The sequence below is a fragment of the Pseudopodoces humilis genome, chromosome 1, assembly GCF_049639895.1.
Source record: "Pseudopodoces humilis isolate 2021_Gansu_Grassland_sample_001 chromosome 1, ASM4963989v1, whole genome shotgun sequence".
Lineage (NCBI taxonomy): Eukaryota > Metazoa > Chordata > Aves > Passeriformes > Paridae > Pseudopodoces > Pseudopodoces humilis.
The window spans coordinates 53,553,734-53,697,912 of record NC_142200.1 but is presented as its reverse complement, the minus strand read 5'-3'; the positions used below and the strand labels follow the sequence as shown (position 1 = coordinate 53,697,912).

At 36.0% G+C, this 144,179-nt stretch overlaps 1 protein-coding gene across 1 annotated transcript; it reads right to left on the bottom strand.

Moving 5' to 3' along the window:
• Positions 1-40,914: 40,914 nt before the first annotated feature.
• Positions 40,915-112,446, bottom strand: LOC102112657 (cadherin-7). The gene is made up of 11 exons (XM_005517294.2): positions 112,237-112,446; positions 82,028-82,322; positions 74,483-74,602; positions 72,009-72,176; positions 70,458-70,645; positions 58,752-59,005; positions 54,860-54,996; positions 52,814-52,935; positions 51,285-51,402; positions 48,988-49,239; positions 40,915-41,675 (listed from the first exon to the last, which is right to left on the bottom strand). Exons 1-11 carry the CDS (start codon positions 112,444-112,446, stop codon positions 41,182-41,184), a joined length of 2,358 nt encoding a protein of 785 aa, XP_005517351.1. The 3' UTR covers positions 40,915-41,181.
• Between the last annotated feature and the right edge of the window lie 31,733 nt (positions 112,447-144,179).

Sequence of the window (144,179 nt, the reverse complement as noted above, 5' to 3'; positions counted from 1 at the left end):
TTGGATGTAGGTTCATTGCAGAAAAGCAGGTGTGAGGTTGGATGACATGAACAAAACTGAGGTATTATTTTGATTTCAAAATATTCAGTTTAACTTAGTCTACCTTGACTTTACACATGTTTTAAAAATTTCACATTCTCCCCCTATGTAATAAAGTTACTCTCAATAGGGAATTATTGATTTTCTTCAACATCCCACTTTAGGAAAGCCTTGTAGCCACTACTAAATCTACATAACAGTCTGGTTTGATTTTGTAATCCCATAAAAGGAGACATTTCTTCTTTATGTTCTCTTACCTTCCGTATTTCTTTCTGCATAGTACAGTGCCATACAGTGCACTGAAATATAATGGATAATTAGACTTCAGAATTCAATTTTTGGCAACAAATGTTACTTGGAGATACATTTTGTCATGCTTTTAAATATATCTGGATAAAATCCCTGGAAAACACTTAGAACTGAATCTGATTAAGAACATAATTTTCCAAATGTTGGAATTAAAAGCAAAAAATGAAAACTGGAAGATAGTACATTTCTTTTTATGGCATTCTTAAGTATAAAATCAGCATGTAATATATAACAGTTGTCATAATTTTGCCACATCTCTGAGCAGGATGTATTGTAAACAGAAAACATAACAAGCAGATATTAAAAAAAGTGTGAATTGTATCAAAGAACGTGAAGACAGTCTGCTTCAGGGCAAAAAGGCTGGTATTTTTCATGTTATTGCATTAAAAATAAAATAATTTGGTCACTAGAAAAGTGACCAATGTCAGCTACTAAATTTTATTCATTTTATTGAGTCTAGGTATCAATTGCCATAATTATGATTGGCATAGCAAAAGTTGACTTTATTAATAGTAATTAATAAAAACCCCCAAACCAAAATACGTATTGTATCCTATCCTTCTCTGTCTAACAATATTATTAATATAAAGTGAGTTTGAAGCTACTGAAAGAGTAAGTTAGTGCTTTATTTTAACTTTTTAATAATTTTCTGTAGGGCAACACAAATGCCAACAGATAAAATACAAAGATGAATCAAAAGTGAAAAGGAAAATTCTAATTCTCTCTAAACTCACTGTGGCCAACCTTCCCACTATGTATAAACTGCATACTAAAGTCTTCCCTCTACCAAAAGAAATAGTTTTAAAAATAGATAGGAAATTAATGACACATCTTTCTGTTCTGCAACACTGAGAATGAGCCAGGGCTGGGCATACATCTGGGACCTATGTGACCCCAGATATGCTAGTTTCAGCAGCTCTTGTTAGCTGACTTCATCCCAAAGCTGATGATTTGAGTTGCCCAGCAACTCAACTTTGGATTCAGATTTTCTTCCAGAAGCACAGGTTGTGGATGTCAATCCTTTTTCAGTTTTTTACAATCTTTGTTATCCAGGAAGTGACACAAAGTTGCTCTCATTAAGTTGTAAATGTAATTTTTTTTCTCTGTCTATACTATTAATTCAAGTAGTTTGTTTCACTTGTTCCCTGGATGTTGCACACACAAAGCCAAATGGAAAAAAAAAAAAAATCTGATCTCATGCTGCTGTGTACAGCTAGCTGATTCAAGAGGGGAGCACATATAAATAACAATCCCCACTGCAGTAGAAAATATGATACTAAACAAATAAAAAAATTATTAAAAATCTTAAGTGTCTGAGAGTACAAAATGTATGTAGCAGAACCATAGAACAATTCAGGTCAAAGGGGGCTTCCAGAAGTTGTCATCATTGTCAGAAGGATCATTTGCTTAAAGCAAGTACAGTCAAACCAGTCAAACTTTTGTCCAGCTAAGCTCTGAGCATCCCAAGGATTGGAGACAAGAAGTGTGTAGGCCCCTGCTCCAATATTTTACAACCCTAAAGATAAAATAAACAAGCAAAAAAACTCCAAAAACCAAAAATAAAACAAAAAAACAAACAAACAAAAAAACCCTGAAAAAATTTTCTAATATACTGCAATTTCACATGTGTTCAGTTTTTGTCCGTGGCCCTTTGTCCTATCACTTTGCACTTTGAGAAGAGTCTACCCTGTTTTTGTCCATGGTTGAAGTGGTTGCTGTTCATAAAAACATCTCCCAAAGTTATCTGGTCCCCTGGCTAAACAGGTACTTGTCTCAGTGCTTCCTTATATGCCACATGCTTCAGCTCTCCGCCAGCTTTGTGGCCCTCTACTGGGCTCATTTCACTACATAAGTGTCTTTCTCCTGGTGGGGAGACTAAAACTGGAGAGAGATCTTCAGGTAACAGCCCCAAATGAAACATTTTATACATCTAATTCATTTAATAATTGAAATTCATGGAACTAAAAATAATCTTGAAGTGCCTTCAGTTTGGCTTTGAAAAGTGTAATGTTTCCAGCTTTGTAGATGTCAAAGCAATTTCACTGGCTGATTCAGCTTCAATTTTGGCACAATCAGCAGACTGGCATCTTGAGCAAATAGAACTCAACCAGAATATGAAGAAAGAACAGCTTGTTAAGCAAAGAGAATTCAAGGGCAAACAAGGTCTGGTGAGGCAAGAAATGTTTTAAAATTGATACTGAACCTGCATGGATAACAATAGAGTGAGCTGAAAAAGCTAGAAAATGTGCTGACCCATCTCAGCGTTAGCGCTTAGGTATGTGGAAAATAATTTGTCCTTAGAAGACCAATAAGAAGCAGCCACTAGGATAACCAGAGGGCTGGAGCACTTCTCCTATGAAGACAGGCCAAGAATTGTGCAGTCTAGAGAAGAGAAGATTCTGAAGACACCTTATTGCAGCTTTCAGTAAACTGAAAAGAAGGGACATTATAGGCAAGATGAAGAAAGGGTCTGTAGTGTCAGGGCAAGCAACAATGGTTTTAAGCTAAAATAGGGTAAATTTAGAGTGGACATGCAGAAATTTTTACAGTAAGGTTTTTTGAGAAACTAAAAAAGTCACCCAGAGAAATTGTGTGTTGTCCATGACTGAAGCATTCAAGAGCAGGCTGGCTGCAGCTTTGAGCAACCTGGTCTATTAGAAGAGGTCCCTGCCCATGGCAGGAGGGTTGGAACGTAATGAATTTTAAGGTCCCTTTCAACCCAAATCATTCTATGATTCTATGAAATGTTAGTAAGTTTTTCAAATCTGAATCATGGCAGATGAGGGGAGCAAACTAAGAAAATATAGCAATTATTACTAAAAATTCACTACATGTTCATCATCATATAAATATTAGGGTACCTTGGCTCTTTTTCCTTGTCATCAGAAGGTTCATAACCCTGTGTACAATTAATTTAACACTAATTAAAAACTCTTTAAGAACCAACATCAGTGGAATAATTTTATTTCTGTCAGTGCTGCTTTTAATTTAGCTAGTCCATCCAGCAGAACTGGACATAGAAAAGACAGTTGTACAATAATGATTTTATTACATATTTTAAAAGCTAAAGAAATAAACTTTTTATTTTTTTTTTCCTGGATAACAATAAAAGTCCGGACCACTCAAAGTAGTCAGTCAAGCCAGAATAGCTAAAGGCAGCAGACAGACAACAAAGAGTGGGAAAACTTGTAAGAGAACTCCTGGGACTTATCAAAATATGTTGGACACAGAAGAAAAAGGAAAAAAAATACAAACTCTCAGTATATATAAAGACTTAAATCATTCTGAATTATCTGAATCTGAGAAAAATCACTTTCAATAACAAACTCTAAAATAGGTCTGAAAATCCTCCTGTTGAATAACTAGGAAAGATAGGACTAGAAAATATACATTTTTTTACCAGGGGTTGTATTAAATAGTTTCAGTTCTTTCAAATAATTATTTTCTTCTGCAGGATTGCCCCAACATAAGGCAGTACATACAAGGCAGATGATTAAACACCCTTGACAATCCCAACAATAGAACCAAAGTAAATGAAATGACACCTTTGAAAATCATACTGAATTTAAACAAACAAAAAAAAAAAGCCACTTGTTTAAATTTTTATACATTATCAGTGTGAAATATATTAACTACTTTGTTATGTATTAAATGTGTCAGTGAGATTATATGTTGAAATAGTAATATGATAAGGTAAGTTTTTCTGATACATCATTTTTCTTTTCAAGTATGAGAAAAGTTACAGTTAAGTCAGATAATTCAAAACTGTGGGAGCAAAGGGAAGAATAAATAATAGTTGCCAAACAAAAGGGCATATAATACTAGAGTCTTTGTAAAGATTAGATCTGTGGAGCTAGAAATTATGAAGTCTTGGTTTTCAAATTAAATACTAATTGAAATTGTACAGTAAAATCACGTAGCAGCAAGAGGACAACTCTTGTCCACAACAAAAGCCCAGTCCAACCCCAAAAATTTCTGTTGTACATCTACAGACGTACAGATGTAGGTACCCTTTGAGAAGAAAGACTTCATACCTCCTCTATTGCTGATAGTGCCCTTTCTTCAGGCTACAATGATCAAGATTTCTAAGAATTTAAAGAAAGGGTTGTGGTAAACAGAAAAATCCAAATCAAGAGGGCAGGTGGAACTGTATGGTTTCTCTTTCTTAGTCTTCAGTTTCACAGCTAGCACTGTGGTTAACACACAGGTGGTTCCAGCAAGTTTTGTCTTGTTCAGTGGGTTAAAAAGAAAAAGAGAGAATGACCCATAGAGGAAGGCTCTGTAGAAAGCAATCTGTGAAAACATAAAAACGTTCTGCCTGATTCATAAAGGTCATTTAGATCCAAGTGCTTTAAATAAATGGATTAGCATAAATGGATTAGTTAGCCAACGTTTGCATGCTACTTTGAAGATATATAGGCTTCATACTTGCTCCTAAATGGACTGCATAAGTCATGCAGAAAGTATTGTTCTCTGAGTCAGTTAACTAATGAGATACGATTTTATTCTTGAGTACTAAATAGTTTTGAGTTAGATATTATATGAATTGTGTGTCCATATGTTCCTAAGTTTATAGGTTTGTTTGTGTTGATGACATATTTACATAAATCTTGTGATTAATTTGCAAACATCTTTAGTTATAGTTATATTCATCTGCTAACAGATAACACTAGACAGGTATTTAAATTAATAAGCAGGCCTTCAGTAAGATTAATTTTTACTAAGTTTCCAATCAGCATGAATCAACTGGTTAGTTGGAAATGTCCAACTCCACGCACATAGTGAAATTGTTTCATATTAGTCAAAAGATAATGTACTAATGTGCTCATGCAATGAAAAAAGATTACATTCTTCAATGAGAGTAAAGATATATCCTGAGAGTTCTGAGTAATTCTATGCCTTCTTTAGAAAAGAAGCAGAGTTCCCAAGTTCCTAAGATTGAGACCAAATGAGGAATATTTACTACTTCATTTCTTGTGAATTTCTTTGAAAGCTATTCTTACAGACTTTTTTCAGCTTATTTAATCCGCCTCTGTAGCGAAGCTTTCCAACAGCAAGAGCGTATTAGTAGACAATTCCTAAGCAAAGTACTCTCTGTGTATCTAATCTTCATTTCACGCTTTGTGTGCCATTGACTTTGACCTTGTAACTAATAGTAATAAATACCACAGTTCTCTTAGAGTGCACCATATTTCAGGGCACACTTTCTAACAGAATGTCTCAGAAGAACATTACCAGTATGTTATGGGACATATTTTTATGCCTCTATTAGCCATAACAGAGAAGGGAGTGAAATTGGACCCTGGGGAACAGTTTAACCATTGTCTAATGCCAAGACAGATCAGAGTTGTACTGGTGAGCGATCACCTCACCTGTCCACAGAGCCTCAGGGCTCATGGTGAGGGGACGAGGCAGCTTGGAGACAATAATGTGACACTCCGCAAGAATGCAAATTCTGTCACATCAGTGACAATGGCTGGAGATTTATAACTTATACCTTCATTCTGGTACCTGAATTGAATCCACTCCTGCATAACACCCCTGTAGATTTTTTTTTTTTTAATCTAATATTATTAGTGTGCCTCATTCTGATGATATGCTACAGTGATAAACCATCAGTGTGCTACTGCTCTGATGAGCAGTTGCTTCAGCATGCCATTGAATCTGTCATGCAAATGATGTATTAATAAGGCATACTTGATGGTGTGTTCTGCAAAAGATGGCACTACCTGGAAAACAAAGGATTCAGGAATGCATTCAATAAGATTGCAAGACAAAAAAATCAGTCAGCACGTGCTGAATGCTAAAGAGCTGCTTCCCCAGCTACACTGCAGGACCTTATTTTTCTGAACTACTTGTGATGTTATTTTTATGGAAGCCTAACTTGCAGGAAAGAGGCACAAGAAAACAATTTTGAAAAGTACTACTTCAGTTGAGATAAAATAACCTGTATAAAATGCAGCTTCCTGCCTTTTATCAAGCACGAGGTTTTAATTTCACTCCAAAAAGAACAGGGCAGAAGGGAAACTACAGAAACACATTGATTTAGTTCTACGATATAGTTAAATTAAAGGGAGTAGAGAGCTGCTTTAATGGATAGATAGGAACCTTACAGACATATTTAACATTTTCCATAAGTAAAGATCACAAGAGCAAATTTTTTGCTGTGCTCTTTTAAATGTGTCCATAGTATAAGTAATACCACAATAAATCTTGTAACTAGTGATCACATCTCCATCCCTATCCTTTATAGTAATCTAGATGGAAGAGAAGAAAATACCTTAACTGAAAATAAAATAAATCTGTGATCTTTTTAAGCATTTTCCCAGGTATTAAATTTTGATGAAAATTTAAAGGCCAGAGAATATTTTCATTTTTTTAGCCTACCTTGGCTTTTTTACTCAAAAAAGTAAACCTTTGAATACGAGATACCTTTGAATTCTAAAGATTTTGAATACTTTCCAACAGACCATACTAATACAATCATGCATTTAAAGAAATAAAACCAAATTAAAAAATTTATAATCACTCCAAAATTCCTGAAAGTTAAATTAGGAACTTTTTAATCTGATTTGGGAAAACACTTAATAGAAATTTTAACTAATCAAAGTTTAGGTGACAAAATATCTCCACAGTCTTTAGATTTTCCAATTCAATTTTCTAGCAGACAATGAAGAAAACATTAATTTACATTGGACACAAATCTGCTATTTTGTCAAAAAAGTATAGAGTATTATATAGGCATATAATATTATGGATCAAAAGCACATATTTTGTATTACATGTAAGATTGAAAAAATGGTGAAAAGGTTTGTTTGTACCATAATTATACAACTAATGGTACAGAATGTTGCTATGTCATGTAGTTGCAAATAGGATAAAATGTTTTCCAACTACCAGCATTTGGAATGTATTAGTACCACATAATAATTGTCATTATTTTTACAAGAGACTACTGCCTGCTAGTGATAACTATAAGTTTATTCTTCCCTCTTTCTTGTGTTATTTACTGTGTTTATTGGTTCATTTTTTCTTCCAATTTGACAATTAGAAAAGACAGAAGAAAAAAGTTCTAACATGAAAAATCTGTATGTCCAGCTCTTGTTTATTGCTTCAAATTACATCTTTTCACTTCAGCAGCAGAAATAAATATAGAGAAAAATTAAAAAGAAAGACAAATAAACTAAAATAAATCCTTGACATCAAACAGTAATGTTTTAATGTTTGGAAAACATTTTGATTATTGAAAAAATTGCTTCTTCTACTGCTGAAGTGTGCTTTCCTATCAATGTTAAGCACTCTTTGTCTGAATGCTGAACACATTTTTTTGGAAGCACTATGTTTGACTATGTTTAATTTTTCTGGGAAAGAAATCAATATCAAATTACAATAAAGACAAGCCTGAAGTAAAAATTGGTTTTGCCTGGCCATTGGCTAGACATCTCACTGGTGAACATTTAAATACAAAAACTAACTTTGCAATGTATAATCCTATGAAAAACTTAATGATAATAATAATAATAATAATGATTTTCTGAAAACATCCAAATTTTGACATTTGGAAGGAATAGTAATTTCTTCAAAAGATCCACCATCTCACCTCTTTTTCTGGTGAATATAATTTAAAATATTTTTTTACATTATAGTATAAAACCAATAGAAGACACTAAAATATCCAAGACAGTTTTTTCCCAATGTACATATTTACTATTTCCTTAATATGTAATACAGTAAATCAAAAGGAATATGAATTATCAGAGGCACCAGCACTAAGAATAGTTTAAAACCTAAAGTGCAGAAATAATCTGAAGCCAGCTTTAAAGGGAAATGGTCTTATACAAATTAAAACACAATTTTTTTCTTAAGGGGTTTAAAATAATGCTTTGACACTTTTAAACTTTCAAATTTTTCACTGAGTTTTTAATCAAGGCAATATCTTTCTGGGAATTATTTCAGTTTTGATAATTCATTTACTGTCAGAAACATTTCAGTAAAAATTTTCCAATCAATCACTTCATAAGCTGTCTTCTAACTGCTAGCATCTAATTTCCCCATAATATGGTGTCCATCAAAAATGTAAATGTCGTTTCTCTCTTTAAATACAGAGCAATTTTTTTTTTCTAATAAAACTTTCAAGATTAGGTGAAGAATCCCTGAAAGCAGATTGTTTGCTCATTTTTCATGGCAGACTCCATCCACGATTTGGATTACTGTTTTCCTTGTGACAAGTTCCCTATGAAATTTCTGGGTAAAAACATACTGCTGTCTATGATTCTGCCTCTTGACATTACTGGATAGATGGCTGCTTGATCTTCTTCCTGATTTCTGAAGATTTATGGGGCACTTCTAATAGCATATTGTTTTCCTAGTCCCTGAGGTAGAATTCCAAAAGTTCCCTCTTCAGAAAAACCTGATGACTTTGTCCCATCTCTCCTTCCTGTATAAGAAAGAGGGAAAAGAGAGTAAAAAAGTGCACATCTTTACAAGTCTTAGTTCTGTAATCATCTGAGTGACAGCTACTCTTTTCCCGAAACTGAATTCACTGGAGATATTTCTATTTTCCTTTTAGCTGGTGAAATGGATACTTGAAGGATCATAACTAGTGTGCAGCCTGGCTCCAACTGTCAGAGGAAGTAAAAAGAGATTTGAGAAAAGATCAGCAGCTTCTCTCCACCAGAAGAATTTTGCATACTCATGGAAGCATTAAATGTTTCTCTTGCTTTCCTCTTCACTCGTGAAAGGATCCTGAGTAGGTGTTAAGATTTTTTTTGCACTAGAGGAAAAGCACCACTGTAAGGAAAGAGAAACAAGAATATACTTTTAATAATATTTAAGAACTAATTAGAATTTTGGGAATTGGTCAGACCAGAACATTAAGGAAGTGGACCGATAACTTCAGAAATCATCAATCTGAGTTCCTTTACTTACAATATTCCAAAACCTGGGTTAAAAAATGTGCATTTTCTAAGAGTCATGTTCAAGAATACTTCTGGAAAGGACATTGACAACTGATGTCTAAAAAATTGTGTAATTTTAAAAAAGGGTGGTGTAAAATTCTTCACATAGATTAATTTCTAGGGCTTTTGACTCTTTTTTTTTTCCCTTATTGTTGTGTTGAGAGATACAGTGTATCTGGCCAATATTCTGTAGACTGCTTACACTTTATTTCAAGAAATGCATTATTTGTTTTTTTCATGTTCTGCAAACAGCAAAAGCAAATATATGTGGACAAATATCTTTTCTTGTAATTGACATAGTGGGGCAACAGCAACTCTTAAAATGATATTTTTAAAAACCAGCACCAAAATCAGCCTGCAATGGGCAAGATTAATGTTTCTTGAATGAGAGCTACCTATAGTATAAAGTGCAATTAATCCTTTTATTATCTTAGAACATGTGTCTTATGCATTCATAATATTTTAGGTATTGCTAATATAAAATGCTTTTCATTATGAAAGCATAAAGGAAGAGAAAAGGTTGCTGAAGACTGCTGATTCTATGGCAACCAATTTTTTCTCTTAATTAAAATGTTTGTATTTAATGTTTTAAAAATACTTTTCACAGAGAGAATATGAGAGACATGGATTGCATTTTTGCAGAGATGTCATGTATAAAGGCATTTTATAGATGTAAAGGAGTGCATAGGAACTTATTTTCAAGTTATATTACTCTTTTCTATAAAATTATTTCTTTAATGAGCCTAACTAAAACATTAGTCAGAACCTGAAAACTGAAACAATCTCTTCTCTCTCTTTTCATCTCTCCTTTTGTCTCCATCTCTCCTCCTCTCCTCTCTATTTCTCATAATTAGAAGAAAAGTGTTTGGCAATATTATGCTAACTAGTAGGCAATGAGCTGCCTCTATGATACAATCTATAGTTCACATTTTATAGCTTATCTTTCTATGAATGTTCCCTGAAATAAAAACATGTTATTATATTTATTATACGATGAAATATTATTTAAAAAAAAACAAACCAAAACTTATTCTGCTGGTATTCCTCAGTGTAAAATACATTTGTTTTGATTGATTGCTCCTGCAAGCCTGAAATTCAGGTTTTGTTCTGTCTGTGCTGATCTCCTTCCTCTTACACTCGGGTGAAGCTCCAGCTATTATCATGACACTGACAAAGATGCTGACATGAGGTGTTTGAAACAAAAGTTTTTGAATTATTAATGAAACTACAAGGACAAAATCAGATGATTCAATGGAAGCTGGGATCTTAAAAAGACCAATAATGGGCACTCAATTTTAATGGAGTTCCTAAGAAACACTGAAATGCACCATTTCATTTGCCATTAACCTTTTTGATATGCCGCTCTTTGGACTTTAAGATCTTTTATAGAGAGTATCTCTTAGTGATAAGGACAGGTGACTGTTCCATTTAAGTGAACATGCTTAACTTGAACATGGCAGAGGAGTTAAAATCAGTGTGGGCTGAAAATGAAGAGATACAGCAGCTTTAGAAGATACCACCAGAGACAGAAAGGGGGAGAAGGAGCTGTGCAAAAATAGGCAGCACTTAGTATGCTAAAAAAAATTAAATAGAAACAACACTCAGAAACAGAACAAATGTAACTTTATCGTTAATGCAGAGGTCTGTATGTCTTCTCTGAAAAGGTGCTAAGGAGGAGCTTTCTTAGAGCTCATCATGCAGAAATAGGTCTAATCCTAATGGAGGAAAAGTCCACACAATCTAATGCCACTTGAAGCCTTGAGGACGAGCACTAATCTCATGCTATGATGCAGGACCTGGGTCTACAGAATCACAGAATTAGAGACTATTCTGGGTTGAAAGAGATCTACAAGGTTGCTACAGATTTCAACGCCTGGCCCTGCACAGCCCCATCTTCAAGAGTCCCACCACGTCTCTGAGAGTGTTGTCCAAACACTTGTCCTGTGTTCAGGCTGGTGCTGGGACCAGTTCCCTGGGGAGCCTGTTCCAGTGCCCAGCCACCCTCTGGGTGAAGAACCTTTTTCTTAATATACAACTTAAACCTCCCCTGACACAACTTCAAGCCATTCCCTCAGGTTCTGCCACAGGTCACCACAGAGTAGAGATCAGTGCTTGCCTCTCCTCTTCCCCTCATGAGGAAGTTGTAGAATGTGATAAGGTCTTCCCTTATTCTTCAGGCTAAACAGAACAAGTGACCACAACTGTTCCTCATATGGCTTCCCCTCTAGACCTTCACCATCCTCATGGCTCTCCTTTGGATATTCTATAACAGTTTAATATCTTTCTCATATTGCTGGGACAAAAACTGCACACAATATTCAAGGCAAGGCTGCACTAGGTGCAGAGCTAACTGGGACAAACCCTTCCCCATTGCTGGACTTCTCTCTTACTGAATGAATCCAACTAGGTTAAGCTTTTAAAGCAAAACTGTAGGGATTTTTATGAAATTTTATAAGCAAAATAATTTTATAAATGATATGATAAAGGATATTTCAACAATTGGCAGAAAAACAGAATCTTAACTGCCTGAAGTTTTCCTGAACATAAAAACACCTAAAGTTTCTTCTGCTCCCAAAGAGGCTGCTTTACAACCCTCTGATGTCTTCTGGGAAGTTTCTTGAGTCTGTGATTATGAGAAATTTTGGGATGTTATTTTTCTTGATGGGTAAGGCAAGAAGAACTGACTGGCAAGAGACTACTAGGAGGTATCTTCTCTGTTACTAACCCTTAGCCTTCAAAAATGTACCCACTACAGGAGAGTTGCCTCTGTTCCTTCACACCATAGGCACTTATACATAGCTGCAATCAGTAGTCACAGAAGCAGCTTATTTTCACTTTTTAATCACAGCCTTCAAAAATACCCCATCATCATGTTGTGTTATCACCATTATTCAAAGAATATTTTGTATTCATTCATTTTATATTTAGGTCACTATCTCTGAAACCTTTTTGTCTGTGGTCTTTGGTGAAAACTTTTAAAACCTTTTACAATCATATTTTTAATTCCCCTAACTCAGTTTGTTCGAGTATGGTGTTAATAATGCCAAGGTTGTTGATTCAATCCATGTATGGGCCGCTCACTTAAGAGCTGGACTCCATGACTCTTGTGAGTCCCTTCCAACACAGAATATTCTGTGATTCTGTGTCCAGACAACAGTAATCATTATTCCTTCTTTATTCATCAGATTTTATAATAGGGTTTTTTTTGTTGATTTTGTTGGTTTTTATTTTCTTTTTTTCAGTTTGTTGTTTTGGTGGGTGGTTTTGGGATTTTGTGTGGGTGTGCATGTGTAGATATTCAATTTTTCCCTTTTCTTCATTTTGAAATACTTTAATGATACAGAAGAATGCTATAGTGGAACATTCTCTGACTAAACTACTAAGAAATTGTGCTAAATTTTTATTGTCTCTACTTTATTCAATAATTTCAGTCTGTCTTTGGAGATTCATAAACTCTTGACCTATATTGTTTATACACTTCATAGTCTTGTTGAGGGGGTTGAAAAATGTACTTACTCAAAAGAGGCAAATAAAATTAAATTTTCTACATCAGATGTGATTAAGAAGAATCTCAGTTTTGACATGTGTAAGATTTCTTACTCAATATGAATGAGGAGAAATACGAATAACAAGGAAGAGAGTCTCTGCTGCCATTGCATGGGGTGATTGAAAGAAAAATGTCTATGATATGCATTTGGAAGTAGGAGTGATCAAAGTGTCTATTTCCTGAGGTCTCCTCTCCTCTGTGATGCCTTTTTAATAGCAGATCCCACAGTGCACCTGGAGATTAGGAGCTGTCTGCTTTGTATTAGTACACGTATGGATTAGTTAAAATGTATAAAATCAAGTCTGTATTCAACAACGAAATTATTTTAAAAGTATTTTATAATTTTAGGAACACTGAATTGAATAGTTTTATGACTAAACTTGTGTAAGTGATACCGGAGGGGAATATGTTAAAAAGGGAGAGTTTATGAGTTCAGAGGTTGACTAGAGGAGGGTTTCAGTCACAAATATGGACTTGGTTTAAAACCACTACCCACTCTTTTCAAGATGTCTGTTGAAAGTGTGTTGTTTTTTAAAAGTAATTTTGAACAGCTGTTAATTAGGAGAGATTTGATAGAAAATCTGTAAAAATTTCTGCTCCAGACCTACCACTTAAGGCAGGTGTTTTTACTCAGTAGTCACTTACATAAATATTCCTTGCTGGAATTTACTACAGCACCCAGACACAGGAAGGTTTATGACTGTTTTAGGGGCTGGTGCCATCTAATAAGAACATTAATCTTGCTCACATCACTTTTCCAGTGTTGCAGAGCAGAATGAGTTAAATGATGTGAGCAGCACAGCTGATTTGTTCAAGCTTGTGCAGCAGCAGCCTTGAAGCTGATCACGCGACATGAACCGCGTCCGAGAAGAAGAAACATCGCATCCTGCTCATGTATGCGGCATAACCGCAGCACCCTCTGTTCAGGAGGTGAGCACAGTAACAAGTAAGCAATAAGCATTAAGTGGAGCATCTTATCACAGCTTTAAGTGAAAGTATAAAATGAAGTGCTTGAAACCAATAGAAGTCTTTGCATTAACGCTGCAGTGTCCGCGCCCTATTTTGTAGGCATTACAGGACATTAGTATTTAAATCTGCATGGTGTTCCTTCTGGCGTATATCATATGAGCCTTATCCCTTCAAGATAAGAAGAAACCCTTCAATTTTGGTTCAGTGACTATGAGATTGAGAACTGCTGTCAGGAAAGAGCTTAACATTCACAGCTTCCACACATTTGGTAGGAAACTGTCTTGTAAGACAAAAATCTAAGCAATACAATAAACAATAAACATTAAAAAAACCTCTCCAAAACATGTCCCTAGTCAAATACAAGCTCTTATATTTTGCAAAAATTTACTTCATGCCTTGTAGAAATATCAAATGAGTAGTGATTTTCTAGTTCTGCTAACAGCAGGAGGTCAGAAGTAGGAGTAAATAAAGTGGAATTTTAACTGATAAAAAGTCCAAGAGATTATACTCTCTTGTCCCCACATGCACATTCTCCATTTTGTAACTGGAAGCTGAGTTATTTACAAGATGACTTGCAATGCTCCCATTCAGCTTTCTCATATTATTTTTATTTCTTGCAGATAGAAAAAAAACAAGCCTTTCTTGCCAGCCTTCAGTTATTTAGAATATTTTATTTTTTTGCCCCTAAATTGTGTCATTGTCAACATAACTACTGCATGTGTCCATATAAGTGGATGGTTACTTGTTAAAAGGATGGACATCCGTAAAACTGATGAAGGGACCAGGCAGTGCACAAATAAGGTTTGCAGTCTTGGGCTCCTTCCTGTATTTACTTTCCCAAACAAGTAGCCTGCTTTGCAAAATCTTTGAATCCCAAGGATTTTACTGGGAAGTAGAAGAAACTTATTAATCTTCATATCCACTGAAGATTAGCATTATTCCCATACTTCTTACTGAAATCTAAACACATTTCTGCTAATTCTATATTCAAAAGGGTTTCTTCATACCCATCTCGTCTGTAAGAACCTCTTCAATATTTATTTCTAACAAAGAAAATGCATTTTTTTTCTTACATATATCTAGGGGGGCAACAAAAAATTCAGTAATAATCTGCTTTCTGTGATAGGATATGAAAACATACAGAATGAGATTAAAATTAAATTGTTAAAACTGAAACTCTTAGAATTCTTCTTTGGGGAAATAAATTAATGAGCTCTTTATGTCTGTATTTCCTCCTAACCCAAAAATGCAGCAAATACTCTCCAACGTTAATAAATCTTAGAAAGTAATACTAAACTGTGATTTATAGGTTGGTCCCCAAGGAAGTCAGTAATGTTCTTTCAGTATCTCTTGGGCTTCTAAAGGCTTATGCACTCAAGAGAGATTTGATTGCTTGGCAAAGATAATGATAAAAAGGACTTGAAAAACTTGCAGAAACATAAAGATCAAGTATGAAAGAGGAAATTTGGTGCAAAACATACCTGCCGCATTTTCTTCCTAGTTACAGCACCTTCAAAAGTGTGAAGTTTCTATGTATGATGTGAAGAGAAATGTAGAAAAAAATCAGTAGCTTGTTAAGAAAATTGTTGGGATGTCAGTTAGCTCACAAAAGGATATATCTTTGTAAAGGATTTTGTGAATGACAGCTGTTCCTCTCACCAGTAACTGATGAAATGGAGGTGACTGCTCACAGAATAGCAATGGCAATATGAGGGACAAAGGAAGAAATGTTACAAAATGTACAAGTAATATAATACTTGGCAATCAGAAGAAGAAAAAGGTGGTGAATATACTAATTGTTTTTCAGATTTTATATTCTTATGTTACTTTATCAGCAAAATAAAGCAAGGTATCAGATTAAATGCCAAGTAGAATTCCATGTAGTCATTTTAAACTTGAGATAAAACTAAATTAAAAATGATGAAGGGTCACAGGATTTTCAGAATAAACATTAAATTCACTACTGATCAGAGGCCTGTCCTTATCAAGTTCATTATAATTCATAGAAGCATAGATAACTAGGTTCAAACAAAACCCTGAATCTCACCAAGTCAAGCCTTCTACTGAAAGCAGGGTTAAATTCAAACTGAGATCAAAAGTCTCATAGTCTTAAATCAATTGTTCATTGTCCACCTGAATTTTGAGCAACTGCCAATAATGATAGCTGAGGGACTGGGAAATTCCAAACCTATAAACATGAATTTCAACAGCTTGAGCTAAAAAGCCAATCTTTTGGCAAGCCTTATGTACTTATATATATTCATATTTTTTGTGAATTGAGGAAGGTTGAGTGCTTAGCCCATATTCCCCAGTCTGCTACACTGTAATTCATCTTTAAAAGAGATTAGGTTAGCTCCAGCCTGTACTGTGAAATAAAAAGTCTTGTGCTGTACAACCTGGGCTTGTAATGCTGAGAGTTATGCTGACGAGGGCAAGTTTAAGTGTGCCTATACCTGACACAATATACAAAAGAAATAAAAGCCCGGCAGCATAGCAGCTCATTGGAGGAAATGCTCTGACTCAGAAGGAAGTTTCAGAAATAAATTAAAGGAATCAAAGGAGAGCAGAAAGTAGTTTACATTTTAAAAGTGAGGAAGACCTGATGAGGCAGCAAATATCCGCTAGAGAAAATTCATTGCTCAAACATATCAAAAAAGGCAAGACATAGACGATAAGCTATTGCTAAGGAATTCTCCATATTCTGATCCCAACACAGGCATAACTTTAACGATAGCAGCAGCTCGGGAAGACATTGTCTATAGAAGGAAAAAAAATCTATCATTATTATTATTATTATCAAAAGTATTAGAAATAAAAGGCTCAATGGGACTATTCTTTTCATGTTCCGTGCATTGTGTCCCATCCTTCCCCAGAGCAGTTCTTAACATTTCTTAGGTGAAAATCAAACCTCCCTTTTCTGCAGACTAAAATACCTTTCTTACTTCCACGCCTAACATTTTTTTCTGCTTGAGAGAAATTAAGTCCAAATGCCCTAAAACAAATAAACAGTAACAAAAGTTAAATTCAGGGCGCATTTTGATGTAGATATTTCCACATTTGTTAGCTCCCAAGAACTGTCATTATCCTGGATCATTTTAATCTTCTGGCACATACCAGTGGCTCACAGCAGTAGCCTGCAAGCATTTACTGTCACAGCTGAGGGCCGAAAGTTGTATGAAGGACCACTCAGAGGGAAAAGCCAGGGACATAAGAAACCAGGGGAAGGTGTATGAATGTTGGCAGTCAGTACCAGCTTGGCCTTAGTCTGAGTTCAGATGAAAAGTGGTGGTGGGTTCAAAAGTTTAGTTTTCACAAATACTCTATTTTTTCTAGGTAAGAATATTACTTGTCGTTACAGCCTTTTCTCACTTTCATCCACTAAGTGCTTTTTGTTCAGAAGGACCTGTGTTCTCTTCATACATTTTAATTTCAGAATAAATATCTTGATTTTCAGTTGCTAAAATCCTATCTGGAAAACAGAAGTGAACAGTAGTCTCTTAAAGCAAGGAGGACAGATTTCTTTCTTTTTATTTCTTTTTTATTTTGTTTGTATTCTTTGAATAAGAAAAGAGTATGTTTGCCATCAGAACTTCATGAAATATAGTTTCCCAGAAAGCTTCTGTTTTTCCATATGTGACTTTTCTGGAAGTGGGGATCGCTAGGCTGAGATGATGATCAAAAGCAGCACTGTCCTTGTTCTGTCTGTCCCCACCACCGTGCCTTGGGCTCCAACAAGAAGGAGATGCCCGATGCCAGGGGCTGGGGCTGCCCCAGTGCCCTCCTGGCTGCCTGCTCATGGCTGGGTGCTGGGATGGGCCCTGGCTGCCAGGCTCCCCAGCTGTCACAGAGCCCCCACACCCAAATAATCAGGAATGAAACTGCAGATCATTTTCCACGTGTTCAGCCTGTGTATGAACTTACTATAGCAGAGTTATAAAAATTAAATAAATACTGAACAGGAACAAGAAAATGAGAGATCCTTAATTGTTTTCAATTAATTTTAATTGCTGACATTTTAAGCAGCAATTTAGATACCTGAATTCTTCCCTTCTCCGTCTCTAGATGACATTGTGATTTATGCTAGTTTTTTATTGCTTTGGGTCCTCTCAGTGCTGTTTAAAAAAGAAGAGCTTTAACAGGTGAAAAGTTTAAAATCCATTTTAGTCAAGTGACTACATGGAGACAGGATAGCATTTGAAAGCTTAGAAGTTTATTTCAAGGACGGAAAAGGGATAAAAGGAAGCAGCTCATCAGCAGTAGACTGAAATCCACCTTGCCAGTTTTGTGTATTTGTGTTATATATAGCCACTGCTGCCACACACACATCATGCACTGTACAAAAACAACCTTTGGAACCATTGGGACTAATAAAAAGAAAGAGGTTTTTCTGACATAAAAATGGGGTTGGTTGTTTTTTCTTCATTTTGGCTGGTGCTGCTGTTGTTAAAATAGGACAAACATTTTAAGGTAAATCTTATTAAACAAGATGGAAGAAGACCAGCAGCCCAAACTGACAATAAAAGGCATGTGGAGTTTTAGATACCATAATCCATTTATAAGTATAGTCATTTTTCAGATGAATGTTTCTTAAGATGCCACTTGCAAACACTTGCAAAACTCCCTGCAGTCGTCAGCTAGATTTGTCCCACGTACTTCCCTATCCTTCACTGTGTAAATGCTGACACCTTGCTCTTTTCTTAAATCCACAAGCCATTAATTACTGACAACTTGCCTTCTACCTCTGAGGTACCTTAGTGACTATAAGATCTATTCCAAGTTCAAAGTTAACCATCTTATGCTATGTCAGGGCTTTGCTGCTGCTGCAGCTGTTTGCAGATAAATAATTGAAGTGTTCCACCTATCTCATCTGAATCAATGTCTCTGTCTTATTCTACCTGTGCAGCTCCACACCACTGACAGACTTCTTGGTGCCAGTGTTTCCAGCATTATAGCCTGCACAGTCATTTTTTATGCACATTAGCCATTATGATCGAAAACTTTGATAATCTGCTTGTTTCCTGTCAAGATATACTGCCAAAAAAAATCCCTCTGCATCCTTCATGGTCAAAAATCACTAAATGATCAGTGATGTGTTCAGTGAAAATGGGAATGAGTTAGATTGATTTTCCTGAAAGGCAGAATTTTTATGTATTACGAATAAATAATTAAAGATTCCTATAACTTAATACTTCATTTAAACAATTAAAATATGCTTCCACCAAATGTCCATATTTATACAAAATGCTTACATATTTTACTTAGATGAAGGTGCAGCTGGAGCTTTATGAGACACCAGTTTCCTATAAATATAAAAATTAGGTAATTATCACTGTTGTGCAGCAGTAATAAGCACAGCTGGGAAATGCTGCTGCAGTTGCTTCTTTGGCTACAAAGCTAAATTTCAGACTTGCAGGTTCTCTCTAGTTTTCATCTGTTTTTTTATCCTACGTGGAATAAAACATCTTCAGCATATCAGACTTAAACCTGTGCCTTGTCTGTACATCTGGCTGTCCGTGGCATGTTCCAAGGCAGTGAAAATGGAGTTAGTATGATTGTTTCTGTGCCTGTGGATCAAGCCACAGACCTCATTCAGAACTGAATCATTGATATGCCTAAGCAAAAGATGAAACTGAAAACAACAGCACTTTACTCCCTCTCCTCCCTCCCCTGCTGTAAATTTCCTAGCTGTTACAATTAAAAACTGGAATTATCTTTAAAGCCTTTCATTCTTCCTTTGTCTATTTCTTTTTCTCCTTCCCTATTTTTTATTGAGTAATCAAAGAAAGGTGGTGTTTAAACTAATGGGCAGTATGTAAGAATGCTAACTACGCAATGATAGACAGCTAAACTGAACTAATATTCAGGAGGCTCTAATTACTTTGAAATTATATAGACACATAGGCACCTGGTTGCTAACATTTTAAATTGTCACCTGCTAATTAAATGTGAGACATTCACGTACAGATTCCATTTATAGCTTGTAGAGCTTGAAGCTTGTTCCTGACTTGGTAGAAATTGCAGTCGTTTTTTGGCTTTTTTTTAAGAAAATAGGCATTTAATTGAGGTATTTCTCTTTACTTACTCTCACTTTGTATTTCTGGAACCAATATGGAGCTGTTTTTTCTACTCCTTCCAACATAAGAGGGTCAGACAGTCCTTCTTTGGAGTGCATCCTCCATGATCTGATTGTTCTTAATATAGAATTTACATTATCAGTACATCTCCCTTTGGAAAGAAGATGTCCCCAAAAGCTGATTGGAAGAGTGACCTTTGTTGCCCTGTTGCACTGGCCTTCCAAGCTGGTTGTCAATGCAGAGGACAGCTGCCTTTCATACTGTGAAATCCATTGTAGGTGTATTTCATTCCTCATCCTTTTTTGGCTTTATAACCAAGATGTAAATACTACTTATTGAATGTGTATCTTTGATACAGTTTTATTTTTTGCAAATTACATTGAGAAGGAAATCATGTAATAACCAAGTCAAAATACCCACTAAACCTTTACTGAATTCCACAGGATTTTCAAGTGTTCAAGGTCTGTGAAAAACTAAAAGATAGAGCAAATTGTATGCTCTTGACAGAAGGCATTTGTTTAATTTCTGTTAAAGAAGACATTTATGAAACTTGTTCATAGTCTGGCTGTACTTCAGCTTCTGGCAATCTCTCTTCTAAACCTCTATGGCTGAAAACTACTATCTGTGAAACAAATTTCAGGGACCACATCCTGATTAGTTATTTGGGTTACTTGGAGGGGGGGGTTGTTTATTTTGTCTTGTTTTGTCTTCAGCTCATGCAGAAGGAAAATATGTGATGAAATAGAAAACAGAAAAAAAACAAAAATAGAGAAAGTAGGAAGTAATGTCGTAACTTAATAGAAAAAATTTAGCAAAACGTAGTGCAGGCCCTGTAGAAGAGAAAGATGATTTTATTAAAAAGTAAACAAAATGGAAATAAATAAATAAATAAATATACTCAATTACATTAGTTCACATTGACACCCAGGCCCACATACTCACAGGCATCAAGAGTTTTGTAGTTTAGCATCCTCTTCAGTGTGCAATGACCAAGGTTCTTGTACAATAGTAGCTGGCCCCAGGATGATACAGTTTCCAAAGAACAACTCATCACCTCCTCAGTTTTTCTTAGGTGAGAGACTTCCCCATTTTTCACCTGTCTATTGGACCCTTAGAGATTAATCTCTCCATCTTATTCAACCTTTACAGTCCTTCAGAATTTACTCAGTTATTTGTCTATTGAATAGGATGTTTTGAAAATCAGTGCTACATGCTATCAGCATGTGCTGTTCTTATAGGTTCAGTGTTCTGCTTTTCATTCCATTGCTTCTGTAGCAGAAAAATCCTGTTCTCCATTCACACCAATCTTAATGATTTTACTGCAGTTCCATAGAAAGTTGCAGAACCAATTTCCTCTCAAGTAATCGTGTCAACTAATAGATTAAAGTCATCTCTCAAAATTCAATAGCCCGGTTTTGTAAGCCAACTGTGCCAATAAGTAAGCATTACTGCCTTTTCAGATGTGACAGATGAGGAATATACATGAACTAATAATGGTCCTTGGTTCTCTGATGAGTAAACTTATCATTACCAAAGAAGATGAAGTCACTGAAGTATGTTTATACAGCAATTAGTAGTTTGTTTTGAGGAAAACAAAGTATGAGTGGGACAAAATTAAATAAAGCAGGAAGAACATATATGCCTAGAGATGTGAAAGTGCTTTCCATTCTCGACTTTCATCTGGGTGGTACAGACTAGGATATACCATCTGCCTTGTGTCCTAGAAATACAATTCCCATCTCAAGCCTAGAAAAGTTTTTTGAGAACCTTTCAGCACATCCTCTACTTGCTAGATTTTTTCTAAACCAATTTTTCACTTTTGATTACCATGCCTTTAGTCTGAACTATAGCCATTCTTAACATTTTTGTGGAACTTTATCTCATCTATGTCTCAGCATACCTCTCCAGATTTTAAGGTTTCCTTGAATGACATTATCTTCTTATCTAAAATGCTGATGAAGTATTAGAAATTATTCACATAAATATTTTGTCACTTCTCAAAACCACATCAGAACCTGAATATTTTATATTTGCTGCAGTTTCATCCAAACTGCAGTTATTACCACATATGAGTAAGACTGTGTGAGTCTTACTCATATGTGGAGTAACATAAATGGAGAACATAAATGATGGATGATTACTCTCCATTATAGTGCTGAAAAGCAGCCAGTTACATCCTTCTTTGCTGTAGACCTCTACTTTCAATCTGTGAATAAAAAATTTAATTATGAATGAAAAACACAGAGCTGATCACATCTTGTAAAGGATTTTGTGGGGCCATATGCAATAACAAGCACACAAACCCTGTTGAAATTGGAAACCTGCAGTTCTTCACTGTAAACCTCCCTTCAAGTATGTGACAAATTGATTAAGATGTAGCAAGATATACTCAAAAACTATAAAAGATTAACAGATCTTTTAATTAAATGTTGTATAATCATTCCATGTGTTAGATATTTTAGTTCCCTAGCACTCTAAACAAAGTACTAACAAGTACAGCACCCCAAAATAATACAGAAGTTTAGAAGTTTAGAAGTTTTCTAAATATGTGTATATGTTTTAAATGATACTTCTGCAGACATGAGGAAGTAGCATTTTATACAGGTATGCCATAAAAATGTAATTTTAAATGGATTTGAATGCATTGGTAATCCATTGGAAAATTTTATACAGTTTGAATATTTTAACGTCTGTCTGAATTCATAATTAAAAAAATGCTTAATGGTATTGCAAACACTGGGAAAAAAAAAGTGAGTACTCATGAAAATGCATATGTTACTTCTTATTCTGTATTTTCTCACTTAAATATTGATCATAAGGAAAGAATCTTCTTCCCTGTCTTTCTTGGTCTGATTCCACACTGCCTTAGGTAATCACTATCTTGTGTGCAAAGAAGTGTGGGTATGATCAGAATAGTAGCATTTTACATGCAAACTGAAAAGCTATAAAAAATTGCAGAGGCTTCAGGCACTAAAAAAATTGGATTCCCTGCCTAGGTTGGATTGTACACTGCTGGCTAGTACCCAGTTTTGCAAAGGTAAAAGATGCACAGAAGATTTATAGACAGCTGTTCTGTCAGGCAGTGAAAGTTTAAAACCATACTTCCTCTTTCTCCTTCTGGTTTCTGACCAACTTATTTTTGTTCTTGTTTTTACTAACATACAGAACCACATATCACCCTACAGGAAGCATATATAGAGTTTGTCAGAAGACTGAACTTATTTTCCTGGCAAACTTATGCTAGTAATAATTAAAAAAGCCTATGCCAAGGAAAAAATCACCTAAAATAACTAACTGCTGGTGTTGGAAAAGTTATGGCTCTGCATGTCTTCCTTCACTGACTCATCCCTTGAAAGTTACACCTGCTTTGGGGAATTACTGTTCAGAAAGGCACATTGTGTTACCTCGGAAACAGCTGTGACTGCATGTGTATATTTAGATAGAAGGTATTTCACTTCACATTTCTGTCTGATATGCCATTTACTTTGTGTTTAAGCTGTTAATGCAGTCAGTCCTTTGCTATCACATCTGTTTTCTTGAATCTACCCAGCTATAAGAGATGGTCTTGCAAATATGTACCTCTGTTGACACTGTCACATTTCTGTTATTTCCAAAATTTTTATAGAAGAAAGAGTAAAAGAATATTATTAACATATTTAGGACCAGAAAGATAAATTCTATGCACCATCTTTAGAGAATTCAATATTTCATTAAGACAGGTCATCTAATAAAATCACACAAGGTGACTTCATTTCCTTTCATTTCACTTCACAATTGAGAACAAGGGTACTTGTCTGTAAGACAGATCCTTGGCAGGAATGAAGTATAGCTAGGTACAAAGGAGACTAGAATTATGGAATCTTATTTTTGTTACTGGAATTGAATTGTTGTATGGCCTTGGGTAAGTAATTTAAATTGTCCATGCCAAGATTATTAGCTTCCCCTTTCAACAGAGTTTTAATAGTTGACTAAATGCTACTGAACTTCAAAAATACTTTGAATTCTTCACACACAACACATAATATATATATTTGAAATATTTTCACTAACGTTATTATTTTTATTATACACTGACCTTTCCCTAATTAGGGGAAACAGATGCATTACTGATTTAAATGCAGCATGATTCTGCTGTGAGTGAATCTAATATTTCAAGACATTCTGCTTTCTGTATAATAATGATATTTACTTCAAAAATATGTATTTCATAAAGCTGATATGTAAAAATTAGTGCTTTAAAAGAGATAACAAAAGAACTGAGAAAATACATCCAGAAATTTCCTGCTACTGTCTTGTCATGATAGAGCAGGAAAAAGTAGTGAAGAAGAAAAATATTAAGAAAAAGTTGATATCTTCATACAAATCTGCTTCCAAAATGGTCTACATTTATTTTTGCATATAAATGTGCAAAATAAATAAATATGCAAAATAAACTCTTGATTGAAATTATGTTTATTCCTTCAGTATTAAACATATGATTTTCTCCTTCCTTAATCTCAATTTACCTTTATATTTTTATCTAACAAGCTTATTTTTCTTTTTTCTCATTTCTCTTTTAGAGTCCTGTAAAGAAAAATATTGCATGTGTCTTCTGGATCTCTTGTTCTTTTCTATTTAGTGATATATAGAGAGCAGCAGCAGTCATGATAACATCATTATGAAGACTCCTGCATGCAAATATCATGAGGTTATTCCTGCCAGCCTGAACTGTCTTTTCCCAGTTAACTACTGGGAAAGCAATCTTGAATGACATACAGTAGAGGAATGATAAGAGGTAGTTTCAGATATTCAGCCAGAAATGAGAGAAAATGAAAAAAGTGAGATAAGTTTCAGTAAAGAGGAAAAAAAAAAAAAAAAAAAGAAAAGAAAAGAAAAAAGAGAAAAGAAAATTCAGAGCAGCTTAACTAAAATCTGTGGTTTTGGAGGTACATACGTTTGCAGTGTTTAAGGCACTCTAACTGGCACTCTAACTTCTAGGATTTTGTTCTTTGCCATGTCAAATTTCAGAATGTTGTTTTAATACCCTAAAAAACAAGGGTTATACAAATTGGGACATGACTTCTGTAATCATGTGGGAAAAGAAAAGTCAATAACATAGCTTAAATACATATATAAATGCAAGTAAGTAAGGAAAGTGCTTGCAGGGGAAAAAAATGTTCTATAGCAGCAGGGGTCAGTGCTCACCAGTTGTGGATAGAATGGTATCTTCTTGGACAGGCACTGGGAAACCTAAACTCGAAAGCCATTATAGTATGTTCTTTCACCCAACTGAAGATTTCAGTATTTCATCATCAGATCAAAAGCTACAAAAATGCACAGAAATAAAGCCAAGAATATCAAGGGCATTGTCACTGTCCTAGATTACAGGAAGAATATGAGCATTTGTCAGATGAAACTATCTAGGTAAGGAGATTGTAAATAAATTGAAACAAATTTCCAATGTTTTCTGACAGTCAGTTTTTGATTACTTCCTGACTATTACTTCAATGATATATGAGGATCACTTCAGTATCTAAGTACCTATATATCTAAAGTTTCTAAATACCATGTAGATACTTGAAAAGTTATCAGTATTCCTAGCGCTACTTTTGAACCTGTACTGCAGTCAGTGATCAGTCTTCAAATGCTTTTTGGGAAGAAGAATGAAAGACGGAATATCAAAAGAAAAGCAAATTTATTTGTCTAGGACACAGTCTTGGTGACACGTAAATTGTGTGTAGTACCAAAAAGCAGGGTTGGCATTTTTGATCAATGAAACCCTTATGTTTATTTCAAAATCCTTTGAAAATTTACATGAGTTGAATACATATAATCTTTCATCACAAGAATTAGGATTTTTGTTTTATGTAATCCTTTATTCTCTAATCTTTTCAGCTTAAGTGTTAGAGCCAAAATCATCAGAAACCTTATCCCAGAACCTTACTTCGAAACACCTTTCTGATTGTAATGACATTATTCATAACCATCTCAAATCCCTCTGCATAGGACATGCATAGGCATTGTCTTCTAAAGGCAGATCATTCTTTTCCTTCTTACATTTTCACACTTATAAAGAAGGTAATCTTCACTCCACATGTGTTTTACTATCTCTTCTAACATGAATTCATAGGGATTTTTCCATTTTTACAGTCATCCTTATTGTCTTTTTCTGTATCAAATTCAGGTAAATTTTACCTTATATATATCAGCTGACTAATATTGTATACAATATTTTGAGTAAGATCATGACAATATGCTCAAAAATGGGAGTAATATTTTCCTATCTATAATAAGAATTCCTTGTTTGAAGCACTAAAGGATATTATTATTATTTTCACAACCATGTCACAGTCATCCTGTTACTCACCAATGTATTCAAGTTTTCCTTTCCCTTCTTGCATACAATGAACGTAGTTTACATTTATAGGCTCAAATTCTCATTAATCATAAATTATTTATCTTTATATTTTTATTTTTATTTAATTAAACTTGATTTCCATTGCTTTAGCTCCCAAGTTCATCCAACTCTTCCACTTACTGATCAGGTTTGGATAACACTTTCTACTTTCTAACACTTCCACGTTTCAGGGTGCCCACTTACTTCCTGCATAAAAGTCTCTAATGGATATATTAAATATATCTACCACAAGAAGAATGACAGAGGGAAATAATTGTCTAATTTCTTCCCAGTCTGATCTGTTTAACTCAACAGTTGCCATGTTCCTGTTGCCTTGCTATTCATAATTCCTAATGAATATGAGTCCACTCCTCTATAGGGAAGTGTATGAAGTGCTTTGTAACTCTAGACAGATTGGAATGACTTGACTACAATGACCTAATAGATCAGCTGTCACAAAATATTTATATATGTGTATTTCCAAAAAATATATACAGAGTGAATCCACTGTGCTAGATAATAACTTTATAACTTACTCAAGGATCCACAAAGTTGCATGGATTTAGCAATTTTTTCTCCAAAATATGTTCTAGGCCATTATGCAGCACCACGACCTGTTATGTGCATATATCTGATGTACTCACAGCAATGTGTTTTCTTCTTTTCACTCAGAGAGCATTTCCATCATTCATTCGTAGTACTGGACTTTAAATTTCAAATTATGACTCTTTAAAGAGTTATATTCTTCAAGTCAGAAACTAAATGACTATTCTGATTCTTTTTAGAATTTGAAATTCAAGTTTTAATTCCCTTTCAGATATCCTAACTTTTACAACGTAATTATTTTTTGTCGTCATTTAATTTCTTAATTTTTTTTTTCATTATAATTGGTTACTATATTTTTTTTTCCTGTATAGCAGTTAATTTGAAAAAATTAAGTCTGAGGCAAAATTATTCCTTTGACAATTGGAATAGATTAACATTGATCTTTTCTCCTTTCTGAGCATATATTAGTATCATTTTTCTTCTGTTTCCTTTTCCTGCTGACCCTTTTCTATTTTTATCTTTGTCACTGACAGATGTAATTTTCTTTAAAAGACTCAACTTAACTGTATCTTGACTATTTTCACTTTGTTTCTATGCTTCCTTGCAATTTTGTCATAGAAAAATTTATTGTAGAGTTTTTTTCCATACTTTGTCATTGTTTTCCTAATTGTTTAGACATATGTTGTTTTGTGTTGGTTTTTTTCTCATTCAGTAAGGCTTACACTTCTTCCGTATGAGTTCTCTCCAGCTTTGAATGAAAGATCATGCTTAAGTTTGCCCTTTTTACAGAAAATAATTCTTTGCTCATTCCATTCCAATAGTTGTGTTCATCATTCAAGCCAATCAACATCATCAATTAGAAATAAAAAAGTCACAGGCTAATTTTTGTCTTACATTTCAAAATATCAGATTGCTTTCTGTGCCTAACTCTGTTATAAATATCCTTTCTGATCTGAAAGAACTTACTTCTCTGCTTTATTTCAGCACTTGGTAGAGATATCTGCCCTCTCCATGTGCAAGAATAATTTGTCCCTAAAGTTATTATGATATCTATTTTTAAGTATATGCCTAGAAAATTATAGTGTTTTAGACCTGTTTTACTTGTTACTTCCAGAATTTTACAGAGCTTATTCCATAGTGAGCTTCTTATTTCTTATAGGTAAAAGAAACAAAAAAGTGAGGAGAAAGGAAGTCTGGGACTTTATCAAAACCTGGATTTAAAGTCTATCTAAAAACATATCTCATTTAATGATTACTTTTGACACCATTTGAACATAACTGATAGATGTTTTGAAAGTTGAGCAAGGTAGGATATTAAATATCAGAAAGGTTTTATGACTGACCTTCACTTGAATTATCTTTGCTTAGTCAACAATCTTCTTTTGTTTCCACTGCTATAAGAAAAATGCTGAATTAACAGTTCATTAACATCTAAAGCTTTCTTGTTCTTGTTCTGTGATGGCTAATACAGCTGGTGTGACTAAAAAAATAGGCCTGAAGGAATTTTGTAATCAGACGGACAGAGGGAGGATATTTTATTCTCTGTGTTGCTTTAGTTCTTTTTGTCTTCATTGAAATAGCTGAAAAAGTTGTTAAATTAATGGTCAGCAGTTATGTGAGGACTTACACTCTATGACCTAGTTTCAATACAAAATTTATTTGACATAGGCTCCCTGATTGTCACCTGAGTGTAATGCAATGTCATTCAAATCTTATTGACTAGCAACAGCTTCCTACTCAAAACTCAGTTCACATAAATAGGTTTTTCTTCCTAATTCACTATTAACTTTCTGAGGCACAAAATCCATTGTCTTACTCCATCCTTACACTATACAGTGTCACAGCTTCTCGAAAAGCTTTTCTTTTAGAATTCATTTAATATGAATATATTATATTAATATATGTGTACATTCACAGAATACACATGCAGAGGAAGAAAACATAAGGTAGTGTATTGGTTTTATGTCTTTTGCCTGCCTTTTATACAAAGGAAAAATTCTGATCACATGTAAATAGCTGTAGAGAAAACTGTTGAAGGTGGATCTAGAAGGCAGCACTACCAGAAGCAATGATTACAAAACCCATTCCTGAAATCTAATTTTGCAACTCAAATAGTGAGAGTGCCTGGTATATCTTATCCTTTTAGAGACTGAGAGATTGTATAACAAAACAGATTTATTAAAGGAAAAAAGAAGACAAGGGGAATAAGGAGAGGAGAAATAACAGAAAAAAGTGGAATATGGTTTTAACAGAAGTCTGTAAAATCATGTGAAATGTCATTTATTTCCAAGCTCCCAACATGGCTAACCTCCATAAAACTGGTGTACTATCACTGCTAATTGATCTTTAAATTTTATGCTAATATTATATTTTAGATATATTTTAGAAATAGGAGAAGGTTAAATTTATTTCTCGCACATTATAATTTATATATTTGTTCTTCCATGTTCAATTACATTTTCTGAAGTGCTCTAAGTTTAATAATTCATACTTAACAGCTCTCTGATGAATACACTCAGTTGTATACAAGATGTGGTGTTCCTAAGCTGGTTAAAGTTGCATCCTTTTAACCTAACATCATATTGTCTTGTACACATTCAGTCTTCTGCCTGTTGGGTGTAAATAGCACCTCTCTATGTCCTTGGACAGTATGTATAGAACCCGTTACATTTGTTGTCTGTCTTGTCAGTAGGATCTCACTTATAGAAAAAGCATTTAAAAATAAAAATAATAAGTTGTTTCAGGAGGTATTACAGTTTTATCTGAAGCCCAGGTAGTTTGCTAATCTTGTAACAACAAGATTATCTGATTTATTCTCCTGTTTGTATTGTCAAAAAATTAGATTGTATAGGAGACTAAATAGTAAAATAAGAGCCTTATTTATGTTCTTCATCCAGCACATGGAGTGCATTGGTTTAATGCTGTCTGGATGCCAGGTGCCCACCAAAGCTGCTGTATCACTCACCTCCAAAACTGGAGAGAGGAGAGAAAATATAGGAGGCTAAGGACTAGGAATCACTCACTGGTTACAGTCATAGGCAAAGCAGAATCAGCTTGGGGTTATTAACGGAATTTATTGCCAACAAAATCAGAGCAGGATAATGAAAAGCAAAATAAATGTTAAAAACATCTTCCCCCCACCCCTCCCTCCTTCCCAGCTCTACTGCCTCCCACCCAGTGGTACAGGAAAACAAGTAATGGAGGTTATGGTCAGCTCATCACACGTTGTTTCTGCCAGTGCTTGGGGAGAGGAATCTTTCTCTGCAAACTTCTCCAGTGTAAATCTTTCTCACAGGCTACAGGTCTTCATGAACTGATCAAGAGTGGGTCCCTTCCCACAGGGTGCAGTCCTTCAGGCACACCCTGCTCCAGCATGGATTCCTCACAGGTCACAAGTCCTACCAGGAAATCTCCTATTCCAAGGACTGCAGGGAGACAGCTGCTTCACCACAGGTTGCAGGGGAATCTCAGCTTCAGCAGCTGAAGCACCTCCACTCCCTCTTCCTCCAATGATCTTTGGTGTCTACACAGTTGTTACTCTCACATATTTTCACCCTGCTCTTCTCTGGCCACAATTACATCTGCACAATAACTTTTTTCTCTCTAAATGCATTATTGCAGAGGAGATACCACCATTTCTGACTGGCTTGACCTTTGCCAGTGGCACATCCAATCTTGGAGCCAGCTGGCATTGGCTCTGCTGGACTTGAGGAAGCTTCTGTCAGCTTCTCACAGAAGCACCCCCTGTAGGCCCTCTGCTGTTAAACCTGACCAAACAAACCCAATACACAGAGAAGAAGAAAGAAGGCATTGATAATTAGAAACTTTGAAAGACTTCCTTTGTAAATGCCAAAAATTTCCCAAGAATAATTAAGGAGACTTTCTAAAGAATTTAGCTTACAGAGTTTTAATGTGAATTTTGCTGATAAAGGTTTATGCAATGCTTTGGCTGTTTGTTGATAACTAGATTTCCTAAGGTAGAGACTTTTGTCATATTCTACTGTCTAAGGGGTATTGTCCTCAGATGTCTGGTCTCTGGGGAATTTGGAAGATGAGGGTTCAGTTTTGATCATGGCCCTTAAGAGGTCTTTAGCTGTCCCACTGCCATTGGTCATGTGCCTAAATACTGCTAAAATTCTGAGGCTGAATATGCTGAAAACCATATTGTTCTCTGGGTCAGTTCACTGCTGTTCTAGTACAAAATATGGCACAAAATAATTGCCACCATATTGCACAAAATCTTAACTATAAGAAGGCAAAAAAAACAACTACTGTAGTTGCAAAAAAATCCTCTTTGAGAACTTTGAACTCACGTCTTATGTTTCTCTGGGTATTGTTTTTATTTTTTTTTTCTCTTAAGCATGTTGAAAGCAAACAGTGGAACACATGTTCTATGAGATCCCATTTAGCCCAGAAAATAATTTTGCTGTCAGATATTGGCATCCTTTTTAATTCACTCAGAAAAAAAATTTAAACAGTCCAGATTTATTGGCCTGAATCTTGAATTATTTCACACATTATTTTTGGACAGCATGGTCACCTTTAAATCTAATAATGTGTTAATTTCTTCTGTATCAATTGGTTTATGTAATTTCAATTTGCCAAAAAATTACAGAAATAAGGTGATAGACCAAAACTTGTTTTTCTACTGAAGTTGATAAGAGCTTACATGAATTGCCTCCACTCTTGTTTTCTAAGAGAGTAGTGATTTTGCTTTTTTAACCTGATGATTCCTTAGGCACATGGCAGATTAATCTTAGAGATATCATTTGGTGAGGTAGTCTGTTCAAGGCCATTAGATTTTCTCACATTGCTTTGCCAATAAAACTTGCTAGTGAGGGAGCCTTTAATTTCTTTAATTTCTGATTTCCAACAAGAGGACAGATTTTCAAATTTACAAAGCCGTTGGGTTTTCTTATGATTAAATGGCAAGCAAGATGAATTAATTATCCCTCTTCAGATGGAGCTTCCATGTCAATAAAATTTTTATTTTTTAGTCTCATATTAGTTAAACCATAAGGTTTTAAAGATAGATGTTTTACTTAAGGATTGGGTATTAAAAAGCTTCAGCTGTTGAAATAAGTTAGCTGAGGAGAAAATACATTCTCAAAACCTTTCTGGTTACTTGCAAATATGTCTTCTTTCATATTAAAGCATCAACCAAATATTTGTCTTTACCTCCTTGTATAATATATTCCTTCAAAGGAAGGCTATGTAGCCTTCTTTTACTTCAGTACAAAGTATACTAGTCCTCCAAATTATTTGTGTGGCATTGTTTTGTTACCGATTTGAGAGACTGCTTACTTTGATGACAGAATGACTAAGCAAATTGATTTAATGGCTCTTTCTTTGAAACTCTATGAATTATAAAATGTCTGAAGTTAAAGTATTAGAAACCATTTTGTGTGCTTTTTTTTTTCCCCCCTAAAGCGCTCCATCGCATTGTTTATGACTATCACATTGCATTTGTATGCCTTCTTAATGCCAGGACTTTGTTGTTTTCTGAAGCTTCCTTGCCATCCTATATACAGCATTGAGATTTCATTGTTGCTGACATTGACTAGGGAGTAGTTTACCCCACACATATGCCAGGGATGAAATAAATTAACAAAACAAACAAGCAGTTATGTAAAAGTTGCCATATTATATTCATTCTCCAAAATATTGAAAGTCGTCTGTTCCTCTTCAGGTCTTTTTGTCAACAGGTGACAAAGATGGATCAACCAGTGCCAGAGATCAGATCACTGACAAAGCTGGGCAGATACCTCGATATTCTGATTCCAAGACCAACAATGTCTCTTTTTGACAGCATCATTGCTATTAGTAGTAAGAGTAACGTCAGTATTGCTGTTCTGTTTTTATGGCTTAATCGACATCTGTGACCAGTGGTATGAACCACCAGACACAGGGAATTCACAAAGTCACAACTCTTCTCTAGGAAATACCAGCTAGAGAAAGAGATGAGCAGTGGAAGGATGAAGAGTGAGGCAGCAAGACATTGTCATTTACTGTAGGGAAAAGACTGAGGCAAAAATTAAAGAAAACTGGGAAGTTATAACAGTACAGAAAGAATAGGGGGGGAATGCAATTGCTGTTCCTTGGATGGAATGTAGCCAACATGCCCAAATTCCCACACACAATATATGGGAAAGGAGGGATGAAACTGAAAGAGGAGCAGAGTGGAGAAATGGAGACCAAGCTCAACTGAAATCCTTGCAGAGGAGGGAACTCAGTGATTTTTTTAGATGAAAAGCCACATATCAGCTTTCTACCAAGGGAGATAAAAAGAGATGTCTTGCTGTTGAACCAGAAACCAGGGTGAAATCACTCTCATCATAAATAATACTGATGTCCATCCCCATCCCAAAGTTACATCAGATGTAATACCAATCCTCTATCCCAAAGCTACCTGTCTCCAGGATATAAGCACTCCTCTCTGAGCATGATGTATGTCTAGAGTTACTCAAGCTCCACCTAGACACAGAGAAATATTACAAAAGTTAATAACTGGGAGAAGTTAGGGAAGACTGCATGATAACTGCCAGAATCAGCTGACAAGCTGAACGTGTCTTCTCCCTCATGGTGATGTCTATCAGGTCAGAATCACTCTATGCACACTGAATTATTATCACTAGCTAATGTTTTTAGGGATTAGAGCTTATTCATATACTGCTTTGAATAAGTTTTTGCAGTCAAATACTATCACCAGAAATCTTTGGGCCTTAAGCTTTTAACCTCACAATTTACTATTATACCAATAATATTATTCTGTAAATTGTTCATGTGAGTCCTTCAAGGGTGCTGGCAGTCACTGGGAGTGGGTAACGCTTTTGGCTGCAGGGGCCTGGGAGGGGGTCTCTCCTACGCTGCTGGTGTGTGTCCTTGAACAAGTTAATTGAACAGCCCCCTGTTTCAGTGGACTGCTCAGTGGAGAGTCCCCATAATGGGATACTGACAAACTGGTTGGGCACAAGGATCTTGGCTTTCCTGAGGTCCTGACACACAAATCAAGCACAAGGGCTTTGAGGAAATCTTCCCTTTCATGTGCCATTCAGCATGGTCCTCCCATACCATCAGTCTTATCTATACTGTAGGTGAGGCCAGACTTCAGACTGCCAGTCAGCCACAGCTTTGGTCTGTGTTTGCTTTACCTCTTCATGAATGCAAAATTGACCAGAAGGCAACATAAATATTTTCAGTTTTGAAGTTGCTGGTTTTTTGCATTACACAAAGCCCAAACTAAAGACAACTCTTAACACAAATTATGTTAATTAGCTAAATTAGACTGTATAGATGCTGAAAGCAGGCAGGGAGCACAGAGCTTCTGTGAAACTAAGTCATACACAGGCTTCTCATTCTGGTCTGAGAAAGCATAAGGAAGAATCCAATCAGTCCTTGGTAAAGGACAACAATCTTTGCAAGTGGTGTTTAGGAAAATACTCAAGGTGTGATGTTACATTTAACCAGTGATGGTGGACGTGTTGTTTTAATGACCAATGAGAGTTTTACCTCTCAGACCTTCTCAAACTTGTCTATAAAAGAAGTTTAAGAGTAATAAACTTTGCTCTCTTGGACAATGCAGGTAAGAGAGTCATGTACTGCTTTGCCGTTCCCAAAACAGTGATACAAGACTGATTAGAATGAGCACCATTGACAGATGCCTTCTGGGTTTCTATCTTTCTTTCAGTTGAAGTCAATTGGGTTTTCATCCATATTCACTAAAGGTGTTAATTCAAAGAGCTTGCCCTTTCTGACTTCTCTGCATATATCTACCTGTTCCCAGAAAGAGAAGAAGTATGGATTGCTAATTACCTCTGTTTATTTCCAAGGAACAGTGGCTTCTGAATATTTAAATAACTGCACATTTTATAGTAGCTATTTGAATTAAAAGCCCTTCATGGAGATGCTATGTGAATGAGCCAAGTTGGTCTACATTAATCTCTGAGTCTCAATAAAGTGTATTGACCTGCACTAAGCTACAATAAAAAAAATATGTAGTACATACAATATAAACCTATTTTTCATGATCACCTGCTACTATCATTTTATCATATTATTTTATTTTGTTATCACATACTAACTTCCACTAAAGATAAGTCAAGTCACAAACTATTAGAAACAGAAGGGGAAAAAACATGAACAAATATCCAGAAAAAATCAGTAGCTTCATTAACAGGTTGCACGTCCTATGAGAGCTTTATGCATGTGTTCCTCACATCTAGAACAGGAAACCTTCATGTCTTGACCAACTGAAAATTTCTTATTAAGATTATCAGTTATGTGTTTAATCTCTCCCCTTAATAACTCTTTCTTTATATTTGAATAAGAAGGTGAGGCCAGGCCAGGCCGAGCACTGCAGACTGCTGGAAAAAAATGTTCCACAGGATGGAAATATTATTTCCTGAAAGGGAATTGTAATTCAGTAAAACATTATTTTTCACATCATTAGATCATCTATGAAACAAACAAACAAAAAAAAAAACCGGAAAAAACTTGATACTTTTAACCTGTCATTTTTTTTTTTTGCTACAGCCCTTTTCTATGATTTAACAAAATCTGAAGCATCAGCAGGGCAAAATATTTTGAATTAAGAAGATTATGGTTAATCTGAATTGTACCTGCAGTTACTGAAGTCAGTAAAGCTAGAGATAGTCCCACAGTCTGAGGGAAATATAATAATTTAATTCTGATAGCCTGAAAATTCTGTGTTATTTATTTTAATGAGAAAATGTTGTTTGTGTTTTGCTTTGGTTTGATTTTGTTCTCCAGGCAGTATTTTACCATTGATACTTCATCAAATATAAACCCTTCCTAACACTGTATTTAGCATGTGCACAGAAATTATCTTTATGAGCAGGGGTACTACTCAGTACAGCAAGGTAATGTGTACTATGCTACTGGTAGTAAGTAAGTAGCTTATGATATTAAAACATCCTAAAAAGCTGCATGCATTACCATTCTAAGAGGATGTGTCTTCCAAAACAGAAAAGTCATTAGAAGAGATTGTGTAAAAAGAAATGGTATCCAACTCAAAGCAGCAATCCCCCATCCTGACAGTGTAAATGATCATTTATCTGTCTCCCCTTGCAATGTATAAATCTTGACACCTCTTGAAAGCCATAAGGAGATCTGCCAAGTACTTCAACATGATCAAGATTTTGCCTAGCATTTTGTTGGTGAATCAGTAAACACTTCTTTCTCCATAAAATTTCGACAGTCTGATGACAATAATAAAGGATGTCCTGATCATTAAGGAAATAGAAGGACATTAAAATTCAGACTGAATATTCTTGTCAGACTCAAATGGTCTAATGCAGCTTGAATATCTGGCTCGATATCACACTATCTTAATTTACTAGTAGTTAGTCTCAAAGAAAGGAAAAGCTACCAGTGTATGAGGAATACTAAAGCAGAGCAGTAATTAAAAAGCTGCATTAAATGTCAGTGCATATAGGAGCTTCTTGTACTGGGGCTGTTTTACTTTGCACTTTTTTCTTCTTCTTCTGTGCATCTACATCATGACATAAATAATTATGATGAAACTGAGTTACAGGTAACAAACCTTGACAATTCTAAAATATTATTTCATTAAATGTGTAAAAATTGCTGACAATAATGCTGGAATATTTTAAAGTTTCAAGATGCGATCCATGTCTTTATTTGAATGGTGTTAATGCCAGCTTAAGTATGGAATCTGTGAGTTTGTGTTTTAAGAAAATGACAGATTAGTTTCACTGCAGTTTGTTGATCCTCTGTTTATCTTTTTCTTCACAGCTTCTTGACATCAAAGAGAGGGAACACCTCAAGACTTTCTTTTTGCTATTAACAATACAGTAAAAGGTGGGTTTGGAGTCAAAATAGAAGAAAAGTCAGGACATACATGGCTGGCATGTTTTTGACCAAAGAAAAACAAACCAAATAAATTCAATGAAAAAGGTCAGGTCATTCAAACATAAGCATTCCAGCAAGAATACCAATTTTAACACTAACAAAAACATAAACAAACAAGCAAACCTCACCCCCTCCCAAACCACAACAACTTCACAGGTCTCAGGTAGAATGATCTAGGTATTCAAGACATAATTGGAAAAGAATATGGGAATAGAATGATAAGGTAAAGAAAAAATATTAAACAATAAAATATATAATAAAAATATATTTTTAGCTGCATTAAAAGTGAACTGAAGAATAATTATTGGTGTGGAAGGAATCATTCCGGGGTGAAAACATATCTTAGGATGTATCTGAAAAACTTAGCTGTTGATCTGGCAGACTTAAGGATGGCATAGTTAAGAAAGCAATTTTTAGAGCTCTTGGTATCTTGTAGACTTTCCCATTTCTGTCAAATAAAGTGACATTTCTGCCTTTAGCAATTCGCTTTTAGTGTCACAGACCAGTAAAAATATACTTGACCCCTTCTATCGCTAATGAGGTGAAGCCAACAATGCCTCAAAGCAGTACTACTCTGCAAAGATTCTAAAGTAGACAAAAAAAATCTATATGTAAAAAATTAAAATCAGTCACATGACAGACTGCAACCAAGAATTTAATACTAGATTTGATATAGGTAATCGTGCTCACCTTTCAACTCTTTAAGGATCTTAAAAGCCAATGTAATTGTTTGCTTGATTTATATTCATATTTATTTCCTTTTCAGAATGACAAGCTATGACTTTTCTTTATATCATACAAGAGTATCTGTCCATAAAAATAAGATATATTTTATAACATGTTTTCATCCAAAATGTCTAAAAGAAAAAATATAGGAAACATTTTTATTAATTGTTGCTAGCACTTGAAGGGTAAACAAAAAAAAAAAATTGAGAAAAGACCTTAACTAAAAAGGGACATTATAATGAATTGTCCCTCTCCCTTTTGAAGCAGAAAATAAAAGAAAGAGTAAAAAGGAAGTTGGGTTTTTCTCTCCCCTAATTCTTAGGGAGTATGAGAAATTTGAGTTGGTACCATCAAAGTTCATGTGTGAACTTTGTGCAATCACTTACAGTGATTGTACTAAGCAACCATCAGAACTAGAAGGCTTAGGAAGGCCTGTGCTATGTCTTAGTGGGAATATAACCTAGAGTAAGTACACTAAATTTATTCTTTTGAATAAGGAATATAAGTCAGAATGTCCATTCTTTGAGTCTCTTGAATTCAGTTGATTTCACACTGGTCAAAACAGAGGAAGAGGTCTTTACCATAAGTCTTCTTCAAACAGATTAATTTTATGTAAGGTTATTCTAGTAGTACTCTTAAAACTCTGCACTTTTCAAGATTCTTGGAATTCTCAATTTAAAATAAGCCTATTCAATTGTTAAATGGCAGAAGGAAAGACAAAGTTATTCCACTATAAGATGGGAGTCATTTTTATGTTTGACATATTTTTATCTAGGATTTATGGCCTCTAGTTTATACCGAAGCTGTTCAGAAAGTTAAATAAATAAATATGATTGGGAGTCTTTTTAAGGGGCTGTTCTAATTAATTTTCCCAAATAATTTCATTACCTAATATTTTATATTATATTTTATATTATTTAGTCAGTAGAATATACTTGATGCCATCCAGCTATGCAACACAAATAAGACTCAACGAAAGAATTTGAATCAGATTACAAACTGTAAAAACCTATAATCGCGGTAATTTTTGATGAGCATTATATAGTGAGTATATTACGCACATCCTATGTATATTCTAGAGTAATATCTGTCTTCAAACACAAGGGATTTCCACCTTCCTTTCTCACTGCAACAACACTATCAGTAGGCAAGCATGTAGAACATAACTGTAAACTTAATTAGATTAGAACTGTGCAACAGAAAACATATATATATATGCAAGAGTTTCTATGGTATCAGAATAAACCTTTTTTTTTTTTTTTTTTTTCTGCAGGAATCACACCAAAAAACCCCCACCCTAACATAGTTTCTTAATAGTGGAGATTTTTGGGTTTTTTACAGATACAGAGGGTGGAAAACCAAGGAAATTGGGCTGTTTACTCTAAACCACATTTAAAGCTCCTGTGAATGCTATGTGCTAAAATCAGCATTTTTGACATTTTAATCCAGATGCATGAATTATCTTCCCACAAAGAACAAGGAGATTAATGAAAAACTGTTCTTTCAGAACCTTGCTGACTTAATACCTGCTTGAATTCTGCAGCATATCTTGCTCTCATTAAACTGTATACACATGGTTCTTTTTTTTTCTATTTTTTAATATTTTTATTGAAAATCTTACATGTATGACTAAAAGTCATGGACGATATCTTTCAGTTCCATTACAAAATCTGTCATATATATATATATATATATATATATGCCTATATATATATATTTCATACAACTAGAAGCAAATCTACTGAATTATGAAACAATGATTGTCTATTAAAATGTAACTCAAATTATGTTGTAGATGTTTAAAATTATTTTTCTTTTCTGTTGGAGCTGAAGGCCACTTTCACATAGTTAATTGATAATGCTGGGCTGCAAAAATTACAAAGCCTTAATGATAATTTCCCATCCCCCAGCCTCACATCACTCATACATTAGAATTTCAGTACAAGGATCCTTCTCTCAGAAAGAAGTACTTTTAGAGTGAGCATCATCCTCTGTGGAGCACCTTCTGTTCACAAATACAGTTCTGTAAACAATTCTGTGTACCTTTCAGTAATTGTAGGCAGGTCAAGTCATTTCAAGTTAGGTACAAGCAAAAAATTTGCAGGAACAGACTCTAATTTAGGAACTCATCTACATTGTATCTAAAACAAAAAAAAAACCTGAAAGAATACCTAAACCCACTATTTTACTTGAATATATGCCTTATTATGTAGTAATAAATCATGAAAGATGAAGTATAAATATTGTCAGAATCATAAAAAAGTTGTCTTATTCTAAGAAATCCTACTTCAAAATCATACAGTATATTAACCAACTATAGTTTTCCTTCTGTTTTGGCACTCCTGAACGAGCATAGAAATTATGTGTAGTGAGTTAACACCTTGGGGAAATAATACTTATGTGCAGCAGGATCTAAAGATGACTGCTGAAGTTAAGAGTATTACATTGCTTAACATAAGAAAGAAATAGAAAAATCTTTTACTGTGATTCCTCAGCAGCAAAAGAGAAGGGGAAGGAGAAAAGCAAGGTGTTTACAGTCTTTGAAGTCTACAGCATGTTTAACCTTGAAAATTAAATCTTGCATTAAAGACACTCCCAGCTACCTCTGCAGTCTTCTTTCAAAAAATTGAATGTACAAATATTCTCTTTAAATGTCTCAGACTTTGTAATGGCTCAGAAGAACAACTGCACATCCTTGGAGCTGCTCTCCTTTCTGTGGGTGAATGCTGGGTGGCATTGTTTACTGTAATTTCTCCACTTCCATGCTTCATTTCCTACATTTATCTGAGACTGGAGAAAAATCAGCATGTTCTGACAAGTCTAAAACCATGAGGCAGTAAAATGGACCTGAATTTAGTGGAGATTGGAGTTCCAAAATAAATACAACACTTTATGTCAAACAATAATAAAAAAGGATAAATTCTCCTGTACAAATCAGAAGAGAGAATAAAAAATAGCAAATAGATAGCAACACCTTTTCTATACCTTCATGGGCATCACAAAACTTCCCAACCATAAGATTACATGTCCATATTTATCATTTTATGTCGATTTTCGTCTACTTCATAAGTTGATGACACACTGTGGAATTTCTTAGTAATAACAATATTTTCTCGAAAACTACCCAGAAAATTAAAGAGATTTCTAATTAAATAGCTCTGAAAACAAACAAGGAGAAACACAAAAAAAATTTTCCTGGGCTTTTCTTTGTTTTCATCAGTTCTTCTTCTTTTGTTCTGGTAAGCTGTATGCACACAGTAAAGAAAATTTGCTAAAAAACCCTTGCCTGTGTAAATACCATGAACTGTATTATTTTTATTGATATTGTATTTAGTTATATATTTTAAAATTTATTTCTTCTTAAAACAGAGACTCTGCATTCTCAATATAGCAATACTGTGAAGGCATCTACAGCGTATCACCAGCTCACTGAGGTGACTGTATAACATACTCTTAAAAGTGAGTTGTCTCTGCAGGTATTTGAGGGTTGCTATCTATTTGAACGTGGCCGAGCATTTCATTTTATCAAAAATGCCACCAAACGCTCATATTCTGTGTGGTCAGTGCAGTCCCTAGGACAGGTCTAATGAAGATATGTTCCACCAAGGAAAGAAGAAAAAAAAAAAAAAAAAAGGAAAAAACCTAAAATTTTAAAAATGGAGAAATATTTACAACTTTCCTCAGTCTGTCAGGTTGAGTTTTCTGTTTTAATATTCTTCAGTGCATTTTCAGAGAAAGGTTCCAAGGCTAGGAGTATAAGCAGTCTGGTCCAGTCCCATACATATCTGCAAGCCTTTTAAAACGAGGGCCCCAGTCACTGAGGTAATCGTAGTTCTGGTCAGAGTTTGAGCTGATGGAATCTAAAGAACTGAGCGACTCTGCCACCGAGCCGTTCCCCTCAAATGCATACGTCTGCAGGGAGTCGTAGGGTGGCGCGCAGGGGTCCACGTCAGCTTCTTTTAATCTTTCCCAGATAAATTCCCTAAAAATGACATTATCTGGGATACTTTTAAAAGTTGGTCTGCTCAAGAACTGAATCTCAGGTGTCACATCCCTTCTGGTCTTGGTGTCCCGCATGATGTTGAGGTTCCTCAAGGCAGCCATGTCAAAAGCCTCTGTGTCTTCTTCTCCACCACCCTCGTCATCGTACCTGACAATGTTTTCTCTGATATCTCTCTCTTCATCAAAAATGAGGGGCTCTTTTTTCCGTCGCCTCATGGTGACAATCAGCAAGACAAGAACTGGAAAAAATAAAAGTTAGAGCTTTAGCAGTGCTGAAGTTTTCTTGTATTTTCCTAATGTTGGAAGTACTTATTAATTTATATGGCAAAGACCAAAGGAAATAGCAAGTAATTTATGTGATTAGACGTGAAACCTAGCAGATTATGAAATAACGTTTAAACCATAAGCTTTTTGGACTAAAGAATCTATTTCCCAAATCATTTAGGTATAGCATCTTCATCTCGAATTCTAATATTCTATATTGTCTGCTAAACATAAATTTCAATACTAGTTCAATCTGACTATGACAATCTCAAACCAAAAAATTATAACAACTAAAAAAAAAAAATAATTAAAAAAAAATACCTTTACCTGAACCCTTAAATGCCCAAGGGGTAAAAGCATATTCATAAATTGATGGAACAGAAATAAAAAAATGTAGTTTGGGAAGTGACTCAACTAAAGTCACTGCACCAATATTTGTTGAATAAAAATAAAGTTAAAAAAAATTTATATAGGAGAACACTGAATTTTTAAGCAATGTGTAAAATAAGACTGTCTTAATTCATGGAATAAAACTATCTCTATATAAGATCTCACTTTCCTGAAAAGTGCAAAGTACTGCACTTGAAATTTATGCCTTATATCTAATGAGAACTGCTAGGGCTAGAGTTTACTGGATGAACCAGTACTGCAAATGTAATTGGCTATTTAATTTTAGCTCTTAAAGTTTCTTTCAGCTTGAGAGCTAATACTAAACTGCAGTTAGTACTAGCCAAAAGCACTGCAAGAAACTAGCTCAAGGCTCCTCTTATTCTAATACAGTTTTGGTAGAGAAACATCACTGGTGACACACAGACTATGGAACCAATACTATGAATATTGCACCTATCTGTGAGACATGATGGAGTGTGAATCATCCACCTAGAAAATAATTAATACCATATTGCAGCATCTGGATAACATTTGCTGAGTTAATGCCAGTCCTAGGAAATCACAGGCATCACTGTGATTGTAAAAATAACAGTATATTGAAAAGTGTCACTCCACATTTAATTAACCTCTTCTGATTTTATGATTATTTTTAATGTTAAGAATATGTGATTATGTGCACTGATAACATTTTCAGTCTTACAATGTCAATTAAATGCTGTAGAAACATATGGAAAAGCAAAAGCTAAAAAGTGATAGATATAAAATTAAGATTGAGGTTCCCTAGGTACTCCCAAAAGTGGCCTCCACAAATTGCATGATGCAGGACTATCATTCTTGAAAGCCTTTCCATGGAGGAATCTTAAAATCAGTATCAATCTAGTCATTGTGAGGAATGACTTAATATAAGGACCACTTGGCTAGAATAAACCAGTAACTTGCACATGCAAGAAAGCTGTCTACAGATATTATGGTAATATTTAGAACCGGCTAAAGCTGGAGATGCCTTTCTGCACTATTTTTATTTCCCTTCGGAGCCACACATCTAAAAATAAAACTGAAACTACATTTCTTTTGCCCTAAATTTTTTAAAAAATATATTAGGCAACAATTCTTTCCTCTTTTCTCAGTAGTTACCAAGCATATATCCAATAATCCATCTACTAATACATGTCTTGTGACTATAGTACTACATAATCAGCATCAGCCTTTCACATTTTTTGCCCCTGGCATCCATCTGATTCATCCTTTATGTATTGAATTCAGAAGCCACTAGTTTGGGGCATTTTGCTTTGAACAATATTTACATAAGCAGTTTAATAATATGAAATATTGACCTTTAAAGTGACATTTGTGGAATTTCAAAACATTCTGATATTTGTATAATACAAATTAAGCTGTAAATTATACAGCAGAGAACATAAAATTGTCACCAGATACAATTGCACTCCACTCTTAATATGTTCCCTTATTGTAAAAGATTTTTTAAAATGAAATTAGCTTGCTGACAGTACAAATAGATATTTAAACCAAGATTTCTATTGACATAACTTTGTAATTATTATTTTTAACATTTACTGCTACATTTTTATTGCCATAAAAGTAAGCAGCTAATAATTTACTTTACTCAAGTGTAAATGCATTTTCACTCTACTGTCCCTCTTAACATACTTCATGTTGAAAGTTAAAGACATGCTAATAAGTGTAAAATAAGAAACTTAGTAGGAAGGTCTGCCTAAAGGTACAATAAAAATCAAGATACAATGAATGTTTTATATAGTGTTCCTTCTACCTCTCACACTTGCTTGAAGCCAAGAAAAATATGGAGTCTTTCTAAAGGTTAAATATTTTAGCATTTAGATGACTTTATAAGATTATTAATTTCCAGTCTTTCCAACAGCCATGAACAATAAAGTTTAACCTCTAAATGAACAAAGCTTTAGCTGCACTGCAGGAGCTGCAGAGATGAATATAAGTCCTAAACAATTTTCACTGCTATCTAAATCAAATGCAAATGATTTTAAAGTTTTTTCATTTCTCATTAAGTCTTGGTGGGTTTTTATTTCCTACATTTATGACAAAAGCAGAGATTAAGTTAGTAATTAGGGACTGTCTGAATTTCTAAAAACCTAATTTCATGATTCTTAGAGAAGAAATAATACAGTGGAAAACCTTTAGGCACATATGTATTGCACATCGAGGGCACTAGATTGGCTCCATACTGATACACCCAACTTATACTAAGGAGATGACAATACAGATTTCGTATGTGATGTAACAAATAAACAAATTAATCAATATTTTAAGCAACTAATAACCAGAATTAACAAAGACATTTAAATTAACCTTTTAATTCTTCTGGTTTACCTGATTTTTTTTAAAAATATTGATTTCCTTTAATAGTTACAATAGCCAAGAAAAAAGATTTGTTTGTCTTTATATTAGCTGTGGTAATACACAGTTTTATCCTTGTATTTAGTATACATTTAATGCTAATATTTGTAGTTTCAGTACACCCAAATCAGTCTTTTAGCAAACACCTTTGAATGCAAGAGTGGACTTTTGCTTTGCCACTTTTCAGTGTGCTTTCTGGAATTACCATGAAATTTCCATTTTGGTATGATCTGGTAATAAGTCAGGTTTAGTTCAGCTGAACATATTTCTCTGGTTTAGTATTAATTTTTCCTTTTGTACTGAAGGCAACTGCAACATAATTGTAAAGAAGCCATAAAAGTCATGAGACGCCCTGAGGGAGAAGACTACATGCAGAGCTGTACAGAAAGGCACACAGCTAAATCACAAGCATTACCATGCTTTGTATACACTACACCCCTAAGCCAGGAATTTACTATAGCAATAAGCCACATCAGCTGCGAGCAGATCTGCACATTGGTTTATGCCTTAGGTGTGTCATGATTCATAAAGCTGATGATTGGAGATCCTCAGCCATCTAAACAGCGCACTAATAACCTATTTAGTTATACCTTGCAGTTGCCAGTACAGTCAGATAAGGTTTGGGGATTACAGAGGCCAAGACTCAGGAAACTTGAATTTAATTCCCACTTAACAAGCTTCACTTATACCTGTTGTTTAATCAGTTTGGACTGATATTTGCAAAGTGACTGTGACCTTTAAATGCCCACACTGAGTGACCCTAATCAGCTCCCTAACTTTCCAAAAACAGCTGCTACATTTCATACTCAACCACTTCCTGGAAATGTTGCTTTAGGTACCTCTAGTTAATTGTTTTCCCCCCATTACACATTTATCACTTTAAAACTGCAAGGCCAAACCATACAATATTACATAGTCACATTCTGTACACGTTATACCTAATAAGAGACTAGGATCCTTATGACTCAAACTGTTTCTTCTTGTTTACAAATCACAGTTATGTGTTCTGATTTAATTTGGGTTTTGCAGGTATTTTGATAATGATAACAGATTTGCTGTCTTTCAACTGAAAAAAAAATTACTTAAAGCTGTATTTTCAAGTTTTATCAACATATTATTCTCATAAACTATAGTGCTACACCAATAGGAAGTTTTCTTCAGTCTTCCTAAGAAAATAGGTGACACTAATAAAATACCTTCAGAAATATGAAAGACAAAAATAACGAAAAGGTATTGTGCCAATCTAGCTTTCAATACAATCAATACAAAGAAAATACTTAACCTCTCAAATGTGATTAGGTTATCTACAGGTGAATATTGTGTTTCTGTGATTTTATGTAAACATTTTATGCTGAGATGTTGTTACAATAGCAATTACTGTTTCTGGAAGATGCTAACTGAAAAACAAATTACCTTGAATTAAATTACCATATAATTTTCAGAAAAGTTAAAAAATTCCTACTTACTTTCTTCAAAATTATGTGCAGTCCAAAATTAAACAAACTGCCTTTTCATATGCTTTTTACTATTTTTTATATTTTTTTTCTTTCTGTAAAACTTAGCCTTACTTCATAATTGGAAGGCTGCTTTGTGAAATTAAAAAAGTACTAGCATTTTCTTGTAAAATGCAAATTACAACTTAAACTCCATCAGTCAGTATGAAGATAGAAAGAGAATTTGTTTTTAAATGTTTTTAACTTTATAAAATTATTTTATTTTGAAAAAATAATCTATACCTAGTCTATACTAGTCTATATTAATCTATATATGCAATTTTTATAAAGGAGTGTGATTTAATAATTTTCTTCCTTCTTAGAGTTAGTGAAAACATTGTGCTTATCTAAAAATGATTGGTTTCTTAAATAAAAGTAGTAACACTAAGAAATCCCACTGAGACAATCTGGTCTTGGTAAAGATTAATAGTTATATACCAGCCATAGACATGTATGGGGCAAGACCAAAAAGTATATCATACTAACTTTGAGAAAGTAAGAGCTGGTTGAGAATTCAAGACAGAATGCATGTATTCATTCTATGCAAATTTCATGCCTTCTCTGCTTTACAATTGACACCCATATTAAGATGACATTGATTAGTGTGACTGGATTTGCACTGCGTGTTAATCTCGAGTTAGGAAAAGATATTGATCCGGTAGACTGTATTCCTTTTCACTGATAAAGTCTTACACAAAAACATGCATCTCTTGTCCCAGTCCTGGAACCACTTGCCAACAGCTGAAGCCTGTTTTTTATGCTGTACTAGTGGAACTTCAGCATTTTTCTCAGGAATGTATGCAAAGAGCAAAAGGGAAAAGAGTAATTCCTAGAAATATCACCATGTAGCTGTTCCCAGAAAACATACTCTAGGATAAAATGAGAGAAAAAGAAAGGCTCTGGGACCAGACTAGCAGCTGAGTTTCACTGGGAATCAGTGATGCTTAAGTACCTCTTCCTTGTGAACACTGGCATGTGGCCGAGACTAAAACAGCATAGAGTATCAAAATGCAACACTCAAAGCCAGGGTTACCATATAAACACAGCCTAACCTGTTCCTGCAGCTTTGAACTGTACTCAAAAGGAACAGTTTAGGCTGGAAGTGATGATGGCACATACAAATGGCTTTTTTTGATAAACAATGTTGATGCCTTCAGACAGAAGACATTGGAAACTCAAAGTCTTTGACAAATAAAATCAGTGGCGAGGTGGTAATATGCAAGATTTTTTTCCCAAACCCTTGTTCAGAACACTTTAATAATAACTGGAATAAAATCTCAAATTTGTGTGTTTACTGGTTGTATTTGACCCCTGGTGTACCAAGTAAAATAAGCAAGTAATTTGGTGCCAACATGCTGTCTCCACTCAATAGTCTTCTTGAAATCCTACTGCTTCTATTTAAGTCAAGTTTATGACCAGATCAAGCTACATGGTACCTACAGCAGTTTCCCATGTAATTTTCAGAAACTCCCTTCTCATATATAACAAAAATAGTGACATTTCATTTCAGGATCAAATGAATTGCTATGGTTACAGGAATTTTATTCCTAAGTATATTGGACTAAAGTTTAAAGAGGGTGTTTTTTCACTGATACTAATGCCAGTTGATATAAGGGAACATTTTTATATCTTTTTGAACTCTAACATTTAGCTTCATGTCCAAATAAAGTTCATTTGTGTACATAAATTGGCTAGAAATGCTACTAGAAAAATGGTATTTAAAAAGGTTCGTTAAAACTTTTGGCAATAATTCCCTTCCATTTCTTAAACCTAGGCCTAACCATGTGTTGAGCGAGAATAAAGTCTTATGGTGTTAGATTTTTTTATGTCATGGAGATGGAAAACTTTAGAAATGCCACCTCCTATATGTATATATAGCTACTGGGTGAGTTGGTTGAGTTCATTGCAGAGGTAGTGATTTTTATTACTCTGTAAAAAAAGTATGAAACAGGTTTTTCCTTTTTGGAGTCCGTTAGAAGTATTTTAGCAGAAGGAACACTTCCTTCTAATGTTTTCCAACGACATGAATCAGAGTGCTAAAGAAGACATATCTACATGTGGTAGAAGTGCTGCCATGAACAGAAGTTTGGACACAAGTCTCTTGATTTGACCTATCCAAATTACTTTGATAAGAGTGGCAGATAAAACACCACTGGGATTACACCAACATAAGAAGACTGTGGACTTCTCCCTTTCCTTAGATTGGTATGTAGAGATAGGGAATAGAAAAATTTGTTCATTGACAGCGACACTGAGGAAAATTCTTGTGTGCTGAACTGGATATCCTTGTTAACATATGAATTTTCAGACAAAAAGCAAAACTTCACTGTTGCTTACCTTATCCTTCATCTTTATTTCTTGATTTGACCCCTTACTTTCCCATTTATTGTTTAATGACTAGGTATTACAAGAGAAATGCTAGGCAAACTAGGATGTTGACACCATTCCACTCTTTTCAAATGCCTTTTATCTAGTTGCAGTTTCAATGTTCAACATAAAATCCAGCTGTGCTACCATTTGCAGAAGTAACAAAAGATCACTCTGTAGATGATGTCAGTTAATTATGATTCTTAGCAGTAAATTGCATCTGCTATATTTTCTGAATATCTTTTGTTCTATGCAATTCAATAAATGTTTAAAAACTCTTATGGCTGTGGAAAACGGATACACTGATGCTGGTTATATGGTGAGTATGATAAACCAACTGCTTCCATAAACTGTCTTATCTTTTAAATATTGCATTTGATGCAAGTCATGATTTTTTTTTTTCTTTTATTGCTATTTCTTATATCTGTCTGGAGGCAGCTTGATATAGAAACAAGCTATCTAAATTGATAATCTCAATCCAAAGGGGGTTTTTTTGAGCTAATGATACAAAATGCTGCTCTTTCTTGAGTACTATCTGTTCCTGTTCACAGAAATCAGGGTGGAGGGGAATGTTGAAGCTTATATGCATGTATCTTTTGCTACGATGCATTGAATGGAAAACAAGGGTAACAGAAAGAAGACATACCTAGCAGTGTCAAGACACAAGCCAATATTGCTATCAGGGCTCCAGTGCTAAGTCCTGCAGGCAAGATGTAAGCTTCTGCATTGCACGTCTGAGCAATGCCATCCGCATCACAGTCACAGACCCTGATGGTGAGAGTATTAGTGCTACTAAGGGAGGGTGATCCACTGTCCACTATGAATATTGGCAAGTAGAAAACAGACTGTTCCTGTCTTCGAAACCCATTTCTTTTGGTTAATACTGTCGCAGTATTATCTAGATAAAGGAATAAAAAGACAAATTATAAAATAAGTAACTTTTCTAAAACACAAGCTTATAAATACTATAGCCTTCTACTTAAAGACTTTTTAAAAATATTCATATTATTTCAACAAGTTTACCTTTCCAGTCGTATAGTTTTTTAATCTGCAGAGGTAAAATCAATTTAGATATCACACACTACTAAACAAGAAGATTTCTATTTTCAAAAAAAAGAATATTTCAAAAATGCAGAGGTCCATTTTTTTTTGTCTAAGCTTACATTTTCACAGTCTGGATAGACATCTGAAGAACAGATCATTATAAAAAGAAAAAAAATACCCTTCAGTGATCAGATTAGGGATCTAAATACACGTTTCCAGTTAATTTACAAACATCTATTTCAACTATTTACAGATATAGATATCGTATTAATGGAAGCAATGACCATATTAATAGGAGAATAGGTTCTGAAGATCAATGAAATGTTTTTTGAATGCAAAAAATATTCCAGTCTGTGCACAAACAAGGTAATTGTGCATGCAACAAAGCCATACTGCTGTTTTCAGACTCTTCTGAGATCAAGATGGCCATTATAATCAGTCAAAAATGTATAGTTTGACACTGGTCTGTCTGAGTTATGTGATTAAAAAGCCTGTGTGTTCAAGAAGATATGTGCAAAACTCACTGTGTACAACACAAATTGGGACCTCCTGAGAAGTAGGGAGTTACATCCCCCAGGATGTATAGAAATGTTCATTCAGCTGGTCTATCTGCTTACCTAGCTATCCATAGACAGATATAATGGCAGTCAGTAAAGTTATCCCATTGTGTCATCCATTATGATCTAATTGGCTAAATATGCAAAAACCTCTTGATATAACATAGCATGAGACATGCATAAAATTAACTAATGTTGAATGAGGCAGCTGCTGCTGTGTCTTATACCTCCACTGATTTTATGGGCATTACAAAAGTCTATTATTACTCTTATCAAATTATAAGTTCTCTGGAAGAGGGTCTCTTTTCATTAACTGCTTTACAGTTCTCATGATTTCAGATTTCTGAACAGTCCTATTCTAATGCACTTTTATTATTTTGATCATTGCTACTATTAGTCTTCAGTTTTAAACTGCAAGCTGCTCATATGAAGAAAATTAAGCATTTCATTAACTACATGTAAGGTAAGGCAATGAAGAGCTGCATGAAAAAACTTTTAGGTCACACATTATACTTACTGTATATTATTCAAAGTCTGCCTGTACAAACAGTGTCCTTCAGTGTCCATATGTTTGTTTTTCTTGTTTTACTAATAGGATGACTCTGTAGCTCTGGCTAAGTACTGATCCACAAAAGAGCAATGCAAGAGCAATACCATGTCTAGTTAGTTCTGTTTGCTACAGCTAATAGCTAAACTGCCTGACACGTGCCCAGCTGCTGTACTGTGCAGTGCAACTAATGAGGGCAGTAATTAGAGTGTGTTCTCAGATATTTTAACTAACAGAAATGGGATGTCAGTGGGAGTCTTTGAGGAAACAATCATAAGAAGTCTGTGCAAATATTATAGGCAGCTTTCATTATTAAGAGCATTCTTCAAAAGGGGATATACTTAGTTACTGAAAATATGTATTTTTCTAAAAACAAAACAAAATCCCCACAAATCACAAAACATCTCCATCTATCATGCACTCATTTTTTATGTCCTGAGTTGTATTAATAAGACATGAATTCCTGGACATTTTTCAGTCACTGCCCCAAGATAAAATCTAATTTAGATAAAAACCTATAAATACAGGAAAAAAATGTGAAGAGTGACTGATGGGGGGGTGGGGGGGAAGGAAAGATTTAAAGATTTTATGCTGCTCTGTTTGGCTCAAGGCTTTAAATGATTCAAACAACAGCTTAATTCCTTTGACAAATAGTCTATAGATAAAATTATTTGGCAGGCTGATTGTAGTTTATGTCCTTACCAGAACACAAGTTTATGTAGGTCATAATAAGCATGCTGCTTTGAAAATGGAAGGCGCCAGTGGTGAGTATTTGCCAAATCAAAATTTTCTTACCTTTGTTGTCTTGCAATGTAAAATTGTGGTTATTTGCTGCCTCTGCTGTTAAACTGAAGTAGAACTGATGGCCATTTGGTGGGTCATCCTTATCAATTGCACTAATTTTTTGGATCACCTGTTTTGAGATACATCAGGGTTTCATTGGAACATATGTACATGTACATTACCTAACCATTCTGTTACCTATCAAAATATCAACCCTCCCTTGAGTTCTAATCATCTTGCATTTTGGTCTTCTAAACTCTTAAGCATGCAGAGATTATTAATGGGTGACTCAGCTCTTTACCTGTAACAAATTTATTGGCCAAAGCAATGCTCTGCAGGGTGTGGGAGAAAATTAGGTCCTGTCATTCATCAAAGCTTGGAGTAATAAATTATATATCAGTGGAAGAATTATCTTCTGGATGGTTCTTAGTGCAGTTATCAGTGGCTGCAATCAATGTTGCAAACCTTCACACGGAAACCGTGATGTTTTTGAGCATTTGAATTAATGCACTCTTTTTTTCTTTTTTTTTTTTTTTTTTAATATAATAAAAAACAGAAAGGCACATCATAAGTATATTATTATTTTCTGGAATTTCACTACTATTATTTTTTAAATTTAATTTTCTAAAGTTCTGTCAAAATCTATCTCTAAAGAAAGTGTCACCACTACTTAAAAATCCACAAAAATTGGAAATTCCAATTCTCTGGTCCAGTTCTGATCAGAGCACAGGGAAAACAGGGAGCCTCAACAATAAGAGCATGAATACTCTGTGTTTCTCGTGAACACAAGCTAATAATCATAGTGTTTTTTTATCAGAATTTAAATTATGAGGTGATTTTGAAATGTGTAGTAAACATCTACTGCAGGAATGACAATACACTGGGAGAAGGCACAAAAGTGTGAAGTCTTCCAGGAAATATGTGGGATCTATGCAGTTGCAGCGTCTTCTAGTTTTCTGGCAGTGGGAAGAGAGACTGAGAAAGCACATGGATTTTGTGAGGTCTTCCAAAGTAGAGATGAAAAGGCCAAATATAAGGGACACTATGGACAAACAAGTGATAAATTTAGTATAAGTCTAGGACCACTTGGAAGATATTTGGGTAGTAAAAAATATAGAAATAAAAAATAGGAATATATTCCCCTTGTTAAACTGTGTCCTTATGGTCCCTACTTCCTAGGGGGATTAAAAGTGTCTACTCATTTTCAGAATGGTGGGAATTTAGTCTCAGAATAACCCTTGTGTTACTGCTTCCCACTTCCCAAAAAAATTAGGAGGAAGTATACATTCTCAGTATTATTCATAATTAGGTGAGTTAAGCAAAATACATCAGTTATACAAGTAAGAAAGCCAGAGATTTTAACATTACTTTCAACCAATATTTTTTACATCTGCATCTTTCTTATTGTTTGCTTGTACTGCTCATCAGAGCCTCATTTTTACTGTTATAAGATGATTTTTCTTTGTCTTAAAGCTGGAAGACTTTCATAAGGAATGGCTGTTTGTCTGGTAAAAATAAACATAAAACCTATCAAGACATACCTGACCAGGCTGAGCATTTTCACAGACAGTTGTCTCATACTCCATGGCAAACTCAGGGGCATTGTCATTGATGTCAAGGATTGTGATGGCTACATAGCCTCTCCCAATCTGTGCTGGATTCTCTGTAGGAAAATGTCCAATAAAACAATTAAGAGGAGATCCTTGCAAGTTATTCTGAAGGTCATTATCGTTTTCACTTGCATTCTTCTTTTGGATATGCATGTCAAATCAATTATAATCCCTCCCTCAAATACAAAGGAAGTTGTTGTCTTGAACTTCCAGACCAACATTTATGTGCTCCAGCTGCTTCAATTAACCTAAGATTTTACTTTCAGGATGAACTGGAAATCTAACTCACTAATCACAGCATCGAATTAAATCACATGGAAGGATAAGAGCAAGATGATATAAAATCATCACCAAGCTAGCCCAGACATCACTATTCATACTGGGAATAGCAGGACTATTATGGGTTCAACTTTTTTTTTTTTCCTTGAACTTTATATGGATCAGTCTATTAAGAAGTCAAAATCAGAATTTTATCAGCTACGTGTCAGAGAAAAGAAGGCTGCATTCTGAATCAAATCCCAAAGTATTTACAGTGCACACACAGCTAAGCATTTCAATACAGTCATTAATATATTGAACAGCTTAAATACAAATCACATCCTAAACTGATACACATTTCTAGCTAAACTCTGAATATATTCAGTTTCCAATGTCATAGTTTAACCTTAAACACTAATTATATTTTGGACTAAGCATATATATGGACATAAGCATCAGTCAGTGCAATACTTCTTTTAGTCTCTCTTTTGGAGCAGAGAATAGAGTTGTTATAGTCCTTTTTTACCAAAAATGTTGGAATTAGTGTTGCAACAGGATAAAATGAGAAACTTTACAAAACTTGAAATATGTATCTATCATTTTATAGTGTTGTGCAACCACATATAAATAAATATTTCAAGCACCTAAATGTAAATCACAAAGTGGGTTTTTTTTCATTTGTTTGTTTTTATACCACATGTGAAATACCAAAGTAAGCCATTTTGACACCAAAATTTTCATCTATTGAAGTAAACTTATTGAAAATCAAGCAGGCATGAATATAAGTTAGTACAGTTACTTGTGTTTTTAGACTGTCATTTTTGTCAGATATTCCCCTTGTCTATCTCATCAGTTTTGCTACCACCCAGGAAAATTTTTGGTTTTCATTTTGGGTTTTTAGACCAAAATTCTACTTGTGATCAAGTAGAGTAATACAAGATAAATTCATAGAGACACTAAATGATAAATCTTAACTTTCAGGTTAAATGTTAAATTAAGCTCAGTGAAATCAAGAAAACATGATTTTTACAACAACAAGCCAGAAAACTGATAATGTTTTTATTATCACAGCCCAACAGAGCAGTAATAAAGATGAAATTTAAAGATATAAATTCTTCAAATATAAAAACACTTCAAAAAATGTATTCAAAGCATAACAAGTTTAGGTTTGAACCTGCATTACAAGAATTCCTGTATCCATTTGAAGCATTACATTTTTTAACACTTTTCATCTTACACCAAAAAAAGATACCAAGTACAAAATGACTTCTACAGTGGTACCTTACAGTCAAAATGAAACCACATTAGCATTCACATCCCCTTTTTTTCTGAGAATGCTGTGGTTGACCAACAGCAATCAGCTCTGACAGCCCTCACTGAGATGGGGTAATCACTCTCCCCCATCTTCTATATCACCTTTCCTGTAATCAGACTTAGTGTGAGACTGCTGACTTATCATATTTCTTGTACTTTGTAACTTTGTACTTGTCTTTCTAAAGACAAAAGAATACACAAGGCGTGAAGGGAATGAAAGAGCAAACACCTAAATGGTTGTATTTTTAAATTTTTATCATATAGATTTCTTTTGCATTAAGTAATAAGTTATTTTTATGTGCCAAAGCTTGCAACTGCCAGAATTTCTCTGAATGAAGCTCATCAAAACCAAGCCTGAAGCTTTACACATAAACTGTAGATAAAAATCTTTCTACGGATACTTACGACTTTCCATGGCCAAAACTGTGATATTATGAACAGCATTAGTTTCCCTGTCCAAAGATTTGGCAGTTGTAATGACTCCACTGTTGGCATCAATATTGAAATACCTCTCCAGGTCTGTGTTTCGATCTATCGAATACCTAGGTAAAGGAGGATAGAAAGTTTTCATTTATGTTCAATTACAGCTTGTAAAAATATTTCACTGATTTCTTATTAGAGGGAAAGCATTTCCACTGTTTCCCCAGTTTGACCATTGCTCAGTCGAGTTTCCCTGGGGCGCTGAGAGAAGCAAAGCCACATGCAAAGGTGAGAGAATTACACAGTGACTTGTGCTGACAGTGGCAGGCTCCACTCCCACAGTGTTAAGTGAGGTTGTAGGTATTCTTCTTTTCTTTCCTCCTCTCTGCTGTGAAGCAAACTCAGGAATTAATCAAACGGTATCCTCCTGAGAGCCAGCTAAGGAGAAGGTGAGTTGGAATTTGCTACAAGGCTGTACCATCCAGGCACTGATCCCATGGGGGCTGGCAACCTGAGCGCAGAGCTTTCTGTCATCAGCAGAAGAGCCCCTGAGTCACCCAGAGCTGCAGGGGAAGAGGGAAAAAGGAAAGGTGATGCAGACTAGGGTCAAGAGATTGCATGTGATCACTGCCAGCTCACAGTGCTTTACTGTCATTAGACAAACAGGGACTTATGCTCTTAACTCTTTGGCTTAACATTATTTTACCTCCCAATTTGTTTTAGGAAGAGGATCCTCTTAGGAGCTCCTTAGAAAACTGAAAGTAGCATAAGAGAAAAGGTCAAAATACCTATGGGTGATTTGTTTATATCTCTTTTGAGAGTAAGGGACAGTTGATTAGGCAGATTTAGATTTACAGTTGGAATATTCTTGACATTAGATTTATTATTGGGTTATATTCTTGCACTCTCATTTAGGTCAAGTATGTACTCCAGAGCACTTCCTTACACTCACGATGAATTAAAATGTCTGAACCAGATCAAGTATTATCATTGCAATTACTGACAGAGTGATGATATATTAGATTATTGATATAACAAAAACCAAATTCTTTGAACAACATGGAAAGAAAGAATTATGCAAGGCAATTAAAAAAATGGGACTTCCTGGACACAGTGATTTTATGAAACTATTTGTTCTGTGTTGTAGTATATCATCTTCTTTACTGTATTGCTGTGTTTTTGTCTATCCCCCTTAAGTGTCCAATCTAAGTGCAGAGCCTTTGTCAGATAATTAGAACTGTTTTGCTGTATTGTGTCACAGTGAGAGAATGAGCTGTAACAACAGTATTTCTTGTGGATTACTGCTTTCCCTCTTTCATTTTTTCTTTTCTTCTTTCACTTTTTCTTAACTGTAGGCCATTTCTCACTTTGTTTCTTGCCAGAACTGCTGTTTATTTGGTCAGCAGTGCTCTACAGCTGCTTTGTGGCTGGCAAGTTTCCCCACGAGACTATACCTGTCACCTCCGCTGTGTAGTCAATCTTGGCAGGCCTCATAGCTGAGATTCAGTCTCCTGCCAGATTTCCCTTAGAAATCCTTAGATTTCCCAGTTATTAAGACTATCACTATGCAGCTTGAAGAGTCAAATGATAAGAAGTAAAAGAAAAGGAGAAAGAGAAATGGAGGAGGACATGGAGAGGTGAGAAAGAAGAAAAGGAAGAAAGCAGTAAAGGAGGGAGACAAGGAGGGAGACAGGGAAAGAGGGAGGAAAAGTAAACAAGTTATATAAATTGGATGACAGATCCTTATGAAACAAGAAGAAGAATAATTTTATTCATAGGAAGCAAGCAGTTTCCCTTATTTATAAGCATTGTATCCATACTTCAATTCTAAAAAAATATTTTAAATACATTTAATCCTTTAATTCCTCACAGCCATAGTACTTGGAAATCTTTGAGCTGCAGGAGTTTTAAATCCTTTATTTAAGCTAGTTCAAACATCAATAGTTCTCTGTTCCTTATGAGATAACCTCTTATTTTCAAAACATTTATTATTTTCCCTAGTCCTTGGTATTGTCAAGGTTCTGTGTCTGATCTTGTAATTTCAACATTTTATGAATTGTAACAAATCTAGTTTTTAATCAGTATCAATATAATCCAATGTTTGGAAGTTGGAATACTTATTTATAGATTAATAGTTTAAACTCCTTAAACAGATCATGAAAAGTTTTATGCATTAATCCTACTTAGCACATTCCAATTTTAGGTGAATCTGTCTCTGATGTATCATAGCATATGTAGAACAGCTTTAAATTTTATGATCTTTCAGTACTTTTGACCATGTACATAGGAGGTTCACAAGTATATTGATAAATCCTCACTACTTTTCTTTTTTCCTCTCCCTAAAATTTCAAGAAACTTTGAAACAGAAGAAATCTTCAAGATGTTAGCAGGTGATATAATTATTTTTTATGCTGGAATTGTAAAAATTAACCAGATCAAGGCCAACAAACTCATCTTTATGTTTGCAAAGGAGTCAAAAGAATTCTGAGCATGGCCTGCACTAGTGGAACTGTGTTTAAGCCTGTTCTAAATGATTCTGGTAACCAGATATCATACACCAGATGCTAACATTGGTGCCAAAAAGTACTGCCACAGCAAAGATAAATTTCACAAGTAAATCAATGCCAAAGATTCATCTAGGACTTGTTTATACATGATAGGAATCAGCTATTTTGAATATGCTGCAAATATATAACGAAAAAGATAGAACACTTGCATCACCTCTAGGAGTGAAACATATGCTTTACTTTTGCAACATAAGATCTCTGCTTTAGAAATTACACCAGATTCCCAAGCTCCCATTTTCAATGCATGAAAGGAAAGATTTAACATTACCAAAACAAGTGACACCCAAAAAAATACCCACAAAGATCTTTCCTATGTATGCCCTAAGTGAGCAATAAAAACAAAAGAAACTAAGCAGTAACTTTTAATGGTATATGAGTTCCTCCCCCTGCAGGTGTTTAAATTCACAGAATTCCTAAGTTATAACCATTACTTTCTAGATGCTTTGCATGTTCCTTTGAGAATTAATAATACTACTCTGCATAAGAAAAATAACAAGTAGTTCATTAGTGGTTTAGCTAAGGTGGTGAGTCTTTGCCCTTGAGATCTGACCTTAGATACAGGCAAACAAGACTGAGAATTTGTGTTCTCTTATGATTTCTTAATGATCTTGGACATTGTATTGTGTAAGACCTGCAGGTTTTTCAGACACTGAAGACAAAGGAAGAGGGCCTTGACAGTTTAAGAATCTCCAGTGATCATATCTCTTCCAGTTCAAGTGGAAGATACTTGGCCACAGTAAAAGGTACAAAACCAAAAGCCTTTAACTATCTTGAATGGAACAGGATGCATTTCATCCCGTCCACTTCTCTCATCTACAGAGTTCTTGCTAATGTTTCCTGCCATGGGACCTCAGCTCCATGTGGGAATTGATGTCCCATTACCTTCTGATTCCTAGTGGACACAGACTATGAATCTTTATTCAAGCATGCATGTATATTATAGATATAATTTTTGATCCTGGTTGATTTAAGAGAATATAACTTGCTAGAGATAATAATAGACTCTTCCTAAGCATAGAGAGTAATAAATATGAGCAATATTTTTAGGTAAATTTTTCATTTGGTATTCTGAAACTTTATCTTCTCTTCTTTGCTTCACAGAGATTTAAACTTTTTTTTTTTTTTTTTCAGAGGTTCTGTAGTTCAGGTTATAAAAGTTAAACCATGCAATCTCATAGAACATCTGAATGTCTCTCTGCAAAGGAAGAACACTTATTAATTACTTTCAGTGTAACCAAATACCTTCCCAGTACAAGATGAACGGCTTCAATGCAAAGGATGAATAAATAATTAAGATCTCTTACAATTACCTGACAGGACTATTTGAGGCATCTGGATCATGGGCCGCTACAGTTCCAATGATGGTGCCAACCTTTGCTGCTTCAGACACCACCATGGAGTACAGACGTGAAGTAAACACAGGCGGCTCATCAACATCTTCTACGATTATCTTCACTGTTGTCATATCACTGAAGGGCCCCAGGCTCAGGAAACGAGGGTCAACATGCATATTGGCTGCTTCTATCCTCAAGGTATAGCTTGTCTTAGCTTCAAAATCCAGCTCCTATACAGGTAAAATTATTTGGAAATTTTATTATTCAGTGATGTTGACGCAAAACTGTTCTGCTTAAAACTTTCATAAGTATAAAATGAAATGAGCTTGGCCATTTGTATACAAACAACACTTCTGACTGACTGACCATAGCTGATGGTTCATTTTTTAGCTTTCTCGAAACATTATTTGCAGAGTCTCACTAGTGAATACTCTGCAATGACTTTAGTGATAAAGATAGTTCTCCTTTGTGAGTGAAACAAATTTATGAGATAATGGCAAAACTTTCTGTAACTTCTGTAAGGACCAGATTCTCACTGATTATTTCACTATTGTGAATTAATACTTATTTTTGTCTCACTAAAATTTTATCTAAGCTAATGGCAAATAAACTGTAGCATACTACCCAGACATAAGAACTCAATATAATCTTTAAAGGTTACTTACAGGTGAAAACACCTCATTCAGAAAATTATGGGTGAGATTTTTTTTTTTGTTTTAAATTGAATTTATTGGTTTTTGCATAGTATTAGGATTGACTAAAAAATTTTTTCTCCAAGCTCTTATAAATTTGTGTAGAAAATGTGGCAATGACTTAAATGACACTGCTTATATCACAATATTTTGTACTGAGATTGTTTTGGTTTGTTTTTATTAAACAAAATACACAAATTTTTATATCTTCCTTCTGCTTTTATTTTTAATTTTTTAATTATCCTCAGTGGAAGTACAGTTTCTTTTATAATAAATACTGCATTAGAATCAAAAACTACCACCCACAACAAATGAGATATCTGTGATCTGAGGTTATTCAGATTCTTCAGAAATAGGAAAATTTTATTTGAGGAAAAAATAATTTTAGCTCACATGAAATTACTGAAAGAAAACATCAAATCAATATTAGAACCATTTACTCTGTATCTATAGTCTTAGTTGGTCAGCTTGCACCAAATATCCAGCTAACTATTCCTTTAAAATTCCAAGTTTAAGTAATTAAAAAAAACAGCAAAACACCTAGCTGAAGCACTTCTAAAGCTGCAGTCTGGTTACTCAACCACATCTTCAAACTACAATTCCAAGTGTATAAAACAGATTAAAAATGTTTTTCTGCAGTTCTGCTACTGAATACATCACAGGGATCTGAGATGTGCTTGCAAATTAATCCTCCAGCATCTGTGAAACATTCCAGTTTTCACTCAGAGGAGCAGCAGAGGTGAAACACACATCTGTTGACCTACAAGGGCCTAAGTTCTCCATCTAGTTACAGTCGGATAAATCCCAAATGAGCATCTTAAAGTCAGCGATTATGCTGACGCTATAATACAGCTGCAAACAGTCTAGATTTAAATATGAAAGATGAAGTGCAGCACAGCACACTCAGAAAGGCACTGAACTTTTACAAACTCTGTGTGGCAGCAAAAGTCTTCTCCATTTGGGAATACATGTGATCCTCATATTATGCAAGCACTTCTTGAACTGAATCAAAGCTGCAGTACCCACAGCTCTTGTAAAACAGATATGCTAAAATAGAAAGTTTGTCTGGATACTGGTCCCTGTACTGGATACAGCTGGTCAGTATTCATTAGTAAAGCATGTTTAATAGGTTTTTTTTTATTTTCACTTTGGTTTTATATTTAAAGTACAATACATGTGTTATGAAACAACCTCACAACCATATTGCAAATGCAATGTGATGCTGGAATAAGGAAAACTGGCTCAGAAACTTCATTCTGCAGTGATAACAATTAGGCAAATGATATGACTAGATGAGCACAAACAAGCACACAAATATCTTAAGACATCACATTATCTAATAAAAGCAAAATATTAATTAAAAAATTAAAACTTGAAAAAACAGCATAATAAATAAATGATAATTTGAAAAATGTCAAAGGCAAAAGGCTAACATTTGTTGAACTAAAAAAAAAAACAACAAAAAACACCAAAACCAAAACTCCTCCTCAATAAACAAAAACACTGAACCTTTTGCAAACAGTATATTTGCAGTCAGAATGTACAAAAGTATGTAGTGGAGAAAGGAAAGCTAATTCAGCCTCATTAATGAGGGGTATCTCTTGAAATTGCGTGATTGAGATTGCAGTGACACCTAATCAAACACATGGAAACATATGAGACTGCAGAAAAGTTACCTGTTTCTGACATACTAATGTAAACAGCACAGTCCTTCAAAGTAAAGAAATTATTAAATTTCTGATTTAATAGACAAAATGTATACCATATATGTACTCAGAAAATTATATAAATTTTAATTTTATTTTAATAGACCAACACAACAAAAAAGAAATACTTAAAATAATTTTAAGACACCCCCATGTTTCTATATTGATTAAAGAAGACTCCTTTAAAACTTTAATAACTGAAATAATAAATAAGTGTTTTTGCATATGAATTTTTATTATAAGGGAGTGTTAGACTAGTAGGGAATTCACCAAAAATACACATTCATTAGGAAAGTATTTCCTTATAGAAAAGGTTGAAAAACTAACAGCGGTGCAGATACATATTCTAAACAGCCTTACTTACTAAGTGCATGTTCAACCTTCTCTAACGTAGCCATGTACATCTGAGAAAATCACCATATGCTCCTTAGTGTGACTGTAGCAAAATTATTCCAGGAAAGATATCAGCTGGTGAATGCCTGTTTTTCACCAGTCACTAGTAAGGGAGTCTCAATAACTGAAAGAAGCAAACATCTGTTCTCAGCAACATGAATCCTTCCCTAGGATTCCCTCAGATATCTTCTGGTACTCAATGCTGCTGGCAGTATTCAAAATATATAAGGATCCTTGTTAATGAAAAATAAAGTAATAAATTTTAAAGATCTAATCTATGGATGTATGCAGTAGATAAGAGTTGGTGTTTACAAGAGGGTAATTATGGATTGACTGATGGATTTTACAATATCCAGTGATTTTATTTTCAGTATTGTTATTTTCAGTTCTTTCTAGCAGAGCCTGTCTTCTGTCTTGGGGTGTGGCAATTTCTACGAAAGCTACAGTCATCATCCTCAATCTGTTGCTCTAAAATATACAACCTCAGATACTGTGGGGAATACAGAGGTGTCAATCAGGGTTTGAGGTCGAACATAATCTGGGAAAATCAAACAAAATATCTAAACTATGATTAATGTGAAAGAGCTCTTGACCTGGCGTAAATATTTCAACATTTCTTAGCTAATATAATGAAGAAAATGCACGCTACATACACTAATGAAAGACTGATAAAATGAAAGGAAAATATTTTCTTTTTTTTTGTTTCTTCTTATCTAGTTATCATTGGTGTCTGCTATACAGAGAGCATTATTTAAATGGCTTTTGGATCATGCCTTCATTATTTCCTGCTATAACAAAAGCATAAGGATCCAGTGATGAAACACCAAGTTCACAGTCTTCAAATCACTACATCAATGGTGAAGGTTAAAGGGACAAAGTATATTTCAGTTCTTCAGTACAGTGAATAGAACTTCATTAATATCTGTGCATAAGTATTATCTGATTAGATCCTGTGCAGGATCCATTAATCTTTCCTTTTGTGAGGTCTGTCTTCTTTTTTTCTTCTTTTCCTTTTAAGGGATAAGAAATTTATCCTTTCTGAAGGAAATTGCAAAACAAGTCTTCTATTTTAGAGAGGCTGGATATGAAGTTATAACTCACAGAAAGCCCATTTTTATAATGTTCATTTTTATTGCATGGTAACTTTGTAATAATATACTTTTCAGAGGTGAAAACTCCCATTTTTAAGACCAGTTGAGGTTTTATATTGAAAACTGCAGTACATCAAACAAATGCACACAATCTCTCAAAGGAACCAGGGAAGCCTCAATTTCTTACATTGTAAACTCTGATACAGAATTGAAAGAATAATTTTTAGCTAAAAAGAAATAAAAGAAATGTTAACAATAATGGAAAGATAACTTTTCACTCAAAAGCTTATGCATAAATGCTCTCTTCCCCCCACCCCCATTTTATAATTGCCAATATTGCTTTTAGAACGAACTCAGGTTTTAAAATAATCTCTTAGCAGTCAATTTCTATGAAAAAGTACTTTACAACATTATTTTTCCCTTTAACATTCATACCAGTTGGTGATGGTGGTTGGGCTGTGTATTGAGGGTAGAAATGAAGACAAAGTGAGCAAGAATTCTACCATGGGAAATCTTAATGCTTGTCACTTTCAGCAGTAAGACATTACAACCCTCACTCTACAGAGTATTTAGGAGTTTTTGCTCTTTTTTTTTCCCCCTTAAATCCACTAAAATCTCTCCATAGACTTCCAAATGGCTTGAATCACATCTCATGACATTTCAAGAAGTCACAAATGATACATAAAATAAAAATATATCTTGAAGCTTTTTTTTATTATTAAATTACCATAACTACTTTAAGTACCAAATATTTGATAAAAGTGTAGGTGGATAACGAGCATCATGTTTTTATCTTTAGATGTTTTTCTACTAAGCTATTAATATTACTTTTGCTACTAAGCTATTAATATTACTGAAGTCTAACTTTAGCCTGCAACTTTGTGGATAAAGTGAGATCTGTACTTATATGATGCTTTTTTTAGTACACTATTTCTAGTAATAGTGCTTTGGAAACCACAAAAAAATAAAGATTTGTGTACTTTGCTTAGAAAGTAAAGCCAAGACTCCATTCATGTGTATTACAATCAGGATTCTGTAAAAAATCAAGATGAATTCACTTCAAAATTGTACATAGGTTTGCAAGGACACTTCAGAATCTGTTGTATTAAATGACTGAATCATCATTCGCTTCCGTAAATGCTTCTTCAATTCCAAGATTTCTACTGCACAGGAAAATCTGACACATTTTTTAAAACTCCAATATATGCAGAAAAATTATGCTTTTTCTCCAAACACCCTCACCACTGTGAAATTGAGTTATGCAAATGATCTGAGTCCTTACTGACGGAGCATTGATAGCAGTATGTAAATTACAAATGAAACCAGAGGAAGGAATTGATCCTACTCTACAGATGGAGAACTGAGTCACACTGCTAACGAAGAAAAAATGTTGAGATACTTCTAAGAAATATAAATGCTTGATTCCTTTTCATAAACTCTACAACTCTTCCTTTTTTTTTTTATTTTCTGAAAAGAACACATAAGATGGATGTTTTCCTAAATCTGATTTAAGGATAACTTACACATCTAGCTTAATTTTACTTTGGAATTGTCAGCCCATGGTTTCAACCTGCGCTCTCTTCACTGAGTTAAAAACTGTCCAGGCTCAAAGATTTGGTAGTGAATGGAGTTACAATTGCCAGCCAATCAGCAGTGATGTTCCTCAGGGCTCAGTGCTCAGTGCAGACCCAGTTAATATCTATAAATAATTTGGGTAAGGGCATTGACTGCACCTCAGTAAGTTTGCAGATGACACCAAGTTGTGTGGGAGCATTGATCTGCTAGAGGGCAGGAAGGCTCTGTAGAGGAATCTGGATGGGGTGGATCAATGAGCTGGGCCACTTGTGTGATATTCAACAACAAAAGTGCGGGGTTCTGTGCCCGAGTGACAACAACCCTCTGCAGTGCTACAGGCTGGGGGCAGAGCGGCTGGAGAACTGCCCATCAGGGAATGCTGATCATGAGCCAGTGTGTACCCAGGTGCCTCAGAAGGTCAATGGCTTGGATCAAACCCAGCGTGTCTGGAAGGACCAGGGCAACAACTGCCCGCCCCCCTGTACTTGGCACAGGTGAGACCATGCCTTGAGTCCTGTGTCCAGTTTTGGGCCCCCCTCTGAGGAGGTGTTGGAGTGTAGAGGGAAGGGCAGTGGAGATGTTGAAGGGTCTAGACAATAAGTTGTTGAAGAAGTGGCTGAAGGAACTGGAGTTGTTTAACCTAAAGAAAAGGAGCCTCAGAGGCAACAGTGTTTTCTCCAGCTACCTAAAAAGAGATTGTGGTGAGGTGGAGGGTCAGCCTCTTCTTCTAGGCAGCTAGGGATAGCACAAGATAACACAGCCACAAAATTTTCCAGGTAAAGGTTCAGGCTGGGCATCATGAAGACTTTTTTTCACTGAAAGGGTACTTATGCATAGACTTCCCAGGGGATCATCATCCCCGGAAGTATTCAAGAAATGACTGGATGAGGCACTATAGTTCAACTGACATGGTGGTGTTCATCAAAGATTGGACTTGATGAATTTGGAGGTCTCTTCCAACCTTAATGATGCCATCTTATGATTCTATTCTCTTCTATTCTGTTCTATTTTATGATTTACCACAGAGACTGTGATACAGTGTGGAGGTTAACCAAACTCTCTTATAATTTGCAACATCATAATTGTAGCATGAACCGCTCTGAACAGGATAAAAATAAGAAAGATTTCTTCTGTCTCATTTGACAAGCAAGAACTTTTCATTTGTTTGTTAGTATTATTTAACAAAAGAGAAAGTCAGTAAATAAAAAAGTGGGAAGATTTCCACGGGGACTTGAAACTGCTAGGCAACAACTTGTATGAACATACTAGGTTACAGGAAAAGACCCTTATTAGCTTTCCTACCTCTTTCCCACCCTTCATTTAAGCTGAGAATACAGGTCTCATTCACTTGTTATTTATAACTTCTGAAGAAGAAAGAAAGACCAAGAAAAAGAGAGTCAAAATTTGTCTTCTAGAATTTTTCATATCCTATTTCAGGTAACGAAATAGCTGAAAATAGCCTAAAAATGATTTACACACTTTTATATCCCATTATAGATAAATGTTGGATATATTTTTATATATGAAATCGGTTAACCTATTGCAGAAAACAGTAGATTCTATTTAAGTGCCAATAACCAAATAAATGGTTCAACACTGTTTTACTAGCTTCTATCATAAGATGAACTTTTAGCTTTTTTAATCTTACAAAAACCAATTCTACCCAGAAGTAACATGCTGTTACTATGTAAGCCATAAATTCATTAACAAAATTAGTCCTTGTTCCAAATATTTTAAAAATGTTTTCTGTGGGGTTCTTAATTTATTTGTTTTTGTTTGATTGGTTTATTTTGGTTTGGGTATTTTTTTTTTTGGTAGAGGGTGTGGTGGTTTTTTGTTTCAAAGGAACTTAAGCAGCACACTGGAATATGTGAGCTACTTATTCATTTAATTTTGACTCAAATTTCCCAACAGGGATAAAATAAGGTGTGACAAGTATGTGAAAGCCCATACGGCTGCAAAAATTGTACAGAGATACAGCACACATGCTTTTTAGTTGTCCTGCATAAGGCAGTACAATCCTACTCTTTACTCTTTGAAAAGAAAAAACCAAGTGGATAGAAACACAGAGCATTCTTCCCCTGTCTGCTTCCATATGGACAAGGGAGTAATTACAAAAGTGCCAGACTATTGCCAAAATGTTATTTTGACTGAAGTTTAGTCTAGTTGCTAACCTACACTGACATTAGGCACTAGGTAGCAACAGTACTAGCATGTTCAGGAGCATGTAATCCCTAGTCCTGCCATGGCTATACAAACTATGAGCAGAACTACCACTACTACTCAGAAAACAGCATTGTTCTCAAAATGTTAGGAGAAAAATCCATCCTGAATAAACTGTGCAAGCCAGAGAGATATCTGGGTTTGTAGCAGTGCAGGAGAGTTATTAAGGAATGAATACACACTATATATTTCAATGATTATCAGTATTAATAGTAAAAAGACCTTTTTTTTTTTTTTTCTCCACTGGCTTGTGACATTTTGAAGTCTCTTTGTTGCAGTGTACAGAAAAGAAATATGTTCAAACAGGCATGGAAATAAATAAAAAAAAATTAAACAAAACCCAAACCTATTCACCGGTAATCTTGAGATACACCTAACCATGTAACATTTTTCTCATTGTAATATCACGGTACTTGGTATCTCTGTTTCAAACCAGATCATTTTCTTGCAGTTTTTGTTCATCCCTGGGCATTTTTTTAATATTGCATAAAATGAATATTGTGGAATAAAAGTAAAAAAGAACATAAAAATCTGTCTTTACACAGTGAATTTTTAAATCTCACTTATTTTCCTACTGTTTTATTCTTACAAAATCTCTCTTTTTTTAAACTTAATGCTACATATGTGTTAGAAGAAGTGTTAGTTTTGAGTGAGGAAGTCAACTTTCAAAATTGTCTTGAAGTGGTTATCCTTCTAAAAACAGAAAACAAAATCCTCAGCTTGTGTTTGGAACTCGGATAACCAGGTGCCAAACTTTCTCCAACAACACCCAGCACAAAAATGAATGGAGAAGTGCCTTCAGCTGCTCAGTTACTGCTGGTGATGTTCATGCCCAGCCTGCTGAGCTTTATGTACGACTGCAGCAGAAGCATGCAAAACTAAAGTACCCATTTGCATTTAGAACCAAAGCTTGCCTTTTCATAAGTCTTTGCCTTGGCATTTTACTGCCTGATGTGTACACAGACATGTCATCCGAGCATATAAATAATCAGAAGTTGAAAAGGATAGGCATGCATTTTGAGGCTGAGCTGATTTTCAATACCTCATCTGATTTTAGGGTATGAAAAGTAGAAAGGTAATTGCACTCAGAGGAGTACAGAACATCATGTGCTGGACAGTAAAATTTTTAGGCAGATTCCAGGCTACAAACTTAATTTCTTCCATGATTTCTTACTAACAAGCATACATTATCGTGCAGGGACAACGTGACTCCATAGTGAACTGGAAGGTAAGGCTCAGAAACTCACCTAACCTGCATACACAATTATTAATGGTCTTTAATTCAATTTATTGTCCAGAAGACAGTGTAGTTGTCTGATTCCTGTGCTTCAATTCCTCACTTCTATCCTAGACAATGTTCTTTACAGGGTGGGCAGGGAGAGTCTCAGCACTGGGAAAAGCACAAAGTTCCCTGGAGTCAAAATGAAAAGCTAAGGACATCCTGAGGTTTGGGAGACAGCCACCAGCATGGAGAATCACCTTTGCGTATGTCAGAATATGTTGTCAAGTTTGGGTGAAGGGCAGTCAGTTTTCTCCAGAGCAGAATAGTTCTGTGCTTTGCATTGGTAGCTGGAAAGGTATTGACAACACACCAGTTTTTTGGCTACTGCCAAGTAGTGCTGGCACAGCATCAGTGCTGTCTTTCCAACATTTCCCACACAGATGGGCAAGATCTTGGGAGGAGCCACAGCCAGAACAGTGGACCCAAAGTGACCAAATAGATATCCCATGGCATAGGGCACCTGCTCAGATATAAAGTATAATAGAAAGGTGGAGGGGATGGAGTGGGGGAGTGGACATTCATTATTTACAACCTTTGCCTCCTGATGAAATCGTCATTTGAACTGAATTCCTGCCTCCCAGGAAGTGGCTGGGCATCTCCATAAGGAATAAGGTCTGTTTTTTTCACTTTTCTTGGCATGTATGTGACCTTCAGTTTTGCATTTGTAAACTCCTCTTTTCTTGAACCACAAGGTTCTCCCCATCTTATTTTGTCACACTGTCCTGCTGGAAAGGAGGTGATAGACTGGCTTGGTGGGCACCTGGCACTAGCCAAGGACTACCTACCACACAGAGGAAAGTAAGTCAAAAATAGTAGGAAAATTAGAGAAAAATCTAACACTGAAGAGAAAGAAGTCTGAATTCTTGTGTCAAAATACATGTATGTAGGTATAAAAATTATTAACAGATTTGATCATTTGATCATGTCAACAATTTGTACCCTTTTAATGTAGTCCAACAGCTATTTCACAGAGTACTTCTCTGGACAAATATTCAGTAGTGCAAAGTCCAGTTCAGCTCCCTAGATAAAATGATTATAGAAATAACAAATGTCAATTATTTGGTCCGCTCTATAGCACTGTAATCAGGATACTCTAGGAACAAATAAACAACAAAACCATACTAAAAAATGGAAATTAACTCACCAGTTCTCATATTAGATCACTGAAGACCCTGACTGATTCAGTGTTGCTAATTGTGGCACCAGTAAATGTTCTCCCTCTAGTATAGGCACATTTCTCTCAAATCCTTGCCCAAAAACTTTAAATGAGCAAGCTGAAGGAGCCACATTGAATTTGGCTGTTGAACAAGAAGACTACTAACTTTTCATCACTTGTATTTCAAACGTGCTAAGCAGAAGTACATTTTGCAAGAAGTCTAAGATGGGTGTTTTTTCCTTGAAAAAAGATGATTCACATTACACATATGATGATCTTTCAAGGGTGAACATGCTTCATTTGTTGTGACATCTATGGATGATTACCAGCTCTCAACAGGTGTTAAGGACATCAGAGAATTAACCCATTGCTTTGCAACATCTTGCAGTCTTAACTTCTTTCAGAGGAGAAATATAACTGAAGCTCTATATTGTTTGAAGAAGAAATTGATACACCAGAGAAGGAGGAAAAAAAACCAACACAAGACAAAAAAAGCCAGCCCCCAACAGTTAGGTGAAGTCTACAAAGATTTTTAAGAATACATAGGGAAGAAAAATCTGTTACAGAATAATAATAAGTACAAACATAGGTGCTTGTTTGGACACATAGATCCATGTATTCCAAAGTGCCAAGTCATTCCCACATTTTAAGGATATTAAATTGTTGAGGAATCAATTCAGTGTAGGTCACTGGGTAAGCAGCTGCAGTGGGAGCTGCAGGTTGAGCTCTGGCTGGGAATCCCAGGCCCTGACATACCACCCTTTGCATAACAAATGTCACAGGGACCTTACCAAGCATTCACACATTAAGAGTATGAAATTATATGACAGATTATTCTAAGGTGTTGTATTTCTTTTACGTTCAAAAAAATCTAAATTTTCTTGAAAAATATTTCAGCACATTTTTACTTTTTAAGGGGGTAGTCTAAAAATATGTTGCAGCAATGTAAGAAAGCTCAGTTTTAATAATATGTATCAACATGATTTTTCAATTTCATGATGATTTCTAACTGCACATGTAGAAACCTACAAAGAAAAAAATACATATTTAAATTTTTCAGGGGTTTTTGAAATAATATTTTTAATAATACATGATCTTGTAAACCTACTACTTTTACTGTTACATAATTTTAAATCAATAATGTGTGCTTTCTGAATAGTACCACCTCAGCCAAAGACATTTAGATAATTATTTTCAAATTTAATTTCAGGATCCATTTTTTATTTGGAGCTTCAATTTTTTGCTGCAAGATATATTTTCACACTTTTCACTATTTAATACAAAGATAAATGAAATTATAGTTTAGATTCCTATTCAAATGCAGTGTTTTTAAACATCCTCCTCAGGATGATGTTTTAAAGACAGGTCTTGTCAAAGAAAATACAGAATATTTTTCAACATAAGTCATTAAAAACCTCAAAATCACAGAGTAAAATCAAGATGAAATACATTAATGGAAACATTTACAGCAGACAGGGCTCTTAGAAACAAAAGCTCATGCTCTCATTACTTGCCTTCAACTTGAAGAGTTCCAAACAGAATCAGTGGGTAAAATCAGACTCACCTTCTGAATAGTTATGATTCCCTCCTGGGTGTCTCTGTCAACAGAAATTTTGAATACTCCCAAACCATCACCATCCACAATCTTGTACTCCATTTCAGCATTAGGTCCAACATCTGCATCTGCAGCTTTTATTCTGGCCACCACAGAAGCCACTGGCAAAGACTCTGGGACATTATACTGATATGATCCTGCAAAATTTAAAAAGTTAATGAATTCAGAGTCTTCTGGGACTGAAAGCCAAAAAAAAAAAAATCAAAAAAATAAAAATCTAGCTTTCTTAAATCCACCTTCCTTTAAATCATGTGCCTGAACCTGTACTCAGGCTACAAGAATATATTCCTCAGTTTTGAAATAGAATTGCCCTTTTTGTTAGGTTTTCTTTGTGATAGGCTCTAAGTACAACAGGCATAACTTCTTATGAAAAGAGAAGTATAAGGCAAAAATTGCAACAATAAGATTTAAAAGTTAAATGCAAATCATGATTTGAGTCCCTGATAATGCAGTTTTACTTTGTTTTCCAGAAAAGAGGAAAGAGAAGCAAATAAGTAAAATAATATCAATATAAAAACTTATTATTCTATATATATATTCTATATATATGATTCTATTATTCTATAGCTGTATATCTTGATTAGTCGGTTCACAATCTTAATATTAGAAACTAATATATGTTAATTTCTTTAACAGTAAGTGCACAATCTTGAGAATTCTAGCTTTTTTTATTCAAGCACAATATGCTGTCAAAAGCGTATCAGAATGCATTCTGTAGGCAATCCCTCACCTTCAAAAACAACTTCAGTTATTCTATTATTATTTCAAGCAGCTGGTGCCTTGAAACAACAGGAAATCTATTATGTACAAATCCATTTTTTCCATCGTTGGAGGTGAGGCTGGAGCCGACATGAATATATCCTTCACATTACTTTAATTTTATCTTACCACGGTTTTTTTGCTGTGTTTTATTTTTATTTTTTTATAGAAAAAGCACCCCAGACAGAATTCTATGGATAAACTGAGCTCTTCTGGTTTGAGCATACAACTGTGTTCTCCTTTCTTCAGGTTAGGGTGAGAGCCACCTTGGTCACAGAAATCAAATGGAGGGAAGGTGACTTTCATGATTAATTCTTTAGGAAACAGTGTAAGCATATAGCAAAGCCAAAGGAATACAAAGAATTAAGGGTCAAATTAAAGAATCCTTAAGTGTAAGTGGAAAGACCTAAATATCTATTTGGATATATTTTTTTTTTTTGTCTATTTATTCATAGAGAAAAAGTAAAATACATTAATGCATGTCCCTTCTGCTGTACACCACTTCATTTCAACTGTGCATTTTCAAATTTACATGAGGCAAACCAAAACAATGTTATAATAATAATAATAATAATAATAATAATAATAATAATAATAATAATAGTAATAATAATAGTGTTGAAGTCAGTGTTTAACAAAGTACTTAACATGGAAAATAAGCACTTTTTGTTTAGAAATAACATAGAAAACAGCAGTGTGTAGGAATAATACCACAAGTCACGTATTTACAAAGTAACTTACTGCGTGGAAAGCGGGGTGGGTTGTCATTAACGTCAGTCAGGGTGACAGTTACAGATGTAGTCCCTGACAATCCCCCATTCTGCCCAACCATGTCCTTTGCTTGGATAACTAAGAGGTACTGGTCCTTGGCTTCTCTGTCCATATTCGGAAGGGCAGTCTTGATAACACCTGCAGAAAGAAAAGGTGTCAAGGATTGAGCAAGTAAAAAATATGCTACTGTGAAAGCTGAGTTTGCCTTTAAAAGGGAACAGCAGGTCAGTGATCACAGCAAGAGTGGAATGAATTAATTCCAACACTAATATAACAGGTTTTGACTAGGAGTTGCACTGACATACCGTAAGTTTATTTTAAAGAGTCACCAAATCCACCAATTTTTATTTAGTACTAGATTCACTGGGTAATGCTGTGCATGATTGTGTTTTCCAACTATCTTCTCCCTGAACTAGTCTTCAAAATGTCTTGGGTAACACTTCCTTCCTTGGAAGGTGTAATCTTCTGTATTTGATTTCCCACTCTTTTAGAGCTAGGAAGGACAGCATATTCTGCATTCATTTTTAAAATTCTAAGGTCAAGATTCATTTCATTATCTTTTGAATACCCATTCAAGACATTAACTCTTACCAATACTGATAGCATGCCACACTTTGCAGATATATGAAATTATCGTATTTTGCCATATATTGGATTTACCAATATCCACTTCTAAATCACAGACATAATTACGGGATATTTTTTTATTTATTAATGCAATACTTAAATATATGAAATAGTTTTTGTTATGTCCATTTGATGATCTGCGTAATTAATTAACTAGTAATTAATTGACCTGAAATGACAACTAGAAGAAAATTCTGTGTTTCATCCTTTTAGCTATGCTGATATACATCCTAAAATAAATATGCTTTCTCAAAATATGATGATTTTATGAATATTTCATGCTCAGTACATAGTACAGATGCTAACCCTGATTTCCAGAGAGGCAGCCGTTTGCTCCTCCAGCACTTAGTGTCAGCAGTAAAAGAAACATAAACAAACTAAATAAAGAAAAGGCACATTGGGACACATATCTCTTCATCTGCTATTTGCTGAATGTTTGCTTAGAGTTTTATTTCTTTTTTCCCTTATGAATGTTGGACCTGCCATTAATCACCTCTGGGTTGAAACATTTATTTCACATACAGACTGCCTGGCACTATTTCACCCATTTTTCAAGACATGTAGAAATACAATTAATAGACAATTTAATAGTGTTACTGTTTCTACCTTGCTTCTCTTGGCATGCTGGTTTTTCTGTCACAGTTAAATTACCAGCCAAAATTACCCAATCATTTGGAAGAAAACTGTCATGCACACAGGAAATTTGAGTATCACATTAAAGTGATGAAAATGTATGCAAACACTCCAGTCTGATTTCTTCAAGATTTTCATTTAGCAGAAACTACCATATTATTGTTCAAGGGCTGCCTGCAGTCATTATCACAACATACATGGTACATAAACACACATGGAGAGGTAGAAAGAGAAACAGAGAGAAAACCACTATAAATCATACCCATCAGAGGGAAAAGGAGAGTGCTATATATCCCTGCTGAGCATGGATCTGTTGCAATATGAAAATAATTATAGTACTTATTTCTGCAAATTAAGATGTTGCTAAATAGAGTGAAACCTTTTGGTCACAACATTGGGACTCAAGTCTGATTCACATCACAGATTGTTTATGATAAAAAGGACAATTTTTTTTCCTCTTTTGTCTCAGCTTTGTTATATACAAAATGAAGGTTATAACTCTTCTTGTAGGTGTAAGTGAAGGCTCAACCACTAAACTGAAATGAGTAGAGCAGGAATTTAGTTTCCTTCTTTATGAAATGATACAGTAGAATGCGCAATATATATTAAACCATCAGAGGATTAAAATTTGCATTTTTTTGTGGCTTCAAAATATTCACAAAATTTCAAGAAAATTGTAAAAACAAAGTTTCACCAGTAATATGCTTTGAAAGTGGAAGAAAAATATTACACCTGATAAGCATAAGAAGCACAGTGCTTTCTTCTTCAAATTAATAAAGAAGGGATTTGTTTCCCACAACAAAACTTCAGTTTGAAAAGTAGAATGGACAGTAATTATTCCTTAAATTTATTATTATGGAACCTGTCTGTGTGACATTTAGATATTTCTGAAATCTGAAAAAAATGTTCAATGTATTTTGAAATTTTCACTGATAAGAGAGATGACAATGGGCAGCAGACCAAGCAGATAGTAGATTGAAAATACATTAAATTCTATTCCAGCCAAGTCTGTTCAGATGTGTGGCTTTCATAATCTATTCTAAAGAATAAGAGATTAAAAGATCAACAAAACCCGAATGTATTCAATTAACCAATAGGTCATATTAATATAAGTTCCTAGCAATTTTTAATGCACATTTTCCTCTTTTTCTCAGCATTACTGCAAAGGGTTTATGTAAGTTTACCTGTTTTGGGCTCCACAGAGAAGTAAGGCTGTCCTTGCAATATGCTGTAGACCACTCGAGCACTGTTGCCATAAGTAGGATCATCTGCATCAGTGGCTGTCACTTGAACCACAGAGGTACCTGTAAAATGTTTGAGGGACTTTTGCACATGAAAGATAGAAAAATCTGAAATACACTTACTGAATATGCTATGCCAGTACATATCTAGAACAGTGTGAGGTGGCTTTTTCACAACTGTTCATCGTTTCCTAACTCCGTTCAGTGTATCAGGTTCTATTTGTAAACTAGGAGTATCAGCTATTACAAAATTCCATCTTCCCAAACAGTCACAGGCATTGACTTACAGCAGTAAAAACCATCTCACTCATTAGCTCCTCCTCTCCATTTCTGCCTTTGCTTGGTGGAGGAGATGTCAGCAAAATTTCTGTAGTAGCTTTCCTTTTAAGAAAAGTCTGTGTGCTGAAATTGTAGTGACTCATTAGAAATTCAAACATACATACATATGCATGTTTTACAAATTTTGATAAATGTACACAAAATTATTGCTAGCCTATGAAATTACTTACTGCTTCATAAAGACATGGCTGAATAGTTTCTTTCCCAGCTCAGAGAAAACCTGGTGAAAGCTCTCTAAATTTCTTTAAAAAGCAGTAATTCCCTTCAATAATCTGCAATACTGATTTCCTTCAATCCTTCCTATCTGCAATATCAATTGTGGTAATCTATTGCGTAAAGATTCCTTGAGCAAGAACTATCTCTATATTGACGGGAATAAGGAAGCAAAATTTCTAACTGGCTGATAAAAAGGTTGTATTTTGTAAGGACCTTATTCTGTTTCCAGCTCCTATTCATTATGTTCTCCATGTCAGTTCCCATTTGTTTTGTTCTATGTGACAGCTTCCATGGTGTCTGCTGAGAGCAGAATAAAATAACACCCGGGAGCCAGGGCCTTGGCCATGGTCACCACCCGTTGATAGAGAGAAAAGATTATTTTTCTCACTGGCAGATTGTCTGGAACATTCAGACCTTCCATTGAACAGCACAGGGACCCATTTGGAGGTGAGATTGCAAATTAATATTGTAACAATTTGGCAGATGCCCAGTAAAGGTCTTCAAGAGAAGACCAGATTGCTTCATAGACTTTATTTAGACACACAATTAGAGAAAAACACTTGTTAAACACAGTGTTCATTTTCTGAAAGGACACATTTTTGACATGTGAAAATGAGACCAGCCCTGAAAGCCCTGAAATCACTATTTAAGAACAAATTGCAATAGCAAGTGTCCAGGGTGAACTTCACATAAATTGTATTCTGGTCAGTTTAACTTGGAATTTTCAGAAAATGGGATAAAGTTTTGAAATTCTTTTTATCTTATATTGTATGTCTCCCATCCATTTTCCTCATCTTTTCCATTCTCAGTTAAGTAGAACAACATGAATGGAGCCTGGGACTAGGCTGAAAGTTTGGAGACAGGATTAAGTGCAGACCTCCATAAAATGGAACAAAGAATGGGTCCTGCTTGAAAGAATTCTGACCAGAAACGATCATTAATAAGATAAATTTATTCAGGTTATGGCCTAGTTAGCCCACGTTCCTGATCTCTGTTCTTGAAGTATCCATGACAAAGTAGTACGATTGCAGTTCTATTTAAACGCAATTTTTCTCTCCTGTGACCTGTCTAATATTTTTGGACAAGGAAAAGGTTCTTCCCAACCTGAAATTTCACATGCAACTATTAAGTAGATGGAAAGTTTAAAAAGAAAATTGGTAGTTAATCCATCAAGTCATTTATCAGTTATAGGACTTAAAATACATCCATTTTCTGTTCACCAGTAACTAAGAACTTTGATTCAGTATGTCAAACTGATTTTACAGATTACTCTATAATGTAATTTCATACAGGGACCTATTTTAAACTTGCCAAAGTCTATCCAGCTTTTGAGAACAGGGGTATCATAATGACTGTTTGACATCCTGTGCTCTTTGTGAAAGCCAAGCTTACCACATTTACAGTCACTAAGCCCTGCCAATGAAGCTTACAATGTCTGCAAATATTGGCAAAAGTGCTTATAAACCTCACGCACTGTTATTTCTTTGCCCCCTGCTCTAGCTGCTTTCAAAGGCTCCAGACCAATACAAGATCAAAGAAATTATAAGCTCTGCAATCTCAGCACAGACATTTTTGAAATGCTGCAAGTTTGGAAGTGGTTGTTTGCTGTAAAAATCTATTGATGCAGCAAACAAGCCCTTTACATTCCAGGAAATTAATAAAGTCATTATCTGAATCTAATTGTCTCTCTCCTAAAATATATCAATCCTTCAAAAAAGGGTGGTTCTTAAGTAGAAATTCTAACATCAAATCTTTCTGCGATAATTCCACTTAAATGTAACCAGTAACTAAAAAACAATGATACTTTTCCAGTCCCTCTGTGCTAATCAACTTCTCTTAAACATCAGTGGGGGAAAGATCTGAAACCCATCCTATTGTCATTATTTCTTTACTAATTGTACACACAAATAAAAAAGAGCTTCTGAAGCCCAATGCTGAGAGGGAGATTTCTGCACAACGTTTCTTTCAAAAATATGAAAGATAACAGAAGGTATTCTAACTATGTGAAAAGTCCTGTGTGTAGGAAATCTGTTCCAAGGAAACAAAATGCACAGAAAAATCTGTATTTGAGGATTTCAAGAGATTTTTCCAGAAGAAGCAGATTGCTCTTGAAGAACAGGAATTCCTTCAGAGTACGATAATTGCTATGCACTGCTGTCCTAATCCTTCTGCAATGGATTGATGTCAAATTAAAATACTTACTTCCCCTTTAAAAAACCCAAACCATAAAGCTGTGGGGATACTTAGGGAGAGTAAATAAACCTAAAACTGTGAGGAAAAATGGGTAGCTGCATTGTAGTTCCAAGTCCATCATTGTACAAGAGCTTGTGTTCCTGCACTGGAATTGTCCTCCTTGTATCCCTGAGCAGTTTGCCTTACCCTCTAGCAGTCACAGTCAGCTGTCATCCAAGATTATGCATCCAAGATTAGGATTTACAGGTAACAGGGTCAGTCAGCAAATGGTAACACACCTTTACTCCACCCAACAAAATGAGCATGCCAATAAATGTTGTTTAGTCACCACTATTCAGAGCCTGGAGTGCAAGTGTAAGTGGAAGTGTACCTTGACCCTACCCCAAACTTTCATTAGTGGATTTCAAACTGCAGCTTCGCAACTATAACTTAAATTACTTACAGTTTGTGTATTTTTGTATGGGTGGCTAAAAAAAAATTAATATGCATTATTTATTTTAAAAATAGCTTTCTCTTTTAAATATGGATTCCTCTAAAATTATTTTTTTTCTACAGTTATGCCTTTTTAACAAAGCTTGATATCTGGATATCAGTTCATTTAAAAGAATTTTACATGTATCAACTTCATAAATTTTTTCAACAATTGTATCAAGTACTGAGAAAAAAATCTGTGCTGCTTATCAAAGTGTTCCATGTAATTCTTTTTTTGATAGTAGCTAGTAACAGACTTAATTCTGTGCGACTGGCACAGATTTCTTGTTTTATTTTCCAGAATTTTTAAGATAATTTGTAACATAATATTTAATAGAGATTGGTAGAGATTACTAAATTACAGTAATTTTAGAACTTGACCTATTTATACTGATATAAGGGTAAAAGGACAGGTGGATATTTGCAGAGAGGACCTTGAATTTAGAATGTTATTTGCACTTAAGTATAGCCAAGTCAAGGCTCAACAATGTTCCTGACACACTGCAGAGATTAACCTTTTCTGTGATAGGAAGAGAAAAAGCTAAACTGGTTGCTGAAATTTGAGTTGGAGATCCTTTGAAGGGATCCATTTTGAATCTCTAAGTGTATTATTTTAGAAACATTTACAGAGCTTTTTAGAAATATTGCTAGTAGCTTGCAGTATATTTTATGCAAATTTTGAAATAATGTTTTACGAGAAATGATTCTGTGCCTTCTGTTTTAATTGGTGAGATCATTCAAAGGAAAACTGGTTTCTAAAGCTAGATTAACAAATGGCTAATTTTTAAACTACACAAACTCTTATCAATTGAATTTTAGCTAATTAACAAATTGAAAATGGAGTTTTAAGGCAGTCAGTTATGAAAAGTATTCATTTATATCAATTAACGATGTGTACTATGTGTAACACACAAAACAATTACATGATGGCATCACATTTCTACATGGTATCAGCTGCTACTAAAAACATTAAACACCTTTACTATCAAGTTATCCTGAAGTCCTGCATAATCCTTGCATACAACAATCCAGACTGGCTCTGCTCTGTGCCCTCAGGTATTTCTATGCTTTTACCACTAGGACTCACCCACAGCTGATGTGGCAGTGCCTCCACAAGCTTTCCTCTCCAGTAGTATGAAAAGGGACAGTCAGAATCCTCTTCACCTCCTCCCTCCCCTCCCACTGCCTAGTTACGTTGCCATCACCTGGGGAAAAACTCGAGAATGGTTCCAGCTAAGCAGCAAGGTCAGACAAAGGGAAACAGAGGTGGCTTGTGTTGGAGAGGGACACTTCATGCATGCTCTCAAAGCCCACTACACCCTGTATCAAAGATTTAAGCCTGATACAGTGCTTTTGGTTTTTTTTCTTTGTTATATAATTCCGATATTTCTATGCATCTCAGTCAGGGTAATTAACATGGCAAGAGAGATATTTGTTGTGCTGGGTAACAAGAAAAGTTGTTGATATGGCTGGAGAGCAGAGAAGATTAAATAAACCAAAACTATGTTGGGCACTGGAATTCTCATCCCTACTTCCCTTGTCTATAAGTCAAACAGACCAGTATCCTTTTGTTTGAAACATAATGCTGCTCAGTTTTTTAAGTACCAGGACACACTTTAAAAATATATAACAAAAACAAATCCTTATGATTTTCAGATAAGCCATATCTTTGGGGGGTTTGCCATGAATAGATTTACAAGCCATCAAGATATTTACTCTATCAGGATAATCAATATAATTGGGTCTGACCCAAATATAATTTGAACCTGACCTGAAGTCATTTCAAATAAAAGAAGAGATTTACTTCAATTAGCCTTAGATAATGTCCGAAAATATTTGTCAAATAAAATACAGAACCATTATACTTGCATAACCAGCCTGTAGGTTAAAGGTTATATTTTTCCAAGCTTTACAGTTAATATGGGTTTATAATCTTGTGATCTCTTTCATTTCCTTTAATATCCAATTAAAAATCCCTGTCATGGGTATAATTTTAAACAAAATAGGAGAGAGATACTTTCTGTCTCCTTAATATTTCATGGATGCTCTAGGTGATTAATTAAAAATTATGTTTTATGAATAAAGTATGAATTGCTGTAGCTATGTAAGACAAAATGCGACAAAGTGTGACAAAGTGTGACAAAGGAATTACATAGTAATCCTTAACTCTGTAACAATGGAACTCTGTAACAATTTGGTAGGTGTGTGATACTAACCATGAAGATGTTTAAAAGGTGAAGTTTCAGGAACTTCATGAATTTGAAACCACCCTTAGTTGACACAAATCTTGGCAAGTGCACAAATCTCAGTTAATAATTTTGCATAATACTTCACCTGAATTGAAAATACATTTGGTGTTGTGTGGACCATATGGCAGAGAATTTCTTTTACTCCTTTATGATGTAAAGATTCAAGAATATATGCAAAGCAATTCATTTTGAAAAATACTCCTTATATTCTCCTCTGCACACAGTGCACTCCCCATAGATTGATTTCCAATATATTTGTGGACCAAATGGAGCATAGGTAGGAGCAGAGGTATGGATTTGTACGTGTAGGTGAACCTCATATATCTGTAGTAGTTGTCTGCACATCAATATGTCAGTGCAATAAAAGACAGAGGTGATAAATGCAAGAGTGAAATATGGAGATAATTTCTTTTCAGGCTATAAGACAAAACTGAAAAAAAATATAATAGCTTTTGCATGCTACATCTTACTTAAATAATCTTATTCTAAAATAAAAGGGCAACTTAAGAAAAAAAATATGTATTTTAAAACAACGTATTTTTGAAGTGGATTATTTAGGGTTTATGGTCTTAGATTATCTGTTCTCTAGATTTTTTCAAGGTTCAGAAGTAAAAAGTTTCCAGCAATATACCACAACTTAATCTCCTCCTTGTAACTCTGAAAAAGGTTTGGTGTCTGTCTTTCTTCCAAGGCTAATCTTGCTTCTTCAACCATCCACATAGTGCTCGAGTGACAATGAGCAAATGCCAAGTATCAATGAGAAATAGTGCCTATGCTTACTGCTTAGTAAAATAAATGTATGGAAAACTCATTAGCAATGTTTTACTTATATTGACTCTAAAGCTGAGTTTCAAATATATAAGCAACGTTTGCTGCTGATTGTTGCAAGCATTTAGGTAGGGAAGATTCTTTTTCTCTCTCTAGTTCTAATTTAGATGCATTGTTTAACAGTCAAAAACAGAGGAGATCATAGTGAAGAAACTATAGCAAACTTTATAGTAGCCTTACTGTAAGAGTACCACATTTTAAAATGGTTTAAAATCAGTCAAGCAAAGAAAATCTTTATTTCAATCACCACAGAACTCTCTCAAGCTGAATTGAGTCTTCCCATGTATATATTTGTAGTAAAGTAAGTTGTTTTTATTTTTTATTTTTGTTTGGAGTCTTTTGTGTTTGGTATTTGTGTGTGTGTGTTTTTGTTGGTTTTTTTCTTGTTTTAGTTTTTGTTTTTGTTTTTGTGCTTGCATTTATAATTTCACCTAAAAGTAACATTTACCAAAACATCTCTGGGCCAAGCTTTAATCTGGTCTAAAAGAGCTTTCAAAGGAACAGTGGCACTTGGCAATGGATGAGCATTTGGTCACTTTAGAATGACGAGATAATGGATTTAATTTTGAAATCCTTCCCTAATTCAAACTCAGGAAAAATCAGCATTTCTTAGTTTCCAAAAAAGGGTCTGAAGCGTCTAAAACCCATTCTTCTCTGATCTCAGTAGAACTTTGAACTATTTCAAGTTGTACCCCAGTTCCTGCTGCTTGCCTATATTCTCCAGAAAATGGGATTTCAGTGTATGGAAAACTATCCAATAAACTATTACTAAAATGTGCAAAACTTACAAAAAATTATGCTATTCATTAGCAGGAATTTGAAGAGTTTGTTATGAACAGACCTTGTCTGAATGAAATCATAAATTATAACCTCTGAGTACCATAACATAGGTGTGAAACTTATTACTCTTAATGGGAATTATAAAACAAAGCCTCTGGGCCCTGGAATAAGAAATGCACCATAAAATGGTTATCTGAATCCTTGCATAGCTATTTGAGTTTCACAACATTTTTGAAAGGGTAAATACTTAATCTAGCATGTTATTTCCAGTTAAGTCCTGAAATATCTAACTGTTGCAGGTGCCTCATAGATAATTAAGTAGCTTAGTGTGAAACAGTAAAAAATAATGAAACTTTTAAAAAGGCAATAGGAACAAATTTCCCACAACACCAACAGTGTATTTTGCACTTACCCACAGGAGACATCTCAGGAACTCCGGCAGTGTAGGGACCATCCAGAAATTTTGGCTCATTGTCATTGATGTCCTGAATCTTAATGACGAACTCAGACTCTGGCTCCACGGGTTTATTAGTCAGCCTATCTAGTGCTTGTGCTCGGAGCGTGTAGTAGGCCTGCTCTTCTCGATCCAGCCTCTTTGTAGCATGAATATCCCCCGTGTTCTCATCAATAATGAAAATGGAACTTGCCCCTTCGCCTGACAAGATGTATTTGATGGAACCATCTCCTTTATCAACATCAGAGTGAAGCTGGTGAAAAATTGATGAGAGATGAGATTAACTTACAAGAGAGTCAGTGGCATGGAGATATGTAAAAATAATTCCTATGTTGAGCAGTAGTACATGAAATTTTATTGTTCCTGGAAATATAAGCTGAATGCTTATCAGACACACAGCATGTGAGGGACCATTAGAATCTGTAAATTTGCCCCTTTAATCAAGAAAACTTCATTCTTTACGGCAAACAATCTCACTCTTCTCATGCCAGATTTTTACACACGCAAAATGAATACATATGATCATAACCGTGACTTTATTCCTACCTGAATTTAACCACATTGCTCACTTCAGTTTATAATCCTACTGAAGGGTGAGACTTCAAACAAATTTCAGTATAAACTTAATGTCAGTATGTGTTTGCTCTTGTGTGTATTTACATATTTCCTCAGTATTTACTGTGGAGAGCAGTAAAACATGTCAAATGTTCCTCATGAAGGAAAGCAGCAGGCAGGTACTGATCTCTTCTGTCTGATGGCCAGTGACAGAATTCAAGAGAACGGCATGAAGTTAAGTCAGGGAGGTTTAGGTTGGATAGCAGGAAAGTTTTTCAGCAAGAGGGTGGTTGGGCACTGGAGCAGTCTCTCCAGGGAAGTGGTCACAGCACCAGCCTGCCAGAGTTCAAGAGGCATTTGGACAACAGTCTCAGGCACATGGTGACTCTTGTGGTTTCCTGTGCAGGGCCAGGGATTGGACTTGATTATCTTGATGGGTCCCTTCCAGCTCAGCATATTCTATGATTCTATGAAATGAGGTAAACTGTACTGGTTGATAAATTGCTCATTACTATCTGATGGGCCTGTAACTTCAATTCTTCTCTTCCATATCTTGCTTTCCATTATCTAATTACAGAGAAATGCAGACTCTGAGAAAGTGTCTTGGCACTTTTGGAAGCACACAGAATTAAAAACCAGGTGCAGTTTCCCTGGGACTACTTGTAGTAGGCACACAAGAAATATACTTCAGCAGGTCAAAATGTCTCTTCCATTAGAAAGGCAAGATAGATTTACAGAAAGAAAAATTTTTTCCTCATCACTCAAGGTATTTTAACTTACAGAGCAAGATTCCACAGTTTTTTTAGCTCTATTGTGTCCACTGAGTTTCACCTTTCTGTTACAGAACACAAATTCAAACACCCCTTACATACTTCTCAACTGTGTATCAGGAACGTAATTGATCTGGATATAATATTATAGTAACACACACATATGATATATTTAATACTGTACAGGTGAAAAGAATATCAGTAAAATTTAAAGCACTTTCTTGCTTATTAAAAGTGGATTAAATTGTAAATAGCTGAAGACAATGTTAAATACCCTTTGAATTTTTAAATATGCATTTTTCTATCTTATATCTTCTTTGTACCTGTCCTAATTCCATGTTAACTTGAGTTTGGAGGTAAGTCTACTGTCATCACCATCATCATCACAGTTTCCATCACTAACATTTTTTCTCTATGTTAGGAGTATCACTGTGACAGTATTCACTTCCCAAATACATGCAGAAAATTGTTATCTTGGGCATGACTTAGCACAGCTGCATAATCTTTTCCTATTTCAGCAGGGAAGTATTCATGCTCAGTTTTGAATTTTTCAGCTGGATAAAAAGCTGCCTATTTCTTACACATTATTTCACTTACACTGTTTGGTTATCTCATACTTAGGCAATTAGAGTGCACTCCTCTCTTTTCAGACAGAAATGGAATCTGGAACCTTGGACTGGATTAGAAAAACAGAACTAGGGTATCTAAATCAGATTAGCTACATTATTTTGAAATATGTTTTATCCTTATTCTGCTGCTACTTAAATCCAGAGACACCAAAACAAGCCTGAGATTTTTTTTGGTGGAGCTCCCCAAACATTTAAAGTCCTACTTCTCTGCACACTCAGGAATAAACAATGCTGACACTTGAGCAGGCCAAGGTAAAATGTATCTCACATTCAGGCTCTTTCTGGATCCACAAGGCTGGTATTCCTCAGTCCCAATGGCTGGGATTTATTGAACAAGCCATACCTCTGTACAACACACACATCTGACAGCTGGGGCTTTCAATGTTTTTTCAAACTTGACTGGAAGAAGCATCCATCTTCCCTACAGAGGAGCAGTGGCCTGTGCAAGAAAGAATCTAACTTGTCTTTGATTTTGACATTTTTTTCCTTCCCCTTTTCTTTCTCTAATACCTACTTTCAGGGTGCATAAGTCTCCTGTGTGCTACAGAGGAACTGTGTGGGTTTCACTACGTAGCCGGAATCTTACAGTCTAGGCTGAAATGCTGAAAACCACATTACAAAAGAACTGAGGTTATGTGATACAAAGATGCCATGCCTTTGTCTTTCTTAAGTGATTCTGTTTCTAGCTGGCCTTTCTGTGATGGCTGAGACTCCCACATTCTCCATGTAAAGGCTGTTCCACCTTTTCTGGCATATTTTAGGATGGATGCTGGATGAGAGAAAAGCAGAAGACACAGCGCTGTATCTGGGGTTGGAGCTGTGCCCATCAGAACACTACAGTGGTCTCAAACTGCAGGGCTGCACAGCCTTCCTTTCACCTTGTATCTGCATGCAGCCCTATCGCAAATAACTAACCGGCACTGCTTTGAAAAAACAAAAAGAGACCTACAGGGGAGAAGCCAGTAAATCCTTGAAGATGCACTGAGCAAGGCTTTCACATCCCAGGGAAAGAAGAAATTGTGTAGCTTCAGCATTTCCCATTTGCTCACTCAGTAGCTTGCTGATTAACAACACATTGTTCTTTAAGGAGTTCCACTTTGAGGTCCATAAATCTCCACATGGATTGCACTACAGTGGTTGGTGACCTGGAGTGAAATGCTGAACAGAAACCACTTTTTGGAACGATGCCTTGGTAAGAAAACTGCTACTGCATGGATTAGTAAAGTGATTAGTGAGGACCTTTGTTATTCCAAGGTTAAGGCTCTGGAACTGCAAACTTCTTTGTATCTTTCATTAAAACTTTGTTCTACTAAGAATTTAAAAACAGTGCTGGCCCATGCTCAAATTAATAATGTACCATTTTCTACCTACTTAACCCCAGGAAGGTGATACAGCTCAAGATTTAGTTTATCTTTGGCGCTGTAGAACAATCAATTCAGTGTAAAGCACTCTAAAGAGTTTTTTCAGCACTTTTATATGCATTTTAGAGGAGATCTAAGATAACTTAAAAGTACAATACAAGAGAATAATTCAAAAAAGAAAAAAAAATACTTTGCTGAAAAGATTGAGAATTTTGATGCAGTTTTCATGTCACCTATATTCCAGTTTCACATGATATAATTCTTCCATACAGTGATCTTCAAAGTCATTAATGCAGAGGCATCAATGCTTTGCAACTATAAGCAAAATTTTTGAATGTCCTGTATTATATTCGTAGCTCTGTTACTACCAAACATGACTTCAAAATACCTGTGGTTCCAGCTATTTGATTTAACATCATAAGAAGTGAGAAGTACGTTTTTCCATATAATGTTTACTTTAGAAAACACTTTGTACATTTTTTATTGTTGTCATTTTGTCATTATTGTACATTTATTTTGTTTGGTTTTGTTGTTGTTTTGGGGTATTGTTTGCCTCTTTTTTAATAGAATACATTAAGTAATAAGACCTGGGATTTTTATTTGTTCTTATTATTAATTTGGCGACAATTATATACAATCATATTAGGCCTCAGGACAGTTGTACTTTACAGGAAGGTTCCAGAAAGCTTCTATGGCCATGCCATCTGCTAGCTTGTCTTTCACTCTTCCCACTTTCTACAGGGCCATTCTTTTAGAAGACAGAACTGCAGCTGTAGTTCAATCTGTAGCTGCACATGGGGGACTGTGACTTTCGAAGTAAAGAGGCTCAAGACAAAATCACTTTCAAATTCTTATTTCAAAAGACATGGAGGACTCACTGGGTAAATCTCATCTGGTTCCATTCTGGGTCATTCCAAACAATTCTTCTTTCAGAATTAGTTTGCATAGATATTGTAAATAAAACACTGTGCTTTCAGAAAGAGGAATGAGACAGTTGTATGCTTCCAATTAATTTCATCCATTGCCACCTCCACACAATATCCATTATGGTGACTCTCTAGTTTGCCTTGGCTATCAGCTAGGCTTTCTTTCAGTATGAGATTCATGGTCCAACTCCTATATGCTGATCCTACAGCTTTCTTGTTACGTACTGCATACATTTAACATGAAGATTCTAAGAGTTCTGGATTTGGGTGACCCCTGCATGTACAAGAGTACATGAGAATAGGAAAGGGAAGCAACAATCCTCTAGAGATATGATGCATTTTTTACCACGAGGATAACTTTTGATGCAGTAGGAAAGTTAGCAGAGAGCAAACAGATCTAAGAAAAGCCATGTAAGTTTTGTTGAGGCAGAGGGACAAGGCACATAAAAAGTGGACTTTTTTTTTGTTCTTTAGAAAATAATTCATTGAGTGCCTTTTGTTGACTTGAACTCAGGCTTAAAAAGCACTTAATCTTTTTAGGCTCTCAGTTTTAGAAAGTACTTGTTTGGATATGTGTCAGAGAAGGAAGCAGTCAGCTTCACTAAACAGCAAAGGTGTTATTACCCTAACTCTTTTAACAAACCAAATTTTTTCTCATGTTTTTTTGGCCCTACAGCAATATAGCGTAGTCTAGGGTCTTCCCTAACACATTTATGTCTATGTGGACCTTTAAGGTAGTGATTATTCTAGGGAAAACCAAATTAAATATTGTTTTCAAAATTTCTAATACTCAATAGTTTTTAGATATTTCCTATTTGTATGTTAAGAGCTGCACAACCAAAGATGATATCATTTTGTATCACTTGCCAATAAAGTACTAATGCATTATTTTCACTACAGAAGGAGACATTTTTCTCAGCAAGGAGAGATACTGCACTGCATTATTAAAAGCATTTAAAGTATTAAAAGCAGCTTATCTGGCCACATTTTGTATGCCTGAATGGAAGGTTTCCTCTTTTTCTGATTTTCAGTTCAGGTGCCTTTAAAGCAGGTGCAATGTTCATATGCCTCTCTTCTCAGATTTCTCTTCCCTAAAGATCTATCTTTGCTCTTGTTTCTCTCTGTGCCAGCATGGTTAATGATTCATTGCAGAGTTTATAGATTATTGGTGAAGAAGGAAATCGAAGGGAGAACATGAGGAGCTGATGGTTTTTTGACACTAGCAGAATGACAGAAGTAATGGAGAGAAAGAGACGCACAGGAGAAACATTAGATGCTTCAATACAATCTAGCTTCATTGCTCTCTGAGACCATAGGAAATGCACCCTCTTTCACAGAATTAAAAAGTTTTCTCAGGGAGGAGTTGCCTTGTCTGCACCCCATCCTTTCTCTCTATGAAAGTAACTAGAAAGAAGGGAGAGGAATGAAAACTGCCTCCTCCTCATGCCCTGTGCAGCATCCATAGTTATTGGTGATATGGAACTGTAGTTTTATTCCTGGCTCCTCACAAAATGCAAGGAGGCACTAAGAATCAAAAGAAAACATGAAAAAGAAAAAAAATAACATCAAGCCAGAAGCAATCTTCTTGTCCATTTTCTAACCACAATTTAGTATCACAAAACAACTGAGAACAGATTGTGGGAAGAAACTTTTTTCTCATGCCACCTTCCCCTCCTTTCTGGGAAGTACTAAAAAGGGTATATAAAGATTAAACATGTAATTTCGAAAATTAAAGAAAGCTAGTCATTTGAAATACAAACATAATTTTGCCATTTATATTAAATTTTGGTCATCACAACAGACAGGTTCTTAAGACTGCCATTATTGGATTTTCTTGGAGTCAATATTTACTATGGTTACACATACAAAGTTTTCAAATCTCCTTTCCCCTTATCATTGTTAGTATGTGTTTTGTGATGATTCATAAAGTACTAGATATTTATAGGGTTGGTTTTTAGCTTTGTTGGTTTTTTGTTTTTGTTTTTGTTTTTTTGTAACACTGTATTTCTCAACTATCAGGATAATTAATGGTGCAGTGTTGGTGCTTTGGAACAATTTCAATGCAAATAATAACCAATATTTAAAATTCAACTTAGATAATGGAGTTAACATTTCCGTAAAATCTAATGTGCACACATACCACGTTTCTGCAGTGTCTAAGGACTTCACAAACACATTAGTTACTAATAGGATCATTGTTTTCAGAGGGAGCCATGAAACTATCATTCTTGTAAACTGAAACCATATTTCAGTATCAAAAGCCTAAGACATCTTTTTAAATTTATCTTTCAGTCTGATTACAGAAGTCATGTGGGAAAGAAAAAGATTCTTCAACATTTTATTGATGTCAGCAAAAGCCTGTGATTCGTATAATTGACTTTATACCCAGGCACCAATGAAAGTATTATTCAGCAGATAATGATTTTCTTATAAAAGTCTATTCTCCAAGAAATGTTGAGAAAGTGATAAAGGAGCTCCTGGAGGGCTTTTGTTTGCTTTTGGTTTTATTAATTTATGTAAAACTATAGTATAGGCCTAGGCACAGAGAGAAATATGCTGGTCTACACTCTCTGCTTTCAGCATAACAGATAGTACTGAGGAGAAGAGATCAAGTCAATATAAATGGCTATACCCAAAACTCCAACACTTTCAATTAAAGTCTGAACAGAAGGAATATGCTCGTAATGCTGCCAGAGTTTCCTTGTCTCAGCAATGTTGTCAGCGTAGTAAGGAACCAGCACAGACAACTGTGTCACTGTGGCACAATTTGCCACGTTGACGTACTGGCAATTTCATGCACTGTTTTGTTGCCTTCAGACTTGCTCTTTGTCAGTCAAGTGCAGAGACAGTCACAAGGGAATACAACAAGGTCTCATGCTGCAGACCACAGTATAACCACATTCTATTTATCTAACACAAGCAGTTGGTGACAGGGTTGCTAAAAATCTGGTGAGCCCAGACAAGACCTCTTCTGACTTAATTTAAAATATCCAAAACAGTATCTGGACTGCTCAGAGCTGACCGAAGACCTAAGAACTTCTGAGACAATTGAGGTACAGGACATTTCAGAGATCTCATCACATTCAGCACTGACCCTACAGGCTGCCTGAACTCAGACTGCCTCTGAATCATATTTTGTTTTGACACAGGTAATACTAGAGGCCTATGAATGACCACAAGGCAGACATATATCTGCCCAGGATCACCACAAATGCAATGAGGTCATCAGAAGTTACCTATCAAATTAACACATTTCACATTCAAGGTAAAACCAAGGCACATCCCTTCGGGAGTATCAGTTTTCATCCCACAAATTGTCCTTAATAGTCCTCCTGCCATCAAAATGTATGACATTTGGTGTAATTTGAACACCCAAGACCTTAATATTATAACAACAGTATATAAAACCAGTGAGAATAAAACTTCATCTACAATCAAGGTATTCAGACATTATTAAGAAAGCATAGGATGAGGTAAAATAAATATAAATGTTTAACAGGGAAGAGAGGGAAATTTAAATAAATAAATAAATAAATAAATGGTAAAAATATTCACAACCAAAAGCCAAAATGAATGAGAACGTGGATACATCAGAAGTGCAAGAGTAGTACTTCAGAGTAATGTTGTATAACTGTATCAGTGTCTTCTCTTCATATCCTGTTTAATGCAACAGCAATTTTAAAAGATTCCCTGAATCTGGTTTAGTGTCATTTTACTGAGGGTGTATAACACTACTACTTCAAGTGTACAAAAAAAAAAAAAAAGAAAAAAGCTTTCTCTGGAGATGAAAAAAAAAAAAAAAAAGCTGAAACTTAAATTGCCACTGATTTTAAAATCCTGAAACCAGAGGAGAAAACAAAATAAACATGTATAATGGGAAGGGAGAGTAGCATAACTGTCAGCTGACTTTGAATGAACAAGGTATTTTTCTTTAAAAAACCCTGAAACAATCCTTATTTTGCCTGTTAATGCAGTTTCTGAACTCCCTCTTTTCTGCATGTTTCTGTGCCTAAGAAATTAAAATAGCAAGAACTTGTATTAATTTAATACAATAAGCAGTTGCGTTTTACTATTCCCTCCTTCCTCTGTATTTTTTCCAAAATAAAATGTTCAGAAATATTGCTGGAAGAGTTTAGTTAAAGCCCTTATACAGCCTTTATACTTTTAAGTGGTGAATCAGTGCTTCAGGAGGATAATAATCTTATCACCTCAGCCACATGAAATGAAGTGTATATTTAATTTTTCCACCCTTTCAAAAACAGGGGTTAAAGAGGTAAGGGAACTGTGAAACTTCTTTATTTCCTTGATGGCTATTGTTCAAACAAAATTCAAATTAGAAGTACTAAAATTCTAAAACTTTCACTACATAATATTCCACTTAGCATCTAAGTAAGCCCTCAAGGCTTCTAGGTTGAAGACAAAGTTCAGATGAAAAGCTCCCCTAGGAATAACTGATACTGTCATCTAAAGGCTAGCGAGTTGAATAATTAATAGGAAATACTGAAAACTTGACATGATAAGAGCATCCATGTAACATTTCTATGGTATCTTTTTCTCTGAATAATACTCAGTTGTGTCTGTAGTGTTTTCTGTCCTCATGTATACTCATACAATGTAAGTCTTTATGTATAGAGAGATTTTGTATCTATTCATACATTTAAGTGCATGTATGTACATGTACACATGAGCATACACACACATACACACGTACCCTTTCCTTTTCTGTCCTCTTCTTTTCCAATCTCTGCAGCTGCTGTAGTCACAAATCTGTGCCTTCTCCATTCTGCAGTTTTAATAAGAACACAAAATGCCCTGTGGCGACAGGGAATTGTGCAGCCAGCCCATTAAGTTTACTGCATTTACAGGAGGAACTCAGAAGCAGCTGTTGCTGTGGATGGAGCTGAGTGGGCATATGTAGCTGGCTGAGTATTCTTGAGGAGATTTAATGGGCTATCATCATGACATGTCACTCCCCAAAATGACTACTTGTCATTCACACTCTTAAAAAGACAGTTTGGCAGCTTTGGGAGGTAAAAACCATCTGCATACTGTGCCTCATCATGTACTAATTGCATAATATTTTTTGGGGGTGGGGGGCCAGCAATACTGTATTGTAGCACCACCAAGAGCCTTTAGATAACATAACATGTTCATAGCAAGAACTGGAAAAACAGAGACCTGCTTTCCCCTCATGCACAGGCTTCAAACTTTCAGAAATCAGCTTCCTAGAATGGAAACAGACCACACTGTTTGCAGAAAACATGCACATTGGAATCCTTATAGAGCTTTTCAATATTCAGCTTTGCGTGGGTTTTTTGGTTTGGTTGTTGGGTTTTTTTTGGTGGTTGTGGTGGTGTTTGTTTTCTTCCCCACTCTACTCTCAGTCTATCAGTATTTATTCCTTGGAGTACTCATTCTGAATATCTCAGTAACAAAACAGCATAATTGACAAACCAACACATAGAATGGATTTGCCATCTGACTTACTTTTTATACAAAAACAGCTGTTTTTTACTCAAACAGATTTAATTTTTGATTAACGAAACCAGTGACTCAAACCTCATTTATACAAATGCTTAAAACAATTATATCATGTGAAAATACCACTGCAGAGAAACTATTCAAAAATTCCTGAATATTTATTCTTACTAGCTCTATTTTGGGTCTTACTTTTCCAAGAAAGGGCCTAAGTTCCCTTCCATACATGCCAACAGCATTTCCACATGATCCATATCTATTCATAATGCACCATACAACTTGCTGTTATGTACTAAACCGACGTATTTGCTGGTCCAGCAGTTTGATTTATTTTGTTGCCAAGAATCACTGAAGCTGTAAGACAAAATTCTCTTAAAGTCACTACACTCTATTTCAGCAGTATAATAAACTTGTTTTAAGGATGCTTCCTCCTTGAATTCCCCACATATGGCTTCTACTAAAGTGTTAAGGCTTAAAAAATGTAGCATGCCAAGCAAATAGCAAAGTTCCCATCATACTTCATCAAAAAATATCTCTGGGCTAGCAGATGTCCACCGGCTTGAAAAGGTTTTGTATGCATAGCAGGTTGCAGAAACAGAATCTTCAAGAAACTTCACTCATCCTTCTTCTCAAATTGCTTCCTCACTATACATGAAATAATCTCTGTTTGCACAGTATTAACACACCTACAGTGAAGGACTGTTTCCTGAGCATGTATTTTTCTTGAATGAAACACATATATAGGTGCACAAATATAAATATATCTATAGCAATATGAAGATTTTCTCTTCTTGTACCACTGTACATATTTCTATTAATCATTATTTCAGTAGTTTATTTTTAGTTAGTTACTTAGTTATTATTACCAGACAATACATGAATGCATTAGCCCTTACATCACAGAAAGAAGGGAAAGAAGGTAAATGAAACAAGAAAGGCAGTAACAGAATTTATGTACCTTCAGAAATGAAAAATTAATTCTTTTACTTTTTTATCTGTCCTTGAAAACAGAAATAAGAAATTAGAATACAAATATGGTAATTGGAAAGTTGTTTCTCCCATAATGCTTTTTCTATTCAGCCATAATAATTTGGGCCTAGGATTTCAACCATGGAAAATGAGAGCACATTAGAGGATCTATTTTTTCATCTCTAACTCTATAATCTATAGAATTATCTGTAACAGCACTGCACAGGAAAAATAATCATACACACTTCTTGTTTGACTACCATATCAATAATACCAAATTTACAAACAAAAATTCATTTGGTATTAAAGTATTTTCTGAGATAAGATATGTACTTTTACTGAATGTATTTATTTTAGATTGGAAATTATACCTCCCATATTGTCTCTTCTTTGTCAAACTACTGATCTATAGTTTAGAGTGATTATCCTCTTTCTGCTTCAACTATCCAAAATAGCTTGCAGCACTGCTTGGTTGATAATGATTTTTCTCATAGGAACCTGCTTCCAAAGAGCATTAGTACCAAGGAATAGACACCCAGAGGGTGAGAGCTTTTTTCATTTGTTTTCACTTTGGTTTTATGTTGTATCAATTCCTCACATTTAATTTGCTTCTGAAAGTTTAATGCTACTAAGGATTGACTCATAATCTTACCTTTTGTGTTAGTGGGAAGTGCTGACACCCTGACAGACTGGAAGAGAGTGGTAAAATACCTAACTGTAAAGCAGTGTAAGTAACTAGGGCTGTGTGTCTGGAGAAGCTTATAAAATACTGGACTACAGAAGAGAGTATGATAATATTTTTTTAATGATTAAAGACTTGCAATACAGAAAAAATGTAGTTGACTGGGTCCACATACTCACTAATCTTTAATTTCCTGAAAACAATTATGGACTTGTTAATTAATATTTACAAAACTGCCAGAACAAAACAGAATTTACATGTTAGTCTAAATACTAATTTTAATTTTTAACAAAAATGATAACACAGATGTCAGGATAATGGTGTTACTGTGTTTTTCTTCTTAAAAATTAAGTTCATATTGTCTTTATAACATTCTATAAGTTTGAAAAAATGCAATACTTGATGTTGACTTTCATGAAAAAGATATAGTCAACTTTAAATTGAAAATTCTCCATAGAAACAAACTGGTTATATGTTATAAAATATTTCACACCACCCAAGTATTTCCCAAAGCATGCTCAAAAATCTAATGCCAAAGGTCTTCTCCCTAAGATAAATAGTCTACTACTCCTAGACCTGAAGTACAAAATTAAGATTTTGACACAATGCCCACATTGGACATAATCAGTACCTTGGAAGTCATGTGGTGGAGAATGCCACAAGTCCCAGGGCTGACAGTGGGTCAAGGAAATAAGTCAGTAAGAGAGAATTTGAGCATAAAATTTTAGTATAGCATTTAAAAATTAGTGAATATCATATGAAAAGGGTAGGAATGACTATCTATAGTAAAGAATTATAGTTTCATTGCTAATATGACAATGTAGATGAAAAACCAATGCATGGCCATTTAAAGTGGAGTATTAGATACCTTCATATAGACACCTATTTGTATCTTAAAATGGGTTCAGGTAAAAAAGAGTAAAAAAATCCCTTGGATAATTTTTATCATAAAACACGGGTTACTGTTGCTAGTATGTTTACATTTCATTTAAAATCTCTTTTAGGGTCTGTCTTGATCAAACACCCTAATATTTCTGTAAATGCTTTCCATTAACTACTGTGACCCATTTCTAACTCTGCTGTAAAGTTACAAGTAAAGGTAAAATACTGAATGACAAATAACATGCTCTTTTTTTCAGTAGACTATAGGACAGTTTTTATTTTCTTTCTCCTACTATTATTTATTTCAATGAAGATAGCTTATCATAATGATTTTTTACCCAAAATTATTTGTCAAGTCCATCCATCCACCCATATATATATATATTGGCTAGTTAATTCACAGCCCATTTTTCAAAATTCACTTCAAAACCCAGGGAAATTTAACCTGGTGCTACATCAAATTAAACCTGTTTTAGAATTTTCTAAGTTAGGAAATCATCCTTATCCATGTGCATTGTGTCAGGACTTCTTAACAGTCATGAAAGCTGCTACTAAGCATATGCCTAAGTACCTTTCTGAAATAGCACCTTAACCCCTGTTCAAAGAGGAAGGTTGCTTTAATGAACATGTGTGTCACATATGCCTAATTATAAGAAGCAGCATTCAAAGATTAAGAGACTTCATTACATAAATTCACACTGTAGCTGTTCAGTATTCAGAACAAGCTGAAGCAGGGTATGCACAGTAAATATGGACACTTGAAAGTCTGCTTGAAACTGTTCAGATCATTTAAAGTGATCCTTTGTGAATAGATACTTTAAGAAGTTTGATTTCTCCCTAGCTTTTTTTTTTTTTTTTTTTTTTTTTTTTTGTTAAGCCTTCAAACTTGCAGGTCTGTCAGGGTTTTCAGACATAACCAGGCTGACCTCAAGATAGTAATTCATATCTCAATAGGCATTTAAACTCCATAGGATTAAGGTCTGGGAAATAAATGCTTTTAGTGCCCATGTTTTCTGCTTGTTTTTCAGAAAATATTTGAGGGCGAGGATAATGCCTATTTCAAAACACTAGGTTAATTGTAAATCCTCCCAGCTTAGAAGGATTTTAACAGTTCTATGTTATAGGCAGTGCTCTCCTACTGCCTTTTCCTATGCTGGTGTTCATAACAAGCATTTAACAAAGAAAAACTCATCAAATTCCTCTGCAGTCATTATACCTTGTTTCCTTAAATCACATTTTGACATTGCAAATGTTGTGACTTATTTCTGAGGCTTCCATTATTTCACATATATTGAGAATTATCAATTTCCATAGAGATCCCTCTGATTATCTAAAACATCATATCTTTTTATACTATAAAGGACACTGAAAAGGGTACATAATTCAAATCCTTATGGGGTATCTGATGAAATTACAGCACTCTCACCTAACCTCACCTAAGATTCAACATCTTGTTGAATCCCTTCTGAGTGAGCTTTGGTTCAATGAAAACAGTGCACACAGTGAGCTACTTATGAGAATACTCCCTGCTTCTGAAACATTGTGGTGAACATGAAGGTACAGGTGCTACTAGAATTGTGCATTCTGTAAGCTGCAAACAAGATCAGACATCTGAGTTTACTCTCATCTACCTCAAATGTTGCAACTCAAATGACTACTATTTTCTCTCATACTTCTGTATACCATCAAACATCTCCTTAAGGGATCTTTTATTATAGTATCTGATTGTTTTATTATAGTACCTGATCCATTTTATAACTAAATCTGAAAACAATGAATTACCCTTGGAGAGTAGAGTTTAAGTCACTATAATACTTGCCCCCAGCATCCAAGACTGATCTTTACCGAGTTTCACTTGACACAGCATGTAAACTTCACAACCAGATTTTCTGAGCACTCTCAAAGCTTAATTGATCCAATTTGCATGTCTCATCCTGGCAGAATTGTGCATCATTTCTATCCTCTTGGACTAAGTGATCACAATCTAATCACTTTGTATACAAAGCAGATGGAAAGTTTCCAGCTCCTTTGCTATCCTCATGCATGCATCCATATTAAAGCAAGTCTAATTTGACTAACAATCTGAATTTTCTGTATTTTTATAGGATTACTGTCTCATTGATAGACCTTCTGTCACCAATCATAATGTTCAGAACTTTATACTCAAGGCATTCCCACTTTTGCTTTGCAGCTTCTGTGTGGTCCATTAAAATGATCATTTAATTTAAGGAGGTCCCCTTAGGGAAGTTTTATGCAGCTTGGGGTAAATCAGCACAGCTCTGTGCACCAAAAGAAAGGTACAATTTCTATTAATTGAGGATCCTGTAGTTTTAAGGGAAAACAAATAATTAATTATATCCCTATTCGTTAGCCTCTGAGCCTTGTACACTAAAAGATAGTGCCAAACTTTTTTATCTGTTAAAAGGAAAATACTGTTTTCAGTAAATATTTTTCAGATAGTTACTGCTCCTGCACATAAAAAAATCTCTTATTTATGTTATTTTGCTGTGCATTTTCCCTTCAAAATTGTGCAAGTTGTCATGTAAACACAATGGCATTTTAGTAAATAGTTATGTTGCCCACAAACAGACGAAAGTTACCTTGTGAAAATAACACAAATAAGAGCTCCTGCAAAGAAAAGTCACAAGCAGATTAGTCAAATTAATGAATGATCTACACACTTCAAATCACTAACATCAAACTTTCTGAAGTGAACTGAAAGTTCTAATCTCACTAGTGATTCACTGATAGAATTTATATTCTCCACCTGTCTCTAGTTTGTGTACGCCTTCAAACGTCTCTGTGTTTCTTCAGCCACACTCTCCACATATTCCTACCTCTTGAATCCTTTGTCCTTAGTACCCCTGCTCTTCCAGGAGTTTGTGGCTGGCTTATTTTTTTCCTATATACATCCTTTTCATCATCTCTCCCACTTTTCTTCTCTCCATTAATCTCTATTCGTATTTGCTCAATAAAATCTATAAGAAGGCAAAGAGATTGTTCAGGAATTTTTAGAATTTGTTTTCAGTAAAGAATAGATGAGAAACTCTAAAGCATATTAGATTGAAGTCATCAATCATTGGTGGTCAGTGCTCATGACAGTTCAAGATAAGGAATACCTTCCAGTTTGCTCTGCAGCTACTTTTAAAATTTGTGGAAGACTGGAAAGTAAAACCAGTGCCTATATAAGAGAGCAAAGGAACCAAAATGCACTATTAAATTCTGTAATAATTTTTGTTAAAGGTAAAGCATGCCAGTTCACTTATAAAACCATGATTTTGCATCCATATATACACGAAAATAGTGGTACAAGTGGAAGGAAGGTGTTCAGTAGAAAATCTGGGGAATTCAATATAAAACAATGTAAAAAACAAAATTAATTAACCAACTACTCCAAATTAATAATTAAAAAAATGCATTAGGACAGTAAACAGAGCTTCCATTAATATGCAGCATGATAAAAAGTAGCAGTATAAAACTAGCAATGCCTTTCTTTGTCTTGCACTTCAGACTCAGTGGACAGGTCATATGCAAGCTGTTCAAGTTGCAGTCTTGGTTGAGTCTTTCCCCTAGCTACACAAGCAAGTCAAACCCCTGCTATCTTCAAATTCTGTTCTCATTTTAAAAATGTAGGATCCCATAGCTTACAATGGGGTTTTGCAGGTGTAAGTCAGTGGAACATAGCAAACAAGTCTGTGGATGACACTCAGTTTGCTGTCTCTCAGCCATGTTAGCTCAGCAGGACTAACAGCAATAATAAGTGGGAAAAAATTATCACTGGAATAGGCAGGTGTTACTCACACATAGAAGTCATCTACTGAGTAACACAGCATAATTTTATACAGTCATTTTTAAATGCAAATTTTCAGCTAGTCTGTAAACAATCAGACACATATTAAACCATCATATTGTTTGTATGAGTTTCCAAGCCAATGTGAAGGCTCAGGGCCCTGAGCAGCTGTTCCCATGTGACAACCTACTGCTTCTTCTGGCACTCCACCCTGAAGGTATTTAAATACTGAGAGAAAAAATTTAACAGTATTAAATGCTTTTGTTAAGCCCAAACTTACAGGAAACATCAGGGAAGGTCTATTGATTACTGAGACATACAATTTCTGGAATATATACAGAATTACTCTTACCTTGCCTTGAAACACATAATTTATAAAATGATGTTACCGTCTGCCAAACACTATTAAATAGTGCCTTGATGTTTAAGAAAATCTACCTTATTTTATTGCACTAGTTCTGTTGAAAACCAAAGATGCACTTTGACTTTGAGCATACACCGAATGTACTGTTCATCCTCAGTTATATCTATACTTTCACCAGATACAAGTTACTATGGAAGAAAAAACGTCTGGTTTCACTCCATGACTCTCTACAATGGCACACATATAGCTTCAGTTGAAGTTCTCTTAGCGGTAAAGGTTATTTACAAGTACAGGAGTGTTTGATTCCAGGAAAATTTGTGATATTGCAGATAATTTTGTTCATTCTAATAAATTTAACTCTCCTAACCTTGGAGATGAATCTGCCACATGTCTCCCCTTTATCCTGCTAATTATTTTACAAAGTAATTTTCAAAAAAATTTAATCTGAGACAAAAAATTGTTAGCACATCCTGTTAAAGCCTCAAAGAGTGTTCCAAAATGATATTTGTATTTTAAGCATAATAAAAAGCATGCATCAAATGATCAGAACTGGAAGATGGGCCACTGTCTAAAACACAGATGATAACATAATTTCAGAAGCAAAGGAAAGTATCTTCCCTTTTTTATGTGGTATACAGATACATACCCTTCTATCTTTAAATCAGAAGGATCTGTCATCAGGGTGGACATCTTAATCTTTCCACCTTCCTTACAGTCTCATTTTCTGCTTGGCAGGTATTTTGGAAGCCTGACAAAGCACCTGGGCCCTCAGTCTGTATCATCCCACATAAAAAGCAGTCATTGACTTCACTTTGTGCTACTTAGAAGTAAAATTGCCAAAAAAAATAAAAATCCAGAAAGATGATGCTAGTCATCAGACTATCAGAATGGACCATCGTTGCCTACCCATCTCTGCTTACTAAAATAAAAGATGAATGGAAATTTTTGAATGTGCTACTGTGACTTAAATAGTGTGGAACAGCATCAATTTTGACAGGACATTGAAATTAGTCTGCACGAAAAAAATTCTCATGCAGCCTGCAAACAGATGGGAGGAAATATAGTTAAATGAAATTATCAATGTCAAAATACCAGTCTAGAAGGAAAGGTGTCTACCAAAGTTCTGAAAATCATGGATGTCATTATTTAATCCCTTTACCTCCCAAGAAAAAATTAGCTTTGTAAGGTGTGGGCTGCCTTCTTTAGTGGTAGACCAGAGAACTCATCATTTTGATTTTTCGCTCTTAATTTGGAAAAAGTCTGGACATGGTCCAGTTACTTCCCTGACAGCTGCACATATTTGCATCCTTCCATCCGTCTGCTGTGAGCTCAGACTTGCTTGGACTCCTCCAGATCTTCATGTTGTTTTTTACTTATCCATGCTTTGTCTTGACCCAGTAATTCTTGGAACTTCTACGTACAGAATGCTATTCTGTTTCGTCCTGTGCTGGTTGGCACTCTGCTGCTCATGTTTTAGGCTTTTTTGAACAAATTCCAAATTCTCTAGCCCTCTGCAGTAATGTTTTATAAGAAATATTTACATCTTTCTCATTTTCTATTCATTGCTTCCTTACTCTCATTAAAGAAGCATAAATGCTTGTTCTACTAGTTTTTGTCTTGATGATGTTTGCTTTTGATGTTTTGTGTCACAGATTACCTTGCTGCACATGGAATTTTCCTCTTTTGATTAAAAATGGACTTTACTTACCTTTTTTTCTCTTTCAAATCCATCTGCTAGTCAACAGACCTACTCCCCTGTATATTTCTCAAACCTGGATGTTACTGGATCTCTGGCTACTTGTCCTCCTTTTCTGTCAATAACCTCCTTTTCCCATGTAACCAAGTCAGGCCTTCTTTCTAGGACCCATGGGGTGGTTTGACATTTCCTTAGGGAAATGTGTGATCCATATAGATGCATATAGCTTCTTTAGCAAAGAGCACAGAGAATCAAGACCTACACATAAGGTTATCCTCACCTCAATCCCTGGCCTCACTCAAAGGACTACCTATCATCCATGTGGATGACGACAAGGTGATTTGGAGTAGTCAGCATGGACTCACTAATGAGAAGTCACGCTGGACTGATCTAATTGCCTTCTTTAATGAAACAGCTTCCTGGAGGGATGAAGGCAGTAGACATTGTCCACTTTGACTTCAGCAAGGCTTTCAGCACTGTCTCTCTCAACATCTTCATAGGTAAACTCAGGAGGTGTGGGTTGAATGAGTGCACAGTGAGGTGGAATGAGAACTGGCTGAACCAGAGGGTTACAGTCAGTGGCACAGGGTGTAGCTGGAGGCCTGTCACTAGTGGTGTCTCCCAAGGTTCAAAACTATGCCCAGTATTTAACTTATTCATCAATGACTTGGATGAAGGGGCAGATGTCTCCTGAGTAAGTTCCCTGATGACCCAAAGCTGGGAGGAGTGGCAAATATCCCAGAAGGCTGGGCAGCCCTTCTGAGGGACCCCTCGACAGGTTGGAGAGATGAGAAGAGAGGAACTGTCTGAAATTCAGCAAAGGCAAGTGTAGGGTCCTGCCCCTGGGTAAGAATAATCCATGGACCAGGACAGACCTACTGGAAAGCAGCTCTTCAGAGAAGGATCTGGGGGTCCTGGGAGACAACAAAATGTCCATGCCATGGGTCAGTGTGTTCTTGTGGCCAAGAAAGTCAGAGCTATCCTGGCCTGCATTAGGAAGAGCATTGCCAGCAGGTCAAAGAAGGTGATCCTGCCCCTCTACTTAGCCCAGCTGAGGCCACATCTAGAGTGCTGTGTCCAGTTCTGGACTCCTCAGTACAAGAGAGAGCTCCTGGAGTTCCATGGAGCTCCTGGAACAGGTCAAAGAGAAGATGATTAGGGGACTGGAGCACCTCTCTTACCAGGATAGGCTGAGAGAGCTGGGCCTGCTCATCCTTGAGAAGAGATGACTGAAAGGGAACCTCACCAATGTCTATAAGATTCTGAAGAGACGTATCAAGAAGATGGAGCCAGACTCTTCACAGTAGTTCCAAGCAATAGAACAAGAGGCAACAGGCAGACACTGATGCACAGAAAGGTCCACCTGAGCACAAGGAAGAATGCTTTTATTGTGCAGGTGACCACATACTGGAATGGGCTACCCACAGAAGTTTTGAATATCCCTCCCTGAAAATATTCAAGACCTATCTGGACACAATCCTATGCCATGTGCTCTGGGATGAACTTGTTTCAGCAGGGAGGTTGGACAAGGCAACCGACTGTGTTCCCTCCTAACCTATTCTGTGATTAGATTGTTATACCTTAATCTAAATTTATTTTCTCATTGACTGCTTTGGTATGTTGCCTTCAGTTTTACATCAGGCTCCAGAGTGATAACAACAAAGCAAAATGCTTCATCATGTTCCTTCCCATTTCACACTTACTCTTTTGGCATACTTTTTCTTCTCTTTAACTTTTTCCATCTCTATTTTCCCAAATTAAAACCAACATAGATTAGATTTTTTTTACATTTTCTTTGAATCTTAAGATAAATCTGAATTAAATAAATGTGTCAGTACTAGCAGGAATTATTCCTCAATGTGAGGTCCCTCCATCGTTTCCTAGACATATATACCCATTTGTGTATATGCTTCATCACTGCTATCATTCTAATTCCTGCATGTTTGCTCCATAAAACCTTGTTTCACATAGCTTCCCTTGGTTTGTCAGTCAAACAAATTGAAATGTTTCAACTATGATTTCCTTCGCTTTGGGACTGATACTCACTCAGAAGTATGCTTGATTCAGCATAAAGATAAAAAGAACAGAAAAGCAATAAGGCTTTAAGATTCTCAGCATGGTAGTGGACATGAACTTGCAAAGAAAGAAACAAACATGAATAGTGCAATTTGAATCTTACAATGAGAAAGGAAGTAACAGTTTCACTTGGCTTATTTCCTGTTTAGATGAAGCTACAATAGCATGCTTTTGTTCACAGCTTTTCACTGTCAAGAAGATATTCAGAAAAAGGAGGGGATGAATAAAAGAGCAGTGTGGATGAACACAAGACTATAGTGTTGACTCAAAAGGAAAACCTTTTAAAAGTATTGCTTGGCTAAGCAACAGATAAGTGGTAAAGGGTGAAAGATGGGTGCAAGGATAACAGTCTACATATGCATGAAAATTATGAACATTTAGGAGCAAGTGGAATTATTTAAACAGTTTTTAATATGTAAATTATGTAGAATTACAGCCCTGCCAGGTAAAAAAGAAACATAAAAATATGCCAACCACTTTTCCAAATGCCTGCTCTGCCCATATAATGTGTATAGATTGTGTAAGGAAGACAAGTTAAGTATTTTGCTAATTTATGGCATTACGTTTATACTATGATTATGGAAACTTAAGAAATGACCATCTGCTTTTCCCAGCTGTGTCTGAAAACTTTTCATTGTTACAGGATAACAAGCTAAACTTCCCCTAATACAGCACCTGCCTACCTTCTAAGGAAAACGAATTGCCTGATTGCCTAGTCAGCAGGGTTACAGTTTGGTACCTCAGTGTGAAGTGTTTAAGCAGCTTATCATCCTTACACATGTACCATCCAACTACCAGATTTCCCATATTTTGGAAGCATTTCAAAGGAAAAATAACTTTTTGGGTTCAATTCTTCTTACATATACTCCATAGCAACAGAATTTTATGTCTCAGTAATCCTAAAGATAATTTCTCATGATTTACAGAAACAGGAAAACTAAATGAAATAGTATTATTCTGGCATTGTCTTGTGGAATTCATGCAGCAAAATCTGTTAATATCACCTAGAAAATGGCATTAAATTTCTTTCTTTCTACTCAGAGAGGGCCTAAGAATTTTCTATGATGTAGGTACGATATTATGTCAGATTGTCCTTAGTTGTTCTCAGCATGCACCTTTTCACCCACATGAAACGCCACAATGCATCCCTTTGGTGCTTTAAGAATATTAGAGTACTATATGAAAGGAAGGCACTATTTCTTCACTGTAAAAATATGGAATATGTTCATATATGTTGCAAATCAATCCTTAGTATTCCTCTTTCACTAACCTACAGAATAAAGTATCAGTTAAAAATTCAATTTTGAAATGACCAGATATTTGTATTGCAATATTAATATTCTCAAATGGTCTCCTAGGGTCAATAAAACTGATCTGAAGATTCTGGACTAAATCTTCTGATACTCTATGAACAGCATAACTTAATAATCAAAACACATTAAAAAAACTCTTCTTGAATGTTAAGAATTATCTTCTTCTCCCAGGGGGGAACTCTGAAAAAGACAGCTTGAGACCAAGTCAGTAAGGCATATTTTGTGTTTTCTGGTACATGAGTAGTGGCACCTGAACTTCTATATGCAAAAGAGCTATATCTGTCTTGGTATTCCTATTTATCTGGAAGAAAAAATAAAGCTTATTCTTTGCTATGTTTATGACTTGTAGTGTGCTACTACCACACTATGTGCCTTAAACCTACATAAATAACAGTATTACTTTTGCAAGAGCACAGGGCTGTAACATTTTTACATTGATAGAACTATTGATGGCAGCATTTTTTTTTTCCAAAAACATATGCAAGAAATAATCTTAAATATATTCTTCAATGTTATGAACCTATTCACTGATTTTGTTGATCAGTGTCTGTTGCCAATGAGCCTCTTCATTGGCGAAGTTGACACTTGCCTGAGAAGGTTAAGAGGATTCCCATTTATACATTGAGCTCAAGTGATGTATAATTAGGTGTTCACAGCATTTATTTATCAAATAAACACCCCCCTATCTATTTTTAACTGGCTAATCCTCCTTTTTATAACCTTAATGTTATGAAAGATTAAGCGTTATGACATCCTCCAACTTCTGCTCTTGGTATAGGCTGGTACTCATACCATGACCATGGTTTGGACAGTTTGAACAGAATTAGAGTTCTAGAGCACACACTCCACTGCCTTTTACAAGAGCTACTTCTCTATAATTTACATGTACATTTCCAGTGCAAGAGTGACAGAGAAGATGCTGGTAACACAAGGTAGCTAATAGTTATTCTAAAAGTACTGAGCAACCTAGTGTATTAATATCCTTCTCTCAACAGTTCCACCATTAGCACTTTTCTCAGCTAACTCTTCCAAGGAAATGCATAATGATGAGAGAAAAAGATTATACTGAAGAGATTTTCCAGTACTTATCACCAGAGTATTTATGTAAAAGCCAGCTTATTGCACACAAAGGAACTATTCCTTGATTTTTTTCAGGAAGCATTGTCCTAGGTCCTCCCTTTAAGTGGTTAAAGTTAGAACTGAAACGTTCACATATGTACCCAGGTGCTATTTTATTAAGTGATTATTGAAAAAAAAAAAAGGGGGGGGGGGGGATGTGGGTAAAGGAAATTAAGAAATGTCGTATAATATTTAAAAACAAACGTGAAGCAAAGAAATTCAGCAGTACAATTATGACAAGGCAGCAACAGTCCTGGCAGCACTTTTAGATGGTGACACATGGAAAATACTTAATACATGAAATGAATGCCCAATGAGTCTGCAGATAGACACTCATGGCTAACAGAAGATGTATAAGAAAAAAAATGCAGCATAAAAAAGGTAGTGTGACAGCAGGCTACAAGATGTAAAACTATAAAGCATATGCACTCTGATATTTTGAAAGCAATTGGAAAACATCCCTTATCTTTTACTGGTCTGAAAGGAGATGTAGCCTTGTACTAACATAGACATTAAATAGGTCAGCACTTAGAAGTTTCAGTCTACTTGTCATCTATAAATACTGGGAAGTAAAGACAGGAAAGAACTATTATATGTTCATAATGTTTTAAAATGTTGTATGAGTATCATTTTCAGAAACAGAAATATTCTATCTTCATAGAAAACAACACTAGTGACCCACTATTCTCAAACTATTTTCAGATGTTGATTAACGCTATAGTTCTCTGAATTCTGTCCTTGCTTCTTTGTCTGCTATTAGCTCTTGCCTTATAAGACCACTGCTTCAGAGCAGGGGTTGTGTTTGCATTTTAGCTAGCAAAATAATTCACAAATGGACTTCCTTAGTCTTAGAACAATGCAAATTCTCAAAGTTCCTGACAGCCATAGTTTTACTGTGCTGTATTTCCAATGCCATTAAGACAGAACTGTGATAAAAGAGGACAGACATAAAACTGGATGCTGGATGACAGCCAATAACGAAAACTAAGGGACCAAGTACAATCTCAGAAGATGAAAAGAAGGAATGTCAGAACATCACTAAAAATGTCAGCTGAACCAGCATCAGCTTGACTGACATCAGAGCTTTAAATCTCATGCTGTCCTGAAAATAAGGAATTTTCTGATAACCAGCCAAGCATGAAGGAGTCTCTCATCTACACATAATTGCAAAATTAGCTTTTACTCTTGCTTTTCTATTTTGTCAGAGACTCATAAAATTTAGTTTTGAATAATGCCCAAAAGACACTTTTGCTACAGAGGGCTGCAGGTAGAGCCTCTCAGTCTGCTGAAATACAGAACTGGTATTACAGGATTACATAAATAGCATGGCTGTGCCACTGAACAAAAGATTGCCATGAGGGCTGCCTAATTTACTGATGTTGTCATCACCTTCACTAACCTTCCTCTTCTGTAATGGCACATGTTAAGGATCAATGTTCTATATTATAGAAAGAGATCAAAAAGCTACATGTCCTGGTTCAGTATCCAACCACAAGTCTCTCAACTCTATTATCACTTCTAATAATGAAATTACATACAAATTGTCTTTTAGTGCTTGGGCTTGTGAAATTGTCATCATTTTAAGTCCCTGGCATAAAACCTTCTGCAGTATCCATTCAGCTATGAGAGAAGAGGACTTCTGGTAAAGAGGGAAAGAGGAAATTACATTGTAGCTGTGCAGGCTGATGAAATGGACCAGGAAAAGGCAAGAGATTTTAGGTGATCCTTTTGGCTAATTCTTCCTGTGTGCCTTAATCTCACCATTCTCCCCAGAGACACTTTAGCCCTTCCTGCTAAGGAGGGAACATTTGGATTGTCAGTCAGCTCAAGGTAATCCACATAAATTATAGCATGGAATAACACAAAGCCCAAGTGACTATCCAGTGACGAAAAGTGTGTGATACTGGGAATGGACAGAACAAATTGAAATGGTAAAGTCATACCTGTGCAGTACAACTGAAGCATCACTTCCCCAAGACCTATTCAATACATAAAGCAAGTAAGCAGGACTTAACTGTTTTGTCTGTTCATTCATTCCATTTGCAGCACTTGTGGTAGGGAAATACTTAACAGGAATGGCATGTCCCATTTTACTTAAAAGGTCAACTCTTATCAATTTTTGTAGCAGAGAAAAGCAAAGAGTTCCTGAGATGGATAAATATCAGAAATACAGCAGATTTTTTTCCCCTTTCATAAATGGCCTTCTGGGAGTATATAAAACAACAGGGCTTCAAAGATTATGATAAAAGTAAAGATAACACAAATAGAAAGGGAGGAAAAAATATAACAAAGGGGAAGTTTCTTTCTGAGTTATGCTGTGTGTTTTCCACACAGAGGCCACAAAGACAGATGAAAAATAGTTGGTCTGAATTTGGTTTGTTTGAATGTTTTTTTCCCAAAACTACATGGGGTGGAAAATGAGCAAAAATCTGCAGAGCTGTGGGTACTCTCAGCCAAGAGCTTACTTGCAGAGCAGACATGAACATTTACCTTGCACAGGATGCTTAGAGGGGAAAAAAAACACAGGCTGAAGCTGAACAGAGAGTCCTAGTCCCTGTGGGTGCCTCTGGAAGAAGCAGGAGGGTCAAATCCCTCCAGGGAATTGTCCCTGACTAACCTCCTTCTTCACTATGTGCAAGTGAGGCAGCCCAGTCCTTTTTCTTATTTAGCCTTTGTAATATCGCCCTATGTCCTCTACAGTTCCCAAAATGCCAGTTCAGTCTCAATTTGACTGAGTGTCCAGCACTTCCACAGTACTCACTGCCTTAAAAGTATTTTAGAAAAGACGCTTATTATCCAACTCAGTCAAAATTCATCAGCCACAGCTGAAATTGTCAGGCTATGATTCTATGAAAAGGGCAATGCTGCTGACTGCATCGGTATGGCCTGAGACAAGGTCACACCACAGATAAATATAGTATGTGAGTAATTCTGTCACCTTATTGATATATTCACCAACACCTTTGAAAACACAAAACATTAACCCAAAACCCCAGTATCCTCCCCTATCCAACCTCCTTCCCTCAAATATGAGGAGACTGGAAAAAAACTACCCACTCTCAATGCTAATAATAACATAAACTTGTTATATGGCTGCTTTAAAAACCCTTTCCCCATCCTGCCTGTTAGCTCTCTTAAAACTTGCGAAATCTGAAAATTCTCTTAAATGACCTAATTTTATAGGAAAAGATTAAGTTCAATTCATTTTTTTTTCATATGGTCCCTCCTTCTGTTCTACTCCAGGAAATAATAATGCAAATATTAGGTTTTATGCACTTTTTTCCATGTTTGAAAATTGAATCCAACAGGTTTATTGACCTTAAAACAGTCAGAAGAGGCAGGTAAAATTGTGTTGGAAGGCAATGACTGTGAGATCTAGGAAACTCCATGCTCTTAGCTCACTCATTTAACCTTTTTTTCTTTATTTTACAGTCTAGAAAATGCAAGTTAGGACTTAAGTTTTACTTTCTTCTACAGTATAAATAAAAACCGACACTCAGGGCATCTTACTAGTTCAATTTGTTATTTTTGAGAATTACCAGTGAGCCTCTCAAAGTTACATACTAATTTCTTGGGTTTGTGCTCAGTTAAAAGTCTCTGTCTTTTATTTTCAGTCCTTCATATGTTAGAGAAATCTCAAGGGAAAAGAAGAGTTCAACTCAGCAAAAAGCTTGAAACTGCCCTGTAACTATACCTAAATTTAGAGCCATTGGAAAAGGAGACCTGGTTTGGATCCAAAAGAAAACAGTGAAGCCATCTATCAATCAGCATCTCATATGGAGTTCAAAGACTTCTTTCACTTCTTCAAGTTTATTTGAGGCTTCTTTTGTTTATTTGTCTTTTTTTTTTTAGCTTTTCAATAATAAAAGTGAAATTATTATTGGCAGAGATTTTGTGTCATTATAATCCCTTTCATGAGACTGACACTCTTTCAGCAGAAGACATGAAAAGAAATAGTAATTAAAAAAACCCCAGCCCACCACACCAAAAAACACACAAACCCTGAATGTCTGATAGTTATGTAACAAAACCAAAAAAGTATCAACAAAATGTTCAAGTTCCACTTTTACTGCACCCCTTTTTGCCACTGTGTACCCATGGAAACTTCAATTACAAGATTGTATACAGCTTTTCAAGTATTCAACATAATAGCATACACTTTTTTCCTAATTTTAGGTGTTTATGTTTCAAATAATTTAAAACTGCTCTATATTATTTTTTTTTCTTTTGGCCCAAATAGATTCCATTAATGTAATTTATGAGGAAAATATGGAGTAAGGCATTTCACAAAAACATATTACCAAGCAATAGTAAACATTTTCCAGAAAACAGAAGCCAGCTATGCTTCTAGCTCAATAAGCATTACAGTTAACTGCCTCACCTCCTACATGGCATGTCTGGAAGAGAACAGCGCCTATCCAAACATTTTAATGCGTTAAACAGTTAAATGCTTCAGCCCTTCAAGTGAACATAACATATGCTGTGCTGACCAAAAAGACTCGTATATGGTTCAGTCCACAATCTGATTACATGTTAAGCACCTCCCAAGAGGTGCTTAGAATTACATCCAAGATGATTAAAATTCATATCATAGAGAGGAAAGACCTAAATTTTAAAAGAAGAGGATAAAAAAGGCACCAAACTTCTGTCACCTCTGACTCCTATTAGAGTAAAATTAATGGAACTCCTCCAGAGGTTTCTCCAGAGTCACATGAGAAACAGGCCCTGCTGCCTTAATAAAAAAAATACATATGCATTTAGGAAAACAAAAAAGGTTCTCCAGCAGAAAGGCTGCAGGTATATATATATATATATACATATATATATATATATATATATATATACACCTCTGGTATAAATGTGAAGCCTTGTCAAACAAATACGAAAGCACTGAAAAATTAAGGGAAGGACTTGTTTTACTGAGGTGAATAGGAATCCTACTATATTATTTACGATGAATAGTGTTTTACTCTGCATGACCACGTAATTAAAGTGTCAGCATGCAGACACCCAGAAGGACAGAGCTAGTGCTGAACATGGAATTAACATTGGTATTTCACAACTCTTGAATGATTTGCCATGTAACCCTAACGTCCCCCAAATGCTGCCTTCCAACTAGAACTGCCTAGGGCTTTGTAGAATTGAATAGTGGAAGGGAGACAGTATTCCCCTATTACAGATCCATTTCCTTGAGTGTTTCTGAAGCCTTTTTATCTCACAGCCGTTAAAAGCTGGAAGAAGGTCCCTCCTTCTTGGATATGCAGTTAGATTGGCACCCTGCAAAGCCTCCTGAACGTAAGACAGTGCAGGACTGGCCTCCCCAGAAGCAGAGCACTCTGCAGAGTCTGGTTTCTGCTTCCACTTCATTTGATGAGAAAAGTGTGTTATGTCAGATTTTTGCTTGCTGCAGCTTCCTCACCAAGAAGCGGAAAAAAAAAAAAAAAAAGAAAAAAAACTTTATCCTTCTATCCAAATCTCAGTCTTCCCTGTCCTTACCTGACTGCAAAGGATTTGAAACAAGAGCAACCATGTTTTCAAGAGGAGAAGAGGGGTAGGAAGGTGATTGCTGCTCACTTCAGAGTGGTGCTACACATAATATGTTAAGACAGAGAAAGAAATTCACTTCTTCACCTTTTTGCTTCCCTGTGTGGGAATGCAGCTTCGGTCATGATTGCACCTCAGCAGCCACACAGTCAAAAGCCTCTACAGTGAGAAGGTTAGGAACTGGGCACATCTTATCTTACAAGATGCTCAGCAAGGACTGTGTTTCTAGGAAGATGGGCTTCCTTATGTAAGTGAAAATTTTTATCTGCTTTTCCTACAAAATGGATTGCTGGTACAAATTCCTGAGCCAACAATTCATACTGATGATACAAACGCAGGCTGGGCACAGAATGTTTCCAAAAAAAAAAAAAAAAAAAAAGGTTGCGTTTTGGAAGATATCTGCTTGTGAATGCTAGGACTCTTGCAAAGGACGGGAAAGAGCAGACTGTGAAGCTAAAAATAACCACGTGCATGCAAATATCATGTACTATAGCACTACCACAGCATTTTTGGCCATAATATAGCAATCGACTGAATATGAGAATTACTACAGATCAAAACTAGTCTTCACTTGAGTATTTCAAGATGCTTCTTTTCCAGGAGAGAAATTCAAATTTGCAAGCCACACTTCTTTCTTTATCAGTGGAAAAGAATGCCAAATAGGCCATTTCCTGAGCCACAAGGGAAACTCCAACCCGGGGACAAATTTGCCTGAAAGACAAACCTGCAGAGACAACCAGCAGCTGTGTGGCATCAAAATGGATACTGCTACATAATGTAAAACTTTACCAAAACTTTCAAGACCAATGTAACACAAGATGACATTTCTGATTCTAGCACACCTTTCTTAAGGGTCCAATTATGCAAAGTTCCAGTCCCAATTCAGAAAAGCACCTAAACACTACCATAGCTGCAATCATGAAAGCAGTTCCCTATTTAACTTGATTATTCAGTTGGCATGATTAAATTCTAAGTGCTTAACTGTATTAACACAAACATCAAGGTTTTGTCTCAGTAGGATGAATTAGGTAAACTGAAATTCATTGCACTGGTATATTTGAAGCAGTGGATTTCAGATTACTTCATCTCTTTTTCTGTAAGCATGCTGTTGTGCCAAAAGCTGTCACTCCCCTGTTTTCTATGCATTTGCTGTATTTTAATGAGAAATTCTATTTATTGATTCTGATATTACGGAGAAAATGGGTTTTCCTTTCAGTAAGATGATTACACATAAATGTTACAGAGAAACACAAGAGGGGGTTTTGTTTTGTGGGCTTTTTTTTTCCCCTGCATAATTGCTGAAGGCAGCGTACTACCCACTAGCACAAGGCAGTAAATGAGCTAAGTCCCGGATTCACAGCTGTGCTCAGTGTGCTCCATGTGCAGCGACGGGCGCTCAGAAGGAACCATTTGGGATGCCCTGATGTAAAAGGACTGGCTCTGTGCTGGACCCGTGCCCATCGCAGGCGAGGTAAAGCCACAAGGCTGTGCTGTGCACAGAGGACAGCGAGGCCCCCAAGGTGCCACTCTGCCAGCCAGGCAATGTCAAAGAAAAGCAGTAATGCAAGCATGCCCTCCTCCTCACTCATCACACCCACAGATGCCTGATTCTTTCTCCCTTGCTTTCAGTAGTGCTGAGTTTTAGGGAGCAAACAACATTATACAGAACTTCTTTTTTTCTGGCACTAGCTGCTAACGCTTAAAGAAGAATACTCATCATTATGTTCAAAAAAGAATACTCATCATTATGTCAATGTTTTAAAATCTAGTATGAGTAATAAATATTTTCTTTCTATCAGTGGTGGCAAAACACTTTCATTACTATACTCTGTTAAACCAACAGTGTTAATATGTAGAGCTCTTCAAGAAAATTGCAACAGGAACCTTACATTCTTACAAGAATGCAATGTGTTGCTGTTTGGGGCTAGCAGAACTACAATTTTTAGGTTGCATCATACAAACACATCAAAAAGCAAGCATCTGCACCCTCCAAAGTTTATTTAAATCCCCTACCTTTCCTACATAGAGTGGGTCTGTACCCATGTATTCTTCCAGCACAAAAAATTGATTCCACACCCAACTGCGTTTGGTTCTCGTCCTCCCTGATTGAAAATAGGGCTTTGACCTCGACCTTGTGAGCTCTGCTTGATTCATCCCAGAAAGACACAGGAAAAGAGCTAGTATCTGAAGAATATGGCAAAACTCCACTTTGCCCAACTTCATCTTTTTTTTTTTTTTTTTTTTTTTTCTTTTTCCTCGGTGAAAGAAAAAACCTTGACCAAAGCAGGCACAATTCCAGTTGTCTCAGTAGCTCTAGCCTCCGGCAGGGTGTCAGCTGGGAGTCCAGAGATTTGCAGAGTGGTTGATTGGAAGATGTCACCACTGCTGAATAGCCTTCACCAAAGAAATGGTATAATGGGTACCTATCCGGGAAAAAGACAAGAAATGTTGTCAGAATTTTAATTGTTTTTAGAGAATGCAAATTCTTTGCATGCATCATGCATCAAAACTGTTCATTTATTACTTTTCTTCTCATCAACGCCAATGAGTTTACATAAATCTCTCAAAGTTTATAGCAAACTTCTTGGATGACATTACTACTGCTGATACAACTGTATTTATAGCCATAAAGTTTTCTCCTAAATGTTCTCTTAATACACCTTTTCTTTCCAGTATAAATGATAAAATTGCTTCTTTTTAAAATAATCAGAGTAAGTGTGGTTATTAGCAGTCATTTGGTTTGATATTTTCTCTTCTGTCTACTATGGTCTGCTTTACTTGCCATTCCTATGATATAATTACAAACCAGCTACAGGCAGTGAGTTATATTAATGGCAGGGACATATCCTAGTTTAACTCTCTCCCATATAACTCAAAAGTAAAATGAACAAGCATAAGATGAATCAGAACAATTTGATTGATTCTTAGTCACAGTACACCAGATGCTATGATTTGTTCTGATCTGAACCTGACCTGGTAAAAAGCCCTGAGTCTCCCCACTCAATTTCACTACATTCCTAAAGCAAATGTCAGGCACAGTAACAAACATGTTAGACTACTTTATATATTTATACAGAAATATGCCCAGAAAGATCAGAAGATAATGTCATTTTGTATTTTCAATGAAACCTTGATTTAATAACAAATGATTTTTCAGGACTAACACATGTAAATTGGTTTTTATTTTAAAATTTAATTATTTAATAACTCATAGGACTTACTAATAAAAAAAAATTATTTTTTTTTAGAAACACAAACTTCAATACTTAAACAAGACATTTTTCTGCCTTTTATGACTGTGAGACTTTTCTGCTTATGTGAAAATGTATACCTAGTATAACGTTTTTAAAAGTATAAATTCTGTCAGTCAGAACCAAACATAGCTTTGCCTTTTGGTACAATCACCAGGTAAGCAAAGCTGTCTCTTAAACAGACATTTTCTTTGTCCAAGTGAGCAATAAGGGAGACAAGAAGCATTTACGAGGTGCCAAACATGAAGTGGAAATAAGGGTGAAATTAAAATAGATAACGGCATTAATTTGGAGTGAACTGCTGCTACTTAGGAAGCCACGGAAGCAAGAAGATTTCATCCTTTATACTTTTAATTAATCTAAAAAGGCTAGACATTAAATCACATGCACATTAAACACTCTGGAGTGATTATCATAGTCCTACCCATTACTACTAAAACTGAGTGAAATGCAATATCCACTATCTGTTTTCAGTATGTCAGGCTCTTTCAGCTGCAGAACGCCTATGCATCATGCTGCCAAAGGTACCTAGAGGGCAGAAACATGAAACAAATAAAAAGCTCTTCTGATTACAGACTGTATTTAAAGCCTTTTTATAGTAATCCCTTCTGTGGTACTGCCCTGCACCAGAAAGGCTTTGCTTAGAGGCTGGTGGGATAAACCACAAACCCACTGAGCATGTTTGCTAAGCAGCAGCAATTTGAGAGCTTCCATGTAGGAAAATCCAGGCAAAATGAAGAGAATAAGCAAGCCTTACCTAAAGACCCTAATTTTGAAAACATGATGCTACATTTATAAAAGGCATCGTTCCAACATGGACCAAAATTCTTCTCACAGCAGGATTAACAAGCAGGTGTCATCCTCGTTAGAAGAGCCTAGTTTGAAATGATTAATCCCAACTACTCATAGCTCAGTTTTGATCTGGCCCTTTGGGTAAATCATGACCATATGACAGTAATTACTGAGAGGGCTGCCAATGAGTGTTAAGGAAGTAGCTGTGCTTTCCCTGTGATATGTTTACTCTGTTCAACTACGGTAAGTGTTGTTTGTAGTAGAGGCTGTTTATGCATCCTTGATTTCCCCTCTCTGTGTCTGAGTTACATCATGTTAAAGACATCTGATATTGATAAACTGTCAGTTTATTTCAAAGAGGCAGCAGATTGTTATTTAACAGAGATAAAAATACAAAATGGATTTTCTTAAGAAATGTCAGTAAAACATTTACAATATGTTAGAGTCTTTTCACTAAGCAGTTTGAAATGTCTTGTTCTTGCTCTGAACAGACATTTCAAACCTAGAATTGCTCTAACCTTTATCTTGAACAGTGTTCTCTTATATCCTTTATTTTACACCTGCAGGAAAGTATGAAAGCCACCATATGGAGTGCCATGGTCCCCAGCCACACGCCACAGCACAGAACTGAAAAACGCACCCAAAATACCAACTGAAAAACAGTCCATATGCTAGACAGCACAATCTGATGAAAAGCAGAATACTCACACCTCCTGGAAAGAAAACATTGTTGTGGTTTACTCATTCTCAAATACTTTCACCAAACAGACTCCAAAATTCCAATTATTTTTATTCAGCTGTGTGGCAGCACTTTCTGCTCTGAAACACTCTTCCTTCCCTTTTTTCTTTTCTTCAGGATAAGTCTTCCTATTCCTCTTAGAGCCCTTTTTTTTTGGGTTTTTATTTATAGTTCTTCCAGCACCCTGTCTTTTATATGTGATGCCTCCAAAAGCAGAAGTCTCTTGTATTTAAAAATCATTTCTGTTTTGGGAATAGTTCTTTATTAAATTGCATTACATTACCTTTCTTAATAAGATAGATAGATAGATAGATAGATGTATACATAGGTAGATAGATACATAGACACACATTTTATACAGATTTTTTTAATCAATATTGTCCAAGCATAACTAGCACTTCAACATCACCTGTTCTATAATGTCCTTAAGTATCAAGTCCATAAGACTACATAAGCAATGTCATTCATAAAACTGAAAACTAAGAGGTAGTGTAGGGCTTTTTTTCCTCATTAAGGTATAGCTTGAGTGTTCAGGGCTGCACTTGCAGCAGTGGATAAAATTAACACTGACAGCAACAGAGGGTATTCAGTGCTCTGATTCCAGTGTCTTCACTGTCATCTTTGTTTACTGACTTGAGCGTAATGGCAAAACTGACCTGCAACCACTCTGTAATTTTTTGTTTAAAGATGCTCTTTTATGAAACTCTCTCTCTTTCTGCAAAACTAAGATTAAGAGTATATAAAACCAAGAAATATTTACACTTTTAATTGATATCATTAACTTTACTAGAATAAAAGTGTACTTTTATGTCTTGTTTCTGATCTTCCAAATGCTACTGCCCTCCCCAAACAGGAGTAAACCAAATCATATCTCCTCATTTACACTTTGCCAACCTAAAAAGTAACTTAGGCCTTAAAAAATAAAATTGTAATAACATTGTTAGTGTATTTAAAGCATTAAGCCATAGCTTTCACATCTAAGCTTGTTTTTCTTATTTGCTTTACATGTTGTCCTGGCCATCACAAATATGAAAAATACAAAGTAAAAGAACTGGTGTGTAATTTGGAGAGTATGTTATGTGATCTGGGCAGTGCAGGTAGCTTGTCTTAACTGAAGAGTAACACCCTGTCCAGGTGAACAGCTGTAAGAATAAAAAAACCCCACAAAACCCAAAATAACTAAGCATAAAAAATATTTACAAAATATCCAAAATCTCATGTTTATGTTCTTAAATAGTTGGCTGATATATAAAACCTCAGACTGAAGAATACACATTTGAAAAAAATAATAACCCCTTCATTCAATATACATCATAAACCTTACATTTTCCCCCATCTGCTGTACAAAAATTAAACTATATTTAAGCCACAGTGTTCTGGTGCACACTGCTAATCTGAAAAATGTTACTACTCTACTTTGCCAAAACAATCTGCTAGTGTCAAAAAGACACTATTATGCGCTCTCTCTAAGGGACAATCTTGATTTGTTGAAAACATTCAGATCATGAATAAGATCCTCAACTTAAAGGAATAGTCTCCCTCACTGCAAGCAATTAAGGGTAATTTACACCCACTGAAAATCTCTCTGAATATTTTGCTTCACTCCATAATTTCTAAAACAACTCATCAAGTCTAGCATTCATTGTTTGTGTGTCACAATGAGCATCAGTAGATAAGAACAAGTCTCAGAGATACCGTCTTGGAAGCCCTCCTTCCCCACATCTGAGATTTCCCCAGCCCCTTAGGGCAGTTTACTGAAGGCTCTTGAGATCATTTTTTACCACCTAACCTTCGCAGCCAAAATGCAAATTCCTGCAGACTTCTGCTCACACATTGCTACCAGTGTCACAGTGCCAGCTTAATCTATGAACCATATCATTTTCCTGTCAACCTCTTCAACCCAACAGAGAATTTTGTCCTTCAGTGTATTTTGTCCTAAAGTGTTTCTAATGTGTAAAATGCTTCAGGAAGCAGCAGAAATCCAAACCCTTTTCCATTACTAAACTCCACCAGTCTGGATTGCATTACTCTAGTTTGAAATCTCACTGTCAGACACTCGTTGAAGTTATAACTGAAGAGTTTACCACTCTTATTTTATTGCCTTCTCTTCCCTCATCTTCCCCCCTGCCCCATTATTCTCCTCTCATCAAATTTCTTCAATTTTTTGATATCATTGCAAAATTTACTGTGCAAATATGGACCTCATTGACTGAGCAGCCACTTCCTGCTACTAAATCTGGCTTTAGCTTGGTCAACAATACACAATTATTCCATGGGTTTGGGGTTTTTTTTTGTTTTTTCTCTACTTTAGTCATTCAGTAAAATCAGACCCAGGGTGTTGAAATAATTCCAAGGGTGACTGTTGCCACTGGATCTTGAAACATGATCCCTTAAACAAAGTAGAACCAGGAGGTGAGCCCCTTGACAGCTGGACTGCCCTCACTGAAATATTTATGCTTTGACATTCAATTTTACAATGCCCATTGGACAGGGTGTTACATTTAGTGGCAGAGAAAATTCCCCTTTGTTACAAGCCTGCAGCTCCTCCACATCACACATCCTAAATATTACAGGAGACTCCTTCACAGTCATATGAACAGGAATGTGATCCTTGAGACAAAAAGGTTTTGAGAAGATAACATGTCTAATTACAGTGTCAATTGCAATGTCTGGTTATCACTTTTTTTCAGGGAAAGAGAAAAAGAAAAGGAGGGTGCCTTAGAGCAAGTGAGGTGGGGACCCTGTGATGAAATGAAGCTCTTCAAGTCAAGGCAGTATGATGAAACCTATTAACTCCCTGTGCCAGATGACATTACAACTACAGACCACAACCTCCTGCCGCTAACTGGCCTAAATATTCACATGGGAGATCTGTAAATGTAGTGCACATCCTGCAGTCTGCATCTGGTTATCAAGCAAAAAACTATCACTGCTCCAAACATATGGCACTGTTACACTAAACTGGCTCCAATACCCTCTGACTCAGGTGAAAGGACCTGATGAGATGACAGAAAAACACTAGGAACACTGCAATAAATTACATGGCTTAAAAAAAAAAATGCATAAAGAAAACCAGGTAACAGCTTTTGGTCCTTTATACTGCTCTGCAGTTGATCATAAGATTGCACGTGTCAAGAGTGCTAAATTGTTTGGGTTGTTGGTAAGTTTGTTTTGTTCCCCAAGCAAAATTAACTAAAGAAAGATTTTATTTTTTTTTCCTAATATCATTTTCTCCATGTGAAAGAGTTTTGCTGGTTTTTCACCTTGCCATGGTACACTTGGAAGATCTAAGTTTCTGGGAAGGATTATGCTAATTTGATCAGTTATTGAAAAGAAACGCCAGCAGTATTTGTGGATCTGGGACCAATCAAGGCAAATATTTAAATTTCCACAACCTCAATTTCTGCAGCCTCATTTCAGTTGAAGAACATCACATAATGCTTAGGGATGACTTTCTTGCAGAACTGCTGAATTCCCAGAGGAGGCACTCCTGCATTACTGCTTAGAGTTAAGCCTGGTTTGACAGGAAAAACTGAAGTAACCATCTAGTTTATGCACCCTTCCTCAGATAGAATTTAATGATTTTTATTGCCACAAGGAAACAATGCCCAGTAGTAGCATGAAAGGCGTACATGAAAAGAAATATGTGTGATAAACTAAAGGAAAAGGAATGGCTCAAGAAAGGCCCTCATTGAAGAACCACTGAGCACATCAGATACTGAAGTCAATAGACTGAAAACACACATAAACTTACTAGACATCACTAGGACTGACTCCCAAGCACTATATTCATCTGTAAACCACTTGAAATTTAAAATATTTTCTATTTTCATCACACATCAGAGTCAATTTGTGAGTTGAATCCCTTTGAGAAAAGGCTTAGCCAGGTTTATAGCAAAGTAGGAATTTAAGTTGGAGTAGAACAATATAAGGGCTTGCATTAGTAATGATTTTCTTCAGTCAAGCCTGAAGAAACAGAAAAATGTGGGTACAACGTGTACGGACACACAGTCATATGTGAAAAGGATAGGCGAAAATATATATGGATATTGTACCCATTCTTCTCATCAAAAAATTCACAGTTAATCTGCAGCTGTACAAATGCTTTACAATTACCTTTTTACATGAAAAAATAAGAATACTTTGCCATTAAATCAATAGCAAATAATCAATAGTGCCTTGCTATTAAATCAATGCAAGTAGACTTAGGAGAGTTGTGAGGCTGTCATCTGACTTTTAACACAATTCTAATGACCTACATCAGCCTTTAATTACAGTAAATTCTCCCATTATAAGGGTGAAATGTTCCTTGATTAAAACTGCAATCTTTAATGGCTTTTTGCAAGAAAATAGGCTATATTACTGATGTTTGTATTTTCACTCACACTACCTGACACGCATTTCTAACATGCAGTGGTAGCTCAAATTATTATCTTTGATATTTTCCTAATATTCCTGGTAGTTTTAAATCTTTATGGAGTAGTCAAACCCTAGATATTGCACATACTTATTATTAAAAGCTGTCAGAGCTAGGCCTTCCCTTACTGTGGATTTTATTGCAATTGTTTTTAAAATCTTACTTAGCCTTTCTTCATGACCCTGAAAAAAGTGTGTCTAGATGTCTAGATTAGATCCCCTGCTATCTGCAGAGTGAAAAGCTATAAAATTGTGTACAAGGACTTAAAAGGAATAGCACATTTGGTCCCTGGATAGTTCTTTTGGGTTTGTTAAGTGGGTTTTGTGTTCTTTTTTTTCCTCCAAAGATGGTAACACACCCGTTGCACTGAACTATCTCTAATGAGGCACAATCGTACCATTTCCAAATATTCTCACTCCACTTCTGCATCGTTAAAACTGTTATATTATTGCTCAGAGAAAATCAGCATCACTTTACGGCTGATCTTTATCTGTTGACCTGTTGTACCTTCAGAAGCTACACGGTAAGCAAACTTCATTTAGTTATGCAACTTTCATGCTACTGCTCATCTGAACAGCTCTGCACCTGAGATTACGTAGACCCACCTTTCTCAGAAACAAAGTACCTAGCTTTCACCAATAAAAATTCCCTGCAAACTCAAATAATGTAACAGAGAAACAATTAGTAGATATAATAAAGATAGAAAAGTAAACTCATGCATCAATGCCAAGGAGAGACTGTTTCAGAAACTGGCATGCTCAAGAGTTTGGCTCTTTTATGTATTTATAATTTTATCCTGAAGAAGCAATTTATTTTCTGCAAAGCTGCACAATCACCTATGTTTCAGCTGAAAAATGGCAAGTCAGTATGTCTTGTTAGAGAGACTATGAAGTATATTCTGCCCTTTCAAGTCTCTGTTTTGGCTTGAGCAAGTTATCTATCAGAACATAAGATTTTATCCTTGCAAGGGGAAAAGATTAAAGTATCAGCATTTCAGTTCCCAGAATCAGAGCACATCACAAGTATCCATCTCCCATCCTTTCCCACATCCCAGGGAAGACATCGTTTGTAGAATCTTGGCTCACCTGAACTACTTCACCTTTTGAAAGCAGTATAAAGGCTAAACCATATCTCAAAAAGGGTTATTTTTTGCCTCCATTAGCAACTAGAAGTCTGAGGATCCAGATGACAAACCTCTTGCTACTGGTGTACACAGCCTATTGTAGGGAAGCAGGACATGCCCGTGTGTGGATATGTGGACGGATTGGGGGACGGGGCGGAGGGGGAAGGGTCAGCATCAGCCAAGCACTGCAGAGCTAGCCTTACCAGCTGAATACTAATCAAAGAAACAGCTCCGGTAATTTCAACATTTGCAAACTCCAGAACATCCTTGACATAGAAGGACAAAAGCTCTGGGAAAGAACTCAGGAAATTTCCTTCTCTCTGCAATCTTTTGCACTGTAGCATCCCTGCCAGAGTTCAAGCCCAAGCAAGACAACAGCTTGGGTTTGGCAGAAAGGACTGAGACAGTCAGGAGTTTGAGCTGCCTATATTTTGCAGAAGTCTGTGGTCCTCCCTTCCCCCACCCCACTTCCCCGCTTGTCTGTGAGACTTCTCCAAAGAGTCAAGAGTGATGCTATTGTTCTCTTATTTCTCAGAAGGTGCACACGCGCCTATAGTCCTAGTGCTCTCACTTTCTGCGGTTTCTCCACCACACCTGATGTTGGGTGCTCCCGCGCCCGGTCCCAGCCGGGCTGCCCGGGCCGCCCCCAGCCCGGGGAACGCGAAACTTACGGCCGCGGCCGTGCCGCCCCCGGCGGCTCCGCAGAGCCGCGGCCCCGCCCCGGGCAGGAGCCGCTCCGGGGCGAGCGGATGCGGGGGAGCAGCACACAGCCCTTCCCTGCACCTGCTCCGACCGCCCTCTGCCTACATGGGAGGGGAAGGGGAAGGAAGGCAAGGAAAGGCACAGGTGCAGCCAGCACTTACCTGCTCCCCCTTTCCCTCGGCTGCCCAGCGCGGTGAGTATTTTAATCCCAAGGGCCGACGGTGCCTCCGCAGCGAAGTGCCGGCGGGATGCTCCCAAGCCGGGGGGGGCGGGCTGCGGGCGGCGGGGCGCCCACCGGGCATGGGGGCTGCGCGCCCGCCCGCGCTCTCGCCCGCACCCGCGGAGATGGGAGCGCTGCCGCTGCTCCGCTCCTCCTCCTCCACGGCACGGCGCGGCACTGCACAGCCAGCCGCTGGGCACACGATGGGAGAAGTGGGTGCCGGTGCCAAGCCCAGCTCCGACTGGGTGCGGATCGTGGCTGCGGGAGGAGGAGGAAGAGGAGGGAGGGAAGGAGCGGAGAGGGAGGGAGAAGGCAGAGGAGGTGGGGATGCTGCTCTGGGCAGGGGATATCACGGCTCGGTGGCTGGAGCCGGCTGCCAGCTCCGTCCGAGGGCGCGCGGAGGCGGCACAGGGACTCTTTGTACCTCCCGAAGACCCAGCGGTGGCTATTGAAGCGGGATCCAGGGAGCAAGCAGCCTGCCCGGCCCCACTACCCCCCGCCTCTTCTCCTCCTCCTCCTCCTCCTTGACAGGATATACAGATGGAGTCCTTTGGATAAAAATCAGGAGCCGGGCTAGGGGGTGGGGCGGGAACCAGTCTCTCTGCCTATTTGCATTTGAAACGGGGAGTTGAGGGAGAGACTTCAAGATATTTTTTTTTTCTTTTTTTCTTTTTTTTTTTACTTCTCCCCCCACAACTCACCACGCAATTTGTCCTACAAGCTGCGATTGAGCTTTCGAGGAGTGAAGACAAAGTCCCAAAACTAAACCGAACTTGCGAAGTCCCTGCTTAAAAGCTTTGCCCTTTCAGCCTGCGCAGCCTGCCACTCGTGAAACCCACACTCCCTGCCCTGGCCCGTCCTCCTGCCTGGCGTGGGGCAGCGGCGGGCACCGGCCCGGCCCGGGGTCCCCTCCCCTGGGCAGGGCACGGAGCCACCACCACCGACCTGCTCGGGGCACTTAAAACGCCGCAGCCCTGCCGCCCTCTGTCTCCCTAGAGCCGCTGTCACGCCTCCCCGGCTACTGTTTATACCGCGGAGGGGTGGTGAGCGGGGAGAAGAGGATAAAAAAAAAGTCAAAAATACGTTGAATAACTAAACCAGGTGCTTTCCCAGAATAAAGGGTGGAGAGAGGCGGGGTGTGCGCACCGGCAGCAGGAGAAGGCTCAGTGTCGCTCTGGGGCTGGTGCCCGGCAGCACCCACGCACAGCCCCCGGAGCTGCTCGGGGCAGCCGCTCTGGGAGATGAGTACCTGCTTTGTTTGGACATGGTCCGGCTGGGAAAGAAGCAGCACAAACTTTCTGCCTCATTTCAGCACTGCTGAAGCCGTTTGGGTCTGCAGAAAGAAACGGATCTACAACTGAAACGTGATCAGCCAGGAGCCAGCACACCTCCTGAAAAAAAAAAAAAAATTAAAAATAAAAAAAAAATAAAAAAAAAAGAAAAAAACAACAACAGAGGTTGCAAATGTTGGCAGAGCTGCTGAACTGGCATTTTCCACGGACAAAAATATTTTTAACACGTACCGTTTTTAGAACAATGGACTGTACCAAGGGCAACTGTAAGATATGCACCTTGGCCAATGTCTTTTGCTTTATATGTACCATTTTTGAAATTTTGAAATTCAAAACATTTTCAACATGATATAAACAAACTAATAATGTAAATATATAATTACTTTTCATTCCTACTATACATTATACTATGAAATATGTTGTCAACACTAATAAAGTAACGTGCAGATAAAGTCACTTCAATAAGAAAAAACCAGCAACAAAAAAAATGGTTTGGGTCACCAAGGTTTCTTTAAAAATATTTTTAACTTGTGAATTAGTTTGTAGCCTTTGAATACACAAATGCAGCATGCATGACTATTTTAATAAATGTAATATGTAACTGCTATGTGTTTCTTGTCTTTAAGCTTCACTTTCAGATGTGGTTTCCAATGTCACCCTTCTAATCAGAGGGAGGCAATTGAACATCACTGCATTTGTGAACTGAAGAAGTGGTTTAAAGAGAGCAACTAGAAGCAATCTACATTTTCCAAGTTGTGGAGTGTCTGTGTGCATGGTTACAACTTAATAAGATGTATTCAGGCAAGAAAATCCTGAAACATGATTGCACACAGTTGCCTAAGATTGTAATTAAGGATTCGCCTTTCCTTTGTTCTCCTTCTCCCAATCCTTAATTCATCTTTTACAAGTTAATCAAAATAAGAGTCTTTGCACTGATCCTTAGAGGATAAGGTTCAAGGACAGATTATCCTTTTTTTTTTTATCATGAAATATCATAAACACCTCTGCTTTATCTTCTTTCAAATTCATTCAGAGATGTAACCAATGTAACCACTAAAATTTGTCTTTTACCACTTAATTCAGTAGTTATGACTTCAGTGATAAAAATGGGATAGTTAAAAACAGAGAAAAAAATCTTTGTTTTCAAATAGGATGACATAAAAAAAGAATCTTCAGGGTGTCATGAGCTTCATAAACTTCAGCTATGATGTTCTTCAGGTTCAAAATAGGGACTAAATAGTTGTACAGTCACCTAAAATCATTATAAAGGAAGGACTCTTTCTTACTAATTTTGATTCTGATCCAAATATTACTAATGGAAAAATAGAATAGTCAATTATCACCCAATTAAAAAGCTTTCATGTGTAGCTTCACGGAGTATTTAATGACATCCTTCCTAACAGACCTCTCTCAAGCATGTGCTTTATGTTCCAAAAATCTAGTCCCTCAAGCAAAACCTTTTTTTAAGCTGTGTGCCAGTGAAAACATTTGAACTTATTTTCACTCTGTTGAAAATAGGATAGATATTTTTGTCTTATTATTTTTCTAAATGCTTATGTTGTCAGATCAAAATAGAACGTATAAAACCCTTTGACTTTCATGGGAGTAACACAGTGACTCCAAGCAAAATATGTGACTAAGCAGACCAATATAATTTCATTGCACAGGCAGAATAAAATATAAAGAAGCAATTATTCTTAGTCACTTTTGGCAGTCTACCATTTTTAGTAACATAAGCAAAAGTATATTTTTCAATACAATTTGTTCTTGACTGTCTTGATTGTGGGCTTTTGCCAATGAGTCAGTCCATTCCAACGCATTGACTGGATCATTTTGGCAGGAATCCACACCTACAGCGCTGTTGTGTTTCTAATATGTTTTGTAGCGCATTTACCTATCCCGAGGGGTGTATCACTTCCAGAAGAAAGTCTACAGTTTGTACAAGCAAACCTTGGACCATGCTAGACTGTCCCTTAGGTAGGTGCTGTAAAGAGTAACTACAGGCATCAAAACACATTGGTACTGGCACCTTTCCCATCTTCTGGGAAGGTGAAACTATCGAGGATGCCTCTTCTCATCACAAGTTATGTTGCTATTTTGTAGAGTGGTTCCATAGGCAGCATCAGAACCACAAAACCCAAAACTGCATGTCCTGAAACATGCTGTTAAATGCTTATTAGACAGTGAGAGCTTTGGTGGCCGCTGCTTATGGAGGATTTTGACCTAAAACGCAAAACAGATTCGTTTAATGGTTGCATTCAGTCCCCTGAGCCACTGACTGTCTCTCAATATTAACGTTTCTATCTGTGCACTCATTATACACATTCTGAAAAAGAGTAATGTCAGGTAACTGCTACCTAAGTCCTGTTAATGCACTGTGTGGGAAGAAGCAACTTCCATTATGAGCTCAGCAATAGCTTGTAGAGTTGCTTCCATATGAAATGTATTACGCTTAGAGGCAAAATGCTAACTTTTCCTTTTCTTAAAAATTTATGTGGATATTGGTCTTTCGTAAAGCAAGCAGGAGAGCTTTCAGTTTAGTATTTTTTTGAAGGAAAACATTTCTTAACACCATTGACACATGATTTTCCTGTACAGGTACGAATTCCTCTGTATGTTACTCTTAGCTAAGCGCTTCAGCTGTCCAGAAATAATGCTTACAAGTGGCTACAATTCTGATGTGAATATCTTGCTTCCTGTATCACAGGGTAAGTCGCTGTCCATTGCTGTGGTTGTGTTAGCTCTGATTCCAGTCTAGAACTGAGCAATGTTTTTCTTCAGTCTCTTTTTTTTTCTCATTTCTACAAATAGCAGAATGCAAAAAAATAAAGCCTATTGAAATTGAAGACACACACAGCCTTTGGCAAGATATTTAACAGAGGGATGTCTCTGCCTTTCTGTGTCCTCACAGTTATGGTTTAATTTCCTATTTAAACTTTGAGATTTTTGAGACAATTACAACGTTGTATATATTCCAAGAGTGTTTTCCACCCAATGTATAGCCACAGGGGACCTGCCAAACAATAACAAGTTCAACAACCTGTTCTTTTGAACATATTTTTCAGAATATTCTCTAAAGATATATCATCCAAAATGACATAATAATATGAACTAAATTACAGTAAATAATAGTGGTGATGGGGGAATTTATGAGGTCATTTTGTGTATCCACAACCACCCATTCTGTTTAGAAAGTGTTACCTTATCAATTCAACATTACCATTATGGCTCCATCTATCCCTCTTTGGCTCCTCTCTATCTTCCCTTGAGTTTCCATAATCCTTTGATGACATATTTGGTCCATATATACTGGCAAATCTGAGTAACTGATATATTTGCAAGAGTGGTATTCTTCAAAAGTAAATCTAGTTAATGAAAGGCAATGTAACTGTAAAAGTAATAAGAAGTCACAGTTGCCTGAGGTAATAAAAGTGAATGCAGTTAAAAATGGAGTCTATGTTGTCAGGAAGAACAGAGAATAGCAACAAAGGGAGTTGTAGGAAAGGAACTTGTAAAGTTAAGAAACTGTAAATTGAAAATAAGTTTGTTTAATCATAAGAAAGCTGCAAAATTAAAAGATTCTGCTATTGAGGGTAATTTATTAGTCACACACCAGTAAGAACAGCACAAGAATAATTCAACTGAAAAACAAAAACATGGGAAGAATTTTGAAAATGTCACAGGACGATGGTGGCAAATGGCATGTAGGCGGTCAGAAGACTGAAAAGAGAAATGGGGAATTTCATTATGGCCACACAGGAACAGGCTATTTGTACAAGCAAGGATAGATGGCTTAAAAAAGCCCTAAGACCAGAATGGAGGCTGTGTGGCTAGGCTCCAGATGCTATTCATCATATTATAAGTGGATGTACCAAGCTGGCCAGTGCTGAGATACAGTACAGAGTGACAAAGCTGGCAGTGTGGAGCAGTGAGTGCTCTGCAAGAAGTATGGATTATCAATAGAGGAATAAAAAATAAAAATCAGCAGCAGACAAAGAAAGGTGCTGATAATAAAAGTATTAATATTTGTTAAAACACAAGAATTAAGTAAAAAAAGTGGGGGACTAGGAATAAGAGATAGGAAATGAGATGAGAGGATTAAAAGAGAGGCAGAATCATTAAAAAACTATTTTTTTCTGTTTCATTCAAGAATGATGTCTAAACAAAAAACTATCAAATACAGAGTCAGGGGAGGAGCAGAAAAGAATTCAGTTTCTGAATTCTTTGGATGGAGAAGAGCATGCAAAATGCCAACTACTTTTATATCCTTGGAGCCACACTAACATTGCAACAGTGCTAAGTTAAACAGTAATTCTCTATAAGATGTCACGTAGCTGCTTTTGCGAGCATCTCTTGATGAACACAATCATTCAAATTGTGTTCAGAACAGCACGTGGGTCTCAGATTGATGCTTCATGATGGCAAGATCCTGCTGGTGGTGTAGAAGCATCACTGTCCTTAGAATCAGCACTCCTCTCTTTTCTGATACATGCTGAAAAAAAAAATAGATTAGGTGCATTTCTGCTGGATATTAAGATGCATTCTGCCATGCATTCATACTGTGGCACACCTGATGTAATTTTTTCAGAGGAATTGTCATAGAGAATTTGTCTCATCCTATGAAAATCTATACATAGGAAGACCAATTGGCTTCAGGGAGTTTTGCATGCCTCAGAGACATTGCCACTGACTAGCATTCATCAGAAAATCTGCAGCTAAGTTACTTGTGAGAAAAATGTCTATATATACACAATTAAATCAGTAACTTTCCATACTGATAGACATATCAGTATATTTACCTTCAGGTCAGACCTATACTCTGCATCAGCTATAGAAAATTAATATGAATAACTCCCTCACTGACCTCTAAACCTAAACCAGATTTCAGTGCTCCAGTGCGATTTATCAAGACAAGTTTGAACACTTGCACAATCAAAATTGGTGATTACAGCTGCAATTTTAGGAGTATTTTCTGAATAAATGGCCTGAATTATGTATACTTCTGCATTGTAACTGGTATTCAAGATGCTCATAACCTTCCCTGTGTGAAAACTTTAGCTAAGTAAGCAATTTTTTTATTATTATTTGTAGGTTTTTCCCCTGACCACAGCAAAAATTGGACAAGCATTCTCTCTTTCAGAAAAACCCTCCCAAAACTGAAACAACCCCAAAACACATTTTCAAAATGTAGAGTATTAAAAGCACAAGAAATACTAAAATCAAGGACAATGCTAGTGACCCTTCCTTTTCCCCTTCAAGCAACCCAACTTTTCAAGTCTGGTTGTTAAATGAAGTGCTAATCTCCTATACCTGAATATTTATGTAGAAAAAATTCTACACCAGCATGTAAGCAGTTGTATAGGAAGCAGATGGAAATGTCTTCTAAGTGAGTTAGAGAAAAAAATGTCACTATCTTCATCATCTTGAACTGCCCACTCTCAAAATTATTTGGTGTGAGTGCTGAAGGAGACATAATTTCATATGTCAATTTTCCACCCAGATAATGTATCCATCAAATTTTTTATTCCTTAGGAGTGACAACTTAGACATTACTTTTATACTTAAAATGTTAAAAAGCTCATAAATCCCTTAATCCTATCCAGCTTCTACCTTTCCTTGGGATAGATTCTGCATTTATTAAAATTAGTGGGAAAACATTGTTTAGTCAATGAGACAAAAATAAGTTTTATGAAAAACCTAAATTATTGTTGGTTTGAAAACTAGCTCAGAATACGAAGCACAGCATTTTGTACCAATCGTGCAGAAAGTGATGGAAATCTTTGCAAGTCCCAAATGATGGACATGAAGATGTAAGTACAAAAGCATTACACCAATGGTTGTGCTGCAAGAATAAAACTAAAACTTGATCAATCCTTATTTCCTTCTACTTCTACCCATAGCTGTATGTATAAGAGAAAAAAATGGGATGAGGGCAGATGAAAGAAACTAGCAGTTCTGTGGAACTTGCTTCCTCCCACACTTAGCAGGTTAATAATGCCCTAGCACCAGAAGTAATTCATTCAATCCCATTCACTCTTTTATCATATTTTCTCCAATCTGGCCTTTGGAGACATCAGTGCTGGTCACTGGGATGCTGTGCCTAGTCATTCAGCAATACTGACCTTGGTGTTACCAGCCCTGAAAGCCTCGCTTTTTCAAAAGTACTGCTTTTGTCTTCCTCTGAGTCACTGAAGCTTGTCATATATATTTCTGTTGGGAACTTTCTGGGACAAGCGTTTTTTTTAGGTCAGTCATGGGACACAGAGCACCAGCACCTTTATCTCAGTGTGAAGTACTACCATACAGATATACATTAATAATTTACCACACACATGAGTGTAATACACACGAGTCAGCTACTCTAAGACATCCCGTGTCATGAAGCTTGTGCTCATCCGTAGACATTCATCTTATTTTGAATTTAATGTACGTGGCCTGATCAAAACAAAATTCAGGAAAACTGGAAGCTCCACAGGATTTCTCCTTGAGGATTCTAGAAATATATTTTGTGTCTACAGACATGTACTTATATCAAGCTTCATTGCAAATATATGTAATTGAATAACTCTACTAGACTTCCTCTGAGTAGCTTTTATTTAATTTACTGTGATTATCCTCAAAATAGGGGAAGTCTGATAAGAATGATTTCATGTATGGGATGCAATATACCTCCTCTGTCTCAAGGCCAACAAAAGAATAGGTGCCTTTTGAGCAGCAGATGCCTGCAGGAGGATAATATACCCACCGGTTACTCAGCTGCTTCATCTGTCATTTTTATGAAGGCATGTCATGGTTGGACAGACCAAAATTGCCTGTGAAAAGCTATGTGAGGAAAAAAGGGAGAGAGAAACAGGTAACTGCCTCTTCCTAAGTGCTGGATGGAATTAATATTTATGGGGGAGGGGGGGAGAGCTCACAGGAAAACAAACATAAGAAATAACTTTGTAAAATATATCTTCATACAATATCAGTCATCTCAATAGTGCTAAAATGCTGCAGTTGCTCCACTGCTATTACTAGTTACTTTAAAAGATAAATTGATGTGGAAATTAGAAAGTAACAGATGTGAAGCAATCTTAAGCATAAATTCCTTCACACTTCTTATTAACTGTGGTTAAGATTTTAGTCATCAAACACCCTTTATTTCAGACAATAAAAGCAAAGAAAGGAAAATTTAACTGTTCTTCAGTGTTGTAAGCTCACTGAGCTCTGTAATTTGCTGAAGATTTGTTTTCTGACACTTTCACCACAAAAGGGGAGACTGGGGGAGGGAGTGGAGAAGTATTTCTCCAAAAGCATTCTGACCCACAAAAAAGACCCAACTGTATGTGTTGGGAAACATGTCCAAACACTTCTCCATTTAAGTCTTTCTTCTCTTTCAGCAAAGTGTCAGTAGCTCTTTGAATAGCTATTGGCCTTGGCCAAGACCCTAGTGAAAGGCAACAGATGTTGCTAAGATTGTACCCAGGCTATCCTCTATCCTGTTTCATTTCTGAAAGGGAAAAAGAGAGAAAGGGAGAAGAAAACTTGCATTAAATCACTGGACCATTTTGTACTTCAGCAAATCTGTTTGCACATGCTCGACTGACCTCGCCGAAAAGGCTGAGCCTTTTGCATTCAGCCTGAGGTCAGTCCTAATGCTCTGTTCAGTGGTCCACACTCCTTTCACTAGGAGCAGCTGCCTCTGATTGCTAGAACAAATTGAGGTGATTCAGGCCACCAGCAGGGCCACGGTACAAGTGCTTTTCACCAGAAAGGGAGGGAAAGCTTTAGAACAGGACCAACTGGGGCTGCCCACAATAAACCGTAGGATTAATTTGATACAGTCAATATTAAGACATGCTCTTGCTGAAAAGTGGGCCATAGTGACATAAACTACAAGACAGTTGGACTGAAAGAAGAGGGAAGAAAGTGGTGTTCAAACATTTATTAAGTTACACCTAATTACTTAATTGGGGGACATTTAAAATAGTAATACTGACAGTTCGGGCTTAGGAATGACTTGCTCTTTAACCCCTGGCAGAATATTCTTGGTGTAAATGGGATTCAAGATCAGTTGCATCATCATCTCCCTCACAGTGTTGTTTGAAACATGGAATGCAAGTTCTCCAAACTATTTCTGTAATCAGTTTAAAGAGAAGAGCAATCAGCAGCACTATTTCCCACCATATTTACAGACCTGTTTCAGTGACTGGAAGTGGCTACATAGCTGTTATCCAAAAGGAAAAAAAACAAACCAAAACACAACACTACAAAACAAAACCAAAAAATACAAAACTGAAGATTTGGTATTTACCTCCTTCTAAATTCTCTTCCATCTATGAAAAGAGATAATAGCACAGAACAGGCACTACTAGGGAGAGATGAAGGCAAAACCCTCCCCCTTTCCCTGGTGGGGGGAAGCTCCTGTGTTACTTGCTTCAGTCCCAGCTCCCAGATCACAATATTTTCTGCTGTGTGAAGGATCAGACCAGCAGTTTTTTGAGTCTGAGGCCGAACAAAACAATACAGTACTGCATTAAAGCATGATACCAAGCACTTACCACTTCAAAAGGAAGCACGCTTTGATGCCTCTGAAAGGAAAGCAAAATCTCTACAGATAGATAGGTAATTTTACCAGACTGGTCAAAAAAAATGAGTGCTAATGTTAATTCATAAAACTGAGGATTTAAGATCAGGGGAAATTAGGAATTGCAGCATTTAGTCTGGCTCTGCATTTAGATGGGATGACTGGGTGTAGCACACAGTCTTTGAAGTAGAGTTATCCAAAAGGTGGCTTAGTAAGCTGAAGAAGAAAGAAGAAAGATCATACTATTTACTTAATTAGCAGGTATAGAAACAGAATTTAAGGGAAAATATATGCAAAAAAACATGCCTTTTAGCTCAGAAAAATTAAGATGTAGAAAAGTGTCCAAATAGAATACTAGAATCTGTGATACAGGACTTGACAAAAACAAAAATAAAATTAAAAATATTTTTTAATTACTTGAATTATAGACAAAAAACTGAGGTACAACTCAATCTTCCTTTATTAGCATTTCATCCTATTACTTGCCACTGTTGTCGCATAGAAAAATAGAAAAAAAAGAAAAGCTACATGTTCAAAGAAAAGTTTTGAGAGAAGACCAGGAGCAGCTGTATTTCAACAGAAAATTCACTTTTTTATTCTCCTTAAAAACATTAAGTAAGCAAGTACACATAAAATGTAATCTTCATACCACTTCTTAAAACTTTCTTTTCTTTAAGGCATTGCATATAATGAGTTTTAAATAGTTGCATCTTAAAAATCATTCCCAATATGTGGTTTGCAGCTAGGCAAGGGGTGGAATTGTGTGTTTCAGTGCTGCTGACAGCAAAGCCAGCTGAGATATTCCTCTTCTCCTTTCTTCCTACCACCGGTGATGGCTCTCACACATGTGATGCCATCCCAGCTGAACAGAGAATGGGTCTACATTGCAAAACAGATCAGTTCAATAATTCAAGTTAAATCAAGCAATAAAAAAAGAGAAGTTTTCAATTAATTTTATTTAACATGTGTTGCTTCCCTGATCAACTTCACAGCATGAGTCCATATGTAACTATGCAGAACAAAGAGTAGGGACAAGCGGGCAGAAACAAGCCAATTAAACTTTCAGTTTCCTTCAGAAACTTTCCAAAGATTCCTTCTTTGGGAAGCTTAATGTAAAAGGTATTTGGACATATCTGCTGTTTTATTACCTGTATTTTATCTCATTCTTCTAGTTGAATATATGCTCTTCTGGTCTTTTCTGGTCTTTTTCCAAGCCTCTGCCAAGTCATAGTATCCTGACGTACAGATATTGAATGAGAAAGGGGAAGGAATTGAACCTTACCAAGGTCCTCAGTGGCAAGTTCTGGAGATGGAAATGGGGCCTTCTGGGATTAATCTGACAAGAAAGATCAGAGTCACTTCAGCATGCTTCTGCCTACACTTGCCAGATTTATACAGCATGTAAGCAGGAATGTATGACTGACAGTGTCAAACACTGCTGAGGAGAACAGTAGAAAGGGTATGGGCATTTGCCAGTTGTCAGTCTGATGTGATACAGGCTTTAATAAGATAGGCACTGGGGTATAGAAATGGACTAGATTCATGTTTGACAGAAGCAAATTCTCATTTGGGCTTTTACACAGTTTCTTCTTGTGCATAAAAGAAAATAAAATAGTGAGTGTGCAAGCGCTTGTGCCTGCCCTTTCTGGATAGCACAACGTATTTTAAAACATAATATCGGTTCCCATGCATTCATTTTGAAGGTACAGGGCTCAGTATTCAGGTATGCACATTGTTTTGGTGACATACAAAAGAGTTATATATACATGTGTGTGTGTGTGTGTGTGTGTGTATGCTTCAGCAGAATGTAGCCTAAACCCCAAATACTCAAGCCCTCTAAAATTAAAGCAGATAAGCTACTAGAGAAAAGAAATTTTCAAGACCTCTTCATTAGAGAGAATTCATGGATGGTTATTGCTATGCCATGCTTTAATAAAGGTACCATCCATATCTTATTAGTTGTGCTCCATTGTGTGTACAATGAAATTGTATTCCTTTTCAATACTGAAAGGGACAGGCAAGAACCATACAGATCTGAGTTCCTGTATGTGTATGCCTCCTAATTGGTAGCACTGACCAAAGGTCTATAAGAGTCTCTGATGAGTACAACATGAAAAGGAAAAAAACTACAAAGCTTTTTTTGCTGCAGAGATTTTTACATTCTTAAAGGGTTAGTACTACTTGGGATAGTTAACAAAATACATAATAGAAGCAGGCACTATAACTGATTTAGAATTTCAAGAGCCTTTTGAAAGATTTCTTCTTTTGAGGATATTAAGCAATGAGAGGGGATGATGCACAGTCATGTCATGGATTAAAAACTAATTAGGAGACAGAACACAGAGTAGGAATGTATTCCAGCTCACAACCCAGAAGTGAGTGATTGTTTTTACACAGCAGTGCCAGAGCAAACCTTATTTGCACAAATCTGCACTCATTGCTCTCCAGTATCCTTATAAAATAAAGAAAAAGTAAATCAAAACACTATTTCAAAACTTCTTTCCTTTTTCACTATAACTTGGTATAGAGTGATCTTCAACATCCATAGGATACCATGAATTTTAGCTTTGTGTTTGAGTAGTTACCTGGAAGAAAGAAGTAAAAAGGAAATTCCAAGATTAGCATAGCATTTCTTTTTCTACCTGAAGCAAGAGGATGAAAACTGAAGGGAAGTGCTCAGCTCTGAAGTGGTTTCTTTCTGTGCAGAGAGCTACACTGGGGGTAGTTGGCATGCAGTATGATCACCTTATTTCTTGCTTACTTGTGGTACCTACATTTGGCATGTTGGCAATTCCAAGACTGTCAAGAAGACTAGACAGCAGTTCAGAGATTTCTCCCACTATGGATTCATGGGAACACTTCAGGATAAATTATGCCCATTTATCCCTTTTCTAGTGCTTCATGGTGCTCCCTTCAGTAATGATTATTTGCTAACCAGGACCGCTGGCATCCATTAACATATGGCCATGCTGAAGGGATGGGTGATCCTTGTAATGCCATGCTGGCTGCAGAGGATACCCCAGTGAGAACTCATTATCTCAGTTTAGTTCACAAGCCTCACTGTGTTTGGTCCTTGAGGCCACAAACCGCAGGTAGTCACCTAATGAAGTTAGGAGCCTAAGGTAAGGAACTTCTCTACAAAGTAAAAAGCTTTTTACTGGGCAGGGATCTGCTATCCTCCTTTTTAAAACTGAACAGAACCTGATAATAATTACAGTGAATGTAGATTGGAATACTAACAAGTTAGGAATGTGATCAAGGATTTAGTATCAACTTCAGGCGTGTTTCCACTAAGAAGGGGCTTTCCTCATTCCTGCTCATGCAGTACCATTTTAGTTTTTTCAGAGTATCTTTAAGGTCTACCAAAAATTATCCAAATGAAAGACAAACCAAAGGGTTATGAAGAGTTTTGGTCTTGCTTTAGTTTTAAACCCAGAATAAAGAAATGATTTATGAGTGAGAGGATTATTGTATAAGCGAAGTTACACTGCACTGTAATCTCCTGAGAGAGAAATAAAACATCTGAGAAATAGAATCAGAACATGTATGCAAAATAGTTGAATGAGAATGAGATCATGGATAACAGAGGTAATGAAGGTTTTAGGAGATGAAAAGGAGCTAAGGGTTGGAGTTTGCACACAGCATTTTTCTTTGAGGAACCCTTGAACAATTGTAAGAGTTAGGGCAGCCTACTGGTTGGCTCAATTGCTTCCTTGTACAACTGCCAAAAACCTTTCTTCACCCACATCTACTGGGAGAGCTTTGCTTTTTTTGCACACAATACATCAAGTACTATATTTTTGTACATAGAAACATATTGAAGTGCTTCATGATTCAGGGTTGGATCCCTGGTTGCAACCCAAAATGTATCAAAAGTGGAGGCAGACTATGTGATAAGAAGTGCCTGTGGAGAGGGCTCTAGGACTTCAAAGCATCTGACACTGGCCACTTTCTCAGATAGTGATTCTTCTCAGGATAGGTTTTGGAGCTGAATCCATATCACAATTCACATGTAATAAAAGCATAAGGTGGTCACAGAATTAGTCACAATTTTGCAGGAACAAAGTGTATATAGTGTGAACATAGAGTCCCGTCTTCACGGGACTTCATAAAAATTGTTCATTTTTAGAACAATTCAATGATGTGCTCTTTCACACAGGTTTTACCCAAGATGGAAGACTGTATCTATTACTGAACAGTTTTAAATTATGTATTATGAATGTGGGAAACAGCTAAAGGAGGTGCATGATATTATGGTAAAAATAAGTCTTCTATTATGTAATGCCATGCTTTCTCAAAGCACTTTGAAAGCATGAACTAATACTTAATAGAGTATACATTACTATTATTTTTTATTTGTGAATTACCCTCAACTATTTTATTTGAACAGACAAGAGAAATCAGTGCTAATAATTTCCTATAAAACTCTTTATTATCTTCACCTCTTCCTTTTTCTTGGAATTAAATCACCAATATCTTAAAATAAAAGCATTACACAGTAGTTGAATTTAAATATAGTTCTTACTTGTAAGCCAAAATGGTACCCTCACCAGTTCTAAAATCTGACAGTCATGTTATTTTTAATTTATTTCATTATCCTTCTTTTTTATTTATCATATTGTGATATTTGCCTAATCCATACCTATGGTTTCATATGTATGGTTTTATATCTATGTGTGTTTGTGCACGTGTATATATATATATAAATATATGTATGTATGTATGTATATATGTATATACGCATATGTATATATGTATATATATATATAAATATGAATAATTCCGTAACTAGTCAGAAAAAGCTCTCACTGAAGTCAAAAAGAATTTTATTACCCATACAGTGAAGACTTACTATGCAGACTTCTCCTCAAGACAGTGTTCCATAAAGTAATATTCCTCAATTTCTCCAGGCTACAAAGGCTTGAAAATATGTCACTGAGTTAAATATCACAAAAAACAAACTCTCTTCTATTCCAGAAGTTTTTATTAATATGCTAATTTACATATACTATATTTTGACTTCCCTCCATATCTTATGAAATATGATACTTTAATTGGTGTTGTTCAAATATTAAAAAAAAAGTAATTAAGAAAAAAAAATAAAAAGGCATAAGTAACAGAAATCCCACAGCATGTAGGATAATGTGAGACTAAATCACTCTGAGAGAACACATTTCTTAAAATACTTGAACTGTGGTTTTGGACCACTTTTACTATTTTCTGTTCAATGTAAAACATTGTTCTCAGTTTGACTAGACCGAAAATATACTTTGGACACTTTTCTATTAGTAAGCAATTACAAAGGGGATGTAACTACTTACCAGCTTAGAAGCCTCCAAACCATTTTATGCTGTTACCTAGGATATACAAAAGTGTTTGAATGTTGCTTCAAAGGACAAATTTATAGAGAAATTGTACTTTAAAAGGCAACTCCCAAAAAACCTCTACAGTACAAGGTATATGAAATATTATGTTAGTTAATTAGTATATCAGCTACTCTGATGTAACAAAACTGATAAAATCTGTCACTTTAGAATTTTGCCACTGTAGAAGGGCTGAGGGTTACACAGGTTAACTGACCTTCTCATCGGACACAGTGAAAACACTCACAGAATAACCACAGAAGAAATCTCCTATAGATTCACATCTAAATATATTTAGGTCTTAGTGGTTCAATTATTTGGTCCAACAGCAGCCCTTGTATTTAAAAAAAAAAAAAATTCAGAGGAAATTAAGTTGAAAGTGCACTGTAATTAACAGAAGAAATCTATAAAAGAATAACAGGAATAAGTAATAGTTCAATTATGCTTCAATCTGTTAAAAATCTTAAAATATAAAGCATAATCCATGAAAACTTGCATATCCAATTAAATACATTTAGAGTGAGTTTTGGTTTTCTTTTCCTGAAACTTGATTCTGAATTTAGCTTTGGTGACCCAAGTAATATTTATGACATCCTGAAATCTTTATAAAGAGAGAGATTAACAAAACATTTTTGTATGAAGTGGAAGAAGGAAATATGTTTTCTGAGTTTTTGAACTTCAATTGCTATTTTCAATTGATAAAATTATCCACCTTGAAAAACCTGAACAGTATTTTTCTAGCTTTTTTATGGTCCGTTACTACGGCAGTCTTAACATAGAAAGGCACCTAAAGAGCACACAAACTAAATTTATTTGTAAGAAATATCGTGGCTACATGGAGTCACTTTGTCCCAAGCATGATCTGTAATTAGAGAGGTTATGGCAAAGGGCATTCCACTACTGCTTGTTACAATGACTTTCAAAAGAAAATATATATTCAGAAGAGCATTTATTCTCAAATGAAAAGAAGAATGATGAAAAAAACCTGATGTCAGATGAGGTTATTACTTTCTTAGAGGCATGAAGGAATTGAACTGGATATCAAATCTCCTCTATACTTTCAAAAATCATAATCATCTGTCCGACACTGAAATATTAAAAAAACAATTAAAGCACTCATCTATTTTACTGTAATGAGGAATGAATAAACCTTGAGTAAAAATGCATAGTACTATCTTTAAGAGATAAAATAATATTTTAATGCAGCATACAGACAGACAAAATAAATGTATTTATAAGAAGAAAAATATTAATTAAAAAAAAAAAGAAAATAAAATGGGATCTGAAGGAAGAATTCTCTATATTTATTACGTAGAAATAAAGTCCTTTAATATCTACAATGAATTTTTAATTCCTTGTGTATAAAGTAATAATCATTGTATTGTGAATACATAGATCTCTCAGCCTTATGGCTGGCTGAAATGAGCATTACAGCATTTCAGCTGCAAGTATGTGTTACAACCATGATTTCCAAAACTAATTTTAACTATGTGGAACACTGCACTGATTTGTTAAACCTGAACATAACTCTGTCCCTAGCAAAGATGTTCATACTTAGATGAGCTTGTTGACAGCAAGAATGTCAATACTGTAAGATTTACAGGTTCATGAAGATGTATATGATACTTCATTTCCTAAAATAAAAATACCTCATTCATTCTACCCTTAGTTCTTATGGTAGATTTTATACATCTGGGGAATAAATTGCAGACTTTGCTATCAAAGTCTGGAATGTAAATACACATTGAAAATTAGGAGTGCAAGAATATGAAAAATTCAGTTAGTTGCTTGGTTCATCTGTGAGATGTAATAAGAAACCAAAATACAGTCACTTTTCAAGTCAATTTACTTAGTTAAGAAGAAAAAATGCATCAAACGGATCTGCTTGGATGTTACAAGTTAAATCAATAGCCCTACACTTTAGAACTGATGTAGATGCTGAATCAACACAAGGCTTATTAAAACAAGTGTAAAAGGGTTAAATTGTAATACATTATATATATCTAAATGCATTCACTAGTCTGCACATATAACTTCTCAAACGAATGATTGGTATGCAATTTGTATGTTGAAAAAACTGCACATAACACCCTCTGAAATCATACTATTTTTAATTGTAGAGCATCTAAATTTAGACAGTTAATGTTTCAAATTTCTTTTTATATTTTTGAATATTAGCCTCTCTTTCTTGTCTAGAGAGACCCTCTACTTCACTCTGGGTAGTTGTTTGTATAACTGATGATCAATCTCTGAAAACATAAAATGTTCTCCTGGGCAGAGATCCCAGGTAAGGAATCACAGGACCTGAAGGATCCAGTGACTAATAGAGCTGTGTTTCAAGTCATCCATGGGGTCAGCTGTCTGTGGCGCAGCACTGAAGATTGATACCAATAAAATGTATTCTCCACTCAGCTCTCATTTGCTTGAGCCTGAGAATCATTATTTCAGTTCCATATATTTTTTGAATCTCCTCTTTGAAAAGAATTACATAAGCTGCATTTAACCTGGCCTTGGTTTTCTTTAGAGATTACTCAATAACTGATTTGCCCTCCACTTTTGTTTTGACCTCTATTTCATGTTGATTTGGGGGCATTCTGCTGACAAATTCGCAGCAACACTTTCTTTGCAGCAGCTTGCCCTGTAGCTGAACTCAGTGGAGAGAAAGCACAAGGTATAGGGCTGATACACTTGCTCTTTTAAAGCGCATCTAAATGACTTTGAAATAGATTTAAATCCCATGCCACAATTTCTTGGATACATTAACCAGGACCACCCTTGCTTATGTGAAATATAAATGGCAACAAAAAGAAGTGTCAAAAACTAGAACACCACCCCCCGCCCTAACGCTGCCCACAAAAAAAAAAAGTGTCACTAAAATCTCCACAAGAAATGTTAGCTTGGGTAGAATATTACTTTCCTTAGTTTTCACTATACCATCTAAAGAGATGTTGCATCACTGGGCACAAGGCAGGTGTATTGGGTGTGCATGGCCAGGTTTTGGTAGTGGGGGGTGGGGCTACAGGGCAGCATCTGTGAGAAGCTGCCAGAAGCTTCCACCATGTCCAGCAGGGACAATGCCAGCTGGCTCCAAGATGGAAGTGCCATTGGCCAAGACTTGGATGATTAGAAATGGTGGCAATACCTCTGTGATAACATATTTGAGAAAAAGAAAAGAATAAAAAAGGTTTTGTGCAGATCTAACTGTGGCCAGAGAAGAGCAGAGTATGAATATGTGAAAGAAACAACTGCATAGACACCAAGGTCAGTGGAAAAGGAAGGTCAGGAGCTGAGATTCCCTTGCAGCCTGTGGGACAGCCCACAGTAAAGCAGCTGAGCTCCTGCAGCCCAGTTTGACCATGGGGATGAAGAGATCTCCCTGCAGCCCCTGAAGGACACCCATGCTGGAGCATTGGAAGCCTGAGGGGAGGCTGTGAACACACGTTGGAGCAGACTCCTGGCAGGGACCTGCAGACCTGTGGAGAGAAGAGCTCACACTGGGTCAGGTTTCCTGGCAGTAATTGTGATGCTGTAGGGGACCCACAGTGCAGCAGTCAGTGTCTGAAGGACTGCACCCCGCGGAAGAATGACTTACATTGCAGCAGCTCATGGAGAATGGTTGCCCATGGGACAAACTCATGCTGGAATTCATGGAGAACTATATCCCATGGGAGCAGTGGAAAGATTCCTCTCCCTGAGCAAAGGCAGAAACAACATGTGATGAACCAACTATAACCCCCATTCCCTGTCTCTCTGCACTGCTTGGGGGAGGAGGTAGAGCTGGGAAGGATGGTCGGGTGAGGGAAAGGTGTTTTTAAGGTCTTATTTTACTTCTCATTATCCTTCTCTGATTTTGTTAGTAGTAAATTCAATTAATATATCTAATTCAAGCCTGGTTTGCCCATGATGGTATTTGGTGAGTGATTTCTCCTAGTTCTTTTCTCAGTCTATAAACCCTCTGTTAAATTTCCTTTCTCCACTCCACTTAGAAAGCGGAATGATAGAGAAACTTTTGTGGGTGCCTGGTGTTCAGCCAGGGTGAACACTCTGCAGCAGAGAAAGCCCAACTGTGTTTCAACAGTTATTTCAGAAGTTTGTGATGTTCCTGTGGTTTGTGATGCCTTTAGACCAGTTTGGCTACCATTTAGGTCTCATTTTTTTTGAAAGTTTTACCAAAAAAAATTTTTAGGAAATAATATCTGAAGAAGACTGAGAAACTTTCTCCACATCATCAAAACCAAATTAGTTTTACTGTGTGGGTCTAGGAGTGAGATACGAATGCAATCCTTTATTCCAGAGAAAGAATTTCAACCTAGAAAATGTCCTTATTCAAAAGTTTGTATTTTAGCAAGTTTGTTTTAAATCAAGAGTGTACCTCAGGGTTTGTCTTTTCTGGGCTGTCAAACATGTTGTTACATTTCGCCCTTAAAAACATTTTCTATTGAAAAAGTGATTAACCCTAGAAATTTCATGCAGTGACTCTCTAAGTCATCTAAACAGTAAAAGGATAACTACCTTTTTTTCCACAAGTGTTCTTTTTGAGCTACAGTGGCCACAGGCTTGTCAGAGGGAACTCTCTTTAACAATGATCTTTAGTCATTTACCAAGACACTTGAAAATCAGTACTGCTTTAAAAACCCCAACAAGCCGTGCTTAATATTAATGGTGAATATTAACATGATCTCTTTCAGCAATTCCTCCCACATAAAAATTTCTAGAATTCAACTGAAAGCTGTACTTGAAGAACACAATTTTCTCAACAGAACTTGCTTGTCTTATGTAGGACCATGTGAACTATTTTGCCAAAAACAATTGCTTTTCACAGTCCTGCTCTGAGCTGCAGAGTCTTACTTTCTGAAGTTTATCATTTATGTACTTCAGAAAATAAAAATTATTCTTTCTACTTGTGTGAAACTTTCTACCTGAGGTTCAAATATTGCTTCCTTATACTTTTATTTCACAATCTTTGTGATAACGAATAACACCATTATGATCTTACAGATGGAAACATTTGGGGAAAAAAATCTCTGATAACTTAGATGCTAGAAGTCCTTAGCAGAAATATACACTGGACAATGGAGTAGATTATTAATAAATATATAAGCTAAGTGACCATGCAAATATATTTCCATGTAGGTATTTACAAAACTTCTAGGTTTTTTTTATGGTTGTCAGGAAAACTTAGACATATCTTTGAGCATACAAAAAATGCTTGTCTGATACATCCTGGACCTGGTGTTACAGCTAATACTACACAACATTTCTCTCTTCATCTTCCCAGACAGAGACACAGCAGCCTGAACAAGGTCCCAGGAGGGCCTGTGGGCATCTACTGGGAGTTCCCACTTACTTTAGGTCCAAGAAATGTCTGGCTAGTGCATTGATTGCTTAGTTGTTTGATGTTGTCAAACAGCAGTAACCTTATTGTTTACAGCATGTTGTGGTCAACTTGTGCTGAACCTTAGTAAGAAAGCAAAAGAGGAAAGATATCTCAGGCTGCATTTTCACCCATTGTATTCAGAGGATTTCATGATGAGCCATAGTGGATCAGAGCAGGCTAACACATGTGACATAATCTAGACAATTTATCTAGTTGCGTGGGTTTAAGTGTAAGTTTGGATATTATTTTGAAACACATGTGTCCTAGATCTATGGATTAACAGATTGTGAAATGTTTTTTGTTTTTTTTTTTTTTGCCTCAAGAAAGAAAAATACTGTGATGACTAAAGTTTTAGCTTTCATGTTTTTCAGATTCTGCGCTACCTAGGTGTATAGTTTGAACTTCATATTAAGTGTTAGTGAGCTCTCTTCACACGGTAGGTAGGCAAAACAATTCCTTTTCTAGCTTGATACCAAGGACAAATGTTACAGGTTTTAGGCCCTAAAGCATAAATGGTGGACTGAAGGGAGAAAACAAGAAGCATGGGACTTCATGGCCTGAAGATGTGATTGGACAATTAACCCCAATGTGCAGATGGGTCAAAACTTTTATAAAAATGAGAGACCTCGTGACCATTTTGTGACCATTTTAGGTCCATCTTGGGTGTAGCCCCGGATAGCTCCTGTACTAACTGCCCAAGGTGTATCCTTTAAGGCCTCTCAATAAATACCTACTTTATTCTTAATTTTGTCCAGCCTCTCTTCTAGGTCAACCCTCTCAAGGCATCAAAGGCATGCCAAAGGAGGGAACTTTGTGCTAACGTAAGATTTCAAACATGTCGGTGTCTATTCCAGAAAATTCCAGTGAAGTCCATAACATTATTCTGCTTTCATACTATCTAATTGAGTCCAATGTTATTCTTGAGTTCCTCTGGTATCACCCCAAACAAAAGAAAGCTGAACATTTTTGGCAGTGTTCTTTGAGAGAAGCATACTACGATGTATTTTCCCTGATACAGAAAGGGCTAATTCACATGCAATACACCAGCACACTATATTTCACATTCCCACTCAGAAATATACACATGTACTCACTCTCACAAGAGTATACAGTAGCTGCAGTCAGATTTATGTCTCTGTGGAGCAATTTGAAGGAGTGTGATCCAGAAACTAAGCTGAACATTAAGCCTGGAGGAGCTGTTAAGCAACAAGGCTTTGCTGATTAAAACATGAACTTTATTTTAGTTTGTTTAATTCATTTTGCATTCGGGTGTATTATGTTAATTAACTCTTATGCAATTTTTATTAAATTTACTTTAGTCCCTAAATGAATATTTCAAGTTTCTATTGATAATTATTTATTGACTACAGAACCCACATTGAATGTATTGCCACATTTGATTCCCAACACATTTATGAAAAAGAAGAGTTTCTCTGTGGTCAAGGACAAGGATAGAAATTCAGGAGGTATAAATATAAATGGAAATCTGCATTGTACTCTCTGTGTAGGCTGGAAAGCTACAACTTCTTTAGACTGGGATGATGACTGATTTTTGGAAGAGTAGCAAGTCATAAACTTTCAATGCTTGGAAGAAGATACCCTTGGAAGAACTAGTTAGAGGATGCTCAAGCAAATAGTAGGCCCTCAAAATGAAATAATTTGAAAGATTCTGCTTTGTCCTGTAGTGGAGCATAGGGAGAGTTACCTGGAGGAAAACCCAAAACTTTTGGATTTCAATCTCCTCATTTGTATTTGGTCATGGTCACCTGCATGTTTGAAGTGCTTCAAATTCTATAAAGCCTTATGGAACAGATTCAGTTCTGGAATAAGCAGATACAGTTTGACTGGCAGTTGTACTACAACACTGGGTAATCTTTTAAGTAATAAGTACTATCAGTAATGACATTATTAAAAAGCATTACTATCTTAGCTTTGCAGTGCAAGGCAGAGTGGAAAGATGATCTTGTTGTTACAGGACAGAAGTTATGAGTTCAATATCCAATATCCAGGTTTATTATACACTTACTTAGCAAGCCAGGGGTAGTGTCTTCACATTTCAGTAAATGCCCTTTCTGCAAAACTACATAAATTTTTGAGATTAATTTTTCTGG

Excerpts from the sequence above, each read along its gene's own strand:
- LOC102112657 (XM_005517294.2), bottom strand. The coding sequence starts at position 112,446 with ATGAAGTTGGGCAAAGTGGAGTTTTGCCATATTCTTCAGATACTAGCT. Across the intron at positions 74,603-82,027 it reads TCCTGAGATGTCTCCTGTGG|GTACCTCTGTGGTTCAAGTG; the intron begins GTAAGTGCAAAA and ends AACATTTTACAG. Across the intron at positions 70,646-72,008 it reads CCCACCCCGCTTTCCACGCA|GATCATATCAGTATAATGTC; the intron begins GTAAGTTACTTT and ends TAAATTTTGCAG.